This window comes from Silene latifolia, chromosome 1 (assembly GCF_048544455.1).
Source record: "Silene latifolia isolate original U9 population chromosome 1, ASM4854445v1, whole genome shotgun sequence".
In the NCBI taxonomy this organism is placed as follows: domain Eukaryota; kingdom Viridiplantae; phylum Streptophyta; class Magnoliopsida; order Caryophyllales; family Caryophyllaceae; genus Silene; species Silene latifolia.
The window spans coordinates 18,694,935-18,839,113 of record NC_133526.1 but is presented as its reverse complement, the minus strand read 5'-3'; the positions used below and the strand labels follow the sequence as shown (position 1 = coordinate 18,839,113).

General features: G+C 37.1%; 5 protein-coding genes and 2 non-coding genes across 7 annotated transcripts in view; 4 read left to right on the top strand and 3 right to left on the bottom strand.

The window, feature by feature from the left end:
• Nucleotides 1-15,074: 15,074 nt before the first annotated feature.
• Nucleotides 15,075-16,754, bottom strand: LOC141641370 (uncharacterized). The gene is made up of 2 exons (XM_074450037.1): nt 16,623-16,754; nt 15,075-16,238 (listed from the first exon to the last, which is right to left on the bottom strand). Exons 1-2 carry the CDS (start codon nt 16,752-16,754, stop codon nt 15,075-15,077), a joined length of 1,296 nt encoding a protein of 431 aa, XP_074306138.1.
• A 25,820-nt stretch (nt 16,755-42,574) lies between these two features.
• On the bottom strand, nt 42,575-42,681 carry LOC141621751 (small nucleolar RNA R71). The gene has a single exon (XR_012532645.1). It is a non-coding gene; the product is annotated as a small nucleolar RNA R71 (small nucleolar RNA).
• Nucleotides 42,682-59,902: 17,221 nt separating this feature from the next.
• On the top strand, nt 59,903-60,334 carry LOC141641360 (uncharacterized). Its single transcript, XM_074450029.1, has one exon. It carries the CDS (start codon nt 59,903-59,905, stop codon nt 60,332-60,334), a length of 432 nt encoding a protein of 143 aa, XP_074306130.1.
• A 6,837-nt stretch (nt 60,335-67,171) lies between these two features.
• LOC141641356 (uncharacterized) lies at nt 67,172-67,753 on the bottom strand. Its single transcript, XM_074450023.1, has one exon. It carries the CDS (start codon nt 67,751-67,753, stop codon nt 67,172-67,174), a length of 582 nt encoding a protein of 193 aa, XP_074306124.1.
• Nucleotides 67,754-91,138: 23,385 nt separating this feature from the next.
• LOC141600503 (trihelix transcription factor PTL-like) lies at nt 91,139-94,380 on the top strand. Its single transcript, XM_074420748.1, has 2 exons — nt 91,139-91,801; nt 92,871-94,380. The coding sequence occupies exons 1-2, from the start codon at nt 91,323-91,325 to the stop codon at nt 94,162-94,164; spliced, it is 1,773 nt and encodes a 590-aa protein (XP_074276849.1). The 5' UTR covers nt 91,139-91,322; the 3' UTR covers nt 94,165-94,380.
• Nucleotides 94,381-132,431: 38,051 nt separating this feature from the next.
• On the top strand, nt 132,432-132,538 carry LOC141619805 (small nucleolar RNA R71). Its single transcript, XR_012531810.1, has one exon. It is a non-coding gene; the product is annotated as a small nucleolar RNA R71 (small nucleolar RNA).
• Nucleotides 132,539-142,841: 10,303 nt separating this feature from the next.
• LOC141600493 (uncharacterized) overlaps nt 142,842-144,179 on the top strand; it is a 2,723-nt gene continuing 1,385 nt past the window's right edge. The window contains exon 1 of the mRNA XM_074420738.1: nt 142,842-143,097. The gene's annotated coding sequence lies outside the window, so the exon portion shown is untranslated. The remainder of the gene's footprint in view (nt 143,098-144,179) is intronic.

The following is a 144,179-nucleotide window of genomic DNA, read 5'->3' as shown; positions in this document are numbered from 1 at the left end:
GTAATGAACTAGAAATGCGTGGCCACGCTCGGAAGGTATCTATGGTAGATAATTCCTGTCAAATCAGTTATTATTCAGATCGAGGAAACCACTCTCGATATGATCACTTGCAAGTACGACCTGAAAGACACCTTACATTGAGTGGGAGGTAGTAATAGGACAAGACAATTGGTGACGCACACTTGTCGAGGACAAGTGGGAGATTGTTGGAGTGTCCCCGACAATAATGCGATCACAATTGTCGATCATGATGATCACATGTTTAAATCTCATTTTTAAGATGAATACGTAAGGGATGATTCATTTTATAGTCAACTGATCAACATTAATCGGTAACGATTGGCTTGTTAGAGTTTGACGTTACTGTCGTGGGACGGTGGTGGTCAGTTGATCCCTTAAGGTCACACCTAAAGAATGATGCCCTAATCTGTAAAGTTGATTAATTGTATGACGATACAAGTTAATCAATTCCTTAAAATTGAACAATTCAATTTGTGAGAGAGAATATTAATATCTTATTATAATGGGATTAAATAAGATTTATTTTAGTAATTGAAATATTTTATTACTAAAATTGTTTATTGGTTGTGAAACGATAGAGATGAGAATGAATGGTTAATTATAATTACAAGATGTTGTGAATTATAATTAAATGACCCATTTTATTTATGTGATCAAGTATTACTAGTCAATTTATTTTATGTAATTTAATTAATTCATAAAATGATATTTATGTGATAAATATGCATTAAATTAATTAATAACATGTATCATACTACATGTGACATATCGTGTGACAAGTGACAAATTGACAAAAATAAAATGGTAGTCCATTTTAAGTAAATGGACTGAAATAAAGAGGGTTAGTGGATGGTGGTGTTTTATTTTAATAAGCTAAAACAAACATCATCATAACACTACTTACCTAGCCTTACATGCCTAAGGTTTTGATAAGAACAAAAGGGAAAAGGAAAGGACCATATATTGGTCTCCCAACCTCCCAAAAACCGTGACCCCTTTAATATACTAGAGATTTTGTTCTCTACCTATTCAACTCATGCATGTTCATTCATACACATGCATAACTTTCCTCTCTCTCACATTATTGTTCATCTTTCTCTAAAAAAAAACTTGAGAAATGATGATCCAAATTGTTCAATCACATTACTAATATTATTAATGTAATATATGAGTATTAGTAATCAATTTTAAGGTAAACTACTAAACAGATATCTAGCACATATTATTTAGTAGAGATAAGGGATAATCTTGGGTGCAATCAAGAGGAGTGACTTCTATACTTGAAGTCTTTGGAGGATCATCCTATTACTCATCATAGCTCAAGAACAAGTGAAGGTAGGAAACCTTACTTGTGCCCATGAACCGAAATATTCAATGTAAGGAACCGATTTTCCTCTACACTTATTTATATGTTTTGCATGCATAAGATCCTTAAGTTTTTATGACTAAAACTTTAAACTAAAATATGTGATATTTAAAATATGATTTCTAACATGAGGCGGCGGGCATCGAGCCCCCAGAGTACCCCGAGACCCTTGAGTACACTGACGCGACGGGGATGACGACGATCTCCTAGCTGCGCGACTTCGATGCGGCGGTGAGAGATGCTAGCTTGGACGAGTGGCAGTATCTGATTCGGAGGGTGAGTCTCCTAACTTGTATAATTTTGTGTAAGAACACATTTTCTTGAGTTTGTCCAATCGTTAAGAATCTCTTCTTTTGAAATGTAGGTTGCGCCATCCCGGTTCGTGGCTTTGTGGAGGGTAGCCAACCGGCTGCGGGCTACTGCCGTCGAGGCACTTGCTGGCGGCCGAGGACGTCATATATGAACCTTCCGTTTACTTTATTTTCGAATTTTCTAATTTTCCTTATGTTTGAAATGATTGACATGAGCCAACTCTTGTTGTTTGTAGAGGGAGCGAGAGCTGGAGCGAGAGCTTGCCCAGTCCCGGGAGGAGACAACTCGCTTGCTGAGGGAGCTCGAGGTCCGCGACGCCGAGGTTGCTGCTCTCGAGGCGAGAGTTGCTGAGCTAGACGGCGACTAGCAGTAGCTTGTTTGTTGCTTTTTGTTTTTTTTGGCTGTATTTTGTACATTTTGTACTTTTTTAGGACCCACATTTTGGACATTAGGACTTTTTTTTGGGGCTCGAGCCCCCAGTTTGGTGTACATATCTTCTCTTGATTGTATATGTGATGGTCTGAGTGCCTTTGCTGTTGGGTTTCTTTGTTTGTACGTGCAGGTTAGCTTTGAACATGTTTGGTAGATGACGGTTTATGCCGTCATGCTGTCGAAATTTACACAGAAATCACATAGAACATACATTTGTACACATGGCCTAAATTAGTGCAAAACAATGACTCAGAAATGCAAAAAAATGCAAAAAATTTGCCGGAAATGACCGAACGGTAGGGAGGGTTACCCCCTAAAAAAAGAAAAAAAAACCTATAAGTTTGAAATGTAATGTGGAACGGGAGTGAAATGATTCCCCAAAAGAAAAATAAAAAAAGAAATTTATAAGTTTGAAAATGAATGAATTAAATTGGTGAAATGATTCCCCAAAAGAAAAATAAAAAAAGAATGTATAAGTGTGCTAAGATGACGAAAATGTCGATATCGCCTAGAAATGTGTGCCCGTGGAATTAGGAAACACGAAACATGGCAATTTGACGATTTTACCAAAATAATAACCCGTATGAATAGGAAATTATTATTTGAGGAATTAGTAAAGATCCAACGCGGAAAATCACAGAAACAAGGCTGAGGAAAAAGCCCAGCAAGAGCTGCATCCCTTTGAAGAGGCGCAGCAGGTGCTGCGCCTGTTCCCCAGTGTATCCGTCCTGACGGATTTTAGGAAACAACTTTTAGTGTAAATAGAAACGCCGAGAGAGGTTTTATTCACATAATTCTTCCGTCTTTCTTTCGTCTTATTACATAAAGGTCTCAAAGTAAGCATACATCATGACTACTCTCGAAATTAGTCTAAAAGAATGGACAAATGAGTTCTCTAATGTGGAGAAACACGACATGGGTGCCTATAACTTTGGATCACTTTTGAGTTTGATGTTGATCAAGTTGGTCAAACCGTTCCTAGATGCTTGTCTTGATTACTGGGACCCGAATTATCACGTATTTGCCTTCCCCGGAGGCGACATTTGCCCATTTCCCGAAGAAATTGCTGCGATTGGTGGTTAGGACCCGGAACATTTGTCGGATATTCCCTTCACTTCTCAAGGGTATAAGAACAAGTTTAGGGACTTGCTTGGGTTGGCAAGAGCTGATGTGGACCGTCTTGTGACTTGTAAAGGAGTGCGAATGTTGGATTTTATCGATCGATTCATCAATAGGGCATATCCTACTATCTCTTATGTTGCGAGGCGAAGAGCATTCGGGTTTTGCCTATTACATGTATATGTCCTTCAAGAGCATGTTGATGAGGATTTGAGAGGCGACCCTCGTTATTTGAGCTTGATTGAGCAAATGGAGCTGCGCGGAGCCCAGCTTGCCTATGTTTTAGAGAGATCCTGTTGGGGTTAGATAACAAGAAAGCCAATCGTGACCTTCCTTATCTGGGGAGTCCCATTATTTTGCAGGTAAAAGAATTTTTTCTTTTTCTTTTTTCTTTTTTTGTTTTTCGTTTGTTTTTCTTTTTTTTTTTACTGTCTAATTCCTGCTTTTGGTAGGTCTGGCTTATGGAGCGTCTTTGATTGATCGAGCCCCCAGTTAATGTTCCTGCTTATCATGCTCGCTCAATTGCAATGAGGACCAGGCTCTACATGGTGGACTTCACTCGAGTCTGCAACTACTGGGAAAACAAATTGAAGAGTGAAGGTGGCCCCTTGATTAGATGGATCGTACCATGGTGGCATCTCAAATCTGTCACTGGAGTATCTTCCTTGGATCCTACCCGATCTGTGCGCATCCCTGGCTTGGAGTTTATGATATGCATCTTCCCGGAGAGGTTGATGAGGCAGGTTGGGTTGAAGCAGATGATCCCGAAGCTTGACATTGTCCCGCAGACTGCCGTGGCGCTTACTACTGAGAGTCGAAGAGAATGAGTCATCAAATGGGCTCAAAGGAACATATGGTTCTTGAATTCTTCTGTTAGTGGTCTATGGGTGTCGGATTCCTATCTGCGGTGGAGGAAAGCTACTACTCCGGAGGAGCGCGAGAGACTGAGGAAATGTGAACCTGTTGACTACAAGGTTCGTGAGGTAGAAAAGGAGAAAGAGAAGCATCTGACCGAGGGAGAGGAAGAAGCCGGGTTTCGAGTTGTTCATCCTTCTAAGAAACCGAAGACGTCTCCTGCCGTAGAGATGGTGGTTGACAAGAATGACAAGGCTAGACCACGAGAGAGACCATTAGTGATTAGGTCGGAAGTGGCGCAAGAGCGTCCGACTCGAGGTCGGGACAAGAAATATGATAAAAATGACAAAGGCAAAGGGAAAATGGAAGAGTAGCTTAAGTCTTTATTATTATTTATTATTATTATTGTAATAAGAAGGTGGGGTTTTTAGTATCCTAGCCTATTTTTATTTTTAAATCCTTTATTATGTAACGTATTATTATTAAAAGAAATGAAAATAAAAGAGGTTGATTGGTTATGAAACCGTTATGATTTTCTATGATTATTCTTGTCGAATTCCAAATGCTTTCGCAAATGTCCTTCTATTTACATTTAAAATAATAATGGGTTGTATCTTGTGAAGGATTGCCTACGTATTCATTTTAAAAAAAATGAAATCAAACCCTTGCACGTAGTTCAAGTAAATGTAAAAGAATAATTGTTCTAAGCAGGAGCTTGTAATGAACTTAGAAAATAACCATGAGCTTTATTTACTCCTAAAATGCATTTCAGTTTATTTGATGATATGAGGATGACAAATTGTTAAAATGCAAGAGCAAGATGACATTAGCTTAATTCAGCTTGGCCAGGGGCCGTTTATTTCGTGCCACAAGAGCGACACGTGAGGTTACGCGAGGCGCGTTTTTTTTTTTTGCTCCTATTCTAGGCATAGTAACGTTTCAGTTGGTCGAGGTTTGTCGGGTTGGCAAATTCGTTCCCATCTAGGTATGTGATTCTAACCGCACCCCCTGGAAGTATGGACTTGACTAGAAATGGCCCGGCCCAATTGGGTTTGAATTTTCCTCGTGGATTGACAGGTAAAAGAGCTCTAATTGATTTGAGGACCAAGTCTCCTTCTTTTATATTCCTTGGCTTAACCCTTTTGTTGAAGGCTCGTTTGATACGTGTTTGGTATGTTTGCACATTATGTAATGCACGTAACCTTTGTTCATCCAGGAGGATGAGTTCTTCATATCTATCCCTCTTCCACTCGGCTTCTGGGATTTGACTTTCGAGTAAAATACGCAAGGATGGTACTTCTAGCTCGACTGGTTGTACAGCTTCCATGCCGTAGGTCAAATAGAAAGGGGTGGCCCCAGTGGGCGTCCTAACATATGTACGGTATCCCCATAAAGCAAAGGGTATCTTGCTTGGCCAATCTCTATAGTTGTCAATCATTTTCTTGAGAATCATGACAACGTTCTTGTTTGCCGCCTCTACCGCGCCATTGGTTTGTGGTCTATATGGCGAGGAGTGGTGATGCTTAATTTTGTACTTGGCTAGCAATTGTTCAGTCTCAGCTTGGAAATGTGATCCATTGTCACTGATGATCTCATGTGGGCAACCATATCGACAGATAATGTTGGTTTGTATGAACTTTGCCACGTTCTTGGCTGTAAGACTGGTGTAGGAAGCCGCTTCTACCCACTTGGTGAAGTAATCGATTGCTACTAGGATGAAACAGTGACCTCTTATTCCAGCTGGAGTGATATTGCCGATGATGTCAATTCCCCAAGCAGAAAACGGCCAGGGAGATGTCATGGTGTAAAGCAATGAAGGAGGGACATGTTGTACATTCCCGAAGATTTGGCAATTATGGCAATCTCTTACATATTTGATGCAATCGGATTCCATCGTGGTCCAATAATACCCCAAACGTGTGATTTTCTTTGCCATCTTGGGTCCACTCATGTGAGGGCCACATTCTCCATCATGGACTTCTTCCATCACGTTCCGTGCCTGTGAATGATCAAGACAGCGTAGGATTACACCAAGAGGTGTTCTTTTGTATAATTCTCGCTTGGAACCAAGGTTCCTCTGTGATTCCCTCTTCATCGGTGATTTGGTGCACATAAGCTGACTCTGACCGTTGTTCGATGCATAAAGACATTTCTACCATGTTATCCGGCATATTAATCAAAGATGAAAGTTTTGCAAGAGCATCTGTAAATTGATTCTCCTCTCGAGGTAGGTGTAGGTAGGTTACTTGATCGAAGAATTGAGCAACTTGGTCTATTCTGGCTTGATAAGGCGCTAAGCTTTCACTTCGGATTTTCCAAGATCCCGTAATTTGGTTGATGATCAAAGACGAATCACCATGCACTCGAAGATTCTTGATGCCTAAACCTACTGCTGCTTGCAATCCAATGAGACAAGCCTCGTATTCTGCAGCGTTATTTGTCACCTTGAAGTCGAGTTTGACAGAGATTGGTGTATGCTCGCCTCCAGGAGAAATGAGCAACACTCCTATTCCAAATCCTCTTAAGTTAGATGCTCCATCAAAATAAAGGTCCCAGGAGTCTACATCCGTTTGGAGTATATCCTCATCCGGAAATGACCAGGTGTCTATCGTTTGTGTATCATTAATGGGATTTTCTGCAAAGAATTCGGCAACGGCGCGCCCCTTTATAGCTATCAAAGGTACATACTTGAGATCGAACTCTGAGAGCATCAAAGTCCATCTTGCTAAACGTCCATTGAGAACGGGTTTCTCGAAGAGGTATTTGACAGGATCCATTTTGGAGTATATTTTGACGGAGTAGCTAAGCATGTAATGGCGTAGCTTCTTCGTTGCCCACACAAGAGCGAGGCATGTCTTCTCGAGTGGCGTGTATTTGCACTCGTACTCTAAGAAATTCTTACTAAGGTAGTAGATAGCTCTTTCTTCTTTTCCTACGGTTTGAGCTAGCATGGCGCCCATGGCCTTTTCAGTTACCATGAGATATAAACCAAGAGGTTGATCTCGTTGAGGTGGCATGAGCACTGGTGGTTTGGCTAGTATTTCCTTGATTCGGTCGAAAGCCTTCTGACAGTCATCATCCCACATGGTGTGATCTGTTTTCTTTAACTTCTTGAAGATAGGTTCACAGATCATGGTGAATTTCGATATGAATCGACTTATGTACTGCACCTTGCCTAGGAATCCTCTAGCTTATTTCTCCGTTTGAGATTGTGGCATTTCGATTAGAGTTTTGATCTTAGAAGGGTCTATTTCTATTCCTCGTTGGCTAACGACGTATCCCAGGAGTTTGCAGATGTTACTCCGAATGCGCATTTTTGAGGATTGAGTCTTATGTTGTACTTCCGTAGCCTTGAGAAGAACTTGCGAAGGTTCGCGATGTGCCCCTCTCTTTCTTTGGACTTGACAATCATGTCATCTACGTATACCTCAACTTCCTTATGCATCATGTCATGTAAGAGCGTAGTTGCGGTGCGTTGGTATGTAGCTCCGACGTTGATTAACCCAAACGGCATAACCGTGTAGTAATAGGTTCCCCATTGAGTGACGAAGGCGGTCTTATGCATATGTTCTATGGCCATCTTGATCTGGTTATATCCTGCGTATCCATCCATGAAGGATCGTAACGCGTGATCTGCTGTATTATCCACCAATATGTCGATATGTGGTAGAGGAAAGTCATCCTTAGGACTTGCTTTGTTTAAGTCTCTAAAGTCAACACAAACACGGATTCTCCCATCCTTTTTGGGTACAGGTACTTTGTTAGCTACCCAGTCTGAGTACTCGGAAACTTTGATGAACCCGGCTTTGAATTGTTTATCGACTTCTTCTTTGATCTTGAGAGCCCATTCTGTCCTCATTCGACGAAGCTTCTGTTTCACGGGTTTGAAACCTGGTTTGATTGGGATTCTATGCTCTGTGATGTCCCTGTCGATCCCTGGCATGTCTTTTTAGGACCAAGCAAAAACGTCTTTGAACTCGTGTAGGAAGTCTATGAAATTGGTCCTTTCGGTAGGGTTCAAGGTCGTCCCTATCCTAAGTTCTTGGGGTTCTAGTTCAGTTCCTACGTTGATGGGTTCAGTATTTTCTATCACTGGTCCCCCTCCCCCCTCTTGTAGTATTTCTTTGGCTATGTAGGGAGGTATTTCGATTGAGTCTGGGTCTGGGTCATCCTCATTATCATCGTAAACAGAATTGCATTCAAGATAACACGAAGAGTAAGCAGAACCTGATTTATTCATATTAAAATTTGAGAAAAGTTGAAACAAAGAAGCCATCTGATCTGTAGTCAGTGGCGGTAAAGGGACAGCCGTTGGGACATTTCCCGAACTACTGTTACTACTTAACACTAAGTTAGGAGAAACAAGGGGAGTGGGAATGACGACAGGAGGAGACTCTCTAGAAGCTTCTCTAGACTCCAACTCTGACTCCGACTCTGACTCCGACTCTGACTCCAACTCTGACTCTGACTCGAATTCATCGTCTTCTGGTTCTCTTTTGAACATCTTTCCTTCTCCAGTGGTGAGCTTGAAGAGTCTTCCTTGATTTTTTGTCCACTTGATCGATTTTCTCCATCCTTTCTGCTGATTGGTGTTAGTTTCTGTGATTAACGCGGTAGGGTTGAAGTGATCGTCTTGAAGTATCATGGTAATGATCTCATCCTGCGCGGCTCTAACAAATCGATCTTCTCCAAATAGTAGACTCACAGCTTGTTCGTCTAAGCAAGGTGCTTGACGAGTCTTGACGGTAAGAACCGTTTCTGGAGGAATGAAGTAGCAATCGTGAAAGATCTCGATTTCGGCTAGCTTCTTTTCGAGATAGTGCCAAGGCTCGGGAAATCCGTGAAAGATATCTTGACTTCCTTCCCTAACGAAGTATCCATTTAGGGTAGGGAGGTAGGGTCGCATTTGGATTCCCACGTTCTTACGGTTTTGAACTTGAGCGAGCATCTCGAGAACTTCCTCTTTAGTGGGTTTGTATCCTAGTCCAAGGGGTATTCTTTGTGAGTTACCCTCTTTGTAGGGTGCAAAGGTGTTTCTTTGGATAGTATTCAAAGGCATTCTCGGGAAGTATCCCTGAGATTTGAGTATGTGGTTGACCACTAAATTAGAGTAGGGATTGAAGTACAAAGGTGCCAACTTGCTTTCTATGACGCATATGCTATGGAAGCCCCCAAGTTCATGTACTGGATCCGCAAGGACTTGATTACTTGACGTATTTTCGATTATTTCCTTGATGGGTGACGAAGTGATCGTCACCACCTTACCATTTAGTGGGATTTTGATTTTCTGGTGGAGGGTGGATGCTACCGCTTTGAAAGCGTGAATTCAGGGTCTTCCCAGAAGTATGTTAAAGGATGCCTCAATGTCCACTATTTGGAAGTTAACTTTTCGCTCAATTGGCCCTGTGGCTATGGTTAGGTTAACATGTCCTACTACCTTTTGTCGTGTACCATCATATGCGCGAACACCTTGGTTGGTAAGGGTCCAGTCCGACTCTTTCATGCCCAATTTGTATTCCGTTTTCAAGGGTAAGACATTGATTGCGGAGCCATCATCTACCAAAGTCATTGACACATTCTTCTTTAGGCAAATGACGGTGATATAAAGAGCCAAGTTATGATTAGCACCAAAGGGTGGCAAATCTTCATCCGAGAAAGTAATAGGATTACTTAGCTTTGGTGATTCTTGGAAGACCAAGTTGACCACGTCGTCGGGTGTGGAGTTATGTGCCACATTTAGTTTGGCCAAGGCTTGCAGTAAAGCTTGGCGATGTGGGAACGAGCTTGCCACTAGTTGCCATACTGAAAGATCAGCCTTTGTCTTCTGTAGTTGCTTTACCAAATGGCCAGTAGAGCCATCTTCATTATCATTTGGTGTGACCACATTGGTTGGACCGTTTGCTATGGGGTCATTTTGAGAAGTGTTTTGGTATGGGCGTCCCGAACGAGTAAGGTGGTCTACATCTTGGTCTTCACAATTTTGGACTATTTGCTCACTGATTTTGACTAGGTAGTGTTCAGTGAGATACTCATCTTCATCATCATCAGCCCATATCCCATTGATGGTAGCAAGTTCCCTCATTCTCATGATTTCAGCCTCCAATTGGTTAAATTGGTCGACTAGTTCATCAACCATGGCTACTACCTCTTGCATTGTAGTGTTTTGAGAGAAGACTAGTGGTGCACGTTCTTTAGGTATGGCGTTGGGATCACGTAGGGTTTCCACTGCATTCTCTAGTTCCATGACTTGCCTATTCACACTTTTTGCCCATGCAATGAAATCGGTGATGGTTGGAGAAATGGTAGAGTAGTTCCCTTCATTCTCTACTGCATGAATTTCATCTTCAACTGGAGAAATGAGGTGTGAACAATCTATGGTAGATTCTTCACTTGTAATCACTAGAATTCCAAGAGGATTCTGAGTGTTGTTAGGCTTACCTCCAGGCGGTATTGGTAGGCGACCGTCTTCAATCATATCTTGAAGTACATTTTTCAGTATGTAGCATTTCTCTGTATCATGTCCCTTGCCTCTATGGTATTCACAGTACGAATTCTCATCCCAGAACTTGGATTTCTTTTCTGGTTCGGGTGTAGGGCCTATATGTTGAAGTTTACCCAGCTTCATCAACCTTTTTAGAGCGTTGGAATACATATCCCCTAGATTTGTGAATTTCCTTGGTGGGGTACTCTTCTTAGATGGCTCTAGAAGGTTAACTTCATCGGTTTTTCTAGTAGAGCCGTAAGAACGACTTGTTGAGCTTTGATATCCGCGACCTACTGTTTTGGACAAGAGCCCTTTACAGATGTCATCTTTGATCCTTGTCCCTAGTACGGTTAAGTCTTTGAAGGTCTTAATGTTTAGGTACCTCAAATGATTTGCATAAATGGGCTTTAGGTTGTCCACGAATTTCTCCACGAGGGTAGCTTCGTCTGGACGTTCAACAAGTTGAGTACTAGTCTTCCTCCACCTACTTAGGAAGTCGGTGAAACCTTCTTTGTCTTTTTGGGTAAGAACCTCTAAAGTGCGCATGTTTACTTGGATTTCAGCATTATCCACGTATTGTTTGGCAAACTCAATTGCGGCATCATCCCAGGTAGCGAACTTCTTATGTTGTAGAGAATAGAACCATTGTTTTGGGATGGTGTCAAGAGATGAAGGAAAGATCCTTAAGAACATCTCGGGTTTAATGTCTTTGATAGACATGTAATCCTTGAAAGCACGGATGTGGTTCAAAGGGTTTTCATGCCCCTTGAACTTAGGGATATCTGTCATGTTAAAGTTGGTTGGCAACTTGGAACTCACGGCTTCATATTTGCGATTATTTTCCCTATAAATGTCATCCCCTTTGAGATACATCAATTGTTCTTCCAAGTATTGAAGTCGTTTCTCAGCTGTAGTTATACCTATGGGAGGGTTTTCGTCCCCGAAGTTATTCACAAATTCATCAGACACTTCACTTTCTCGAGGAGGCATCCTTGTTTCCACGGCATATATTCGACCCTCGATTGTGTCAAGGCGATCGTATACTTGGTCTTGAGTGACTTGAAGACGAGCTAGCGCAGCTAGGATTTGATCATTACCATTCTGGAGTTGGTTGAAGTTCACGATCGTATACAATCTTTTACTTGCAATAGAAGAAGTTTTTATTTTGGGTTCTTAGTGATCACCCCAAGACTAAGAATCACTATTACTATTGCTCTCATCCTACTCTAATCTAACCTAGTGTGGACGCGGGCCCACGGGGGCGAAAAGCGAAGCAAGCTTTTCACTCTTTGGTTTATTTGTATTGGTGGAGTCGCCACCAATTTATTGTGGAGAATTGGAAACTGTTCGAATACCTCGTGTCATGTCAAGACACAAAGTAATGACATGAACACTAAGCACTCGTCACCCTTAGAATTCTATGTCTAGAATGACTCTCGTGGATGCCAATGAACACGGATGTTCACAGAGATCTAGAGTAAGGGGTGAGGGTATGTATTAGGAAGCTCTTTTGATCGAACACCTAATCCCGCCAGCCTCGATAGCGGCTTCTACTAATGATTAGGGAAAATCGTCTATACTCGATGTATTGTCAAATTATATGCATGCAATGCAATATCCAACGTTTTAATCCTAACATGTGAGAATTAGACTAAGTCGGTTAACACGTAATTTATCATACAAGTGGGTCGAAGTAGAGATTTAAATCGATTACATGTGAAAACATACAAGCAATAATAAAAGGAATACAATAATGAAAATACAATAAGAAAATTACAATAATTACATCGGATTAATGATTTATGTCGAAAATACTTTTAAAACGGATAATTTGAGAAAGAATAAATAAATAAATTAACGAAAAGGAATTAGAGTGATAATACGATTAATAGTTAATATGTAAGCTAATAATTAAGTGAAGGCAAAACGGGAGTTCAGAGACAGAAATCAACCGGGAACAGGCGCAGCAGAGCTGCGTCCCTTGGAAGAGGCGCAACAGTCGTTGCGTCTGTTCCTGGGTTGAGTTCTGGCTGTGAAGCCGGAATTGCAAATTATTAATATTCGTTGGTGATTTTAATGATCGATTATGAATAATTGACTCGAATGAAAGTGATTAACAGATTATTTACATGTGAATTGGGGTGACAAAGCATGAACATGGACGGAATTAAACAATACGAGTTAATTACAAGATTAAAAGGTTAATTAATGAATTAATTAGGTTAAACAAGTTGTTAATGATGAATTAATGATGGATATGATAAATAACAGATGGGAATATATGAAAGATCGAATTCCAGAGACTCAATATTAATGAATCGAATCTATAAATCCCGGATTGACTTTAATGACGAAAACCCGCAAATATTGGTTATAAGGGATTTAAGTCGAGATTTAATGACGAATTCAATACTAATGATGATGAATAATATGTTAAATTACTATGTTTAAATCGTTATATCAAAGAATCGAAGAACAAACGAAAGAAAATAAAAGAAACGAATTGACAAAAGACGAAGGAAGAAGAAAGGAAGCGAACTGCAGCAGCCTCACGAAGAAGCGCAGCAGGTGCTGCGTCCCTTCGAAGAGGCGCAACAGTTGCTGCGTCCTTTCTCGACGTCTGTCTTCTGATAATTCGTAAAAAATGTTTTAAAACATGGTTTTACAAATCGGTTTTAAGAATACTTTCGACATAAACCTTACATTATGATTACAATAAATAAAGAACAATAAATAAAATAGGATTTACACCCTCAGACTTACATGTTTGACGAAACGAGATGAACTAAGTTAACGTTTAGTGATGCTCGACTCGAATGTACGACGAAAGTGCCCTCTAAGAGGAAAACGAATAAGATTGATTACAGTTGATTAGTGTGGAGTTGGTCAAATTGGTCGGTCATGCAAAACGAGGCTGTTACTCAGAAGGATCGGAGCTTACGTGGTCGAATGTTCAAGCACGTAGACGCCAAAAAGTAAGAACGTGGTCTAGAATGCAAAGGGAGAAGAGAAGGGCAGACACTCACGTGAGAAATATGTGAGACCGAAGGTCTCTATTTATACTAATCACACGGAGGAAATAGGGTTTTCGGAGAAACTTTGGAAGTGAATCTCGAAAAGATACGAAAAATACGCAGAAAAGGACTGAGGAAGAGGCGCAGCAGGCACTGCGTCCCTTGAAAGAGGCGCAACACCTGATGCGTCCTTTCCTCGGTGGCTTCCTCCTGCGGAAGAAAGATTTCCGCGTTTTTATTATGGAATAACGGATTAATCTCGTTTCCTTAATATTTTGTGTGAATATTACGGGAGATATTTTACCAAAGATTAATAGATTGGAAAATATGGAATAGAAATATTCGGAACATTCCAGAACATTCTGACTCGGTTTTAGAAAATGAAGACGGTTTTTGACCCGGACTCCAAATGTACTCTAATTACTGCCAAAACGACCGTATCGGCACGTCGATGACAATTAAGAGGTAGACACAAGTGTTTGAGCGATCACTTGACGATAAACTTACGAACTGTCACAAATCGTTCTGCGTACCAAACATGCGGCCCAATCATCACCAGGTGGTTTGCGGAAGGTGCAGAAATGAGGTATCTACACCTAGGTAGTATCAAAGCAGATATGAGTAAAGCATAGACGCACGCGTATATGAATTGGAAATTGTGACAGTGTCCCACAAAATGTCGAACACAGGACATTGTTAAAATTTAATAAAATGTGTTTTTTTATATGGTTATAAAAGTACAACTACTTTTCCGTAAAAATATTTTGTATTAATGTTCAATTAAAAATTCAAATCATGTAATAAAACAAAAGTTGCTCAATTAGTAATAACTCATATTCCAACCTACACGGAAAATAATTAAGTAATGTACCGAAAACATAATCATGATTTTATCATGAAGTGTATTTAAATTACATCATGTACTTGTATTTATATTATGTTGAGTTGAAGTATTTTCGAGTGTCCAAACTTTAAAAATATTAATAAAAATTATACACGGTTTGTTAAGTGTCCGACACGTATTTTTGAGTGTTGTACAGGCGTCAGTGCTAGACACGGACACGCTAAATGGTAGAAGTGTTTGTGCTTCCTACCTAACCAACGAATTTTGAGCCAGTCTCAATACAATATTATAATTGTATATTTTTCTTATTCTATAAGTATATCTTTCAAAATATAATTCTATAAAGACCCGATGACCTATCTTGGCAATTTTGTAAATGGTAAAGGAGAGCTAGCTCTTTATTTTAAGTAGGGCTCTAGGCTCTTATAAGTGGAATATGTTTTTTTTTGGCAGCCAGAAATAAAGATCCTATATCAGAACCAGTTCCCGTCTTGCAAGACGGTGAGCGTCCTCATTTCGCCTCCTGCATACATAACGAAAGCTAAAGCAACGAAAATAAGTCGACATGCTAGTGATGTCCTCCAAAATCCCTTTTACTTGGTGATTCGTTCTCTCCGTACCCATCCATTATAATAGAAGCTGTAGACGGTCCGAAGCCAGGTCCAAGTGTAGGAGCTCATGTTCGCGAGCCCATTCTAAAGCCATTAGAACCCCTCTTGCCTCTGCCTGTATGAGTGATTCTTCCCAGCATTTTGCACTCCCTGCGAAACGGACTAGCCCCAGATCATCATAAACTACCCAACCAATAGCTGCCTTACACGTAGACTCCCAACTTGCATCAACATGGATAGTCGTCATCCTGCAGGAGCCAGCGGCTCCAATCCAGTAAAACGGTTTCCCGTCCCTTAGCCTACCAACATCATTTTCCCTTTCCTGGCAACCAGGCATAGAGCTAAGAGTATGATCCTGAGAGTCAGTCTTACCATCCTTACCATCTACATTACGAGAGGCCAGACTAACCAGCACATGACAATGGTCATAGAAAACCTTCGGTGTAGGATAATCCCCCCTAAAGAAACAGTTATTTCTCATGGTCCAAATTGAGAACAGAGTCGCCAAGAAAGAGAGGATTCTAGTCTTACCATCCTCGAGCTTGCCCAGGTAGAAGATACAGTCAATAATCCAGTCCCCAATGCTTAAACCATTCGCCATTTCCGTTTTAATACCTAAGAGGGAACTAGACCAGATCCTCGAGACAATCTCACAATCCCTAAAAAGATGTTCCAACGATTCCATCTCTTTTTCCCCCTTCAGACATAAGTGGCAGTTAGGCTCCCAATCCAGCTTACGTTTGATAAATTCAGCGCCCACAGGGAGGGAGTTAGAAATAATTTTCCACACCAAAATTTTCCACATTTGCGGTCCAGAGAGCCTCCATAATCTTGTTTTACAGAACACCTGTCGGTTTTGATCAATTCGTTTTTTATCCTTACTCGATGCCTTACTTAAAAAATAATTTTGGAAAATAATCTCATACCCACTTTTCACCGAGTACTCGCCACTCCTATTGGCCGGCCAGTAGATTTCATCCCGCCCCTGCTGACTACTTATAGGTATCGCTAATATCTTATTTGCACACTCTTCACTACATACCATCTTAACCATTTCCTCATTCCAACCCCCAGTATTATAGCACAAGTCCCTAATACAGAGGTCTTTTAGGAAATTAAAACTCGGGTCTAGCAAAGCTTCATTAGGGTCAGGTAATCCTCCATCAACCCACCGAGTGCTCTAGATATTCAAATTAGATTCACTCCCCGGCTTCCAAGCAATATAATCCAGTATAAATCTTAGGCCATGGGCGATACTTCTAGTGCCCCACGAGGCACCACCAGAAACCCTTTGAGCGAAACCATGTTAGAAGCGTGAACAGCCTAAAATTTTCTCCCGGAATATACGACAGAATAAAGAATCCTCATTCGAGGCTAACCTCCACGCGTGCTTGGCCAGCATTGCTTGGTCAGGCACTCAATGTTCCGAATGCCAAGACCTCCCTCCCTCTCTCTTAGGGAGGCTAGTAAACATCCTACTACACCAATGAAGCGATTTACCTAATCTGCAGCCCGCCCACCAAAAATGCGACAAGAGAGAGGTAATCTTCTTAGTCACACTTACCGGAATTTTGAAAACTGATAGGAAATAAGTTGACAGACTTGATAGAACGGAAGAGATTAGTGTCATTCGCCCAGCTGGTGACAGAAAGACACCATTCCAAGAAGAAATACGCTTTACAACACTTTCGGCCATGCCTTAAAAAATATCTTTCTTAGAGCCTTGAAAAACCGTTGGCATACCCAAGTACTTCCCTATACCGTTATTATTTCGGATCTTTAGAGTTTTCAAACAAACCCGAACATTCTTGAGCTTCATATTAGGGCTGAAAATAATTCCCGATTTCCCCTCATTAATCACCTGTCCCGAAGTTGCAGTAGCCATCAAGCGGTTTTTTGATGTGAACAACTGATCTACCAGTATCATGTAGAAAAAAGATCGAGTCATCAGCAAAGAAAAGGTGAGTCAAAGGTGGTACATTGCGACAATGATGAATCCCTCATAGACGACCCTCCAACTGTGCATTAACCACACTACTAGATAAAACCTCCATACATAGAATAAAGAGATAGGGAGACAAGGGGTCCCCTTGTCGTAGCCCACACTTTGGTTTAAACTGCTGAAAGGGAGATCCATTTAGAAGGACCTCATACGAGACAGTGGAAACATAATTCATAATAAGTTCGACAATCTTATCTGGGAAGCCAACATGATATAAAACGGCTTGAAGAAAATCCCATCGGACTCTATCATAGGCCTTGCTCATGTCAGCCTTAAAAGCATATAACCCACTCCTACCAGATTTATAAGAATTTATCTTATGGATGGCTTCATGGGCAAGAAGAACATTATCAGTAATATTTCGCCCCTGAATGAAAGCATTTTGAAAGTCACCAACCAAGTACCCAATTATTTTAGCCAGCCGATTAGTGATGCACTTAGTCACAATACGCATTAAAACATTGCATAAACTAATCGGTCGGTAATCCTGCACTTCCTCTAGGTTGTCTTTCTTCGGCACCAGGGCTATAAAAGTTCTATTAACTTCCCGCAAAACCCGTCCTGAATTAGGAGTAGAGAGGACGGCTTTTGTGAAATCTTTCTTAATCATATACCAACACTTCTGATAGAAAATGGTCGGAATGCCATCCGGACCCGGTGATTTCAGCGGCCCCATCTGGAAAACAGCCCGCCTTACCTCCTTGGCTGTAAAAGGTAAGCTCAACCCATCAGCATCATCATTGGAAACTCGGGTACTCAGGAATTTTAACACATCTTGAAACGAGCTAGATGCCAAAGTCGGCCTAACTGTAACAGAGTTAAAATCAGTCAGTTGACCAGGAGAGTCAGTAGATTTGAAGAGTTCTTTAAAATTGCGTTGAAACATATCCCCCACCTCATCCATATTATAAGTCCATTCGCCATCATCCCGTTTAATTCCCATAGTAAAATTCCGCCCAGCTCTCCCTTTTACCCAATTAAAGAAATACTTGGTACAAGTGTCCCCATCCACTATCCACTTAATCTTCGCCCTTTGTTTCCAGTAAATAGCGTTCGCATCAGCAAATTCCCGGACCTGTTCATTAATTCGAGAGTAATCATCATCATTCCCAGTAGCTATGGTATAAGTGGAATATGTGAGAGGACAAATGTGTGTGAAATTTATTTAATATAAATATAAAAATGTGGATCCATTAATTGAGGAAATAGAGGATTTTACTATTATAAATGTAATGTACTCATAGCATGCTCTCCAAGTAGAGAGAACGTAAATGGAGAGCAAAATAAATATTTTTTTTTTATTGTACATTCTCTATACTTTTTATCTCATTCATTTGTTTACTATGTATTTTAAGCAAAGATAAATGATTGGTGGAAGTGCAAGATAGAGAGGATAACAATAATGTAAAATGAATTATTCTTGTGATCGTTTTATTTTCTTTCTAATTTGGTGTTCCAATTAACTTATATGGTGGTGGACTAAGGCCCTGTTCTTTAGGCTTATTTTTTCACTCACTTGATTGCTTAGCTCTATTCGATTCGGATTCATTTCATTCATTCAAATTTCACTCTATTTAGTCGATTCGATTCGATTCATTCTATTGATTCGATTCAGTCACTCATTTCGGCTCCATTGATTCAGCTCAGCTCACCTCAGTTTAACTCCACTAAATTCAGCCAATTTCAATTTTGCGAATCTTAAACTTAATAGTTTTTATTAATATTAATGTTAATATTAATATTAATATTTTATTATTATTTATTATTTATTATTTATTATTTATTATTTATTTATTTATTTATTATTATTATTATTATTATTATTATTATTATTATTATTATTATTATTATTATTATTATTATTATTATTATTATTATTATTATCATCATTAATTTATTATTAATTAATCATCCTCATTATTGTTATTATTATGAATATTATGGTTATTAAAATCAATAATATTCATATTAATATAATTAATACTATTACTATTACTATTATTATTAATATGAATATGAATATTAATTAATAATAATATTATTAATAACATTGTTAATTTTAAATTAATACCTAATTATTTTTTCATATACGAACTTTACTCTTTCACACACACTTTTTCATAACGTTCTATTCTGTACCCTTTTCACCTCAAACTGAACCAAGTGAACTCTTAAATCAATATTTTTCCCTAAAACTTAATTTAATTGCTTAAATGACTTAAAACTTACAAGATGAATTCTAATTTTTTTAAAATAGTTAATTAATTTACTTGTTATCAATTATTAATTTTATTTGTTGAGTTTTAATTAATCAACCACACTTTATTTATTTGTTAAAGATGAAATTAAGGTCTGTCGATTTTTATTTATCTAATTAATTAAATTAGGATTGTTGGTGCTTTGTGGTGGTTACCTAATCTGTCAAATTAGGATGATAAACGGCTAGACTTTGAACATCAATCTAGCAAATTGGTGCTCCATTATTTCACCTAATTAGATTGATGGCGAACCGTGGTTCATGGTGGCTACCTAGTTAATCACTCAAATTATTATTATTATTATTATTATTATTATTACTACTAATCTTCTTCTTCTTCTTCTTCTTCTTCTTCTTCTTCTTCTTCTTCTAATAATAATAATAATAATAATGATAATTATAATAATAATAATAATAATAATTATTATTATTATAATATTATTATTATTATTAATAACTATAATAATAATAATAATAATTATTATTATTATTATTATTATTTATTATATTTAGTATTAATATTAATATTAAAATTAATATTATTTGATTCAATTCAAACTCTAATCACTTAGTTCGGTCAAATTTTAGCTCCATTCGATTGATTGATTCATTTCCATTCAATTGATTCAATTCAATTTCCATTCTGGGTTCAAATTTCAGTTCACTTCAAATTTCTAAAAATTTAGAAAGAATAGGGCCTAATTGTTTGATGACAATTAAATTCTGTCTCACACAATAGTGATATAAAACGATTTTATAAAAGGATTATGGGGTCAACGTTGGCTACTAAAGCTAATATTGAGTTAAAAATGTATAAAAGATGAAACTACAACGTCAACGACGCCTACACACAAATCAAACGTTTGAAATGTCTAATACAACAAAACAAAATCCCACTTCATATACAATTACAATAAACCTTAAAATGAAGCCCTACAATTAACAAATGGCAAAAGTGAAATTATATTAAGCAAAAAAGGAAAGATTAGGAAATAACAATTGGAGGCATCATTAAATGTGGGCGACATTATGGAGTGCGAAGAGACTGGATGGCAAAAGAAGAGATTGTTGTATTAGAGAGGGACCAATCAATCCTCATTTATTTTGTGCTACTCTATTAAGACAGCATCCTAAGCTTTTGTACACGCGTCATTCTTCCACTTTATTTTGTTTAATGCATTACATTTGTCGATCTCTTATTCGCTATCACTTTCATACTTTTTTATATTTAAAAACAGCTGGTAAACGAGGGTAAATTATACCATGTACCCAGGAGTATGGTGTATGGTACTCTCTTTTCTTAATTTTTTTCTTATAATAAATAAATTATAAATTTAATAAATTAAAAATAATAAAAAATATATTATTATTCTTAATTTTTATTCCTCTACAAATTCAGATCATATTTGATATATTTTGTTATTTATTTTATTTTTCCTCACATATTCACATAACGTAATTGACATATTCATATCATATCACATAATTTTTTTCCTTAAATTATTTTGTATTATGCGATTTTGGTATGAAATTAAACGTTAATGATTATTGTTCAATATATTTGAACAAATAAAGTCATATTCACTAAACTATAAATGTCATATTCACTAAAATGAAAGTGAATATAATAGAACCATCAGATGAATATCACACCCTATAATACATATTCATCAAACTACACTGTCATATTCACTAAACTGAAAGTGAATATGATAGTGTCCTATTGTGAATATCGCACTTTAAAGCACATATTCATTAAACAATATTGTCAATTTTGTCATATTCACTAAACTTAAAATGAATATAATAGTGTCATATCGTGAATGTAACACTACGTAACATTTAAACTGAATATGACCGTCGTAACTTTTCTTAAATATGGAAGTTAATTTTTGTTTTAAAATTTTAAAAGAAAAAAAAAAGTAAAAGAAGAAAAAAAAAAGGAGGAAGTTGAGGATGAGTGGGGAGTGGGGGGTTGGAGGGAGTATGTAGTATCCTACACATGGGTGTAGAATATAAGAATTGGTAAACGAGAGCCTTACATAAGTAAACTGTAAAACAGTCTCTTGATAATAACAATGTGCTTTTTAACAATATGGATCATGATAAGAATAAACAGTGCGTTTTTCTTTAGACGGCTGTTTCTCATCTGAAATAAGACGGATAATATGTCATCATTTTACAAAAAAATGTTTTATTTTCTGATAACATGTTACTGTTTGGGTCAAATTCTGCACATTGGGCCGAAAAGGAGATATGTCCATCAAGACCCACGAGGTGGACTGGACTGAGTAACCTAATAGCCTTAAGGAGCCCGTAAGCTGGAAGCAATCAGGCGGATTTCAGGGAGAATGAAGGGAGTCGGGTTCTCATTGGCAAGTCATGGGCTGTCAACAAGGAGAGGCCCAACAAAGGCGAGACCCGGCTAGACTTTTCGTGCAAACAACCTAAACACTACTAGGGTTAGGGTTCTATATATATGGCGAAGGAAGGAAGAAAGATCATTCATACACGCACATACACACCCTACATATCGTGCTAGCTAGAAAATTGTGCCGCCATATTTGTACTCGTCCTCTATATTAAAAGATAGTACAATCTTTGGAAGGGTACCGTCCCCTTCCCGCAGTCGTTTCCCACATTGGGTTTTCCGCGTCACCAAAACTCTCGTGTTAATCTTTATTTACGTCACAATTTACATACGTGTCAACTATACAATCATCATTAAATCCATATATAACACATAAGACCACTTTGACCTAGTTTAACCTAATTCGGTAGAAAAATACCAAAACAGTTCGGCGCCCACCGTGGGGCATAGTGGTCGTTATCGTTAATTACTCAGTACGAAATGGACGGAAGCAAAAACGCATTGTCAACATCATCAGCCAGGCCAGGAAGTAATCTGCCGTTGATACCACCAAACCCCATCCAGAATCCAGTTTCAACAGCTCAAACTCAGGCACCCGGACACACGTCAAGAGTCACACCCGTGGCTAAGGTTACCTTACCTCCCAAGACTCCTACTATAGGAGCACACTCCAAGTTGGATAAGGGACCGGGGAGCACGAGTCTCACCCCATCGCCAAGTACAACACAAACTCTGCTTAACGACATGGATTATTTGCAGAGAGTAATGGAAAGCATGCGGGAAGACCAAAGGAAGGCAGAAGCCCAAGCAATAAGGAGAAACAGGGAGCTCTGGGCACAGATAGACCTCCTAACGCAGCAAGCAAGCGCACCGGCAAGCACAGAGGGTGATGCGGTCGTTTTCACACCAAAAATAAATTCCTAAGAACTACTAGCAGAAGCTAGCGGCAAGTAGGGTCGATCTCCTCAGGGAAGCAGAATAGTGTATAGTCTAATCTAAGTCTGTTGGTTTAACGGGGGTTTTGGATGTTTTGTCACTAAAACTAATGAGTTAAGGGAAGAGAAATAACAATAAGAAATAATGGATGTAAACAATAAGGAGAGAGATATGCTAGGACAGTCGGTCCACCATGGTATTTCTGCAATCAACTAAAGGTAAAGGTCGGTCAAATTACTGTGAGAAGGGTAGCAATTATCTCCTTTCGGTCTCAAACTGCGAGTATCTCCTTTCGGTCTCAACTCACCCTAAATTACTTCTAGTTTGACTTTCGCCCTCACTAGGTTAATCTATTGATCATCACAAGTCCGCTCTTTCCAATCTTTCGATCCAGGTCAAAGCTTAACTAACCTAATTAAATCCTCGCATGCATTCAATTCATTAATTATCAATACAAAAAGTCTGGGGTCAATTCTCACATTAATCCTTCCTACCCTAATTTTCAATTAATTGCAATATACCATGGCTTCCCTATAATCCTAGCATAAAGGAGATTAGCTATTCATAATAACGATTGCGATAACAATAGGATACGAATAAACTAAATCAAGAGGCATAATAAGGGAATTAATAAGATCTACTAGCATAAGAGAAATAAATAACAGTAGAGAAATTAAGGGCAATAAGAAAGGAATTGAGAATAAAACTAAATAGAATTAAAGTCTAAGAGAAGAGAAGAAGTTACAAAGGGATCCGACGGAGAAGCGAAGGACGCCGCCCAAAACAATGTAACGTGATACTGAGTAACAGGAAATGTAATTGATGATCCCCCTTAGGTCTAGGTAGTCTCTTATTTATATATAAGAGAACTTATTATCTAAGATAAAATAAATATAACATAACATAAAGTCTCGACATAAGCCTTCTCGATCGAGTGACAATTGGCTCTCGATCGAGCATCCTTGCGTTAACTCTTCTCGATCGAACAGACACTGAGACTGTTCGATCGAGCATCTCCATTAGAAGCTCCTTCGATCGAACAGACACAGAGACTGTTCGATCGAGCATTCCAGTAGCAGCTTCATTTCGATCGACCTGTTTGAACACTCGATCGAACATACTCTTCAACGCAGCTACTAGATTGACTTTAACGCCTTAAGTACGACTTCACGCACTCCAATGCAGCGACATTTCCACTCCAAATCTACTCATCTCTTAAATGCAAGCTTGTGGGACGGTTTTAGGCTCAAATACCGCTCCTTTGGGTACATTCCTGCAAATGACACAAGAAACACCAAAGTACGCAATACGGGGCATATTCGTAGAAAATGACTATAAATAATGTACAGAAATGCGTGCTAAAAGGGTCCTAGAACACTGTGTAAATAGCACGCATCAAACTTCCCCAAACCGAACATTTGCTTGTCCTCAAGCAAACTCATGCAACTAACTAAGACTAAATAAAAAGGAGTAAACATGGACAAGCCGTAAACCGTCAACTCAAACCATTTTAATGCATACAAATCAACTACTCAAAGCTCACTGTCAAAGCAAACGAATTTATGCATATTTCAAAAAGATGCTGAACTTTCGACCTTGCAAGACTTTCAAAATCGGACTCTCACGGGTCGCTCAATCACACAATTAAGCACAAGGTGATATATAATGTAAGATAGAAGGAATAAAGAACACTCACCTAACTGCAACCTATAAGAACATGCATGCAATCTAACATGAATAAAGTCTCTACAACCGTACATATGCATTCCAACCAAACTGATGACCAAGACACATGCCGAGGACTTACATATGGGTAAGTGAGGTAATGGGTAAGAAGGGGCTAAAATGAATTTGGATATGTGGGGTTAATAGCCAGGCTAGCAACAACGAATCCAAATTATACAACTTCCCAACTTCGAACTCAACTAATCAAGACAAAACAGTGCAAATTGGATGCACACAACTCGCTAAACACCATAAAATTATCAACTCCCCATAAAGTATAGATAAAACATGGGAGTATAAATCATAACATAATTCTTTCATTTTCCGCATATGATTTTTCTTTCTTTCTCATATTTTTTTCCTTTTTCTTTTTTCATTTTCCAATTCTTTTTTTTTCATCTTTCTCCTTCATTCTTTCACCCATCCATCTTATAATAAGAAATAATAACTAAATGCAATCAACACATTCCCGGTATTGCTACCATTACTAGCTCGGCTAGGGTAGGAAAAATATGGATTGTAGCTAAATAGGGACAAAATAGGCAATTTGGCTATGTGGAGCTCATGGGTAAAACGAAATAAAGGGATTGCCTCTCCAAACATATGTCACCAACCACAGACCCGAATGCATACAGGTACTAAGTAGACAAAACTTATGCTTATACAATTTGATGTTACATGCCTTATAAGGAGTAACGACTCACATCTTACATGAACTGGTTTTGAATGACACCAGTTATAAAGTCTAAACCTCAGAAAATGGTGTAGTTTGCCAAAATTTCAAGTCAAGTCTACTAGTTCAACAAATTTTGAAACGAAATTCGAGAAATTGCACAAACTTTTGCTAAAAGAAGTGATAAAATGCAAGGCTTAAGCAAAAGACAATTTACAGCAATGAAAAACTCCAATCAGACTTAACCTTTCCTGCTAAATTAAACATGATTTTTTTCGATTTTTCGAAAATTTTAAGTTTTTATGGATTATAATTTTTTTTGAAATTAAAGACAATGCATGCAGAAATGCAAGAAATATGAATACAAAACAAATGAATGCAGACTCAAGGATGCATTACCCTCCCCAAACCAAATCGTACAATGTCCTCATTGTACACACATCTAGCGGCAGCATAAAAGGACGGTAAAGATGCAAACTCAAATGCAAACTAAATGAAACTAAACTAAAGGAGAGAAAAGGAAATGGAGTAGGAAACGCACAAGATATAACCTCCCCAAACCAGCTAGGAAGCCGAGGAGAGAGTAGCAATCGTGATATCAACAGGGATCACGAACAGACATCGTCGCGGCAACAGCAGGGGCCACAACAAAAGAGGAGTAACAGCAGTGAGTCGCGTCAATCAGATTCTGCAAACAACTTGAGTTCTTATTAGATATTAGTCCACGAAACAAACCTCCCCAAACCAATTCCCAACAAAAGGGAATTGCAATAAAACAGATAAAAATAGGGGAGAAAGAACTTAGTAAAATTACCCAACAGAAAATAATTAAACAATAAGGAGAGAGATATAGTCATATTCGTAGAAAATGACTATAAATAAAGTACAGAAATGCGTGCTAAAAGGGTCCTAAAACACTGTGTAAATAGCACGCATCAGAGGGTGAGAACCAGGCTTTGGCAGTGGAACCCATGCAGGGGGCATCAGGCAGCAGGAGTCAACCGCGGCAGATTCCAGCCGAGTTGGTGATCAGATTGGATCTGACAGCAGTATCGACAGGAGAAAGGATAGTTCCACAAGGGCTAGGATATCTCACACCAGATAGCTGGCAGCCTGTCAGTAACACAGAGATGGCACCAGGCAATATCCCGGCCAATAATTTTGTTATGATTAACCAGACACCTGGTGTAGGATTTATAGGCAGTCCGCAGGTAAGCTGGCACCAGGGGACACTTATGACATCAACCCCACTGGATAACGTGCACAACCAGAGTCCTGGGGAACTCTGGCCTGGAAGCAGTATCCGGAATCTAGGGCTGAGCAAAAAATCCGATTATCCAAACTGATCCAAATCCGATCCGAATTTTTGGATATCCGATCCGAAAGTTAAGTTTGGTTTGGATATCTGATCCGAAATCTTTGGTTTTGGTTTGGATATGGATATTAGAATTATAACATTTGGACATCCGATCTGATCCGAAACTATAGTTTCTAGTATAATTTCGAGAAAATAAAATTTTATTTGATACAACAACTTAATTAATGTTTAAAATATTAGAGAAATATCTAGGAAGTACTTCAATTTTATAGCGAGAACATTGGAATAAGAATACGAAAGAAAATCATCATGTAAAACTATGAATATAATCGTGTTTCAAATTTAATTTTAAAGTAAGTTCAAAAGTATGGATATCCGATGGATATCCGCATCCGATCCGATTATTTTGGATACCCGAACATTGAATATCCGAGACATTTGGTTTGGATATTGGATATCTAACTTCAGGATTTCTAATATGGAAATCCGATCCGAACTAGTACTTTGGATCAAATACCCGATCCGTACTCTGCCCTACCGGAATTAGCAGATAGGTGGCAGCCGCAACACAGACTCAGGCGGCCTGACGAACCAACAGTACCTATAGCTGAGAGAGATGCTGAGCAGAGTCCCAAGGATGCCACCTTCACTTGAGAAGGCAGGGCCTGACAACTACGCTGACTCGTCATTAGTGGATGCAATATCAATTGTCGCCATGTCAAGGAGATTCAACAACCCAAACATGACTCTCTTTGATGGCACGACGGACCCCTTTGATCACGTGAGCCAATACATACAGAAAATGATGACAGTAACGGCCATTGGGCATGTAAAGGAAGCTTGCATGTGTAAGGGGTTCGAATCCACATTGTCGGGGGCCGCACTCCGATGGCTCATAAGTCTACCTAACAGGTCGATATCCACATTTGCCGATTTGGTAAATGCATTCACTCAATAGTTTGCTAGCAGCAAGAAGCCACATAAGCACGCTGGCGACTTATACCGAATAGTCCAAGGCGCCAGCGAGACAATTGGAGAGTTCAACACCAGGTTCAATAACGAAAAAGTGGCAGTGCGGGAATGTGACGTGTCAACAGCGGTAGAAGCATTCAGGAGGAACCTACACCACGATTCAGACCTATATAAGCAACTGACTATGCATCCTTGCCATAGCTTTGAGGCAGTCCAAGAAAAAGCTGCAGCAGTAATCAGACTGAAAGAGTATATGTGTTTGGGCCAAATTCCGCGTATTAGGCCGGCAAAGAAGAATGTTCATCAAGACTAGCATACGAATTGGGCCAAGTAAACTAATGGCCTTGAGGGGACCGTAAGCTGAAAGCAATCAGGGAGATCTTAGGGAGAATAGGGAGAACCGGGCTCCGGACAGCGAAGCATGGGCTGTCAGCTAGAAAAAGCCCAACAAGACCGGGATACAACTTTACTTGCCGCGCAAGCAATCTAAACCCTATTAGGGAGGAGAAAGATTCATTCAGAGACCGATATACAAACATAGTGCATTGTGCTAGCTAGATTACCGTGCTACCTCTCTTGTATTCGTTCTTATATTAACAGCTAGTGCAATCATTGGAAGGGTACCGTCCCTTCCCGCGGTCGTTTCCCACATTGGGTTTTCCGCGTCACCAAATATCTCGTGTCAACAATTATTTACATCTTTATCTTTCGTACTCAGCATTCATACAAACAATAAAATCTACATATAATGCATAAGACCGCTTTGTCCCAATTTAACCTAATTCGGTAGAAAAATACCAAAAAAGTTTGGCGCCCACCGTGGGGCATAGTGGTCGTCATCGTTAATTACTCAATATAGAATGGACGGAAGCAAGCACGTATCATCAGCATCACCAGCCGGGTCAGGAGGTAATCTAACATTGATACCGCCAAACCCCATCCAAAATCCAGTCTCAGCGGCTCAAAATCAGGCACCCGGACACGTGTCAAGAGTAACGGCCGTGGCCAAAGTCACCTTACCTCCCAAGACTCCTACTTTGGGGGCACACTTAAAGACAAATTAAGGATCTGGAAGCGCGAGTCTCACCCCACTGCCAAGTCCAACACAAACTCTGCTTAATGGCATGGAAAATTTGCAGAAAGTGATGGAAAACATGCGGGAAGACCAAAAGAAGGCAGAGGCCCAAGCAACAAGGAGAAACATGGAGCTCTGGGCATAGATAGACATCCTAATATAGCAAGCAGCCGCACCAGCAAGCACAGAGGGCGAGAACCTAGCCTCGGCGGCGGAGCCCATGCAGGGGGCATCAGGCAGTAGGAGCCAACCACGGCAGATTCCAGGCGAGATGGTAACCAGGTTGGATCTGACAACAATATCAACAGGAGAAAGGTTAGTCCCACAGGGACTAGGATACCTCACACCGGATAGCTAGCAGCCTGCCAGCCATACAGAGATAGTACCAGGTAACATTCCAGCCAATAACTTTGTTACAACTAATCAGACACCTGGTGCAGGATCCATAGGGAGTCCACAAGTAAGCTGGAACCAAGGGACGCTTATGACATCAACCTCATTGGATAACACACTGCACCAGAATCCTAGGGAACCCTGGCCTGGAAACAACATCCAAAATCAGTAGGTGATAGGTGGCCGCAACGCAGACTCAGGTGGCCTGACGAACAAGCAGTATCTAGAGTTGAGGGAGATGTTGAGCAAGGTCCCGGGGTGCCGCCTCCACTTGAAAAGGCAGCGCCTGATAGCTATGCTGACTCACCATTCGTGGATGCAATATCAATTGTCGTCATGCCAAAGGGATTCAACAACCCAAACATGCTTCTCTTTGACGGCACAACAGACCCATTTGATCACATGAGCCAGTACAAACAGAAGATGATGACAATAACAGCCATTGGGCATGTAAAGAAAGCCTGCATGTGTAAGGGGTTCAGATCTACATTGTCAGGGCCAGCACTCCGATGGGTCGTAAGTCTACCTATCAGATCGATATCCATATTTACGGATCTAGTAAATGCGTTCACTCAGCTATTTGCTAGCAGCCGGAAGTCACAAAAGCACGATGGCGACTTATACTAGATCGTTCAAGGCACCAACGAGACCATTGGGGAATTTGACACCAGGTTCAATAACGAAAAGGTGGCAGTACGGGAGTGTGATATGTCAACAACGGTCAATCTAATCATGTTGAAAACCATAGAAAACATGGGGTTCAGCGAGAAGGACTTGTAGAAGAAGACCATCCCGCTAGTAGGATTCAGTGGAGAAACAGCTAACTCACTAGGGGAGATCGTGATCCCAACTTACGCAGGAGGAATCAATAAACAAGTAAGATACTTAGTCATAGATGGACCATCTACCTACAATGTTATCCGCGGAAGACCATGGCTGTATCTAATGAAGGTAGTCCCCTCAACATATCATCAATGTGTGAAGTTCCCCACACCCTGGGGAGTAGAAAAAATACGCGGAGATCAGGAGGAAGCCAGAGGTTGCTATAAGAAGGCACTAAAGTGCACAGCCAGTCCTCCAGCATAACAATCACATAAGCAGGACGTCCAGGACGAATACGTCGAGCCCCAAGTCGAGGAGTTGGACCAAATCAACCTGGACAGGCTGCACCTAGAGAGAACGGTGCTAATAGAGGCAAGGTGCACAGGTGACCTCAAGCAACACCTAATCAAGTTCCTGCAAGCCAACATGGATTGTTTCGGATGGTCTCATGACGACATCGTAGGAATAGACCCATCTATCATAACACATAAGCTCAGTGTAAATCCAGGATGCAAGCCTATCAAGCAGAGACGGAGAAAATTCGCAGCTGAAAGAAACAAGGTGATCAACCAGGAAGTGGATAGCCTGCTGGCAGCAAACAAAATAAGAGAGGTGAAGTATCGAGAATGGCTATCAAACGTGGTGGTAGTGCCAAAAAAGAATTGGAAGAGGAGAGTATGTGTGGACTTCACCGACCTCAACAAGGCATGCCCCAATGGATCCCCTCCCCGCTGCCACATATTGACGCAATAGTAGACACCACAGCTGGACACGAGATGCTAACATTCTTGGACGCCTGGACTCCACTCAGCCGAGGGTGCACCTCGCGAAACATAGACAAACAACAACAACTAACTACCACATCAACAATTACCAATTCAATACGATATAGATCAATGACATCAATCAACCATCAACAACCAACCAATTATCTAATATACATGTAAACTATAACTGAGTAGGGAACCCTACCTTGAAATACAATCACCAATATCGTCACAACAACGAATCAGAAACGTTCCTCTACGAAATCACCTCCTATCAATCACACAATCATACAATCATCATTTAAACCAACAATACACCCAACACCCTCAATCTACCCAATTAGGGCTTAAACCAAAATCAAAGAAACAATATAAAAACTATACTAGGATCTTACCCACAACGCGGTGGTATCAACGGCATAAAGAACTCTGGATTCCGACGACACAAGCATTGGGATTCGATAGTAGTGCAAAAGAAAAAAGCAACGTAACTTTGGTTTTATCTTTGTGAAGTTTAGAATAGGGTAAAAGTGAAAAGAAACTTGTAACACCCCCATACTCCAAGTGCCTTACCAGGACCACTCAGGTATAAGGATACTACCATCTCGGTTACCCGAGGCATGATAATCATAAGACAATAACGAAACAACATTTAATAGTATAACTTTAGTGAAAAGTACAAATCAAGCCAAATCCCAAAATACGGGTACAAGTTCTCAAAGCAACTGTCTAATCAACTGAATGCAAAGTTTATTAAACTACTAAGCTACAGCGGAAGACTTCTATCGTCAGACAGTGGCACATCCCAGCAATCCCATGTGACTCAACTCAAACTCGCTCAATTCTCGCTCACCATCCCGAATGGATCACCGCAGGTTTTACAAACAACAACACGGGTCAGTACTAATCACACAATCTATATATATCAACAATACGATAAACAGATATCTCACACCGTCACACACACAATCACATCAGTCCCACCAAACTCAATCACCGACTGTCCACTGGACCAGCCCTGCCAGTGGGGGACCGCAGCCGTACCCACCAAATCCCCGCTCATCCCCGCTCATCATATTGAGACGCCCTCGAATCAAACAAAACAAAGGTATGAATACCGTTAACAAGAAAAGTACCAGTGATAACGTGTGCATCATCTTCAGCTGCTTTCTTCTCCATCATGAACGACTTTCCCTTTGGTCTTGTCCACCTCCCTGGACGAGTCTTTGGCTGATGTGGTCGGCTTAGCACCCGACCCTTGATTGTTGTTGTTGTTCGTCGGTGGTTTCTGATAAGAATTACCGTCGTTGCGGTTACCTCCACTCTGATAGCTCTGACTTCCCCGGTTTGACCATGATCCAGTTGGTCTATTGCTCGTATAGCTCTGCGCAGGTCTCTGGAAAGTTCCAGGTGTACTTGTGCACTCATGTCTCTTGTGGCCTACGCCACCACAATTATAGCAGGTCATTCCCCAACTACCACTAACACTTCCACGGCCACGCCCAAAGGAAGCCCCAACACTGAACCCTGACCCAGAAGAAAACCCTCTAGTTTGATTGTGGTTGCCTTTCTTGTTACTAGATTGGCCACCACCCTCACTCTCAGACTTTATTTTCTCAACACCCACTCTCTCCTGAGCCATCTCTACTAACCTCTCAGCTCTTCCAGCTCTCTCATAAGCTTCCTTAACGTCAGTAAGGATTCCCACGGGTAACTTATCCATGAACTTAGGGGTCAAACCCCTCTCAAACCTCAGGGCCAGGTTCTCCTCACTCAAACCTATATCCTCAGCATACCTAGACTTCTCATTAAACTGCCTGTAATACTCGGCTACTGATATGTCAGATGTCATCTTAAACCCATCGAACTCCTCTCTCAACTTACTCCTCACATGCTCCGGTACAAACTCTTTTCTCATAGCCTTACGAAACTCTTCCCAAGGTATAGCAGGTAAACCTTGGTTCGCATACAACTCCTTAGCACTCACTTTCACCGTATCCCACCACTTGCCAGCTGCTTCCCTCAGGTAGAACGCAGCTTGTTCTACTCTCATCTCATCAGGATTGTGAACCAAATCTAGTATGTTCTCCATCTCTCTATGCCAGTTATCAAGAAGGTTAGGCTCCCCAACCCCCTTGTACTCTTTCGGGTTAAACCTCGCTATATAGAGGCTGATTTTAGAGTGATCAACCTCCTTCTCCTTATCCTTCTCCTTATCCTTTCCCACCGTCTTTAAAGCCTCCGTAAGAGCATCCTAATGCTCCAACATCTTAACGATATCATCTACGTTTATAAGCTCAGCTATCGCATACAAAGCATTCTTCTTGGGCGGCATCTTGAAACTATATCAGAAAAGGGGTGGATATAAACATACGTACCAAAACCTCAAAACACGAAAGAAAGCTGCCCAGGACATACTCGATCGAGTGCCCCGACTCCAGACCCAAAACAGACCTTCTGACCTCTAACATACTCGACCGAGTAGCCCGGCTACTCGATCGAGTGACCCCCTACTCGATCGAGTGCCCGAGGTACTCGATCGAGTGCCCAAAAACACGATTCTGAATTCAAAATCGTCAAATACCCACCCGATCAAGTCAGTCCCACTCGATCGAGTCATGCTAACTCAAAAACGCTACCCGCATGTTATATCATATCCCAACATTATAAACAACTTTATAAATCCCAACATTATATCAAAACTAAGCATATAATGCTACACAACTCTTATAAGATCAACGAAATAACTCTATCATGTTATTAAACGCCACATAGTAAACATCCATCATGCTTCTCATTCCAACAACAGTTCTATATATCTCATCAATATTTCTTTCACATTATCAACTTTCTACTCCAAACATCCAACAATTACACATACTTCATTACATCCACACACAAGCTAACAAACAACGCATACGACCTCGACATACACCCCCATGTGACCGGTTCAAAATTGTAGGGCAAGTTCGCGACTTCAGGACGTCTCCCAAGCCTTTGCATTAGCTCCAACAACCTTTACCCCGGGTTTATTTTAATTGACTCCCTATATTCATTAGATTTATTGGTTACAGGTTTCAGGATCGTCGCTCTGATACCATTTGTAACACCCCCATACTCCAAGTGCCTTACCAGGACTACTCAGGTATAAGGATACTACCATCTCGGTTACCCGAGGCATGATAATCATAAGACAATAATGAAACAACATTTAATAGTATAACTTTAGTGAAAAGTACAAATCAAGCCAAATCCCAAAATACGGGTACAAGTTCTCAAAGCAACTGTCTAATCAACTAAATGCAAAGTTTATTAAACTACTAAGCTACAACGGAAGACTTCTATCGTCAGACAGTGGCACATCCCAGCAATCCCATGTGACTCAACTCAAACCTGCTCAATTACTGCTCACCATCCCCGAATGGATCACCGCAGGTTTTACAAACAACAACACGGGGTCAGTACTAATCACACAATCTATATATATCAACAATACGATAAACAGATATCTCACACCGTCACACACACAATCACATCAGTCCCATCAATCTCAATCACCGATCGTCCACTGGACTAGCCCCGCCCGATGGGGACCGCAGCCGTACCCACCAAATCCCCGCTCATCATATTGAGCGATTTCCCTGTTCATTAATGTGCACATCCCCTTCCGTGGCGGGTTCCACGAAGGGTGAAACTAGGGCGTGAAGCCACTCCCGCAAGTGACTCCACTCAGCCGAGAACGCGTCTCGAGAACCAGAGACAAACAATCACAATCAACAACCGTCACAATACAATTACTATATTATTCAATCAACCACAACACATCAACATCACATTATGGGACTAATACTGAGTAGGAAATCCTACCTGGAAAACACAACTATCAGACGGTCTCAACAGCTGTATAAAAAAGCCCCTTCTACAAAACCTCCTCCTATCATACAAACACATAAACACTACCAAATCACAATCTACACAAAACCCCCAAATTCCCATATTAGGGTTCAAACAACTTAAAGGAAATACTATAAAAACGGTACATAGGTCTTACCCTCGACGCAAGGATCTCAACGGTATAACGAACGATGAAATCCGACCTTCCAAACTCCGGGATTTGCTAACAATGCGATTAAAGTGAAGAACGTACTTTGCTATCTCTCTTGACAGTAATTTAGGTTTTGAAAAGTGTTTAGAACAATGACGGAAAAGATTATATACCTTAATCGCATAATTAACAAAACCCGAGAAATAACTCCCCGTAAACAGGCTACTCGATCGAGTGCCCCCTTACTCGATCGAGTATCTTAGTTACTCGATCAAGTACCCAACAGGTCAGATACTATTTTAAAACGCAACTCACCCTTACTCGACAGAGTAAGGCATACTCGATAGAGTACCCAGAGACTCATAAATACGGAGTATTACAAAACTAACGAAATGTGTTTATTTATTTTTCTCGCGTTGCTATCAAAACCTGGAAAAATAACCCGTAAAACCAACTTACTCGATCGAATGGCCGCTACTCGATCGAGTACCCATCAGACAGAACACTGTTTCTTATGCAAAACTCACTTACTCAACAGAGTAAGCCTTACTCGATAGAGTACCCAACAGCTCATAAATCCGTAGTATTACAACAACAACAACAGCAACAACAACAACAACAACATCAACAACAACAACAACAACAACAACAACAACAACAACACCAACAACAACAACAACAACACCACCACCAACAACAACAAGGCTAGAACTGTTCTTCTATGAAATCGTCACCTACCAAGGATAATCAAACAATAATACATCACAATCTATCACTAAATAGTCCTTTTCCCTAAATCAACCCAAATTAGGGTTGCTTAACTTAGTACAACAATAATGAATCAATAATCAGATAAAAGACACTTACTATTATGATTACACGGAAAAAGAGATGCTAGAACTTACAACTGATCTACCCGAAGCTTGGAAATGGCAAGGATGATTAGGAAATAGTAACGTAGTTTAGGTTTTTGTAAAAATCCTTAGAAACTGATCAGGAGTCACTAAACCATGTTATTTATATTCTCTCGTTAAATTAATCAAAACCGCGGAAAAATAATCCGTCAGACCGAATAATCGGTCGAGTTCCTTATGTACTCGGCCGAGTACGCCCTACTCGACCGAGTTCCTCACATCTCGGCCGAGTGCCTGTGTAAAAGCACTCGACGACCCACTCAGTCGAGTACAGCCTACTCGACCGAGTTCACTGTGACTATAAAACCATGGTATTATAACCGATGATGGGGATATAAATGCTAATGACTTATTTGAGAAGTTGAGTCAATCTGAAATTACTTTATTTAATGGTTGTATGAAGTATAAAATATTGCCCGATGTGGTGAAGATATATAATTTTAAGAGGTCATATGGGTGGAGTGATAAGAGTTTACCGATCTTCTAACTTTGTTATGTGACATGCTTCTTGACGGTAACGTTCTTCCATGTCGGACATATGAGGCTAAAAAAATGATTAAAGAATTAGGCATGGAATATGAGAAAATACGTGCTTGTCCCAATGACTGCATATTGTACAGCAAAGATTATGAGAAATTATCAAATTGTTCGCGCTATTTTGTATGGTGTTATAAGACTAAGGAAGGGATCCCAGCTAAGGTGTTGTGGTATTTTCCAATAATAGTAAGAATCATAAGGATTTATTTGAATGTAGAAGATGCAATAATGATGAATGGCATAATAGTGGAAGAATTCAAGATGGAAAGTTAAGATACCCAGCAGATGGTCAACAATAGAGAGAGTTTGACGCTAAGTATCCTGATTTTGCCAACGAAGCTAGGAATTTGCGTCTAGCACTTTCCACGGATGAAATAAATCCTCATGGAAACATGAGTACTCAACAGAATACTTGGCTAGTAGTGTTGGTGATGCAACAAAAACGTGGATATGCAATAAACAAGAATGCTAAAGAAATTTATGAATATCCAGATTCGTCCTGCTATTTTCAAGGACAAATATCTCAAAATTTGTGACTCGTTTTGTGCTGAAATCAATTGGAAATGAAAGTTCATGATGTTAGCTTTCCAACAAGTAGTTTTATGCGTGATTCGGTTGAGTAACGAATGAGATATGCCTGTTTTAAGTTCAGCTGTCCAAATCCTACGGGATTGTTGCCAATGAATTCGGATATGCAAATCGATTCAGATATAGCTGGCCACGTTACAAGCTAAGGAAACAAGCATCGAGAATAAGAATCGATATCTTGAAGATTATTAATTAGCTATTATCTCCTAATCTTATTTTCTGTTATTAGAGTTTGTTATTTCCTTATTAAGCTAGTATCTTATTTAGCAAGAATAAGATCTTTTAGAAGATCATTTGTATAACCTAGAATATTCTAATCGATCCTATATAAGACGAGATGTGCTGCTGTATTTTTCAGATTACAGATTATGAATTAAAGTTTGAGATAAACAAAACTCGTTGCAAGCTTTTGATCATTTCGATTAGTTTGTATACAAAATTCGAGATTGTACTTCGAATTGGCGTTTGAGGATCGGGCTCCAATCTCAACGTTATTAGCACCGGGTTCGAGGTAGAACTACGGACTAAATATCCCCTTTATTTCATTGTTTCTTTCTTATTTTGCTGCTGTTTCATTTCAATCACAAAAATAAAAAAACAAGTTCCTTATTTCCGCTGCAAGTTTATTATGACGGACCTTATTTTACATCATATGGTATCAGAGTTTCGGCTCTTGATTTCCTCAAACCAAGACGATCCTATGGGGGGAAGTGAGTTGGAATGCTGCAACGATCAGATTATGCTCCGTGAAAGTCCGTTCTTTTCTGAAGAAACTCCAATGGAACGTAATTCCGAATTAAATCTCGATTTACCACCTATATTTGATGAATATGTCAATGAGAAGGTGTGGTACTCTATGGGGATTAAAGACCTGCTAAATTTTTATATGGTTGATTTTCACATAGAGAAGCGTGATACAATTGTTGAAGAGTCGTCTTTTCAAGTTAAATCTGCCATCAAAACGATTCATAACAATCAGAATTCTCATACGTCATTCTTATTTGAGGATTACCATAAATTACGAATCGAGTCATATACTGATGCATTCTTATACAACGATATGGATGTTAGTGCTAAATTATCTACATGGCTGTTCATAGGAATGTTTAAAGACTATAATGAAAATGACGAGTTAAAGGAGTACTCTGATGTCAACTCTAATTTAACAATGTTTTTGATTGCTACATCATTTGTATTTGATCCGGGAGGTCGTTGGTCCAAGAATCGAGTCGATTCTTTTTGAAGAAAGGGAGTATGATGCAAGAAAAACGTGGATATGCAATAAACAAGAATGCTTAAGAAATTTCTGAATATCCAGATTCGTCCAGCTATTTTCAAGGACAAATACCTCAAAATTTGTGACTCGTTTTGAGCTGAAATCAATTGGAAATGAAAGCTCATGATGTTAGCTTTCCAACAAGTAGTTTTATGCGTGATTCGGTTGAGTAACGAATGAGATATGCCTGTTTTAAGTTCAGCTGTCCAAATCCTACGGGATTGTTGCCAATGAATTCGGATATGCAAATCGATTCGGATATAACTGGCCACGTTACAAGCTAAGGAAACAAGCATCGAGAATAAGAATCGATATCTTGAAGATTATTAATTAGCTATTATCTCCTAATCTTATTTTCTGTTATTAGAGTTTGTTATTTTCTTGTTTAGCTAGTATCTTATTTAGCAAGAATAAGATCTTTTAGAAGATCATTTGTATAACCTAGAATATTCTAATCTATCCTATATAAGGCGAGATGTGCTGCTGTATTTTTCAGATTACAGATTATGAATTAAAGTTTGAGATAAACAAAACTCGTTGCAAGCTTTTGATCATTTCGATTAGTTTGTATACAAAATTCGAGATTGTTTTTCGAATTGGCGTTTGAGGATCGGGCTCCAAGGTTATTATGACGGACCTTATTTTACATCAGTTGGCCATTAATAATTTTCTCCCATGGGTTGTCATGAAACGGAAGTATATGATGTTATCCTTGTTGATTTCTGGCCCTCGACAATCTGGGAGTGACATAGATGTGTATTTGGAACCACTTTTAGATGATTTAAGAATTTTGTGGGATAGAGGGATACAAGTCTTTGATGGTTATAAAAAGGAAACTTTCAATCTAAGAGCAATGTTGTTGTGTATAATAACTGACTTTCCGGCATATGGCGATCTTTCTGAACATACTGTACATGGAAAAGAGGCTTGCCCATTGTGTTTAGAGGATATTGTATCAGAATACTTGAAGCATTCTCGCAAGCATGGGTACTTGGGAAATCATAGGGGGTTACGCCGTGATCACCCTTATCGTAAGCTTCACAAGGCGTTTAATGGGTGCACTGAGCATCGTTCGAGTCCTAAGATTTTGAATAGGCATGAAGTGTATGAGAAGGTAAAAAATATTGAGATAACTTATGGGAAGAAAGGCTCTAAGTTGTCTTCTCGGGGTTATAAGAAAAAAAATCCGCATTTTTTAACAAACTTTTTCAAGGAAGGAGAAAATAGGGATGATTTCGCAAAGATGGGTATTAGGCCCGAGCTGGCAGCTAAAAAAAAGGAAATCAGACTTTTTTGCCACCAGCTGCCCATACTCTTTCAAGGAAGGAGAAAATAGAGTTTTGTGAATGCTTGCATGGAATTAAAGTGCCAGAGGGCTATTCGTCTAATATTAGAAGCCTTATATCAATGCAGGGACTAAAACTTATTGGATTAAAGTCACATGACTGTCATACATTGATAATGAGAATGGTGGAAAAGGGGGAGTAGCCATCTGAAGAAGAGTTGGTTATGATTTGTTAAGTCATAAAGAAAGTAGAGGAGGGGGTAAACGAGGACATGAGAAGTGATGATGATGAGGTGTTCTATGTCGAGAAAGAAACCTAAAAGGACATGGCAAAGGATCAAGATCAGGTAGTTGACGAAAAAGTTCAGGTAGTTGTGGAGGAAGCCCTAGAGGTCACGCCAAAGGAGCTGATCTTGGAGGAGGAGGTCAGGACAAAGGAGACAGAGATAGTTGATGACAACACATTCTTTTCATCGCTCAAGGTAAGGTAGCTCCTAATTTATATTTATTCAAATTATACACTACCCGTTATACATTCTAAATCTAATAAATTAAAAATGTGGGAGAAGGGCGTTACTAGCCAGAAGCCTTGTCTACTTTCCCTCTATCTCAAAAAGGGGACGAAAGGTTTTAAAGTTAAAGTTGCCAGAGGATACGTGTTACATTACGACCAGTTTGAACAGGTTAAGGTTCATGGCATAGCCCTCCGTGACAAATCTAAAAAGTAGAAGTGCAAAACTTATACCACAACAATTTTGCTAAACTACCAGTTCTATTTCCTAATAACGAGGTCGCTACTGTGGGTCAAGTCGTACGCTCGCTTGTGCAATGGCCTAAAGAAAACATTCATGTTGTCGTTTATGAGGTAGATATCCTAAAGATGACAAATTTGTTATAATGAACGCCTTTAAATTTATTAGGGTACGAATATTAACTTATAAAAAGCGCTTTAATTTTTACATTTGCATGATTTACATAAAAGAATGAATACTACGACTTCTATGTCAACACACAAAGTCACTGTTACGACTGCGCCTTTACCCAAAATTCAAGAGGTAATAATAATTTGGAATAATCGATTTTTTTTTTTTCAATTATATATGATGTCTCGTGTAATTCTTTTTTTTCTCTACTTGTAGCCCGAGATAAAATCAACCAACTTCAATTATAAGCCAGATAATTTTTATGACCTGGCGGTAAGCAAAGCAGAAACCCCCGACATACTCGTGGTTCAATTAAAACAAGATATTTTGGGCAAACCTGCTGATATGACTATACTTGAGATGAAGGCTCTGTTTGAAATTATCGACCTTGACGAGTTAGATGCGACTCACTGATGCGTGTCCTAAATATGATTTTTTAAACCCTATTTTACACGCATTTCAGACCTCATTTGTGTAGTTTAAGCTACTATTTTCCCTATTTCCGTCTACTTTTGTGTTTTTATATAATATTGCAGAAATGTGAAGAATTCAGCGGAAATCAAGCCGAATCCGTCCCCGAGTACTTGGCATATTAGTTGACATGAAGTATTTACTTGGGAAGTGAACTTGGTGCGCGTATCGAGGCCCGAAAGACGAATTCACGAAGCTTTTGGAGCCAATTACCTGTTGAAGTGACCGATAGACTGGTGCTTTCAGTCGATCGACCAGAGCACGACTTACAGAAGCTACTGTTTATCGCAGTTCAGTCGATCGACCGGTCCTATTGGTCGATCGACCAAACCGTTAATCTGACGCAAGTTAAAAGGACGAGAATTAGAAAGCCCAATGTAATTAGGTTTTAGGAACTAAGAATCACGTTATATTCCTATATAACGTAACCCTATCATCAAGTCTTTATCATCAGTTTTTAGGGAAAGAATTAGGGTTCTTTATCAAGTTTAGCATTTATTTTCATTCAATACAAATTAGTTTTGCTCTTCTTTAATAAAAGTTCGTGCTTTGGGATTCTTCTTCCTGTTTTGATTCGGTAATTTACGCTCTCTAATTTCAGTTTAACTTTATTCGTTCATAGTTTAGAATTGCTAGTTAGATTTCCCATAGCCAAATTATCGTTTCATGTTAATTGTTTATTTAGTTAATTTAAGTATGAATTCGTTTGCTTTACTATTTAATTTTATTGTTGTTTTTATCGTAATCATGAGTAGCTAAACCCATCGTGCTAAGATGTAGGGGAACTGTAGTGTAGGCGGCGTAAATTGGTAGACCTGAGTCGCGCCATGGTCGATCGACTGGCCTACCTGGTCGATCGACCGGCTCCCGTGAGATTTACTTCGTTTTAATTAATTTAATTGCTATTTTTGACGAATCGAGTGCACGCGACTAGTTGAATGCTTAGGAATTGACCGACCCGGTAAGATCGAGAGATAGGGGAGGGAAATAGACTGCTTAATTAAGACGACTAAATTAATAAGATCGAGAGATAAATTAATTTAGACTTTTAAATCACTTTTCAGGACGAGAGTCATCATTAGTGATATTAGGGACCCGTGGCTAGATCGAAAGAGGCTACCTATTAAGAATGGACCGAGAGGACTTCTTATTTTCCCGTCTCACGTGGTTATCTCAGACTTATCTAGGATACAGCCGCCGAAATTACAGTGAACCGACCATCTTAGCATCCTTTTAAAATTTGATTTCATCCAGTTTCTTTAAATCACTCATTTATTTACTTTTGTTATAGAATAATTCAAAACAAAACCCCCATACATTTGTTACTTTAGACTAAAATCAGACAGCTATTAATTGCATCGCCTCTCTGTGGTTCGACCCTGACTGCCGCTATTTATAGTAGTAGTTTGGAAATTATAAATTTATCTTTGGTACTCTACGACGGTATCAAATTTTGGCGCCGTTGCCGGGGAGACAATTGTTTAATTTTTAGTTGTTTTTATTTTAGTCTCTATCTTAGTTTAAGGGACATCTGTTCCTTAAACTTTTCTCATATTCTACTTGTAGTTTCCTCTTATGCGCAGGTCATAGGCTGGTGAATTGAGACCATTAGATCCTGAGATCGAAAGGACTTTGCGCGAGTTGAGACGATCATCTAGAGTATTGCCGACAGAGGAAGAGCTGAGTACTCTATCCAGTTACTACGAGAACGAGCTATTTGAGGAGGATCCACCTTCATCTCCTGTTTCTACTTCCTCAGCTGAGACCGTTACATCTCCAGATATGGCTGAAGAAGCAAGTATAGCCAGTCACTCCGAGCCAAAAGCTGAGAATCTTTATAAGGGATTTGCGTTGCCAGCCGGGACAGAAAGGAAATTCGAGCCAAAACCGTCTTATATTAACTTGGTTGAGAGAAACCAATTTGGGGGAGCTGCAAATGAAGATGCAGCTAAACATATGGAGACATTCATTGACTAATTCTGTTCCATACCCCCGCCAACAGGTGTGACCCAGGACCAGGTGAAGGAGACGATGTTCATATTCTCGCTTCGTGATGCTGCAAGGGAATGGTACCGAGATTTGGATCGAGCTGCTAACGGGATTACTGATTGGAATTCGCTGGCCCTAGCATTTTACAAGAAATATTTCTCTGCCTCGAAGACCAATGCGGTTAGAGCTCAGATCACGAGTTTTAAACAGGGTCCTGATGAATATTTTCATGAGGCATGGGTCCGTTTCAAGAGACTAGTACGAACTATTCCACACCATGGGTTTTAGAAATGGTTTCTGTGCAACCAATTCTACAATGGTCTTTATGACGATCAAAGAGCTATCCTAAATGTTGCAGTTAATGGGAGATTTCAAGAAAATAGCGGTGAGACAAAGGGGTGGAAAATCATTGATGACATTGCCATCCATAAAGCTGAGCATGGAAATTCTAGAGGAGATCATAGAAGATCGGCCGAATCTCCTGCTGTAGCTGCAATAGAAGCCCTTACTGCAAGATTTGACAAGATAGATTTTGGGGGATCTCAAAAGGGAGGTATATATAAAGTTAATGTAGTTTCAGACGGTCCCTTTACATGCAAAAGATGCGGTGCAGAGGGACATGTTTCAGAATTTTGTACCAGTTCGAATGAAATATGTGCTGCCTTTCAACATTATAGGCAAACTGGCACTTATCCCGATCCCTCTAATGTCCACCCCAATTTGAGATGAACTAACCAGAATGTCCTTAATCCGGGTCCACCACCGCAGCAGCAGCATAGTTATGTGCCCCCTCATAAGCAACAGCAATTTCAAAAGCCTCCATATGTGCCTCAGCAGCAGCAATTTCAAAGTTCTGACATTTCTGAGTTGAAAAACATGGTTCAAAATCTGTCGGGTTTGCTGCAAAAGGAGTCTCAAGCTAGAGAGACTTCTACAAAAATGTTGGAGAGTCAAATGGCCCAACTGGCAAGCAAAAGTGCAACTCGAGCTCCGGGGCAATTACCGTCACAGCCGGATCAAAAAGAGACCCTAAATGCTATCACTTTGAGGAGTGGGTCTACCCTTGATGGCCCCGCTATGGTCGAAGATGTCACTGAAAAAGATGAGGCGGAACCGAGCAAGAAAAAGGCCGTAGTGAACAATAGCAAGAAAAAGACGATCAACAGGTATGTCAGTCGATCGACTGACATACCCGGTCGATCGACCAGTCCGCGAAATAATACAGCTTCTGTTTCTGAGGAGGTCAGTCGATCGACTGACCAACATGGTCGATCGACTGAGGATGCTGCTGATCGTGAACCTTTTCGTCCTCCAATGCCAGATAACTTGAGGGACCACTTGTTTCGGGGTACGATGACTCCGAAATTATTAAGGCAAGATCCAAATGTTGATGGGTCTATCCCGGTTCCAAAATACGACCCAATGACGATTAATGGTTCATTCTTGAGACGATTTGAAGAGGGTTCGAGCTACAACAAGGACAAGGTAGTGGATTTTCAGCCTAAGTCCACTGATGCCGGTATGAGAGATCTAGAGGAGAGGGCTAAGTTGCTTCTTACAGCCCCTTAGCCAGAGAGATTGGTGCTGACAAAGGAACAGGTATCGTTTAACAAGTTTGAGAATGTTATTCGTAGTTTAAATGTGCAAGTTCCTTTCTTAGAATTAGTTAATCAAGTGTCTGCTTACACGAAATTTATGAAGCAGCTTTTGTCTAAAAAGAAGTCACTTGACACTGTGCAATCTGTCGCACTAACTGAGGAGTCATGTTCTTATTAGACTCATACTGCACCTCATAAGCTAGCAGACCCAGGTAGTTTTTCAGTCCCATGTAATATTGGTACCTTTTCTATTGAGAAGGCATTATGTGATTTAGGAGCCAGTATTAGCGTTATGCCTTTGAGTCTTGCTAAGAAATTGAAATTGACTAGGTTTGCAGTTACTAACATGACGAGTACTGGATGGCGATCGTTGCGGTCCGCCTATAGGAGTCTTAGAGGATATTCCTGTGCAAATAGGAAAGTTCTTTTTCCCAGTTGACTTCGTTGTACTAGATATACCCGAGGATGCTCACATTCCTATCATTTTGGGTAGACCATTTCTGCACACTGCTGGTGCAGTTATAGATGTTGGCTCAGGGACATTGACCTTTAAATTAGGGAAACAGTCCATTGTTTTTGCCCAGACAGCTAAGAAGAAAGATCATATGTGGCCAGTCACTTGTAATACGATCTCTGAGAAGAAATCTTATTTTGTGCTTTCTGATATGCCTGCCCCCATGCCTACTCCTGTTGTGACACCTCCGCCCCAGATTGGGAGCAAATTGGAGGAAGATTTTTCTGTTTTAGATATTGCAGGAAATGGTTTGGGGAAGTTAGAGCCGTTCGTTGCTCCAGCTGTGAAGGAGCCAATCGTTCAAAGAGGCGGTCTAGGATGTCTTAGCTATGGCACTGATGAGGAGCCTGATGGGGAGCCAGTCAAGGTGACGGAGTCCGATTTGGATGTTGATGAGCCAGACGAGGTCATTGATTGGGAAGATGTTCGAGATGCTGATCCGTTGAGTTCTGCGGATATTGGAATTGATAGAAGTGCAGCTGAGAAGATGAGCATTGTAGAGGCTACTTCTTGTAGTCAGAAGCCGAGCAAGTGGGCCATCCCGTGGCCATTCTTGATCAACTATTAGTTGATTAAGACTTTTTAAAAAAAATTTATTGCTTTTGTTAGACCTTTTTATTGTTTTGGTTTGCGCGAGACTTCGCTTTAATAAGTTTGCTTAGGATTTTAAAGACTTTAGACTGTTACTTTGGGTTTTGCGCAATTTTGGGCGCGTTATTATGTGTATTTGCAGGTTTATAGTATTGGAAATCTATATCTCATTGCTTAAAATATTCATATATGTTCTAATTAATTTAGTCATAAAATTAATTACAAATCTTATGCATGCAAACTAAAAGGATAAGTGAAGAAATCGTTGTCCTTACTACATGATTTCGGTTTTATGGGCACCAACAAGATCTCCTTCTTGTTAGTTCTTGAGCTTTCCATATATAAGGATGATCCTCCAAAAATCCCAAAGTAGAGATTCTCCTCTTGATTGCACCCAAGACTATCCCTTATCCCCACTAAATAATATTAGCTAGATATTAGTTTAGTAGTTTATCTTAAAATTGATTACTAACACTCATATATTACATTAATAATTTAGTAATCTTTTAGAACAATTTGAAATCAAAAACTCATCTTTTTGATGAAGAAGAGGATGAATATATGAGATAGAGATAGCTTTGCATGTGAATGAATGATGATAAGAGGAAAAACTCTCAAAAATCATGATCGATAAGAGGGTGGACGGTTTGGGTTGTAGTATAGGGCATCTTACTTTTTCTTTTTGTCTTCACAAGAAAAATAGTTGTGTAAGATGTGTAAGACTAGTTGTAGGTAGGCATCATTATGTCATTTTATCAAATAAAATAAAACAACCATAACCCACTAACTCACCCTCCATTTTCGATCCATTTACATAAAATGGACTACCATTTTATTTTGTCAATTTGTCATTTGTCACACAATATGTCACATGTAGTATGATACATGTTATTAATTAATTTAATGCATATTTATCACATAAATATCATTTCATGAATTAATTAAAATTACATACAATAAATTGACTAGTGATACTTGATCACATAAATAAAATGGGTCATATAATTATAATTCACAACATCTTGTAATTATAATTAATCATTCATTCTTATCTCTATTGTTTCTCAAACAATAAATAATTTTAGTAACAATGCATTTTATTACTAAAATAAATCTTATTTAATCCCATTATAATAAGATAATATTATTCTCTCTCACAATTGAATTGTTCAATTTTAAGGAATTGATCAACTTGGATCGTCATACAATTAATCAACTTTATAGATAAGGGCATCATCCTTTAGGTGTGACCTTAAGGGATCAATCGACCACCTTTGTCCCCACGACGATAACGTCAAACTCTAGCAAGCCAATCGTTACCGATTAATGTTGATCAGTTGACTATATAATTGAATCATCCCTTACGTATTCTTTATATGAGATTTAATAATGATATTTAAATCATGTGATCTCACTATTGTTGAGGACACATTTCCCAACAATCTCCCACTTGTCCTCGACAAGTGTGCGTCACCAATTCTCTTGTCCTATTACTATCTCCCACTCAATGCAAGGTGTCTTTCGGGTCGTACTTGCAAGTGATCATATCGAGAGTGGTTTCCTCGATCTGGAGAATAACTGATTGACCGGAATTTATCTACCATAGATACCTTCCGAGCGTGGCCACGCATTTCCAGTTCATTGCTCCTCGAGTGGCCCTGAGATATTGTTTTAACCCTGACAAGGGGTGGACAATTCCTATTGCACTTATTCCTTTCGACTAGCCACAGCCATCATAACCCAAAATGTGCCCATTTGACCCCATTTACGAAGGTCGTAGTAACATAAATCAAAGCTAATCTGAAACTGTGCCATCTTAGGCGAACAGTGTTTAGTCAAAAGAATCGACTCATTAGAATACTATAGTAGCTCTCGCCACGACCAGGCTATATAAATTTGCCAGAACTCTATAAGCGGTCACTGCCCGACAACGTGTTCCTAACAGTCTGCTTATGTGATCGACTAGTCATCTCACATGACTCTATGGCACTTGAACTTGCCATCAATCGCATCACACTCTAGTCACTTCGAGAAGTCACCTCATATAAGTGATTATGGGCGAATACCATGTTAATCCGGGTTCACTTTAACGGGGTTCAATATTGTCTCTACAACCCGTTTGGATGTAACAAAGTATAAATGAGTTTTCAAAGTAAAAACTCGAACGACAAATGCGATTATCACATATGAATAGTCAATGCCTGATTACTATTTCATGTTCTATAATCTAATTTGATCTTGTATGTAGTTGTTCATTTCAATTCAATTGAAATGACATGACTCATCATGTTTAGCCTATGAAAAGGCTTTGGTTAGTAGGTTTTATCAACTTCTTGTACCTTACTCAACCTTACTACATACTCGTTTTCCTTTGTAATGTATGCATTTGCATCACTAAACTTTATGAGTACGTGTCGAGATCCAATCAAGACATAGGTCCTCTAGCCTAAGAATAGCTCCCACTGTTTTCACAGTGTGCGGGACTCATCCTCTTGCACATCTCATGATTGCAAGTGTACTCAATTTCCGTTATAAATATCTCTCATTGTTCTTTATTGCCTAGAACAATTCTAGAAAATCTATTTCTTAAACAACATAGCCACAATGGTTTCTAAACCATCCTTATGTGTTTTGATTATGGTTTTGTCGGAAACCATGCGCAATCTCAATTGTCAATTGTCACTTGTGTAACACCCTTACACAAAATTGCATCATAAACACTTTGCTTTACTTCCTTAATGCTTCTGCAAGCACTTAAGGGTAATCTTTATGGGTTACTTGGTAACTTATTACTTAAATTCGATTTTAAAACAATTCATCATACTCAAAGCATATGAAGTGTTATACATCATTACTTATTTAATTGATCCGGCAGCGGAAGCAAATGGAATCAACCAAATATGTTCAATTCGATTGAACTAATCATGAATCTTATCAACATAAGACTTCTTATTTGATGCTAATATCATGTAGATTTATCTTCATAAATCCGGATATTAAAGATGTATTATAATACTCCAAAAGTCTTAAATCATTCTCAATGATCAATATGTTATCCATATATAAGACTAATTAAAATTTCCGTAACTCCCACTAAACTCCATGTATAAACACAACTTCTCGACTTATCGAGAAAAGTTTTATAACATGATCAAAACATTGATTCCAACTCATTGATGTCCTACTTAAGATTTTCTCTTAAGTTTCACATTATCTTAGGATTGCAAGAATCTACAAAACTCATGACATGTATTGAATACATTCCTTCTTTTGAAGAAGTGGGTTTTAGATTTACTTGTTGTATGTATATCCTCATAATGAAACATAATCCCTAAGAAGATCTAAATAGACTTAAGCATTTCAACTAGTGCAAAACACTTTGCCACCAACCAAGCTTTGAAATCTCTCTTTATTGGTGCAAAACCCTTTGTCACTAATCAAGCCTTTTATTTCGGATTTTCATGGCTCTAAGCCTTGTAGTGAGTTGTGACTTAAACACTCTCATGTAAGTCATATGTTCATTACTTTCCAGAAGTAATCAACTTGAATCAAACAATTTCTTTGTAAGTTGTAAGCTCTTTACTTTCTTAAAAGTAGCATGAATTCATCATCTTCAACAAGTGACGAATTTAACCTCCTAGGTTTTAAAGAAACAACATCTTACACAAAACGTCTCATGTAGTCAAGAAAGACCAGTTTCTTGCGACATAACATTCTCAGTGGCATTCTTTGTGGCTCTTGAATAATTTCTCCCACTCTGTCTTCTAGAAATAAACTTGTATTTTAGAAAGACAGCTTCACGAGCCATAAACCCGTCGTACTCGTGATAATTGAAAGGGAAAAATGAGTATTTGTTTCTTGTGAAAACTTACAAATATGGTACTCTACCATTTCATATCTCATATGATTCGTTTTAGATTTAGTGGAAAAATAATCTAGACAAAATGATAAAATCCCCAAAAGGATCAAGTAACTCAAAGTAACTTGATTGAAGTTCAAACCATATCGAATAGCGTTTGATTTCTTATCCAACCACATATTATCTCATAATGTGTGTTAAGAGAGATTAACTTGTGATACTATATCACATTTCCTTTGGCTTATATCAAAGTTTTCACTTTGATAATCCCATCACGACTAAATCGTGATTCCTTGAACTCTTTGAACTTCTTCAAAGATTTCTCTATTTACCTTATTAAGTGAACACATTAGCATCAACTTAAATCGTTGGTAAAAGAAAATGATCAACCTATTTTGGATCAATGATTTATAACCTCGATCTCCTTTTCAACCAAAAGGCACGAGACATCTTGCTTTGAATACAAGATATGCATATACCATAAGATTAACAATCTATTGGTTTCAAGAGTACTTGATAACTCTTTGCGTTCATCATTCCAGAATTTAAGGTTTAATCTTGGGTCACCAATTTGAGTCTTGCATCATCTACATGATATGTCATCCTAGTTTGGATTAGAATATAATCACCTTGATAATGGGCTAGCCATACATCAAATCGTGGTGTATAGGGCCACAAAAGTGAAACCTCTTTTGTATCTTAACAAGTATATATTCTTATTTAGAGTTTATGTACTTAATAGTCATAATTAAGTACAACTATAAACCCAAAACTAGATTGATTACACAATGACTCTATCTCTCAATATTATTGTTGCTAGTCGTCATATTCTAATCATCCTTTGTATCAAGTACAATGATGAAAATCACCACTGGTTTCTAATATTGACGAAGTAGTACTAGCAAAATTTATGTCAATCAAATAAACATTTAAAGAAGAAGATCCCATTAGATGTCCCACAACTAACTTGTTGATTCTTCAATAATTTGGGGTAGTTTCCTTTCTAGTGTCCAACATTTAAGACAATGGAAACTTTATTGGTCGGGATTGATAGGTTTAGTATCGTCATTCTCAATAACTTTACTTTTACATTACCTTGTATCAATTCCATTTACTTCTTGAACCTCGTCCTTTTCTTAACGGTTTAAGAGAATGCTCCCACTCATTTCAAAGAGTCTTTACTTAGAGAAGCAAAGTTGAATCTTATGAAGATTACTCTTCAATTCAATCGTTTTAGTCTTAAAACTTTCATTGAAGTGGTTGCATTATTTTGGTCAATTACGAATTCTGACAAATCTAATTACCAAAACAATTTATCGCTTCAAGGTACTTAATTCAATTAAGTATATGAAAAACAATCCATTGTAAGTATATGTGTTAGTCAAGAATAAAAAACCTGTGTGATAATGAATAATATTAATCTACACTCTTTACAACAGATCCTTAGCAATAGTTCATTTGAGGTTTTAGAAGCAAATTCATATTTGTCTTTAGTTACGATGTTTTAATGGAGATTTGAATCAAAAATCGAAATGATATCGTATATAAATTGAGGTAAAGAAATAGAACAATATGATAACGGAATAGTGGAAAACTTAACATTTATCGTTTTATTAATACTTGTAAATAACAAGTAAAGCATTTACATAGTGACCTCTACCCAACTATGATAAATGATTCCAAGATCCAAATTCATATTAACTTGGGCACGGTAGGGCCGATTCATCCCTTATCAATATAACTCGGTGGATTAATGCTTTAATCGATTCCGGAACACATGCGACTACGGTCACGAATACTTCCGTTGAGCTCAATCCAAATTTCGAATAAATGTGTCCATGAATCCAAATCCACATCAACTTGGGCACGGTAGGGCCGATTCATTCCTTATCAACATGAATTCGGTGGATAGACTTTTATCACCCACTTCCCCTACGTAACAAGGTTTGTACCCCGGTAAGGCCGAGTGCACTCCCTCGCGAAATAGGTTTTCATGGTTTCTACTTTTTGGTAAGGCTAAGTCTCAATTGTTTATTTTAGCGAGAGGTCATGTCAATTTATTATCTATCACGTTTTAAGTGAACTAAAGCGGTGAACTACAATAATTGTAATTGACACGGTCGATAAACTCGATAAAAAGATGATAATGCATGTTTTAGTTATGGCGATTTAGCGATGCATGCGCCATATAAATAAAATGCAAAGCATAAAATAAATCCTAGTATGGCCTTCCTAAAATAGAAAATCTAATTAACTATTACATATTCGGAAACCAACTCCATTGGTCCCTTGAACTTTGGTTATGGCACGCATCTCGAGGTAACACCGTCTTTATGTATCGCCTTCTTGAGTGACACCGTCTTCATGGAACTCCGGAATAAATGAATTACATAACAAATTACATAATTTCCTATTATACATTTGTAATTTAAATAAAATAAATCTATTAAATTGCAAAACGGTGATACGAGATCACAATAAATTACAACCGAATCGATATTCCCATACATTTCGGGTAATACCAATTTAAAAACTAAGGCCATACTAAGTAAAAATTACATAATTCAAAATTACATAAAATAAAATTATGACAATCATAACTAAAATGCAGCATTATAATATGTATGAACATGCCCAATTTTATGCTAAATCGCCTTTAAGGAGCCAATATCGTATATTAAACGGTTTTTACGGATTTGCGTGATTCAACCTTTTAAAATCACAATAAAATACATAAATTCATATTTATGCACAAGTTAATTACCCTAACCAACTTAGGACTCAAACTTAGTCTCCACTAACCATTTGACTATAATTAACTTATATTTCTTAAAATTGTTCATTAATGGACTCAAAATAACAATAAAATGCCATAAACTTCAAATAAATCACAAAAATTTCAAATAAATTCAAAATTTGAAATTTAAAACTCATGAACATTCTGGAAAAATACCATGACACTCATAATGTTCAAAAACTTAGGTTAAAAAATTTTGAAATTTATCGGGCAAAACAATGTTGCGGTTTATCGGATTTATCAATAATAATCATAAAAACATGAGAGAAATATTCATCAACTTTTCAATTTTAGATCTGAAAAACATAATAAAATGCAATATGTGACGTTTTTCCTTAGTCATGGAGTATGTTTTAGCAATTACTCACTAATTAAGTCACTATTTATGCTATTTTTCATCAAAAATCCATAAATCATGCATGAAGACTTCATTATAGCCTATTATTTTTCAAACATCTTGTACAATTGCATGTGACAACATACTAAATTTCTATGACCAGATTCGAAATATTTCTCATATTAACCTATTTTTCATCTAAATCCGATTTTTATCATGAAAAATCCATATTTTGAGCATAAAAACTCTAAAAATTCTAAAAATTTCCGGTAATTTAAAAATAATATATGTGAAAACATATCCAAAAACCACTAGAAAATTCGAAGTTTAGCTAATTTTCGTCCAAAATTGACATTTTTATCATAAAAATCACATTTTAATGCCAATATTAAATAAAATGAACAATAAAAATCCATAAATTAACCAAAATATCCTAAATACATTTTAGGATCAGAAACTTTAACATGCATAAATTATTTTCGTGATATATCATAATAACACAAATTTATAAGTTTTATATGTTAATCGTATAACTCGGAAAAACAATAACCGATTTGCATGCAAACAACCAAGGCTCTTGATACCGCTTGTTGGAAATCTATATCTCATTGCTTAACATATTCATATATGTTCTAATTAATTTAGTCATAAAATTAATTACAAATCTTATGCATGCAAACTAAAAAGATAAGTGAAGAAATCGTTGTCCTTACTACATGATTTCGGTTTTATGGGCACCAACAATATCTCCTTCTTGTTAGTTCTTGAGCTTTCCATATATAAAGATGATCCTCCAAAAATCCCAAAGTAGAGATTCTCCTCTTGATTGCACCCAAGACTATCCCTTATCCCCACTAAATAATATTAGCTAGATATTAGTTTAGTAGTTTACCTTAAAATTGATTACTAACACTCATATATTATATTAATAATTTAGTAATCTTTTAGAACAATTTGAAATCAAAAACTCATCTTTTTGATGAAGAAGAGGATGAATATATGAGAGAGAGAGAGAGAGAGAGAGAGAGAGAGCTTTGCATGTGAATGAATGATGATAAGAGGAAAAACTCTCAAAAATCATGATCGATAAGAGGGTGGACGGTTTGGGTATAGTATAGGCCATCTTACTTTTTCTTTTTGTCTTCACAAGAAAAATAGATGTGTAAGACTAGTTGTAGGTAGGCATCATTATGTCATTTTATCAAATAAAATAAAACAACCATAACCCACTAACTCACCCTCCATTTTCGGTCCATTTACATAAAATGGACTACCATTTTATTTTGTCATTTTGTCATTTGTCACACAATATGTCACATGTAGTATGATACATGTTATCAATTAATTTAATGCATATTTATCACATAAATATCATTTCATGAATTAATTAAAATTACATACAATAAATTGACTAGTGATACTTGATCACATAAATAAAATGGGTCATATAATTATAATTCACAACATCTTGTAATTATAATTAATCATTCATTCTTATCTCTATTGTTTCTCAAACAATAAATAATTTTAGTAACAATGCATTTTATTACTAAAATAAATCTTATTTAATCCCATTATAATAAGATAATATTATTCTCTCTCACAATTGAATTGTTCAATTTTAAGGAATTGATCAACTTGGATCGTCATACAATTAATCAACTTTATAGATAAGGGCATCATCCTTTAGGTGTGACCTTAAGGGATCAACTGACCACCACCGTCCCACGACAGTAACGTCAAACTCTAGCAAGCCAATCGTTACCGATTAATGTTGATCAGTTGACTATATAATTGAATCATCCCTTACGTATTCTTTATATGAGACTTAATAATGATATTTAAATCATGTTATCGCACTATTGTTGAGGACACATTTCCCAACATATAGACCACATTAGCTCAATTTATTGAGCTAAATCGAAGAAATCAGAACTTACAGCAGGTTTCTCAGTCGATCGACTGGCCTGAGTGGTCGATCGACTGACTGCTACAGCTATAGGAGCTTCTGTTCATGTCATCCTGGTCGATCGACTGGATGCTATGGTCGATCGACCATGTTCGCTGTTATACCTGTTTTCGATCATTCCCCTGCTGTGTTTGGTCGATTTGCGGAGTTGAGGGAGTCTTTTCTCCACTTTATTCTCCGATTTATTTCTGTTTTCTTCCATTTTCTTATTTTGCACATAATTTGGCGTTTCGTAAATTGCTTTCTCGGAATTACGCGTGGTACTTTTGTTTCTTTTCAGGTACCTATGGTAGCACTGCTGGCTACTGAAACCTCCTAGCTCACGCTGGTTTGGGGAGGTTTCCTTTTGTTGCGCTTAAAGTCTTGTGAGCTCCCGAGTTCCTCTTCATGTCTTATTTAGTTAATTTATCGCAAATTCCCGTTTCCCTTTTATTTCATTACATGATTTTGCACAATGGGGACATTGTGTGATTTGGTTTGGGGAAGGGTTTTACGTTGCATTCACATGTTTTATTGCATTTCTGTTTCACGTTTATTGCATTTCAGTTTGCATTTGTTATTTCATTTCCAATACAATCCTATACAAAATTCAAAAAAAAAATAGAAAAATTTCAAAAAAAATTCAAAAAATTGCACGTTTACTTTAGCATATAGGTCGAGTCGGAACGGTAGTATTTCAATGATGACATTGCGTTTGCATCTGTTTATGCCTAAGCCGTGCTAAATTGACATGTTATTAGTAGAATCATATGTATAGTCTACGAGTTTTCGTTAATTTATTCGCTGAATCTTGAGACTTGACTTGGATTTATGGCAAACTACATCATTTTGTGAGGTTTAGAGCCGTATAACTGGTGTCATTCATGACCAGTTTATCTAGGAATGTGAGTAGTTACTCCTTGTGAGACATGTTACATCAATATGCATAAATATGAACTTAATCTACTTAATACCTGTATGCATTCGGGTTCGTGGTTAGTTGACACATGTGGAAGAGGTCGCCCCCTTATTCATTTTGCCCATAAGTTCCACACTGCCAAAAATAGCCTTTTTGTCCCGTTACTACATCCTACATTTAGCCTGCCCTTGTCAAGCTAGTAGTTTATGTTCTCGGGATTGTTATTTCGTTTTTGGTGGCTAATGCTCATTTTGAGATGATGTGGGAAGATGAAAAGGTCAAGAAAAGAAAAAAAAGGAAAAAGAGTTCGAAAAAAAAGAGGTCAGTCAATCGACCGAACCAAGTGGTCGATCGACTGAGTACTGCAGCAGGAAAAAAAAAAGAAAGAAAATTTGAAAAATCACATGTTTCAATTGTTATGAGTTAGTGATTTTGTACTCCCATGTATTAATTCTAATTGTTGAGGAGTTTACTTGTTGTTGGGTTGTGAGTTTAGTGCTTACTATTAGCACCGTTTTGATTGAAATCTTGAGCAAGAAGTTGGATGTTGTTATAATTTGGTTCCCTCAGTTACTAGCTTGGCTTTTAACTCTGTTTTTATCCAAATTTATTTTAGCCCCTTCGTGCCCATTGCCTCACATATCCATATTTACCTCGGCATGTGTCATGGTCATTTGTTTGGTTGGAATGCATATGTACGGTTGTAGAGATTATTTTCATATTAGATTGCAGGCATGTTCTTATAGGTCGTAGTTAGGTGAGTGTCACTACAAAATGAATTCTTTCTATCTTTTACATATATTCACTTGTGCTTATGTGTGATATGAGCGGCCCGTGAGAGTCCATGATGATAAGTCTCTATAGTTGACAGTTCAGCAGCTTTTAACGACTTCATAACTCGTTTGCATGATTCATATTGTTAATTGATTGTTGATTTCTAGCATTAAACTGGTTTAAGCTTTATAGTTGCATTTCGCTTTGAGATTGAAATCGTTCCATTAGGTTTTAGGATCGAGTCTAGTTCTTGTTTGGGGACAAGCAAGGGTTTGGTTTGGGGAAGTTTGATGCGTGTCCTAAATATGATGTTTTACACCCTATTTTACACGCATTTCAGAGCTCATTTGTGTAGTTTAAGCTACTATTTTCCCTATTTCCGTCTACTTTTGTGTTTTTGTATAATATTGCAGAAATGTGAAGAATTCAGCGGAAATCAAGCCGAATCCATCCCCGAGTACTTGGCATATTAGTTGACATGAAGTATTTACTTGGGAAGCGAACTTGGTGCGCGTATCGAGGCCCGAAAGATGAATTCACGAAGTTTTTGGAGCCAAGTACCTGTTGAAGTGGTCGATAGACTGGTGCTTTCAGTCGATCGACCAGAGCACGACTTACAGAAGCTACTGTTTATCGCAGTTCAGTCGATCGACTGGTCCTATTGGTCGATCGACCAAACCGTTAATCTGACGCAAGTTAAAAGGACGAGAATTAGAAAGCCCAATGTAATTAGGTTTTAGGAAATAAGAATCACGTTATATTCCTATATAACGTAACCCTATCATCAAGTCTTTATCATCAGTTTTTAGGGAAAGAATTAGGGTTCTTTATCAAGTTTAGCATTTATTTTAATTCAATACAAATTAGTTTTGCTCTTCTTTAATAAAAATTCGTGCTTTGGGATTCTTCTTCCTATTTTCATTCGGTAATTTACGCTCTCTAATTTCAGTTTAACTTTATTCGTTCATAGTTTAGAATTGCTAGTTAGATTTACCATAGCCAAATTATCGTTTTATGTCAATTGTTTATTTAGTTAATTTAAGTATGAATTCGTTTGCTTTACTAGTTAATTTTATTATTGTTTTTATCGTAATCATGAGTAGCTAAACCCATCATGCTAAGATGTAGGTGAACTGTAGTGTAGGCGGCGTAAATTGGTAAACCTGAGTCGCGCCATGGTCGATCGACTGGCCTACCTGGTCGATCGACCGGCTCCCGTGAGATTTACTTCGTTTTAATTAATTTAATTGCTATTTTTGACGAATCGAGTGCACGCGACTAGTTGAATGCTTAGGAATTGACCGACCCGGCAAGATCGAGAGATAGGGGAGGGAAATAGACTGCTTAATTAAGACGACTAAATTAATAAGATCGAGAGATAAATTAATTTAGACTTTTAAATCACTTTTCAGGACGAGAGTCAGCATTAGTAATATTAGGGACCCGTGGCTAGATCGAAAGAGGCTACCTGTTAAGAATGGACCGAGAGGACTTCTTATTTTCCTGTCTCACGTGGTTATCTCAGACTTACCTAGGATACAGCCGCCGAAATTACAGTGAACCGACCATCTTAGCATCCTTTTAAAATTTGATTTCATCCAGTTTCTTTAAATCACTCATTTATTTACTTTAGTTACAGAATAATTCAAAACAAAACCCCCATACATTTGTTGCTTTAGACTAAAATCAGACAGCTATTAATTGCATCGCCTCTCTGTGGTTCGACCCTGACTGCCGCTATCTATAGTAGTAGTTTGGAAATTATAAATTTATCTTGGGTACTCTACGACGGTATCACTCATATTTTAGTTTGGATGGAGTAAGTTTATTAATAAATCTAGTCATTTGGTTTTACGAATAACGAAGTTTATTTAAGCCATAAATGAAATTAACATTCGTTCCACGTGACGTAATGTAGGTACCTGTATAACCACATCACTAATGAAAACAACAGGTATAGACCTACCAGCTACGGATTCTTGTGTCCTTACATGTTCTCTTTGAAGGCGGCTCTTACTACATAGCAAGAGCAGATCCAGTATGTCGCTCGTCGGTTGTTAAAGACCAAAAAACTCTGGCTTCCCCCTTACAATGAGAATATGTATGTATAGTACGTTATTATTATGAGCCACGATTCCATTAATTTATTAACACGATTTCATGTATACGAACTAACAGCTCAATTTTCGAAACGCCATAGGAAGCATTGGGTGCTAGTGACAATCAACGTGACATCAAAAACAGTCTACTGGATTGACTCTTACGGTGGTGAACCGTCTGACAAGTTTGTATCGATGATAACCGCGTAAGTTTAATTACAACCTTTAATAATGTCATTTGTTATTGTATGACCTTTGAATTCTAATATCATTTAAATGTCACCTCAATATTATTGACCCATATACGGAGTATATGCTAATTATAATTTCGTATATGAATTAGTGTTTTTGATGAAAAAGAAGCATGTCTCCACTAGAGCAATTTGACAGCAACACCCCTCCAAACGTTGTCGTGGTAAAAGTACGTGTCTTCTTAATAATTACTCGTAACACTTAATAATTTTTGTATATGCGACAGGGTGATCTAATTTAGCTTATTTGTGGTGTGTTTATATAACAGTCTCCTTTACAGCCAGACAGTAAACAATGCGCATTTTTTGTTTGTCGGCCCGTGTTGGAGATTGTCCGCGGTAAATATTACACCATTATTTCTAAGGTTAGTGTGTTTTAATAAATATTACAGCATTACATAACTTGCTTGGGTTTAATTCTGTATATTTCCGTTTATTCTATATATCTTGATTTCTAGCAGTTTCCACTAAAAATCGGTAACGCAGTGTCGAACAACACGAGGAAAGACATCAATGATGTTAGAGATCGGTGGGCCAAATATTTTCTTTCACTTCAGCAGCCTGATCCTTAGTTCGCTTATTATGTATGTATGTATATATAAGAATCAAAGGTATTAAGTTTTGATCGCCCCCGTCGTATTATTTTGATGCTGGGTTGAATTGATCATTCCGTGTATTATTTTGATGCTGGATTGAATGTTTGCAGTGCAGTGCATAGCTGCTGAAATGCTACTGGAAAAATAGCATATTCAGCAGCTGTTGGCACTTGCTAAAATCAGATTTCTTTTTTTAAAAAATATACAACAAAACGATAACGGGTCAAATCAAACCGTTGTTAATGTACACTGACAACGGTTTTTTTAAATACCAAACCGTTGACAATATTTCCCTCCAATGCTAATTAAAATTTGCCGCCAAAAAAAAAAGAAAATGAAACAGAACCGTTGTCATATGTTCTGAATTTACGACGGTTTTGTAGTACAAAAACTGTTGTCAGTTTTTTCCCTTTATTCGAGTATGATAAGGAAAGTAAACCGTTGTCAAATGAATGATGTAACAACGGTTGTGATCCGTTGTCAAATTTCCTCTCATATGTAGGAAGATAACGGATAAAAACCGTTGTTAAGTTTGAAAATTAACGGTTTTGTTACACTAGAACCGTTCTTAAAGTTTAACAACGATTTTCTTACTGTAAAACCGTTGTCAGCATAATAATTGACAACGGATATCAACCGTTGTATTGCGTATTTACTAAGGTTTTTTTCGACCGTTGTCCAAATTTTACAACGGTAGCTGAGTGGTTGTTTGACTTGCCAGAGAGTCAAGGGGGAGCATCTGAGGCCGCAAGGTAAGATTCAGTCACTTGAAGTACCTGAGTGGAAGTGGGATTCGATATCTATGGACTTTATTGCGGGGCTACCGAGGACTCAACAAGGTAATAACATGATTTGGGTGATTGTCGACCGTCTGACGAAGTCAACTCATTTTATTCCGATGAAAGATACTTGGAGTAAGATTCTGCTAGCTAATGGATACAGGAATAATATGGTACGACTACATGGGGTACAAAAGGATATTATGCCATATAGGGATGCGAGGTTTATCTCGCGGTTTCGGCAAGAGTTGCAGGAACTGATGGGAAGTACTTTAAAGATGAGCACAACATTTTATCCTGCGATAGATGGTTAAACTAAGAGGACCATCAAGACCCTAGAGTATATGTTGCGAGCTTGTGTAATGGAGTTTGGTGGAAGTTGGGAAGATCGACTGGATTTGATCGAGTTTTCAAATAACAACAGTTATCACACGAGTATTGGGATGACACCTTTCAAGGCCTTGTATCGAAGGAAGTGTAGGAGCCCAGTGTGTTGGGATGATAGCTCGGAAGCTGTGGTTTTAGGACCACAAATGGTAAAAGACATGATTGAACAAGTTCACTTGATTCGACAAAAGATGAAAGCAGCGCAAAACCGACAAAAGAGCTATGCAGATATACATCATCGGGATATTGAGGTTCAGGTAGGTGACAAAGTTTTGTCAAAAGTGTCAGATATGCGTGGTGTAATGCGATTTGGCAAGCGAGGCAAGTTGATCCAAAAGTTTATATGCCCTTATGAAATTTTGGATAGAGTGGGTGAAGTAGCTTATAGGCTAACTTTGCCACCAGCTTTGGATCGTGTTCATAATGTATTTTATGTGTCACAACTCCGGAAGTATATGAGTGATCCATCTCATGTGCTAGAGGTTTAGAATATTGAGTTGGATGAAGCTCTTGCTTTTGTGAAATGCCAAAGGAGATATTGGATTGTAAGGTGCGAAAGACAAGGAATGGTGAAACTATATTACTCAAGGTGTTATGGTCTAACCATAATGTCGAAGAAGCTACATAGGAACCAGAAGAAGCAATGAGTGCCCGGTCTGATGTGAGTTAATCACGCGGTTTGATTAAGAAGGTTAGAGGAATATAAATTTCGTGTTAATCAGTTTCTAAATCATTTTTACAAAACCTAACGACGTTCTAAACTCCTCTAATCATCTTCATCATTTACCAAGCCAAGATCGATCTATTGTGAGCTTTTGGATCTCGTTTTTCTTGTCGATTATGTCAATAAGTCCCTAGTATTTCTTAATCAGTTATTATTGTTATTAGAAGTTTATGCAAACCCTAATTTGGGTTAGATTGGGGGTATAAATTGATTAGTGATGGATTGTGATTAGTATTGATTAATTATTATTGTTTAGGTGACGATTTCGTAAAGGAGCCTTACTAGAGCATTGCTTGTGATTCGGGGATTTTCTAGTCAGGTAGGGTTTCCCTACTCAGTTCTTCTATATGGTTAATTATGAGTTGGTGTGATGGTTTTGTGATTATCGTTGTCATAAGTAATATTGTGGTATTGTTGGTATTGCTATTATTGATTGTGAAACCATTGTCGGGAGATGGTCTTCACCCCCATATTCGCCCATTTGTGACTCCCGTGACAACGGGGATGTGTACATTAATGATCTGGGTTCACTCGTTGCGATGAGAAGGCTTTAGGTGGCATGGCTGCGGTCTACCACTGGCTGGGGTGTGTTACCTGTTGCGATGGGTAATCTGGTAGGACTACTCACTGCGGTGTGTAGTCATGTCCGGGCTGCGGTTCGGACGCTAGTTCTTGGAGTTGGAGATTGATGATTGTTACAGAATTGGATTTTTTTTTATTAGTTATTTATTATGGTCTTATAATTGATTGTATAGTTGACTGACCTTGTAATGTTTTTTCAAAATTGTGGTGAACCATTTTATATTTCCCGCAAATCGAGAGTAGTGGATTGAGCAAGTGTGATATGTTGAGTTTAGCCGCGGGCATGGATGGGACACCTGTAACACAACCCCATACACCAAGGTGCCTTGCCAAGGCTACCCTAGCATATCAAGGTGCTACCATCTATGAACATTTATTAAAAGATATCAAAACCGTTTAATCAAAGTACTACTCAAAGTTAAACAAAAATTGTTTACAACCAAAAAGAAACTAATGTTAAACGTCAGCAGAAGCTAGCTAAGCGATCGGTGATGACGCGACCCCATCCAAGACCCGTGAGCTACATCCACAGCATTACCTGCTAAATCAACTTCTCACCATCCCCGAATGGATCACCACAGTTTTGAAAACAATAACGGGGTTAGTCAACTGCATAACCAAGATAATAAATCACAACCACAAACCAATATACAATCCAATCCAGTTGTAGTAACCATCTTCCAAACTTCATTAGTAACTTGTAACCGACTACACATCAAAGTGTGTAACCCTGCCAGGTTACCCATCGCAACAGATAACCCTCGCCGCCAGCAGGGACCGCATCCGTACCACCTAAGCCCCGCTCATCGTAGCGAGCGTACGCAGATCATTAATGTGCACATCCCCCTTGTGATGGGAGCCACAAGAGGCGAACATGGGGTTGAAACCATCTCCCGAAAATGGTCCCAAAACAACAGTACCAATCAACAATATAATCTCAACCAATCTCAATCCAATGAAACATGTTATACAATCAATCACAATCAATCTCAAATCAATTACAAAATCAACTGAGTAGGGAAACCCTACCTTATTCGCAAATTTCGTAAATCAACAACAACGAGGCTATAATTTCTCTTCTAAGAACTCATCACCTAGCAAAGAATATTCAAAAAATACTATATCATAAACCATTTCTAATCAACCTTTACTCCCATCCTAACCCAAATTAGGGCAAACTCCAAAAGACAACTACAAACTGATTAAAAAAGCACTAGAGACTTACCAACTAAACCGGTACGGAAAAAAAGATATAGACTCACGATCGATCAAACTAGACTTGAGAGTGATTAAGATGATTATAGAAGTGCTAAACGTAGTTTAGGTTTTTGTAAAAATGATTTAGTAACTAGTAACACGTAATTTATAACCTCTAATCACCTTAATCAAAACCGCGGAAATTAATCCCGTGAGACTGGGTTGAGTACTTGGGGTACTCGGTCGAGTACGACCTTTCTCGGCCGTGTATCTCACAACTCGGCCGAGTGCATCCAAAACAGTAGCCTCATTAAAAGCACTAGACAACTTACTCAACCGAGTATGGACTACTCAACCGAGTAAGCTAAGACCAGAAAACTATAGTATTACAACACCGACGATTCATTTAGCTAGCTTCCGCTATCATTTTTAGACTTTAGCTAATCACTTTATTTCGGAGATGTTTTTCAGCTTTGGATTTTGAGTTTTGGCTTTGTATTGATTAAACTTTATTTCTTTTCAATAAACGTTCGTTTATGGTCTATTTGATATATATACTATTCCTCGGGCAACCGAGATGGTAACACTCCTATGTGCTAAAGTAGACCTTAGTAAGGCACGTTGGTAGATGAGGGTGTTACACCTCCCCCTTATTGAAGCCCTCCACTAAGTCAACACCAAAGCTCATTATCGGACACGTCAGGGTAGATGGTCCATGGAATTAAAAATGAAGGACCGGTAGATGCTCCATGAAATTAAAAAATAAAGGAGGAAAAATCATTTCAAGTTTATATAGTACTTCTGGAATTTGGTCTTCAAGACGAATCATGTCATCAACCGATATTGTGGACGAACATAAATCTCGAAAAAATTGACTAATCTCTGTTACTCAATCCACACGGTAGTTGGGAGTAGATGTTTCAATGTGTCGGCTCATAAGCGCTCCATGAAAACATGGCAATCGTGGCTTTTCAACCCTTGCAACTTCAGTTTCTTAAGATCAACACAACGTTTGAAATCGGATGCATATCTGTAATATCCTGAAAAAAAATCATTTAATTTACTTGTCTTGTTATTACTCTTAAATATGTCATTGTTATTAGATGCAATATGAATAATAATCAGTTGTATATATTGTAACTCATTATGTATTATTAAAATTATTTAATTAGTATAATATTATAATTATATTATGATTTAGATACTTTGAATAATTAGATAAGTATGCTTGTTGTTATCCATGCATGTAAATTGTTAAGTTTACATTTCTTAGTTATTAAGAAAGAGGTGGGAAAATACAATTTGAACACTAACATATTTTAGCCGCCCTGTTTTGGCTATAAAAAGCCATCCCTCATTCAAATATCAAACATTCTCATATCTCACGCAAGTAAGCAAGTATACATACACCTAGAACAATACTTTGTAACATGACGTATGTTAATTAATCCGTTCATTCGACATTTATTTGGTAAAAGGTATGATTTCGGGACCCTTCATCGTAGAAATAAGTAATAATATAATGATTATTCTATACTATTATAAACCGTATCATGTTATATTATCATTATAGTACTCACATGATATATTAACTGTCTTTATCTGAACATATGATTGTCATATTAATACTTCTGTTATAATGTACTATTGGCCAATTGTAGCATTCGGGATACGATTACGGGAGAGAGATGACATTACAAATTTATCCTGTGTACATGGAAAGGGGCACGTCCTCATGTGAACTAAGGTTCTGATTATTACTGGTAAAAGTGCTAGGGGGTTTACACGGGTCTAAGACCCGGGATCCTGTGTACATGGAGGAGGGCTTAGCCTAGGGGAGTTTCTACTCCGTAATGTCTCTCTATTCAGTAATGGTAGACCGGTATAATTGTGAAGTAAGTTATTGCATGCTGAAGTGGCAGGTTGTGCTTGCCTATTTAATAATTATTTGACTGTATTCATGTGACCTATTTTATACTTGTGAGACCTGAAAGAACTGAAATACTAAATGAGGTAAGTAGGGCCGGTGGAGGTGATCGAAGTCATACTCAGCCTGTGGTTGGCTGATTCCGTTACTTTCATTCTTTTTCAGGTACAAGTATCGGGGAAAGTCAAGTGTGAGGAATTTCAGATGACCTAATAGGATGAATATGTAATAGAGTTATTATTTTTTTAACTTTAACAAGTGTATTTATCTTTATTTTTGTAATAGCCTTGTATTCTCCGAAGGGGGAATACGGCGGTGACGCACTTGTAATTCCGCCGTTGTTTATTATTAATAAAAAGAGCTGTTTTGAGCTGCCTGTCTGCTTATCCAGGGCGTTACAATATCGATCAGGAAACTTCAACTTTCCTAACCACTGACATAATGCCTTCCTTTGAGTATTGTCAAGAGCAAAAATAGCTTTTGGCTTAGACCCGTCCTTATGAATGTGAAGTTTGCGACGATCACAAAAGTTCTTTAACTCTTTTCTTGAAGCAATAATATCACATGACTTTCCTTCTACATCCATAATCGTATGAATGAGTTTCTCAAAGAAGTTCTTCTCTATGTTCATTACATCCAAATTGTGCCTGATTAACAATGTATTCCAATACGGAAGGTAAAAAAAAATGCTACTTTTAAACCAACCGCTCCTCTTCTTTTTCAACTCTCTAAACTCTTCTTCAATACCATCAATAGTAGATGGCAAATCACGTATCAACTCCCATAACTCGTCTCCTGGAAGCCGATCCGGAGCATCATCAAGCTTTCTTGTTCCTTCTCTGTACATGTCTATTCGATAAGAAGGTTATATGACAATCAAATCAACTTATTTTTTTGGAATTAGGAAGCCAAAATGCTTTGCTCTTAGTACATGTTTATTCTTATTCCCTCTTATTATCCTTCTTGCCTTTTTTTCCCTTCAAAACAATATCTCCTTCACTTGTCTCATATCTACCCCTTTGACATTTCTTGCACTTGTCAAGCAAAGCATCATCTTTCCAAAAGAACATACATCCTTCAGGACATGCATCAATCTTTTGATGCGGAAGCTGGAGACCTTTAACTACTTTTCCGATATTGTAGAAACTTTGGGTCATGACGTTATTATCGGGGATAATGTCCTCAAGCAAAGAGTCAATACCATAAACAACATTAATCGGCATATTAAAATCACATTTCAAGGTTACTATCTTACATGCGGCTTGTAACAGTGACATTCTACTCCCTTCGTATAAGGGTTTTTCTTAAACTTTTAACATTTCAAAAAAAAAAAAAGATTTTGCTTGTAGGTGTGGTTCTTGTTCAATCATAGGTTCGTGGTTGTCATTATTAAAAGTAGTAAACTTTAAAGCATGAAATACCATATCTCTATATGGATTCTCATTAAGTTTGATTTAAGGTTGTTCGGTAATTGGAGAATATGGTTCTCCATGACAAATCCAATTATAAAAATTGGACAAAATCCATTTGTATAAAGATGTTCTTCTACCTCAATGTTATGTAAATATTTCAAGTTTTTGCATTTAGTACAAAGATATCTAAGTTTATTTTCTACCAAATCATATTCATCTTGTTGTTTAGCAAACTCAATAAATTCAAGAACCTCCTTTACAAATCTACCGGTAGGACGTTTCTTCTTATCTACTCTATCTTCGTACATTCATTTGCGTTCCGATCTCTTCATTTTAATCTAAAAAATATTCCAAACAACAATTTGTATCAATAACTCATATAACATTATACTACTTGTTTTTAACAAGACTAACAATTTACTAATCTAATATCGTAATACCATTATACTGATTTACCACCTACAACAATATTATCATTACAAACTTTAATTATACTATACTAAAACTATACTAATTTTTTCCGATTAAGTATACTAACATCATCAAAACCACCAATACATTGTCAATTACAACCCTAATTCAAATAATATTAATAATTTCATAAAAACCCCAATTCATATTCACCCTAATTATCAATTTACACAAACCCTAATTATTTAACAATTAAAAACAAGGTAAGAATCAAATAAGTAGACATAAACATCATAATAACATAAAAAAAAAACTAATTACAAACACAAATTAAACAAACAATGCACAAATTAAACAAAATAAATTGAAATCGAAAACAAAAAAACACACCTTCAAAAAAAAAGGAAATGAAAAGAAAGGTGAGGAGCAAGTAGGACGGCGGTGGTGGTAAGAGCCGGTGGTTGCGGTGGCGTTGTCGGTGGCGGTGGCGGTGGTGTGCTATTCCTTTTTTTTTGTGTTTTGGTAAAGTAAGAAAGAGGGAAGGGGGAGCTCGTAGTGTAAGTCAGTATAATGTCGGGCGACCGCTTTTGGCGACAGAAGGAGATCAGTCGCTACTTTAGCGACACAAGTCAATCGCCATTTACACAAATTCCGTCGCCAACTTCAGAAACTCAGTAGTCGCTATTTTGGCGACTATAATCCGTCGCCCGATTTTTTTGTTGGTCACCAACTTGGCGGCTATGCATGGTAGTCGCTTAAAATAGTCGCATGTGCACGAAATTCTTATAGTGATCATCATTTCATATCATAATCATTTAGTCTTTCACATTCTTTTTTTTTATGAAATGTAAGAATAAGATTAAATAAAAAAAATCGTCCCATATACACAGAATGGCATAACCCGCGGATCAAGCCACTTCTACACTAAACTTTGGCCACGTCCTATTTTCTGCTAACAAAACGAAACTAAACGACAACAAAAAGAGATGAACCCTAAAACAAATTCCAACAAATCCAGGGACTCGATCATCCCTTCCTCTTCCATTGCTGTCTGCTTCCATGTCCAAATCTGTTATTCGTTCCTCTCCAGAGCTCGCTCAATCCATTTCCTATCACCTTCCCTCAACTTATCATTCAAAAGACCCATGATTTTACCTCTAATCTCTGCAATAATAAGCCGCACATATTTCTCTGGCCTCACAATTTTCTGTTCGAATTTGCAGGTATTGTGTTTGTGCCAGATCTGATAAACACAAGCATTAATTACCGCATTGATGATGTTCCGTCTGGTTTTAGAGGATCCCCTACTGAGTCTCCATGGCAAGACATCAGACATGGGTAAATCAACACGAAGCCAACTCCCCATCAACGTGATGACGCGAGAACTGTACTCGCATGCAAAGTAGAGGTGCTCTTCAGTTTTAATTGCAGCTTCACAAATGTAACAGGTATTTGAGATTCTTATTCCTAATTTGTGTAGTTTCCCATTAGTATTGAGACTTTTGTGATGGTATATCCAAGCAAGCATGCTATGTATAGGAATAGACCAGTTGTTCCATACCAGATTCGTCCAGTTGACCTCATCCTCATTTTTGATGATGAGGGGGTTGAATCCCCCCGAGCCCATGCATTCCCACACCACCACATGGACCATGTAAGCCACCCTCTTTGGGGGCTGCAGTGGCCAAGTGATCATCGCTCCAGCTGGTAGTCGAACCTGGGGCCTCTCAACTCCTGCATTTCTGCAAGCTTCAAGGTTTAACCTAGTGTAACACTCCACGGTAATTGAAGAGGTCAATTGATAAGCTTAAATAACTAGTGCTTAAAGGAATTGAAAGTACTATTCATATCAACAAAGTGCACTTTCTTTTATAGTCATCCATGCAAAAGAACTCCACAGTTAAGCGTCCTTGGCTGGGTGTAATCTTAGGATGGGTGACCTCCTGGGAAGGTTCCCAGGATGCGCATGAGTGAGGACAAAATGTACTATAAAGGACTCATGTTGATCTGTGGGTCATGTACATAGCCTGGTGAGCTATCATAAGTAACCGCTCCCGACCCGGTTTGGGCCGGGGTGTTACACCCAGCTACCACTGGACAAACACCACTTGGTTGGTATTTCACATTCACATGTTAATAATGAGCTTTATATTATTAGAGCTAACCAAAGCGTTTTCAAATTTCAATGGTGAACCATATGATGATTTCCGCTCATATGGGGAGCAGTGGCTTGACAGGTTGCATGTGCATATATCTCTTGGAGTCTTGGGAGCGGTCTTCACCTTAGTTATCGCCATTTCTTGTTGTCTAGCTTTTTGGCATTATTAAACCCACTTTTATTTCCATTGGGTTTTATAAATTTGGGATTGCTATTTGAATCCTTTATTATCTTGTAACTTCATTATCTTTAACATTAAACTTATCCATATTAAATTGCTTATTATCGTCTGTTCGCACTACAAACTTGGGAAACCAAGTCATGTGACATCTTCATCGGTTGAAGATAGCCTTGAGGAAGGCCTCCCGACTTATGACTATGTTAATTACCATTACTTATATTGGTATAACGCGTACATATGATTTAATTTATATGTTAGTTAGTTTGTTCAATTCTCTTGCTACTTTATTGTTGAAGTTTGATGTAATATGATTGAGAGAAGCTTGAGTTACTTCTCACTTACTGTGACATTTATGTTTAATGAATGAACAGGTTGCGGATTAGTGTTATATGTTGTATGAGATGAGTGAGATAGCGAGCGTTGATTAGTCAACGATTTACCATTATCGTTTAACTTAAACTCACTTATTTTGGTTTTCTGTGTTTTCAAGGGTTTAAGATCCATACTTAATTACATTCGTGTTTCATTTTAGATAATATAACTGTTTATAGATATTTCAATATGATTTTCATCTTAGTGACTCTACGCGCGGCTTAATTACATTGAAAAAGTTTTAAGAAATTCCACATTCTCCGCTACAATTGCTTAATTTACTTTGTGTATAATAGCGGGGTTCACAAACTTAGGGTGTGTTTGGATAATAAAAATGGAGAAAAAGGGAGGGGAGGGGGAATGAGGGAAGAGAAATGGAGGGAAGGGAAGGGGAGGAGAAATGTGAAGTGGGTGTTTGGATACAATTTCCCTCCAAATCTTACCTATTGTGGAGAGATTTTCATTTACCTTCGAAAAGGGAAAATAAATCTTTCCAAATCCCTTCCCCTCTTATTTGTTATTCAAACAAGGGATTTTGAATCCCCTATTCTACCTCCCTTTTTTTCCCTCCAAAACCCTCAATCCAAACACACCCTTAGTGTCTAGCTTGTGAGACGAGATTAAAGAGGGACGAGAAGGAGAAATAGGGCGATGACCACATCGATCGGCCGGTCTGAAAGGGGCGACTGAGGTATTTAGGTGGTGGTAAAAGCGGGTGTAAGAGAGAAATATTGGGAAAGGAAAAAATTGTCTCGGAGCCTACGAAGACTTGGTGATCGGATCACCAGTCGGTGCAACATGACCGGTGGCCGAGCGTGTTATTTTTCTTGTAGTTGGTTATCGTCTGTAGCAAGTGGTTATTAATTAATATGTCATTTAAACCTAAATCGTGTATTACTTCATAATTCTTCAAAGTTCAAACCTTCTTCTTATTCGTTCTTTCTCTCTAAAAGTATTAGTGTTGGACTTCTAAATTACAAACACGATAAAAATCTAATTTATTTAAATTTATAACCTTTAATAATAATAATAATAATAATAATTAAAGTAACTTAATTTCTATAATTGTTTCAATATAATAAATGTAAGCATTTAATCAAATAAATATTAGTATTAAATGCGTTATAAACTTGAAATAAATATTTTTTCAATTTTTAAAAAATGGTAAAAAAAAAGGCGTTAAAAAATATTTTTTGACATGTATTTCGACCCTAACCCGACCCGTGGCCCATATTGTCGCGGTCGGTATGCGTCAACCCGTATTCTGACCCGACGCGCTCGACCCATTTAAAAAGTCTAAATGTAACTTAACCATCGAACCGGTCTAATCACGGACTCGGCTTTCTCACCTTGAGTCCGACACATGTGAAAGGACGGGTTAGGCTTGGCCGGGCTCTGCGATGTTCGATCCACAATACAAGAAACATGACATTTAACGAACGGAAACATCTGACCGCGGATAAGCTCGGTTGGTAAAATCACTTAACGACCGAAAACGGTTGGTAATTAACATACGGTCGGTAATTTTACCAACCGACACAAAATCGGTCGTAAATTCCCACAAAGCGGTCGGTATGATAAAATTTTACCAACTGAATGATAAACTCGGTCGCAAAATGCAAGAGATCGGTCGGTAATGGTCATATTATTAAAATTAAATCCGAGCATTTAACCTTCCTCATTCACATAGAAAAATAAAAACACAACATATACCCTCCCTCACCACACTCATCTCTCGTCGTCGACTACGCTGCCACGCCGCCGACACGCTGACGAGCCACCCATCACGCTGCACGCGCCGTTGCACATTCTCTTTCTCTCTAGTACTTTTTATTTCCTAGTTTGATTTAGGTTAGTTTTTTCCCTAATCTTTTTTTGTTTTAAGTTTAATTATTGTTGTTTACATCTAATGTTGTGTAGTATTTGATTAGTTATTATCATTTGAATGTAATTTCAGAATTGATTAAGTTTGGGTTTGGGTTAGGAGAAATTGGGGTTTTTTTAATTTGATTACTTGGTAGTGGTGGAAATTTGATGTTGTTAGTATATTTGGATTTGTAGTTGTTGTTGTCTTACCCAATTTTTCGTTCAGTTTTTTAGTTGATTCAATTGTGCTACGATAGATTATAATTGTTGTTGTGAATTGTAGGACATATTTTTATTATTAATTCTTAGTATTTATCAATGATTATTTGTTTTGTTTTTTCAAAAGGCGAAGAAGGATAAGAAGGGCAAGATCCCTAATGTAGTCGAGCTCTTTGTTGATACTCATAAGAAAGTGATTGATTGCAAAGATGTATGGAGTCATCCGAAAGCCAAAAAAAATATGTAAGTATCACTATTATAAGATACTTGAATTTTATTCAACTATTAGCTATATATGTTATTGTTATCATTAATGACTTGTTCTTTTTTAAATAATGTAAGAAGATTATGAAATAGGGGTACATGACCTTGAAGAAAAGGTCTTACCGTTAGATCTTAATAAAATTTGGTTCGAATTGAATAAGGAATTCTGAAAGGGTGAAGTTTTTGGTTTGGGAATCGCTGCACCAATGTATTACACTAAACCCCGATTATCAACTAGAGGTAAGTCTTCCGCTTCCCAAGCCTATATTCCCGGTGTTCTAACTCAAACAATGGAGGCACGTGAAAGAGAAGCCGAGGAATTTAGGAAGTTTCAGGAGCAAATGCATCAAAGAGAAGAAGAAGCTCGAACAAGGGAAGAAAAGATAATGAAAACTAAGAAGATATGAGTCACCAAATTGAAGCCTTGTCTCAAATGTTTTAATCTCAAACCCAATACCAATGCAAAAATAACGTTTTCAACACTCCACGTAACCCTAACGATGATAATTCCGACGGAGTTGGGACTGGGGGGTCGGTGTAGGTTTTCAAGTCAATTAACTTTAGTCTTTGTTTAATTTAAGGTTGGTATGAACTTGAGACATAATATTGTTGTTTAGACTTGGTGTTAGTTGTTGTGCAGAAGACTTAGCTTGGTTTTTAATGTGATGTATTTGAGACAATGTAATTTGGTCTTTGTTAAATGGCAAGACGTTTGTTTGTTGGACCAACAATGTGTGTATTTGAAGTTGCAGAAATGTGTATTTGTGTGAAGTAAACTTTGCAGGAAACAATTATAGGAAAAGAAGATGAGAAAACGTTCTGTTGGGTTCTCTTAATTGATGATGACATACCCATTTTAACTTGTGTTTTCTTAGTTTATTATTTCAGGCTTAATCGATCAATTTGCTTATTCTAATCATTCAAGGATCGTCAAGTAATTGCTACCCATGACATAGAGTCATTTGGTCTTGTACCGGTCATATTATGTACAAGTTGGAAGAGTAGAATACTTATAACAAAGTGATGATCGACATCTTTGTTGTTATGTAACGGGTAATGGTGTTCTTGACTATCTAGTTTGACCCGTCACACTTGAAGCAAACTTTTTATTTCAAATATTTTACGAATAGGCTCTCTCAAATCAGTTTTGGCATTCTAAAATATTTGAAAAGGTGGTATGTTAAAAAGAGTTTGTAAAGACTAGTTCAAAATATTTCCCTTTTCATGAAACAACTTTTTCTTAACTTTCCATGAACCTTGTTTGGCTCTTTCCTTATTTATCAATGAATTGTCTTCTTGTTAATGGCATCTCCTCTTTGTTTCTGAAAAGCCACGGATATTTTGAGGCTAAATACAAACTCTCTTTTCTCTCTTTTGCTCCTTAGAAGTAAGCCCTTTTGGTGCTAGTTTGGGAAGGTCAACTTCTCTTGTCTTGTGACCAAAGAACTTGACCACAAACCCTAGCTTACATCCTCTCGTCCCTTCTCTATAAAAGGAGCACCACTCCTCACTTTGAAAGCAAGACTTTCCTGAGAATTTTCTTGAGTTTGCAAAATTGGTTTCAAGTTTAAAATCATTTTTAACATTTTGCAAAAGCTTTCAAAGTCTTCAAGTGTTACAGTCACAACAACTGTTATTTTAAGTATTGAACTCTTTCACTTATGAACCGTTTGATCTTGTAAGTTGTCCATATCAATTCTTGTTAAAAATCAGTCAGTGGAAACTTGATCCTTATAAAACGTTCTAAGTAAGAGTGTATAGTTCTAGGACGGAGTAGTCCTTGAACTTATGTCGCAACCGGAGTAGGTTGTTGGTGTCGCAACTGGAGTAGATTGTTGGTCTTTTTATTGTACGGGTTTTTAGTAGCCGGAGTAGATCACTAAAATATTCAATAAAAAGTAGATTGGACGTAGGCTTTTGAGTATTAGCCGAACCAATTCAAAAATCTTGCGTTCTATCTTTGCTTACTTTTATTCCGCTGCATTTATTCTTATCAAGCTTCTTTGTTTGCTTTACTTTGAAGTAACAGTTATACATACTGTCACATTCGTTTTGTAGCTTGTACTTCATATGCTAAGAGACGAATAGCAACAGTCAGAACCATTGTTACCCTCACAGTTCAGCCACTACTACAGATACAAGCTATAATAACGGTTAAAAACCGTTGTTATATAAAAAAAGTGGACGTTGTTAAAGCGTCCGTTGTAAACGGTTTTAACAACAATTGGTTTTCTTAATGAACCCGTTAAAACTATTAACAACGGTTTTAAGTATAAAAACCCGTTGTGGAAAGTGTGACTCAGTTTTGGTGGGAAAGTTATAACAACGGTTGTAATATACAAAACCGTTGTTATAACTAAAGACAACGGGTTGTTTCTCAATAACTGTTGTTGTTTGTTTTAAAAAAATAAAAATAAAAAATTAAATTAAATATTACTAGATGCATGCATAATTACGGCCCGTTATAATTCAGATGCATGCATTATTACTGCCATCCCTGTGCATAGGAATGGACAATATGGAATGAGAAGGGTTATAATAAGATTTGAAGCAGCAGAGAGAGATATGATGATGATTATGGCACAACTTCCTAACATATATTAATTAAAAAACAACTCAAACCACACATTACTTAGTATAAATACATGCATTATCTCAACTACCATTCCATTATCTCACTATCTCCAAACCCTAACTGCTAAAACAAACTTCAAACCCTAATTAATCTTTCAAAAAACTTCAAACTTCATCAACAAAATGAATGATATCATCCTTAAGACTCTTACTATGATTGAGAACAACAACAGTTTCATCCGCCGGTTGCTCCACATTGAGGAGAGTTTCAGGAGCTACCTTGTGGATGCTCGATCCGTACTCAAGGACGCCAAAAAAGATGGCTTGACAGCAAAAGAAATGTGCATTGCGGCTATATGACGATATAGCAAGCTGAACGGAACCTCCAAATAGCTAAGTAGGAGAGGATGAGATATCATAGAAGAGAATAAGACTCTCTATGAAAATATAAGAATTGCATTTTTATTAATGTAATTTTTTTTAATTTATGTATTTATATATATATATATATATATATATATATATATATATATATATATATATATATATATATATATATATATATATATATATATATATTAATTAAGTTTATCATGCATTCCTCTCTATCATCTTGCTTCTTCTTTGTTTTATTTTATTTAATTGTTTTACTAGCTAATTAAGCGAATAATACTTAGAGAAATAACATAATGATCGATAAAAACACATACATGCAAATGAAATAATTAGAAAAAGAAAATAATGACGATGAAAGACGATGAAACCAACAGTGACGGCGAGATTGACCTGATAATTAGAGAAAGTAAGAGACGATGAAATCAACAGTGACGGCGAGATGATAAAGAGACGATGAGAAAGAGAGAAAGAGACGATGAGAAAGTGTGTGTTTTGTGTTTGTGTTTGTGTTTGTGTTTGTCTGTGTTTGTGATTGTGTTTGTGTTTGTGTTAAGGTTTGTGTTTTGTGGCTGTAGCTGATCTGTGTTTGTGTGGTTTATAGATGGAAAGTATTGACAACGGTTGTTAAACAAAAACCGTTGTTAAAACGTTTTAACAACAGTTGTAAAACAAAAACCGTTGTTAAATAAGTTTTAACAACGGGTTTCAAAAATAACCGTTGTGATTACTTTTCACTAACTTTGCGCCAATTTTGCGCCAAATTATTAACAACGGTTGTGCATGTTTGACCCGTTGTTAAAACTTATAACAACGGTTATATAACCATACCCGTTGTAATTAATTTTAGTAAAATTCGCGCCATACATTCTACAACGTCTATTGTAATTTTCGTGAATAAGCGTTGTTAAAGGGGCGTTGTAGTTGCCTGGATTTGTAGTAGTGAGCAAGTAGTTACTTTTCAATACTCGTTTAATTCGTCAATATTAATCGATGTATTCACAACTTCTCCACATTATCAAACAACTTACTTTAATCCAATAAAGTTTAAGTTGAAAATTTAAAATAGTACCTAATTCACCCCCCTCCCCCTCTTAGGTACTTGAATCCATAAACTCTTTAATTGGTATCAGAGTCTCGTGCTCTTGATCGAGGCTAATCGCCTTAGAGTTTGATTCGTGGGTAATGGATTCCGAGAAACACTTCCAGATCCCGGTCTTTACCGGTGCGAATTTTGGATGGTGGAAACTCAAAATGGAACATTACATCAAAAGTATCGATTATCAATGTTGGAACATCATCCAAAATGACCTCTCGTTATTGAGGAAACCGACATACTAAACGGTTTCACCAAAACCAAAGAGGAAAAAGATTACAATGAAAATGACTTCAAACTTGCCGAACAGAACTCCAAAGCAATGTCGATTCTTCAACGTTGTGTTGGTGAGGGGGAAGTTAGTCGAATCTCTGGATGTCCTACGGCAAAATCTATTTGGGATTCTCTCGTACTTGCTTATGAGGGGACCTCCCAAGTTAGAAAACACCGTATTGACCTTCTCATGCAATAATATGAGATGTTTAGAATGTCAAAGGACGAGTCCATAAATAGATTTTCTTCTCGCTTTTCTTGTGTTATTAATGAGCTAAAGATTCTAGGAAGGGAGTTCGAGTCCGAGGACATCATTCGAATAATCCTTCGTAGTCTAACCTCTAAATGGCAACCCAAAGTTACCGCCATAGAGGAAGCAAAAGATTTGTCAACCCTATCTCTTCATGAACTAATGGGATCACTAATGGCTCACGAGTTCAATCTCGACAAGCATTCTAGTGAGTGTTCAAAGGGAAAGAGTCTCGCCCTCACGTCCTCTCCAAGTGATGGAGAAGACGAGGAGGAAGACGAGTTTGCTATGTTCTCAAGGAATTTAGCCGGGTTAGTCAATGGTCAAGGTAGTAAAAAGTTCAATAATAATCAATCGAAAAAACACTTTCCTAAGAAACGACCTATTTCCATCGTGGGATGCTTTAAGTGTGGTGATAAAACTCACCAAATTAAAGAATGTCCCAAGTGGGATGAAATCAAATCTAAGGAAAAACGAGACAAAGTTAAAAAGGACTACAAACATAGAGTCATGAGTGCTATTTGAGGAATGTCCGACTCCCAGGAAGATGAGGAACTCATCGAGGAGGAACTAGAGTCTAAAATGTGTCTTACAAGTCATCTTAAGGACAAAGTCTCAAAAACTTCAAAAATCGAATACCTTAGATGCCTCATGGCTAATCCCGATGACTCCGAATCCGATTCCGATAATGAGGTAAATCATCTAAAGGCCAAGGCTAGAACTTACTCCAAAGAGAAAGTATGTAAGCTTCTTGACCAACTTTTTGATAAGTGTCGGTTTCAAAATGATAAACTTGATGACATGCAAAGTGAGATTGAGGAAATTGCTCAAGAGAACTTTAACCTTAAAAACAAACTAAAAGCAACAGACAGTGTCACTGTCCCCTCAGAGGCTTACGAGGAAGTAAAAAGAGTCAACAAACTAAACAAACAATTGACTAAGGAGCTAGATAGAGCGTCTTAAGATGACCCCCACGGACGTCTCTGACCTTGAAAATGTCAACACCACCTTGGTGATGCAACTCTCCTCGCTAACCAAGGAACGTGATGATCTTTTAAAGGATAAAGATGCTCTCGAAAATGAAGTATATGACCTTGTGGTTGAAATAGTAGACTTGAGAGAAACAGTGTCTGAAACTGTTGCATCCAACAAAGACCTAGACAAGTCAAATGAAAACGTCAAATGTTTGGTCAGTGAAAACGAACGTCTAAAGGGTGAAGTAGCTAATCTCAAGAAAGAAATAGGAGTCCTTCACAAAAGGCTTACCTTCCTTCAAAAGGGTATTCCCGAATGTAGTACTTCTAGATCCATACTTCACCAAAGATCCGAAGAATTCGTTGATCTAAACAAACGTCTTGATGAAATGACATCTATGTATGAGAAGTCTAAGGAAAGAATTCGATATCTTGTGTCTAAACTCAATGCTCACACTCATGACTTCATAGTTGAAAAAAGGTCATCAATAGAAGTTGAGAAGAATGATGAACTTAAAAGATAAAAGGAAAAGAACATGCATCTTCTCACCAAAGTCAATGAATTGACTAAAGAACTTGTGAATGCCAAAAATGCACTGAAAAATGGGAAGGAAGTCAAACCATGTTAAACTTCCTCACTAGTCAATCCAAGAGATGTGACAAGGTTGCCGGTTTGGGCTTTAAATGGAACAGTCAGACAGACTGTCACATCCAGAAGCCTAAGACCGACTTTAGGAGAAGAAAATACATTGGTCTTCCCGAATATATTATTTGCAACTATTGTGGTAAGAATGGCCATGTCCTTAATGCTTGCAAGAAAAGATTCAATGACATTAACAAGAACATTAAACTTGTAAAACAAATGTGGATTAGGAAGGACACCGTAAGATATGTTGATCACAAAAGGGGACCCAAGTTTGTTTGGGTTCCTAAACTCAAAGTCTAATCTTGTGTAGGGCTTGGTGAGAGGCGGCCGTAATTGGTACTTGGATAGTGGATGCTCTCGTCACATGACGGGTGATAGAAGCCAATTCCTCTCACTAAAGGCGTATAATGGTGGCACGGTAAGGTTTGGTGACAACAAAAAGGGTGAAGTATTTGGCATTGGAAAGGTCGGTAAGTCACCATCTCTTTGTGTCGACGACGTGCGGCTTATCAAAGGTTTGAAGCATAAACTCCTTAGCATTTCTCAACTATGTGATAAGGGTAATATTGTCGAATTTAGTGCTAACTTGTGTCGAATATTTGATGCCACTACTCATGAATTAATTCTCGAAGGTAGACGTGTCAAAGATGTGTACTTAACCAACTTGAACACTTTATCCGGTCATGCCATGTCTTGCATGAGTGTAATGAATAGTGATCCTTGGTTGTGGCATAAAAGGTTTGGACATGTTAGTGCTAAAACTCTTAACACCCTTAGAAAACTTGACTTGGTTGAAGGTTTTCCTAACATAAAATTTGACTTTGACAAAGTATGTGATGAATGTGCTAGAGGTAAACATGTTAGAAGTTCCTTTAAACCTAAAATAATTGTGAGCACACTTCGAACATTGCAACTTTTACATATCGACTTATGTGGACCAATGAGGACTAGGAGTAGAGGTGGTAGTCGTTATGTGTGTGTCATTGTTGATAATTATTCTAGGTTCGTTTGGACACTCTTATTAAGCTCTAAGAATGAGGCATTTGACGAGTTTCTAATTTGGTTAAGAAAGATTCAAAACAAACTCAATTTAAAACTTGTTTCCATAAGAACCGATCATGGAACCGAATTTGAAAACTCATCATTTGGTGCTTATTGTGATGACAATGGTGTAGACCATGTTACTGTGTGGTTGAAAGGATGAATAGGACCCTTGAAAGTATGGCTAGAACCATGTTACTGTGTAATAAGTTGCCTAAGAACTTTTGGGCCGAATCGGTAAACACCGCTTGCTATATTCACAATCGTGTCATGATAAGGAGTATAATCAATAAAACTCCCTACGAATTACAACGTGGAAGAAAGCCCAACATTTCATATTTTAGATGCTTTGGGAGCAAATGCTTTGTTCACAACAATGGTAAAAACAAATTGGGTAAGTTTGATCCACGTAGTGATGAAGGGGTGTTTATTGGCTACTCCGACCATAGCAAGGCTTATAAAGTCTACAATAAATGAACCATGTTAATTGCAGAAAGTGTCCATGTCATTGTTGATGAATCTAGTATGCTTGGACAAGTACAAAATATGGAAGAAGACGATGATGATGATGAGCTCGAAATAGGTCTTGTTCGAAAGGACTTTGTGTTTGAGGAGGATGAAGCAATGAACAATGACGTTGATCAACAACAGTCTCAGGCACTATCACCTCCAAAGGAAAGCAACATTTCAGAGGGAACACATGGTATCTCTGCCACTGCTTTCTCTCAGAACGCAATAGACCCAACGACTGTTGCCTCCACTTCCAGAAATGAAGCAACTCATCGCAGTGTTGATGATGACTATTCCACACAGAAGGAATCAGTCACTGAGACTGACACTGCTGAGGGGGAACAAGAAACCATCATTCCAAAGAAGTGGAAATATCAAAGCTCTCATCCTCTCTCAAACCTCACAAGTGATGTTAATTCTGGAATTCGAACAAGATCATCTCTCAACAATCTTGCTCATCTTGATGAGTATTGTGCCCACAATGCCTTTCTTTCTCAAATTGAACCTGCCAATGTGACAGTCGCTCTGACTGATGCAGACTGGTTAATTGTCTAGCAAGAACTCAATCAATTCAAAAGGAACAAGATATGGCACTTAGTCCCTAGACCGCCTAACCGTACCATCATTGGTACTAGGTGGGTCTTTCGCAATAAGCTTGATGATTTCGGAGAAATCATGAGGAACAAGGCTAGACTAGTGGTGCAGGGTTATAACCAACAAGAGGGTATTGATTATGACGAAACCTATGCACCGGTAGCTAGACGTGAGGCCATACTATTACTTATTGCTTTTGCGGCTCACAAGGGCATCAAGCTCTTCCAAATGGATGTCAAAACCACTTTTCTAAATGGATATTTGGAAGAAGATGTCTTTGTAGAGAAACCTCCGGGCTTCCTAAACAATGATTTTCCAAAACATGTTTTCAAATTAGACAAAGCTCTTTATGGTTTAAAACAAGCACCTAGGTGTTGGTATGACAGATTGTCTAAATTTCTAATTGAAAATGGTTTTAGAAGAGGTTCAATTGACAAAACATTGTTTTTGAAGCAACAGTCAGATGAACTGTTGGTTGTCCAAGTTTATGTGGACGATATTATTTTTGGTGCAACAAATGATGTACTCTATGCTTATTTTTCGGAACTAATGAAATCGGAATTTGAAATGAGCATGATGGGTGAGCTAGGATTTTTCCTTGAACTCCAAATTAAACAATCCAAAGAAGGAATTATGATCCATCAACAAAAGTATATTTAAGGAAATGCTTAAGAAATTTGGGATGATTAATGGGAGCTCACTTCCTACACCTATGATATCTAAGTCCAAATTGGACAAAGATGAGAATGGTAAGAGTATTAGTGATAAGGTGTATAGAGGTATGATTGGATCACTTCTCTATTTGACCGCAAGTTGTCCCGACATTCTTTTTAGTGTTTGTTTATGTGCTAGATTCCAATCAAATCCGAAAAAATCCCATTTCAAAACGGTTAAACGTATTCTTCGATATTTGATTGGAACATAAGAACTTTATTTATGGTACCCCTTACATTGTCCTTTTGATCTTATAGGATATTCCGATGCGAACTATGCGGGGTGTAGTGTTGATAGAAAGAGCACTTCCGGAATTTCAACGTTCTTGGGTTCTTGCTTGATCTTGTGGGGCTCAAAGAAACAAAACACGGTTGCTCTTTCAACGGCCGAAAGTGAGTACGTTAGCGCCGCTCATTGTTGCTCTCAACTTCTTTGGGTAAAACAACAACTTCTTGACTTTGGAATTATTTATGACTCCGTTCCCATAATGTGTGATAATACGAGTACAATAAATATTTCTAAAAATCCTATTCAACATTCTAAGACTAAGCATATTGAGATTCGTCATCATTTCATTCGAGACCATGTAGAAAAAGGGAACGTTAAACTTATCTTTTGCAAAAACGAAGACCAAATAGCCGATATATTTACCAAGCCACTTGAACGGAAACAATTTGAGAAACTTAGACTTGACATAGGCTTAATTAATTGTTACTAAATTCATGACTATGACTATATTTTTCTCCTAAATGATTGACTAATTAGGGACATGTTAGTATGTTATTGTTCTTTCTCGTGTTTTGCATATTGTTCGTTAATCATAAATTGATATCGTCTTTGTGAATTGGTAATCACTCAACCTCATATCAAGGTCCATGTTTACATATACACCACTTTGAAATCTTAATATGAATTGTTTACATTTCATTAAATTGGCCCAACCTACCCTCACTATCCAACATTTATTTGGCCATTTCACCTCGTCATTTTCGTCCACCTTCAATGACTCAAACCCATATCCTCAAAACATCCGTCCATCTCCTTCCAACTTCCCAAAATCCACCCAATATCACCTACCAACTATCCATATCCCTATTTACCCTTACCATTTTACTATGGTAAAAACCTCATTCAACACTAAACTAAAGCCTACCCATATGTCAAATCAAACATCCAACCATACCAACCCAACAACTACAAACGACCCTTCACTCTCTCAGTCTGACATGGCTAAACGAAAGGGATCACATGCATTCCCAATCAATCCTAATCCCACTAACACCACTGAACCCGAAACTCCCCTTGAACCACCACCTATTGCCACCCTCCCTCCTGACCAGCCTTTACCACCTGAACCGCCGATCTCCTCTATGATTGGCATAAGAACCCGAGGCTCACAACGCAAAAACTCTACCTCAGTGGGATCTTCATCTACTACTGTCACTATTTTGGATGAGGAAAATGATGAACAGTCCGAGGAGGAAGTGGATCAAAGGGAAAAAGAAGATGTTCCGGCTAAGTCTCAACGAGGGGGTAAAAGAAAGAGACAACTTGATCTCCCCGACATTAATGAAGAAGCCGAGGGTGATGATGTGAATGTTGAAAAGGAGGATACTGTTTTGGATAAAGAAAATCCGGATAAAACCGGGTCACCAACAAAATCTGATAAGGGGAAAGGTAAGGAGCCTGGTCTTGATGAGGGAGACAATGGTGTGGAGCCTAAGAAAAAGAGAGGAAGACTTCAAAAAGGGGTTCCAAAGAAACGAGGGAAACCCATGACAGTGGAAGAACCGAGGAAACCTTTCTTCATTGATCCAAATGATTTCGTCCCCTTGACTTCAAAATGGGACGAGGACACTTTATGGGCTTAAATCGAAGCTTTGGATCTTCCTCCCTCAATCTATCGTCATTGCAAGAGATTAATTTCTAAGGATGTTATCCACTCAACCCGTGTCTATGAGAAAACTTGGCTTGACCGACCCGCTTTCACCAAGGTCCGAGAAATGATAGCTGATCAACAGTGGGAAAGCTTAATCGAGCTTAGGAAACCAGTGTATGCTTGTGAGGTTGCTCAATTCTATGCTTCCTTATGAGTTGATGAAACCGGAAAAACCCTCACTGCCAAAGTTATTGGTAAGCCCATAGAACTTTCTCAATCTGATTTTTCTGAAATCCTTAACATACCCAACGAAGGCTATGACAACCTACCCTCTAAAACTTGGCCTGCCCTTGATTATGCCTCACCCATGACCATTACTAAAACTGTTTTTCCTAAGGCCACTACTTGTGGTGGCGTCGGGAACACTCAAATCCCTCCCCCTCTCCGCTTAATTTTCAATATGCTTTGCCGTACCCTTTACCCTTCAGGAGACCGCACCAAACTTTCAATTGCCCAACAATACCTCATTTACCACATTGCCACTCACCGCAAAATAAACCTCCCTGGTCTGATGTTTTGCCATTTCTCGGCCATGACCACAAAACTTTACGACCCCAAAGATTCTAGTGTTATCTGTCTACCTTATTGTATGTGGGTTTCCAAAGTTTTGAAAGCTAAAGGTGTGCTACTCTCCACAAGTGTGGGTTGTGTAAAGTGTTATGATGTGATGAGTGATGGGCAGTTTGGCAAGATGTTGATTCGAATTGGTGATGATGGGTTGCACCCAATTAAGTCTCGGGGCAAGGGTCTTGAATCTGCTTCATCTAGCAAAGGTTCGGGTCCATCTTTGGGAACGGTTCTCAAAGCAGTCCAAGAACTTGGTGCATGGGTTAAGGCGGATTCAGAAAAGAAGGATGTTATTATGGCTCGTGTGGAGGATGCCTTGGCTGGGATTGATCGTCTTGAGAAGATTGTAGATGGGTTGAAAGGTGAAGTTGATATTGTCTCTACTCTCCTCCAAGCAAAGGAAGATGGTCCCTCCGAGGGAAATTCTGATGATGAGTCCTCATCTTAGAGCTAACCCTTATCCTCTCAACCTATTTTGCTTCTTTTGTTACACCCCTTCCCTTCTTCGTATTATTGGTTTTGGTGGTGTACCCTTTAAACTTGATCTTGCCATGGTGAACAACGTTTGAACTATGTTTAAACTTTTCTTTGTGTTGTTTTTGTTATCCTTTCACGATTGCGTTTATCTTTATGTGTTTTCTAACATGTGTTTTCCCATGATTGAACGGTAGCATCATTGCCCTTTTGATGATGTCAAGAGGGGAAAAAGGTAAAACTCATGCCATGTCTTTTAGAACTAATTGATTAACCCGTGCCTTGCTCGAAATTTCTCGATTAATCCTTGATATATGGTTTGTGTTCTTATATCTAGTCTATCTTGCTTTAGGTGTTTGCTTTCATATGGTTAACTCTCTCTAATCTACATGCTCTTAGTGATACTTGACTATACATGAAAGGGGGAAATTTTAAACTTTTGATTTGCATTCATTTTGTTTGGGCTTGTCATCATCAAAGGGGGAATTCGTTGGGTTCTCTTAATTGATGATGACATACCCATTTTAACTTGTGTTTTCTTAGTTTATTATTTCAGGCTTAATCGATCAATTTGCTTATTCTAATCATTCAAGGATCGTCAAGTAATTGCTACCCAAGACATAGAGTCATTTGGTCTTGTACCGGTCATATTATTTACAAGTTGGAAGAGTAGAATACTTATAACAGTGACAGTCTGATATACCGTTACGTGTAACGGGTAATGGTGTTCTTGACTATCTAGTTTGACCCGTCACACTTGAAGCAAACTTTTTATTTCAAATATTTTACGAATAGGCTCTCTAAAATCAGTTTTGGCATTCTAAAATATTTGAAAAGGTGGTATGTTAAAAAGACTTTGTAAAGACTAGTTCTAAAGATTTCCCTTTTCATGAAACAACTTTTTCTTAACTTTCCATGAACCTTGTTTGGCTCTTTCCTTGTTTATCAATGAACTGTCTTCTTGTTAATGGCATCTCCTCTTTGTTTCTGAAAAGCCACGGATATTTTGAGGCTAAATACAAACTCTCTTTTCTCTCTTTTACTCCTTAGAAGTAAGCCCTTTTGGTGCTAGTTTGGGAAAGTCAACTTCTCTTGTCTCGTGACCAAAGAACTTGACCACAAACCCTAGCTTACATCCTCTCATCCCTTCTCTATAAAAGGAGCACCACTCCTCACTTTGAAAGCAAGACTTTCCTGAGAATTTTCTTGAGTTTGCAAAATTGGTTTCAAGTTTAAAATCATTTTTAACATTTTGCAAAAGCTTTCAAAGTCTTCAAGTGTTACAGTCACAACAACTGTTACTTTAAGTATTGAACTCTTTCACTTATGAACCGTTTTATCTTGTAAGTTGTCCATATCAATTCTTGTTAAGAATCAGTCCGTGGAAACTTGATCCTTGTAAAACGTTCTAAGTAAGAGTGTATAGTTCTAGGACGGAGTAGTCCTTGAACTTGTGTCGCAACCGGAGCAGGTTGTTGGTGTCGCAACCGGAGTAGGTTGTTGGTCTTTTTATTGTACGAGTTTTTAGTAGTCGGAGTAGATCACTAAAATATTCAATAAAAAGTAGATTGGACGTAGGCTTTTGAGTATTAGCCGAACCAATTCAAAAATCTTGTGTTCTATCTTTGCTTACATTTATTCCGCTGCATTTATTCTTATCAAGCTTCTTTGTTTGCTTTACTTTGAAGTAACAGTTATACATACTGTCACATTCGTTCTGTAGCTTGTACTTCATATGCTAAAAGACGAATAGCAACAGTCAGAACCATTGTTACCCTCACAGTTCAGCAAGTAGTTACTTTTCAATACTCGTTTAATTCGTCAATATTAATCGATGTATTCACAACTTCTCCACATTATCAAACAACTTACTTTAATCCAATAAAGTTTAAGTTGAAATTTTAAAATAGTACCTAATTCACCCCCTCCCCCTCTTAGGTACTTGAATCCATAAACTCTTCACGTTCCCATTTATTGCAAATACAAAGCCGTTATTTTATGGATCATCAGTGATTTTCCAGCTTACTATGGCATGCTTTCCGATTGTACGACCGCCAGTAAACTTGCTTATCCATATTATATGGAAGAATCAAAGGCTTTTTTGCTTCCTCGCGGAGGTAAGACGTGTTGGTTTGATTGTCAAAGATAATTCTTATCGACTAACGACGTATTCCGTTATAATAAAACCTCCTTTCTCAAGAATAAGTTCCAAAAAAATGATGAACCTCATCCAATAGTCTCCGGATTTGGAATTTGAAGAAGATTTGTGATAACCCAACTATCGTTGACGGTACAGATTATGAATTTAAGGAGTTGAAAAAGTTGAAAACTGGATGGTTTAAGAGAAGTATATTCTAGGAATTACCATATTGGAAGCACTTGTTGATATGAAACAGTTTCGATATCATGCATATTGAAAAGAACTTATTTGAGCAGTTGATTCACACGGTGATGGATAATAAAAACAAAACAGCTGATACTCACAACTCAAGGAAAGACTTGGCCAAATTATGCAAAAGATCACATTTACACATTAAAGAGAATGGTCAAAAGTCAAAAGATCCATTTACTCTTGATAAGGCTAAAAAGAAGTGTTGTGCGAGTGGGTTTCTAACTTGAGGTTTTCAGATGGATATGTATTGTACTTGAGTCGGTGTGTTGATCAAAACGATCTCACCCTTCATGGGATGAAGAGTCACGATTGTCACGTATTCATGGAAAGATTATTACCAGTTTCCTTGAAACACTTATTGTCGAAAGATGTGTGGAATGCAATAACTGAAATAAGTCTATTCTTCTGTGATTTGTGTGCCCCGACTCTCAACTCGAAAACAAAGAAAATATAGAGAACAAAATTGTCGAGATCATTTGCAAGCTTGAAAGAGTGTTTCCGCCATCATTCTTTTAACTCTATGGAACACTTACTTATACACTTGCCTTATGAAGCAAGAATTGAAGGTCCAGTTTAATATAGGTGGATGTACCCTTTTGAGAGGTAAATCAAATAATCTCTTCGATACATTACTTTTTTTTTTTTTTTTTTTGAAAAGTGGATACATTACTTATTCAAATTAATCTATATATCTTGTATATTCTACTTAACACTAAAAGTATTTGTAGGTTTCTAAATCACCTCAAACAAAAAGTTGGTAATAAAGTAAGAGTAAAAGGGTCTATTTGAAATGCTTTCTTAGTGGAAGAAATATCAAATTTTTGCTCCCTATATTTTGAAGAGCATATAGACACAAAGGCTAAAGATTTGGATTTTGGGACCAAAGAGCAAACAAATTCTACTTTACCCAAGCTTTTCCAAAAACATGGAGGTAAATCCTTTACAAAAGGAAATACTTGGATGGAGAAGAATATGAGCGTGCCCATCTTTACGCCTTATCAAACTGCGAACGATTAGATAAATATGACAAGTTCGTAAGTATATTAACTTAGTTAATTTTACGGAATTATCTAACTTTAATAATATTTATAGTAGTAAAAGCTTTGAAATTTTAGGTTATTCGAAGCTTTCATCCATGAGCAACATCCACAAGTTAATAATGACGGTGAGGTTTGGAGTTTATATGAGAAGCTCTATCCAATGTGGTTTAAAGAACATATAAGTTTCATTTGTAAACATTAGACAAATATATACAAAACTTAAGTACAAAATATATTTACTTATCTAACTTTGAAATTAGGTATTTCAAGAGAATATCAAAGATGATTTGTTGGTAGCCTTAGCAAACAGTCCTTCTAAAGAAATACAAACTTGGCAGAAATATTCTATCAATGGCTTTAATTTTCACACATTGAAGTATGGAAAAATAAAGCTAGTATGAATTATGGTATTTGCGTAAACGGTGTTACCATAGAGGAGATCATTGACTTGAGGTATTGTGGCGAACAAATGGTTTATAACGCAATCTTGTTCAAATGGTTGTTGGATGGATAATTCCTCAAACGTTAGAATTGTTCTTGACACTTATAAACTTGTAGAAGTAAATCATAAGTGGAAGTATGGAAAATACGATCCTTTTTTACACGCACATCATGTTAATCAATTTTATTATGCTCCTTATCCAAACACAAAGAAATATAGAGATCAATGGTGGGCGGTGTTCAAAAGTAAGGCAAGATCAAAAATTGATGCACCGGTTGACACAACGGTATTTCAAGAAAAAGTGACGACACTTCTAAATTTGTCTTTGATTGTCAAAAATGATCCCTTACAAGGTTTGAATGTAGGTGGTGATGAGGATAAAGAGGAAGAGGAGGTGGATGTGCATAGATTACAAAGAAGAAAGAATAACATGTATGAGGAAGATGAAAATGAAGATGATTTTATAGATGATGATGATGATGAAATAAAAGCCGCTCTTTTATGGACAATCAGTGATTTAGACATAGAATGACATAAATATTTTAATCATATGTAAACAAATAATTAGACATAGGATGAAAATGAAGATGATTTATTGCAAATACAAAGCCGCTCTTTTATAGACCATCAGTGATTTTCCAGCTTACTACGGCATGCTTTCCGGTTGGACGACCGCCGGTAAACTTGCTTGTCCATATTGTATGGAAGAATCAAAGGTTTTTTGGCTTCATCAAGGAGGTAAGACGTGTTGGTTTGATTGTCACAGATAATTCTTATCGACTAAGAACGTATTCCGTTATAATAAAACCTTCTTTCTCAAGAATAAGTTCCAAAAAAAATGATGAACCTCCTCCAATTGTCTCCGAATTTGGAAATTGGAAGAAGATTCGTGATTACCCAACTATCGTTGATGGTACAGATTATGAATTTAAGGAGTTGAAAAAGTTGAAAACTGGATGGTTTAAGAAAAGTATATTCTGGAAATTACCGTATTGGAAGCACTTGTTTATATGAAACAATTTCGATATCATGCATATTGAAAAGAACTTATTTGAGCAGTTGATTCACACGATGATGGATAATAAAAAGAAAGCGGTTGATACTCACAACTCAAGGAAAGACTTCGCCAAATTATGCAAAAGATCACATTTACACATTAAGGAGAATGGTCAAAAGTCAAAAGCTCCATTTACTCTTGCTAAGGCTAAAAAAAAAGTGTTGTGCGAGTGGGTTTCTAACTTGAGGTTTTCATGTGGATATGCATCGGACTTGATTCAGTGTGTTGATAAAAACGATCTCACCCTTCATGGGATGAAGAGTCACGATTGTCCCTTCATAGGAGCGAGTTCAACGAGACGTGTAGGAAGCGTCTCAAAGGTGCGATGAATGAAGCCGCGAAAAATGTAAAATGTAAGTATAAAACTGATCCGGGTTGGATGCTCCCCGATGTTTACAAAAAGTTCTTTGAGAAGCGGAAGAATCCCAAATTTGTGAAGAGATCAAAGTAAGCATTGATTAACAAGAAAGGCGGGGAAGATGGCCCTACTACACATCATTATGGGTCAATTAAAGCGGTGAACCATGCGGTAAAGATGGTAAATAAGTTAAAACATTTCACTTGCTTTTTTTTTCATATTTTTATTATTGATTCTTAGTATTTATCCATGATTATTTGTTTTTTCAAAAGGCGAAGAAGGATAAGGAGGGCAAGATCCTTAATGTAGTCGAGCTCTTTGTTGATACTCATAAGAAAGTGATTGATGGCAAAGATGTATGGAGTCATCCGCAAGCCAAATTTTTTTTGTAAGTATCACTATTATAAGATACTTGAATTTTATTCAATTATTAGCTATATATGTTATTGTTATTATTAATAACTTGTTCTTTTTTGGATAATGTAAGAAGATTATGAAATAGGGGTACGTGACCTAGAAGAAAAAGGACTACCGTTAGATCTTAATAAAATTGGGTTCGAATTGAATGAGGGATTCCAAAAGGGTGAAGTTTTTGGTTTAAGAATCGCTGCACCAATGTATTACACTAAAACCCGATCATCAACTAGAGGTAAGTCTTCCACTTCCCAAACCTATATTCCCGGTGTTCTAACTCAAACAATGGAGGCATGTGAAAGAGAGACCGAGGAATTTAGAAAGTTTGGGAGGAAACACATCAAAGAGAAGAAGAAGCTCGCACAAGGGAAGAAAAGATCGTGAATAACCAAGAAGATATGAGTCGTCAAATTGAAGCCTTGACTCAAATGTTTTAATCTCAAACCCAATACCAATGCAAAAATAACGTTTTCAGCACTCCACGTAACCCTAACGATGATAATTCCTGCAGAGGTGAGATTGGAGGAGTCGGTGTAGGTTTTCAAGTCAATTAACTTTAGTCTTTGTTTATACGACAATATCGTTAACATGTCCATTATTCTCGGCGAATCTTTATACGACAGGTGTATATATCGACAATCTCCCACTTAAGACATTTGTATTCATTTGCGCTAGCTAATTGGTTTAGAGTGTACAAATTATTAATGAAATGAGCAGAGAACGGCGGAGGGCGGAGGGCGGAGAGTTTGAGGACTTTTGTGAGATACTTTTAATAGCGGGCCTAGCGGGCTGTCCATGGGCAATTTTTTTTAGTCCAAGCCCGTCCATTTATTCTAGCGGGCCTAGTTTTCTTGTCCGTTACCCGTTTATTTTTTTATTTTTCTTGTCCAAGCTTGCTATTTTAGCGGGCCAAACGGGCCGGCCCGCACTTGATCAGCTCTACTTTTTATTCATTTTCTTAAGAAAATCCGATGCATATTATGCCACTTGGGCCCTGTTGTTTTAGATTTAGTTTCAATTCTTATAAGTTCAGTTCAGTTCAGATCGACTTAGTTTAGTTAGTTTAATTCAGTTCAGATCGGTCCAGTTGTGTGTTTCTTATAAGTTTAGATCAGTTTGGTTCAAACCAATTCAATCAGTTTCAGTCTAGAAAAATAAGGTCTTACTTTTATACTCTCTGTTATTTTCTAAGATCTTCCACAATTCCTAAAACGGCAAATTCACAAAGATTTTCCACTTTCCTTATTAGTCTATTATTTGTGGTTATTATAACTTATGACCCCATATTATCTCTCTTACCTTTATTTATATCCATATATATCACCGTACCACTAAATTCTACCTAAAAAACAATGTGAAAGAACTTAGTGAATAAGAGGGTGTATCATTTTCATTCAACTTTACATGTATTATATGTTTGAAAATGTTAATACCAACTCTCTTATTTTTCACTTACAATTCACTAAAACATACTATGACTCGTCTACTCTTATGAAAACATTATCCATTACAAATGCTAATGATTTTATAATATGTTTCAAGATCTTAAAGTTTTTATGTAAAATCAAAACTTTTTCTTTTTGGGCGCGCAGCTAAATCAAAACTTAAAACCTTACTTAAATAGGTATTAATTGCATACTGTATATTCATACTGTCATACACCCCCACACACTTGATATTTACTCTTAACATCCCAAGTCCTAACAATACTTATATCACATCTCCTATCTCCTATCTACTAAGAAAATAAGGATCCTCAAAAATTTTCCCTTCAAATGCTCTAACTTAAATATGAAAACAAGGTTAGATTTTCTTTAATAAACCTAATCTTTCATGTTAAAAAAAATCTTTCATCATTAAACTTTAAAATAAAATCTTTTAACTAAAATAAATTAAAATTAGTATAAAACTATAAATTATACATAACCATAAATGTTATTATTAATTTTGTGACAAAAAAAATTTATTACAAGAATATGAGAAAATTTATAAAATAAAATCATTATATTAAAATACCATTAGTTTAACTGTTAGATTTTATAACATATTTATCTAAAAAACCGATTCACACTAGTTATTAACATTAAAACAGAAAAAATGGTGCAAATTAAGGTCCACTAAAATATCAAATTAATTTAGAAAATAAATGAAATAAAATGATAAGGAAAAAGAGATGAGAATGAAAATAAGGGCAAAGGTCCTACAAAGGTCCTCTGGAAAATCCACACTGCATAAGAAGAGACCCACCACCATATCCCACCCTTTCCTTCTCGTGAAGGACATGATCCGCCACTCTCGCTCTCTCTCTATCATCCCTCTCACTCTCTCACTTCATCCATCACTTCCTCCTCTTTACTCCATTTCTCTACTCTTTTCTCTTTTAATTTAATTTAATTTAACATCCCTTTGATCTATATGGAAATGGAGAATCATCATCAGTACGGCGGCGGCATCTCGGATCTCCGTCAGTTCATAAGCATAGCAGCCGCGAGTGGAGGAGCACCTCACTTTCCTACTTACGGACAACAACCACAGCCGCAACAACAGCCGTCGTTGTTGTCCGACTTTATGACGGCCCATAACCACCATCCGTATAATAATAATAATAGTAATAGTAATACTAATGGAGGGATGGTGGTGATGGGCCGTCATATGGGGACCAGTAGTACCGGTCCCCATCCACAAAATCACTACCAAGATCATTTTAACTGTGACTCCGCCACCACCACCACGACAGCCACCACTGTTCAAGGAAACCCTTTCGACTGTGGCGATGGCGGGACAGCGAGGTGGCCGAGGCAAGAAACACTTACTCTCTTGGAAATCAGATCTAGACTTGATCATAAGTTTAAGGAAGCTAATCAAAAAGGCCCTCTTTGGGATGAAGTTGCTAGGTATAGTCTCCTCACTATTACACTACCACTTTTTCTCACTTTTTGGAAAAAAAATAAAATAATAATCACATAAGTAGGTGGTCCGTACAAATGATGAATCATAATTCCTTTAATTTCCGACTCTATTTTAATTGAGCGTGAGACCCGTCTGAAGTTAAGACGGTTTTAAACCAGAAATTGTGCTATGAAAATATTGAGCCTAAATGCTAATATTATTAAAAATTTGCCAAATTTTAATATTTCATAGCCAAAAAAGGGTTTTAAATTCTTCACAAAAGTGGGATTTCTTTTAAGAGTAGAATTGAATTTAAGTACTCTCTTTAAGAAATACTATACTATGAAGGGAATTCTGAAATGTGGTCCTTAAAGTTGATGAACTCATTTTCATACCTTTTCCTCTACTATCAGTTTCACTTAATAACTTATGCTAGGGTTTCCTAAATCTTTCACTTATTTATTATTTCTATGTTTGTTTCACCAACAACAATATTTTTTTTTTATTTTTTTTTTTTTGGGTTTTAGTTCTTGGAAATAGTGAAATTAATCAGATTATCTAATTAATTACACAACTAGATTTGTTAATTAATACCAAAGTTATTTTCATGCATTATTGTATGTACTTTAGTGAAGAAGAAAGTTGTATATATGGGTAGACAATTAAAATCATGTCGGTATTTTAATTCATGTTTAATTTGAATGCAATGTATGTTGTTGAAATTAAATGTTGGAATTTCATGACGGGTTTATGAGATCGTTTTATTTAAGGGTAATGATAAATACAACCCACTGGGTTGTATTTAAGAAACCAAAAGAGGAAACAAATACTTGATATATGCATTAAATGTATTGGTTAATGTGTAATTTAGTTCTTAATTCATAAGTTAATACCCAAATTAGAAGGTATTTAATGCTTAAATACAACCCAGTGGGTTGTATTTAGCATTACCCTTTATTTAAACACTAATTAACGGACCGTTTATACATGGAATTTAATTTAATTCATATTAATTGTATTAATTATACGTCTCACAATTTCTATGACGAATTTCAATGACAATGATAATTGTAGGATAATGTGTGAGGAACATGGTTATCAAAGGAGTGGAAAGAAGTGTAGGGAGAAATTTGAGAATTTGTACAAGTACTACAAGAAGACTAAGGAAGGGAAAGCAGGAAGACAAGATGGGAAACATTATAGATTTTTCAGACAACTTGAGGCACTCTATGGTGAGCATAATCATCCTATTTCGACATCCGAAGCTCAAAATCCCGAAAATGCCCCTCAATTCCATAATACTCATCCATTAATCCCTCCTCAACCAACCTCTTTGGTTCCACCTCCTAGTAGGGGGTGTGACACTAGTGTAAGCCTCTCAAATTCCTCTAATTTTGAAACTTCTTCATCGGACGACGAGGATGGGTCAATGGAGAGCAATGGGTCAATGGAGACACAAAAGAAGAAGAAGAAAAAGAGGAGAGGGCATAGTAGTAATTGGAAAGCGAAAATTAAGGAGTTTATAGACTTGCAAATGATGAAAATTATGGAGAAACAAGAGTCTTGGCTTGAGAAAATGATGAACACACTCGAGAATCGAGAGAGTGAGAGAATGATTAGGGAAGAAGAATGGAGGAAACAAGAAGTTGAAAGGGTTGAAAGGGAGCATAAGTTTTGGGCTAGCGAACGAGCTTGGATTGAAGCTCGTGACTCGGCCCTTATGGCCGCGTTAGAGAAGCTTACCAATAACAACAACGACAATAACAACAACCATAATAACAACAATGACGGAGTTGTTCACCATCAATGGCCGGAACATGAGGTTACGAGGCTCATACAAGTAAGGACTAGTATGGAGTCAAGGTTCCAACAATGTGGCTTTTCTGAAGAAGTCTTATGGGAAGATATTGCAACAAAAATGGCTTATTTGGGTTATGATAGAAGTGCAATTGTTTGCAAAGAAAAATGGGACAACATTAACAACTATTTTCGCGGTAAGAGCATGCTCAAAGATGAAGGTAAGAAGAAGAGGAAGGAGAATTATGGAGGAATAATTCAACACCATCATCATAATCTTAATACTCAAAGTCATAATCATAGTAATAATGAAGGTGGGATTTATATGAATCAATTAAGTGGGTTTAATAATTGTGAGATTAATGAGCCGATTCGACTTCGATTGAATGAAGGATCATCATCACCTTCTTCACATAATTCCAATGTTAATGCTAATACTGTTAATGCAGCTGGAAATGTTATGAATGATAGTTGCTTAAGGTTCTTCCTTGGTGATCATGGAGAAAGCAACCTTGGATGGGAGAGTAATTATGGTCTTAAACTCAACAATGGTGATAATCATTGTTCTTAATTATTAGTTTAATTAGTGTTTATGTTGTTAGTCTAATTAGTTTTATTATGAATTTTTTTTTAAGTGTTTCTTATTGAAATGTAATTTGTAGCTTGGGAAAAATCTTGTGTTGGAAGCACATGAACATGTTGGTATGCAAGAAACTATTCTGACCTTGTAGCTTAATTATTAGTAGAATATTAGCAAATATATATGATTTGGAATGGATTTCTTTTATGATATGTTTAATGATTATAAAGGGGATGTGATCATTGAGTCTATGATGTAGTTTGATTGTAGACCTATTACTCTACCTTGTGCATATGATCTTCATGATCATACTAGAAATATGGCTATCATTAGGGAAGGATTGTGGATCATTACAAATATGTGTGTGTATATTTCAAGACATCATTGTAAATATTTCATGATATTTTCATTATTTGAAAATAAGTTTTCGGGTTTGAAAATAAAGTCAGGACACAAGTCCGGTACTATAGGCTGATTATGACTTTGCTTATCATAGGAAATATAGTACTCCCTCCAAACACCTATGTTGCCAACATCTATGTTTGCCCCATTTCAATAAAATATTTGTTAAATCATGCAACGGGCCTGGGCCGCACCCAAATGGAGGAGAGAGTTCGCTTCATAAGGTCAAAGAGGTTCCATTCTAAAACCAATTGACAATAGAAGGAGTAGCCCATTGCATTATAAAGTGGTAACTTCTCTCTTCTTCTATCAATGTGGGACACTCACATGTGAGAATATATTGGTAGTTTTCTTCACACTCCCTCCTCACATGTGAGGCCCATTTAAATCGGTCCGGGGGCAATTAGGCCTCTCTTCTAGCCGTCAAAGCAAACCGTGTTATTTCCAACTGTTGCGAATAATAAGCTCAGTTAATTCATCATACCCAGGATAATAACCGTGGGCTCAATACCATGTTAAATCATGCAAATGGGCATGGGCCTTACCCGAATGGAAGAGAGACGGACCACTTAACAACACAAGGGAGGTTCCATCCTCACATATATTGGAGAAATAGGGCAAACACTTATATGCGGAGGGAGTATGTCTAATATACCATATACGATTAAGTAATATATCAGGAATTTTAGACATATCGTTTTTTTTATCAGCTTGCATCATATAGTACGTAAACATTCTCGTTCTATTGTATGTTACACTTCTTGTGACAGGTGGTTACCTTATTTCCATTATAAATGATTACCGTCTAACTACAATTTCACAAATAATACTATTGTATGTTTTATTTCTAATAACAACGATTTAAATTAGTACGAATAGTACTTAGTTATTGTAGATGGGTATAATGAGAAAATGAGTTTTAAAAGTGTATAGAGTTGATTATGATTACTAGGTAATTTAAGGAAAGAAAAATGAGTAAAGAGGGGGGGCAAAAAATTAAAGGAGTGGTTTCTCCAACACATGATGTTGACCAGAGATAAGCTCCAAAATGTAGAAACATTTGTAGTCTTGACTGAGCAACAGTAGTAATCTACTTGCCAAATTTTTGATATAAATTGGTACTTACAATAGTGAGCAGTACATGACTTGAAATGCCAAATGCCCATGTCTTCTTGTCTTTTACAAAGTCTTATTCTCTAGCTACTTCTTTTTTTCCCAACTATTTTGTTTTCTAAGGACCAATTTTAGTTTAATTAAATCAGTGTATGCCCACAAGAGTGGAGTTTAACGGTAAAAACATGGGTAAGAATCCCATGGATCTCAGGTTCGATTCCCTGTAGGAGCAATTCTGTGGGAGTAATACGGCCTGAGGCTTTGCCTTCCAGATTTCGAGCATGTCATCCTGGTAAAAAGGGTCTCTTACCTAGTGGTTGCAGGTTATTGCGTACATTTGATGGGTTCACCCAGTGCGTACCTAAGGTAGCGGCTGCGACCTGCGGGTTCCCTTTGTTAAAAAAAAATGTACTGTACGTTTATTGCTATCACTAACATTTACATAAACCATCAACTGCAAATTTGAACCTATTATTGTACTTGTTCGCTCATCGGTTCATAATAAATCTATGGTCGTCTTACTCGGGCCGGCTTAGAGAGTGTTCAACCCGTTCAACGGAACAGGGGCCCCCGATTTTGAGGGGCCCCATAATTTGAAATTCAGTCTGTTGCATATATATAGTATATATATACGGAGTAGTATATAGCGCGAGATAACATCAGAGAACATAGCTTGTCGCAGTGGTGGCAGTGCATGATTCTTACCTGGACATCCCCGGTTCGACCCCCAGTAGTTGTTTTAAGGTTTTTATTTTCTTATTCCAAAATGAATTCTTGAAATTAAATTATGTTGTCAGTTGGATTCGAACCCCCAATTAAATACCATAAGTGTGAAGGTAGAACCATCTTATCAACATTATTTCTTGTTATATAGAGGAGTACGCGTAGTGTTTTTATATATAAGAAAATGAAGAGTTTCTTGTTTCGTCAAAAAAACTTGTGTTTATTATGAGTTTTTTTTGGTAACTTTTTACACATTTATATCATATTTGAGGTAATATAAATATTTTGGGGCCTATTTTAGAAATTATGCGCAGGGCCCCGAAAACGTCGGAGACGGCCCTGGACTCTTACTCGTCTATTGTTTAACTAAAATATTCAATTTAGTAATCGTTTCTTGTGAGATAATTTTAACCTACATCCTCATCATGTATACTAATGAATACTCTGTAGATTGGAAGGGTTTATGCATTGGAAAAACTGTGAATATTCAATTTAGTACTTAAAGTATATGTCTAATAACTTTCTCAAAACAAGCATTATAATATGAATGTTTTCTAGTAAAAGAGAGTAAAAATGACTCAATATCATCACTAGGTTTACTCACTGACTGATTCATGGCGATATTGAATCCTCGAACCACGAAAAGAGTTATGTTTGTGTATTTGCCTATCTTTTATGCTAAATTTTTTGAACAGTTTTTTTCTTACAACAAAAAAACATTGTTTAATACGAGTATTTATTAATTTTTTCGAAAAGTAGTATTACATTAATTAAATATACGGAGTATTTTGTTTTGATTTGCTATTGTATGGACTGACTTGGAGTTTATTACCTCAAACAATTTTTAGTGGCGTTAATTAGACTAACCAATACGTATAATTCAAGAATTTTACGGAGTAACTAATTATTCTATAGACAATAAGTAATTTAATGTAGGTGTGACTTGTGAGTCTATATGATATGTTAAGAAAAGGCTATAACGTAGCACTACACTACACATACGTGCAACAAGTTACTCAAAAGGTGCAAAGACCAATAGCTCAATTATAAAACACAAGGACGCAAATAAAACAAACCAAACTCAACAATGTGATATGGTCGGTCATATTGGTCACAACGATCCTATATACGGAGTACTCCATATAACACCAACTCCTTTATATTACGTGATAACATCAACTATAACTCCTCTATAATATGCATCCGTCAGTTTATACAAATTAAGAACTCTTTAACGATTTTCTTACTCGAATTATTCCTCAGAGAAAGGATTTGATGTTTAGGAGCGAGACATTTTAGCGGAGGCAAGCTACATACTAATGTACTCCGTAATAGAGTAAACTTGGAAAAAAAAAACTTAACTAAAAACTTCAATTTTTTTACTTTTTAGTGGAGGCAAGTAGACAAATTGCTCCTATTAACGCATGTCTGGCTTCGTCACTGCTCATATTTTTCATCTACACTTCTAAAATTCATAACGTTCTTGTAGAAATATCACCTTAACTTCTTAGCATCTTTATTTAATCCTTGAATTTAGTTAGGTTGTTATTTTAGTCTATTACAATGTTTTGATCGACCTAGACATAAACTATTCAATATAGTTCTAGATTCTATGGATTTAATGTAAAAGTGTAAATAGGTGGAGTGCAAATTGTAAAAGTGAAAAAACTGTTAGTTTATTTAATGTTACCTGTACTCTTTGTGCTCTTAGTACTACAGCTGATTTTCGTAAATTTTCTCATTGTCATCAACGATAAAGCTCTTTTGAACTCTGAGTTATTGAGGAGAGTTTGTCGTCCCGGCGAGCTCTAGCCTCGTCCACCTTGCTTTAGGTGGTGAATATTAAAGTTAAATAAATACTTTTTCCGTCTCAATTATTTATTTAAGGTTTTATATTTTATGTGAGAGATATTTTGGTTAAAGGTGAACAAATAATTGAAAAGAAAGGAACAAATAATTTCCGAGTGGGGAAGGACTACTAAAGATGAAAGGCTTTTTAACCTCATTAAGCTAATAGTTACTCCAACGTAAAAGCCACCTTTCCAACATTCTATAAACACAAATTTGTACTTCATATTCCGTATTTGTTTATTAATTGTTTATTTTGTTTATATTAAACACGTTCTAAAACACACATGTGTGTTTACTTTAATCAATACATTAATTAATTTTATTATCTAGAAAATAAACAGGTAAAAAGCATTGCATATGTAAGTATGTAACCGACGTCACATAGTACTAAGCTTTATAAAATAACTTAAAAAATATAGTTGTTTAATAGGGGAAATTGTTTAATAACTGTTGATTTTATGCAACACAAATTTCTACTCATGAGTACTACCGTCTCGCTAACTACTCCCTCTGTCCCGGTCATTTGTTGTCTTTTTCCATTTTTGGGTGTCTCAGTCATTTGTTGTCCTTTCTATTTTAAGAATGAATTTGATGAGTAATTTGATCATTCTTATTCAATTTGTTCCACTTGTCATTTAGTTATTGGTCCTCTACTTTTTCCTTGGTCTTTGTGCCAAAATCAAAGGACAACAATTGACCGGGACGGAGAGAGTAATACTCTGGTGAACTTATGCCTTGAATCATTTTAGGGTTTTCCTAATTTCTGTCCGAGTTAGGGTTTCTGTTTGGGCTTTTCTAGCTAGATTTTTTGTATCGCTCTTACTATCTTAAATAGTATTCCATAAAGCCTCTAAGCCATAGCTTAGCAGTTTTGCATATCATAATTATTCTGTATTTGAATTCAAATCTGCAATCTCTTCGATCAATAAAATTGTCCTCTATTTTGCACTATAGACGTAACTAACAAAGCACCGTGTACATCTGTGTATTGTTTTCTTGACGTTTTCTTTCATCTTTTCTCGCTTTTGTTATACTCCTCCGCCTCGGTCAATAATATACACTTTCCTATTTAAGGTGTATCGGTTAATAACTTACACTTTCCTTTACTCATAAATAATAACAAACTCATGTTGATGGGGATTATTACATTTCTTCTTCATTCGACTTTTGATTTTTTTTTAATAATTATAAACTCATTGCTCTCTCCTTACCTTAATAATCGTGTATAAAACAATTGTAAATTATTGCTCGGGACGAAAGGGGAAACAATTACACTTAATAATTTGTAGAGATTGTATGAATTATCAATGAAACAAGGTAGCATTAAGGCTCCGTTTGGCACAACACTTCAGGTAGCTTATTTGACCAAAATTTCAGCTACCTGATTTTTTTGCAAGTGTTTGGCAAGTAGCTTATTTGGTCAAATAAGGTACCTGAAATGAAATGCTACCTCATATAGCATTTGAGAAATCAGGTACCTGAAATGACTTATTTTCCATTTTGTACCCCTTTATTCTATAATATTAAATCATTTTCATATCCTTTTACGTCATTTTACCAAAATCAACTACCTTTTCAGCTAGTTTGTCAAACACAGTTTTATATAATCAGTTATCTTATCAGCTTCTAATTTCCAACTACCTTATCAGTTACATAACTTTTCAGTTTTCAGCTATCTTTTTAGGTTTCAGCTACCTTTTCAGGTAATTTTGCCAAACAGAGCCTAACTCCATGACTTGACCAATCAACCAGTAATCCCCAAACCCCTACGAAGCCTCCAATTTTTCAACCCAATAGATTCATTCAACCAATCTGATAGTCGATTACCGAATTGTTGTGAATATATTAATTAATGAAAAACTCCAATACAAAAAGGATAAAAAAGATTCTGTACTGAATCCAAACCAAGTGTGTAATGTCATGTTAAGTTATTCAAACAAAGCATTTAATTAAGCTCTTTGTTTCTTGTACTTCTCTGCTCTGCATGGCAGTAGTAACATAAATAAACATAATGTATGGATGACATTCATCAACAATTTAAAGTATATGTGCAAAAGTAAAAATAAAATAAAATAATCTATATTACTCCGATACCTCATTTTGGCGTCCTGTTGCATGTCCGGCACTTAGAAGTGTCTGTTCACAACACGACACTTTAACACTTCATTTTAGACCCAAAAAAGTACACGCTTCACTGATGTTGGTTATGTGCCTTGAATCTGTTAGTCACCGCTTCAAACGGTATCTGTTATCTAATTGGGCTAGCTAGGGTTTCTCTATGGGGACTTTCTAGGTCATTTGTATTGGTCTTAGAGAGTAATATATAAACTCTCTAAATCAACTCCTAACAGTTATGCATATCATAACTTTCTAAATCCGAATCTGAAACTCTATAAACTCTTCAATATCATAAAACTCTCATCCTTTATTACCTGTGAAAGTAACTTACACACCGTTAGTGAACCACGTAAATCTGTATACATATATTTCCTATATTATCCTTTCTTTACGGTTCTTTATTTATCTTTTTTCGCGTCTGTTATAACAACAGAAAATAAACGTATCTGACACTCAGACACCGTGTGTTGTCCGACACTTGATGTCGAGTTAGAGTAACATAGAATAACACTAATATTAATAAAAAAAAAAGTAGTTTTAACTTTAAAAGTTGGAGTTTGATCTGAAGCAATTCTTACACATTAATGGTAAATGAATGCTAATATAGGAAATATATGTATTTATTTAAAATTGGACTGCATCGATCTCTAATTTGTTTACTGACATGATGCAAATATCTCAGTTCAGTATCAGTGTTGTACACCTTGGGAAGGAAGTCATATAGAAGTAAATAAATGAATGAATTGTATAACTTGAGTTTTCTTCTTAACTTTGCAGTGTTAAAGTGAGGGGACATGGATCTATATGCACCATTTTCAAGTACACACAGATCCCCTTGTAATTCATCTTAATTTTATGCACTTTTTCACATTTGTATGCTGCATGATGTTTTAGTTTTTTTTATTGGAAATCTTATGAGAATTTTGTGTTATGGAGTTTATTATTAAGTTGGGATTCTGCAGGAACTCGAGGCAAGGTGGTGATATGATATATTGTTATTATAATTGGCTGAGTAATTATGGATTGCACTCGGTTGACGAAAATTTTCAGCGGGAGTAAACGAGAGATGGTATAATGAAAATTAAGAAATAGATGAAAAAAAATTACTAAAACTTCAAAGTTTTTATTTTAGTTGAGGCGAGCGTCACTACTAGCTCACTAACTCAATTGTGGGTTATTATGTTGTAAATATGAAATAATGCGAGTTGGTTGATGTAATTCTTGATACAATTATTGTGGATTTTTCAAAAATAATCTCTCAATATTTAAAATAAAGCTAAGAGCATATACATTCGTGATTTTTTTTTTTTTTTTTTATGACGAGGGGGTTGAGTTCCCCCGATCCATGCATTCCCGTACCACCACATGGACCATGTAAGCCACCCCCTTCGGAGGCTGCAGTGGCCAAGTGATCATCGTCCCATCTGATAGTCGAACCCGGAACTTCTCAACTCTTGCATTTCTGCAAGTTTCAAAGTTTAACCCGGCTACCACTAGACTAACACCACTTGATTTACATTTGTGATTTGTTTAATTTACACTATTGTTCACTTTTATTTTAAAGCTTATCTTATAAAAGAAATGGCTATGGTCAAAAGTTAGCGGCTCAATCTTTCAAAGATGACTACAACAAATTTACATTATTCATTTTTAGAGCATGTTTAATCTAATTTATTTAAACTAGTATAGAACCCATGCTACAGCACGACATTTTTAAGATAGAAATTATAAAGAGAAGGATTCAATAAAATTATTTGCATAAAATATATGTACTTTTAAGTTAATGTTATAATATAGTAAATATAATATTAGTAAGGAGGAAAAAAAAAGTTTATTACTGTGAAAGTACAGTTGAAACTAAGTTAATCTTGTCTCAAACTATTAATAATAATACTATAATGTTAACTCAATAAGGGGAACTAATTTATGAAATTAAATTAGACGTAATTATAACTAAAAACTTATTAGCCTTAACAAAAAAGCGGTAGAAATAATATACTACGCGTTTAAAGAGACGATTTAAAAATTATTAAACTAAAATTTCACTTTCTATTTCCTATAACAAAATACATCAAATTTGATACATTAATTAAAAATTTACAAATTATTAAACTAAAATTAGTACTCATGATCATACAAAAAAAAAAGTAAAATCTTATCCTAACGCAATCACTAACCAAACCCATCCATTACCCCTTTGTGTTTCCTCAAAATGTCGGTAAAAAATCAATACAACTCATCCCTCACCTAAGCCATCACCTTCCTCACAACCAAACTTCATATAGTCTAGCTATTCTGACTCTGATTCTTCACGTTTCCTTGCTATTGTCAATATGACTTATGAGATTGAGAAGTTGGGCTTGAGATGCCATTGGTAGAAGTTAAAAATATTGAAAAAGTATTGAGATGTCGATGGAGTTTGTGGTGGTATTGTTATAGGATTGTGATCGTTACATAGTTATATTAACATATAATAATGTGAATGAAAGACAATTGAATATATAAAACTTGCCTCAAATATAATATAATGATGATATTTTTCCTATATTTGATAAAATGAATTGAGATTTTTTAACTGCAGATTTTCTGGATTGAGAGTTCAAGAATAGCATACAATTGATCTACAATATTATTGTAAAGTTTTCATAATTAATAGTGTAATTGATATGTTGTAAGGATTGCATAATATATTATGGGTAAATGATATGATATTATTTTTTCAGATCTCTGATAAATTGATATGAGATATTGTATATTGGGGATAATTTATTGTGATTTGAGATTTTTGAAATAATATTGTTAGCATTGCATAATTTGTGGAGCAAATTATATGCTTGTTTCCATATAGGAATGAGTAATTAGAAAAGTCAAAGATTTTTTTTTTTTGGTTCTAACGTTAGAATGTTAGTAATGAGATCACCAAATCAATGCGAAATCAATTTGTTTTCAGTCCAAAGGCAGGTCCATCAAAGTAGGGAGCACTTGGGCGGGAAAATACTAAGAGAATTTTATTCTCTTAGTAGTAGGGGGGATTGAGTTTGTTCTTTTCAAGTTTAACTAGTTTTAAACCCGTGCAAAATTGCACGGGTTTGTATTTAGGACGGTATGAATGTTTTTTGATAAATATTTTATTTTTACATTTCTATTGTAATTATCTAATTGTTTTATATCAGTGATTAGTGATCTAACTGGATATGAACATTCTCCACGTAAATAGGATGCGTTAAAACCACAACTACCGGGTGAATGTTCATTTCCAGTTACAGACGGATTAACATCAGTAAGAGTTTCACCATATTCGGCATATAGATCTCTCACTAAGCGCTCAACAACATCGTACTATCTAGTTTTAAAAAAATATTTAAGTTATTTAATTTATTCGACTTACCTTATCATGTTTTTATTATTTAAACAATATTTGTTATAACAATTGTGAATTATTTATTAAAAAATTTATTAAAAAAAATTTACTAAAAAATTTTTAATCACTTGTAAATTAAAATAAAATTTATTTATTTGTTTTTTTAGAGTAAAAAAAAATTAAAAATAGCTTTAAATGCTTGTTGAAGACTATATTAACTCGGTTTCCTATCATTGTCACCTACCAATTTCGGTGTGCGCGACTGATAATTAAGATGCCGAGTTTTATATTCCAAGTACATATGTCGTCATTATTGTTTTTTGAAAAAAAAAAATTGTACCCTGTAGTTTTAAAAAATTATGTTGTGAATTTGTGGTACAATAATATTAACAAAAATACATGTAATTCATTTTTGTAATTCATTTCCGTTGTAGGTTCGATCCCGTATATAACTGTAATTCCTTCCTGAAATTATGTAATTTTATTGTGTAATTTTGTTTTAAAAATTATGTAATTTAATCACATTTACTCACATTTGTAATTAATTCTACGTAAATGTTATGCATTTTCTTTACACGGAATGTATAAAATTTTATCATAATATTAATTCGAAGAAGTATTCCATAAGATTATTTTATATAATCTGTTGCGACACGGAATTTAGCGCATGTTCGAAAAGACGGATATCTGAATAATTAAATACGTTGCACACTCATGGGTCCCACCATAACCTGGATTTTCCAAAAAAAAAAATGCATTTATGACGTGGCGCGCTGTACAATGAATATGTCTTCTGAATTTATATAGATAAGATTAGGGTTTTTTAAAAGTTAGAAATGCCAAATTGAAACTTCTATTTTTTTTGGGGCAAAATTTTGGTTGTTGAGCTTTTAAATAATTGTGGGTTAGGCCAATTTGTGGTTGTTAAAAAAAATGAAAATTTAGGTCAAATATACTCTTAGTTTGAACTCACTTATTTTTTAATTATACTTGGCGTTTTTTATTTTATTTTTTTCGCTTCTCATGAGGGAAAATTGAAAAATGGAAACAAAAGAACACAAAAAAGAAGGATATATATTGTATGAATAATATTTGAATACACTAAATTTTTGGTTAAGCCACGGTAACGTTTTGAAAAAGGTTAATCCGTACATTGATATGGAGAGGGGATCCTCTCCATTTCCTATTCTCTCCATTTACTTCCATTTCCTCTAATAGAACAATATTTAATCATTATCCACTCTCAACCTTTTCATTTAACTGACCCTTAAATCGTTTTGAGACGGAATCTAGATCATTAATAGGAAAAGGAAGGAAATGGAGAGAGGAATAAATGGAGAGAAACTCAATTGATTGATATGATGATATCGTGAAGGAAAACAAGAGCTAGCCTTCACTCTCATATGTTGCTTAGAGAACTGACACAATACATTGCATTGGTTTCATTTCTTTGTACAAATTGGTCAAATCTAACTTCTATTGTCTAATTTCTAGAACCCAACAACTTGAAAACCAATTTGGCAATATACGTCGACTATGAAAATTCACTATTCACTCAGGATGATACTTTATTACAAAATCTATCACTTTTGAAACCCAATCACTACCTAATTTTAAATGCTTTACGAAAGGCAAAAACTTTGAAGTCTAGTTTATCTTAATTATTGCACATTTTATGCATGTGTTATGCTATTGTTACAACTATTTTACGTTAAAAAAAAAAAAAAAAAAAACTATTTTACGTAGGTAATGTTGGTAATTTAAGTGAATCTATGGTTGTTTGAGCGTATTTGTGATTCATTTAAATAAAATCCGAGTAAACTATCTAAATCATTACTCCGATAATAATACAGGGAGGTGTAGGATCGATCTCTAGCACATATACGGAGTACATATATTACGAGGTTATATGTGTGATGGATAGTAGAAACTTTCAATTTATTTTGTCTCGAGCCATGTCCCTACTCTCGACTTGTGAACAAAATATGAGACGCGTTTTTGTTCAGATTCAACTCGAGAAAAAATTTTCAAATCAAGAATTTGCCTCATTTCTTAGCTTTCTGCAGTTTTTTTGCACATTTTATTATTCATTTAAACGACTAAATATTCTTGTCAAATTTGAAAAACAAACTCGGTTGGAAGGGCCTTTCTATTGAATAGAGGGTTTAGTTATGCATTCATGAAACATAAAAAGACGGTAAAAGAAAAAAAGAAACAAAAGAGAAAATATCTATTAATATTCTTTTAAATTTTTCTACCTAGAAAATTAATAGTCGTATTCTGCGAAAGATTTCCTAAAGCTAACACTAAATATAAAATATACTCTTAAGAAAAAGCACATTGTCGCGTAATTTTACCATTACATAAGTTGATCGCATGTCTCCAAAACTTGTAGCACGTAGATGGGTTATATTATGCTTTCGGTTCTAATATGCATTTCTATTTTACAAAACCATACAACTCGATGTTTTCTGTGGGCAAAAGAAAGATAAGACACTTTCTAACAATGAACAAAAGGGACAAATTTATAGGAAAGGCATTGGCATAGGACACTTTTTAAATATTGATGAGTAGAGAGATCGACAAAGAATATCCAATATGTAGATCATGGCCCCTTTAGAATCAATTCAACAATTGTTGGAACTTTTATTGAAAATCTTTAAAAATTTGGTATAGGGCCTTGCTTATATCCCATCTTTTCTCTCTATTCTTTTGATGGGCTTGCTATGATCATTATAGTTCTTGTTCGTATATGTGAGCAGAGGCTGCGGAGTTGGTAGCCGGTGGCTATTTCATTGATCACAAAATCTCATTGAAGATGGACACTATCCATCACAAGATAAAGATGGATAGTGTTTCTCCCACCAAATGCAAATGAATAGTGCAAGTGGGGGTAATTCATTGATTGCATTGGCTTGTTAGATGCTTGTACCGGTTGGGTGAGGGCAAGATTGGTCATTAGAGTTAGGCTCAGTTTAGTAAAACTAGCTGAAAATGTAACTAAATGTTGTAAAGGTAACTGAAAACTGAAAAGGTAAATGATAAGATAGCTGAAATAAGAGCTGATAAAGTAATTGTTTATATAAAAACTGTTTGGTAAATTAACTAAAAAGATAGCTGATTTTGGTGAAATGACGTAAAATAATATGATAACTTTGGTCAAATAAGCTACCTGAAATGTCTTGCTAAACAAAGTCTTATTATCATTTTGTTGGATTTAATAAAGAGATAAACTCATCTAGTTTGAGAAACAGTTATTCAGTTTTATTAATTTAAGACTTTCGTTGTTGGTTAACATTTGGTTTAGTTCGGGGATTGTTTATTTTGATTTCACTGTCATGATTATTCTGTGATGGTAACACGTTTATTTATTTCAAATTGAGGGTATTTATGCACTTGGATAATCAAGGGTGTTACATTATACATGTAATTTTGTATGTTTTGAGACATTTTTTGAGTAAAAGTTGAGAGATATGCTTAACCAATCAAAGCCAAATAGAATATAGGACAAATGAAGTTATTGGGGTAATAACTAGATATGGACAAAAATGCGGGCCAAGGTTAGCCCGATATGAACCGCCCCACCAAGTATGTCGGAAGTGGTTGCCTATTAGCCTCCATGTCTAGCCCAGCTTAGCTTACGCGTAGACCTGGGTCGGGTCTGAGCCTGACTCCTCCAGTTTAGCCCGGGGCCTATAAAACAAAATAAAAAATATAATCAATATTTGTAGTTATGAGCAGGGCTCGGCCCACATTTGAGTGAGTCTGGCCTAGCATGCTTGCTCCCTAGTGTCGATCTAGGGCCAGAATAACTCGGCCCAACCCACCCCTTGGCATGGCACGATCTCAATTAGCCTGACTCGACGGCTACTTCTAAATTAATCATATGAAGTCGTATATATATTCAACCATCAACAATTGAGCGAGGAGAAGACATAAAGGCGAAAATGGGGTATTGTCATGAAAATGTCTACATTATTACCCTGACCAAACTACATGTTTGATGGGTGACACGGTATTCAATGTTATGAAAATGTCTACAGTCTACACTGTTACTTGCCTAAATAAACTGTCGAAATGTCATTCTGTATTATTATTATTATTAAACTCGCATACACGCGACATACAATCAACGTAAAACTATGAAGTAGATAAGTTCTAAATATCACTAAGAAATGAACCCGGCAAGTGATTCAACGCTATGGGTCAGGTCAATTTAGGCCATGTCATTTCGGGATATTAAGAATTGGTGTTAGATCAGATCGTTTTCAGTTACAAGTTAAATTCAAATCCTTTATTCGAACACAAGACCGAATACAACTATATCAGGTCGGGTTAGTTTTACCGAGTGTAGTTGAATAAATAACATTCCAAGAACATAATGTGAAAATAAAAAGGGAATTGGATGACGCAAAAAATGTGTGTGAAATGACAAGTAACTGAGACATATAAAAAAGGAATCCAAGCATGACAGGGAGATAACCCATAAGATGGAGATGAGACAGTGGCCTTATTTGGTAAGCTCTGTAAATTGTCTCACTGTCTTTTATATTAAAGCCTTTTAAACTGCACCAAATAAACTGGCTACCTTTCAGTTTTCTTCATCTCATCAGTCTCTATTCATGTCATGTCTCCATGGTTATGACAAAGAGAGATAGAGATAGATCAGTCTGATTTTGCTTACCTGCGAACTCTTTTCTTTTTCCTTCTTAATTAATACTCTTAGTTCATTAATTTTTAAGTTGTTTTTGTTGCCTTTTTTGTTTACCATTTTCTGCAACCTTATTTGTTGCGCCCTAATTTGTTGTGACCTTTTCTATCTTTGTAATGTGCATTTTGGTTTGTGTTGACTGGATTGGAGTACTAAGGAATTAAAGATAAAGAGTATAAGACTTGTAGGCTTGTAGTATATCAGTATATGTATGAGTGAGAAGGTATATAGGACAAGATTAAGAAAATAAAGAAGATTGAAATACACAAATATGTTTGGGTAAAGTAATGCAAAATAATTATAAACTAGTTTTTAACCCGTGTAATTTTGCACGGGTATATAATTCAATTTTGTTAATTAGCAAGATTTAAAAAAAAAAAACATAATTACATTTTCTATGTATTTGAATTATAAATTACATTTGTAATTATCAAACGGGACGTAAAATACATGATGTCTTAGGTTTATTGTCCGAGGACTGGTTAAATTATGCTTTGTTCTCTTGATAGTTAACGTATGAATACCTACTTAACATAGTAATCGAGAGACTGAGTAAAAGCCGAGAAAAAATGAAAGGAGATTTTTTTATGAAGATTAACATCTTTTAATGAATTCATGTGAATATGCGTGAAAATTAATTAGTTTTTGTTTATTAAAGATTTATAATTGACAAAGTTAAACAACAAAGCATGTACTTGTTAATATTTAACCCAACTGAATCTATTTTTTCCTTGGTCTTGACTCGTGAAGGTTGAATGCTTTGATATGTCAATTAACTCGAAGTAACTCATTAACTTAGGTCGAAATCTGATCCACTATATGACTATAACTGCCGGATTAAATATAAGTTTATCTTAATATAAAATATAGTATAAGTCACAACTATTATTAAAGTATTAATAGGAAATTGTTTTTTTTTTCCGTAAAAATAGCTTCTCTATTTAAAAATGGGATTTTTTTTACCGTAAAAATAAAATGGCAAACTAAAAGCGCCATAAACTTAATTAACTTATTTACTGACTGTAACCCGTTCCGTCATGTAACTCATGTTACAAATTTGCCTCATGTTATAGAGTTCCCAAATTTTGAGTTTTCACTCACCCGAACTGTTTATATTTGAGTCTAAATAAACTAATTAATTATTTATATTTGTGTTTATTCATTATGTAGACTTATAAAAATTTGATTGACCCGAATTAACCTAACCTGTTATTTCCAAGGTCAAAACCCGTAAACCTTAACTCACAACTCGACACGAACGTAAAATGATTCGTTATTTTAGGGTCGAAACTCTATCCAACCCGTCCTACTCGACCCGATACATCATTAATAAGTTGATTGATGGTTCAAATTTATACCCCGCAAGTGCACGGTTGTCGTTGTACACTATTGAGGGTCGATCCCACAAGGAGTTGGTAGACTACTAATCGTTCTAATCCTTGAGCTTAGCTAAGTCGACAATATAAAGGTGAGGGTATTATTCTAACAACTAAGTTAAACAAAATAAAAGGCAATTTAACAAGAGAAGGAAAGATAAGCAAGAAAAGATTAAGGTGTAATTCAAATGATTAAAAAGCCTAGAATTCGGTTTTCCCACAACAATTCGTAATTCCACCTCGCGATTCCCTAGGCTAACTATAAGGGTAGACGAGTAAGGGGGAGATGGCTCAAATTCGCCTACTAACTCCCTCTCGGGCTCATAATAGGACACTACCTCTACCCACCAACCCCCCTCTCGGGTTCGAAGGTCGGAATCCCTAACTCAACACCCAACTACCCTCAAAAACATGCATTTTTCCAAGGTAGTCAGGTATTTGGTCAAGGTCACTAAGCACTCATCGTATTCCCGGTTATCCCACTCTTCCTCTCCTAGGTCGATTTCAAACACTAGCCTAGAGGTACCCTCCTTTGGTTCTCCCTTTCGGTCTCAACCTAGGTTAGTGATAAGACCAATTTCCGGGTATCCAATTCACAAACTAACCAACTCTCGTTGGTGGACAAGGGTTATAAATCGACACTACCCAAAATTAATCCATAAACCAAATCAATCCTTTAGACTACCGTTATCAATCTCCCCCAATAATTAGCCTTTATGTGAATCAATTGGTGAAATTACTCATGTTGGGTCAAACCGGGTGCTAGTAAAAGACTACTCACTAATCATGGTGCTAAAGGCAAAAGAAACAATAAAGATGGATTCTTTAAGCATAAACATGGTGGAAGAATAAACTATACTACTAATCATGCAATTAATCAACAAAATTATGAGGAAAGACAAATTAATCTAAGATGGAAAGGAATTGAACCAAAAGACACAAACTTTAACACAACGAACTCAAAGATTCAATCTTTAACACATGAAAATCAAAGACTCAATCTTTAACACAAGAAAATCAAAGACTCAATCTTTGGGTGTAAACAACAATGGTAAACAAAGAAAGGATGAACAAGAGAGAGAAAAACAACAAACAAACAACAAAGAGTGGAATTCTAACATAAACAACTAAACAAAACTTAAGAGGAAAGCAAAATGTAAACAAATGAAATTAAGAAGAGAAATTATACCAACTCAATAGCAAAGAAAGGAACTTGGATTGAAAATAAGAAAGGAGATGCCTTCAATCTTCTTACAACCCAATTTCTAACACTAATAATGGTATAATTATTGAAGAACTTGTTCTAATAAGGGAAAGATTAACAAAGTAAGTAGCAAAGTTTGAAACTTGGAAAAGGGAAATAAATTAGATCTAGGGTTGTGTGTACAAATGGTTAAGGGAGGGGGTATTTATAGTCTTTCATTAGATTTAGAAAAGAAGAGAAAATGAAGCCCAAATCCACAGCAGCTGCGTTCTACTGGTGGACCGGCTACCGGTCAGCCTACCGGTAGCGAGGGCATTGCAATTTGAAGTTGTAATTTTGGGAAAATAGCTGGCATGTGTGTTCTGCCAGTGGACCGGCTGCCGGCATGCCGACAGAACACAGTCTCCAGTACTTCCAAGTCTTCGTGATTGTGTCTTCTACCGGTTGGCCGGCTACCGGCTCGTCTGCTGGTAGCGAGACCAATTAATTAATTCTTCTTCAATTTCAATTCAGTGTGTGCTGCTGTGCTTTGCCGGTGGACCGGTTGCCGGCCTACCGGTAGAACACACTCTTCAACTTCTTTTCTTTTCTCTTGGTGATGTCAGTGGTGGTGTTCTGCCGGTAGCAGGATAGGCTGCCGGTGTGCCGGTAGAACACACTTCTCAGCCTTTTTCAACTCCTTTTCTTCTCAAGCTAACACGAGTTAGCTTCTTCACTCGGTCTTCATTCCACCTTGCCTTTTCCAAGGTCAATTCCCTACAAAAGAGTACGGGGAGTCATAATATCGAGGTACATGGAATAATGGGCAAAACACGAGCGAGACTGAGCTAAAACACGCTAAAGAAGGCAAAATGCATGAGAAACGGGAAGTGAAATGGCGTAAACTAACCACATATCAAATCTCCCCACACTAAAGCCTTACTCGTCCTCGAGTAAGTCCAAAACCAATGCACAAGAGACTAGTATAATAACCATTAAGAGTGTATGCACAATATAAGCATCACTCAATTATTCTAAATTAATAGCCGATCGAGTATTAGCGCACTCAACGCCCCTTCAACTCACAATTTGACACTCACGAGGGAAAAGTGCCCTATTGCAAGGCAAGTTGGGTCTTGCTACAAAATTGCGATGCATCCATCAAGAAAGCACATAATCAAGCTATAGAATGCATATAACAAAAATGGTCCACTTTTCTCATCTAAGTGGCCGGATTTTCAAGCAACAAGACATGGCCTTGGTCGGGAATACCGTCTCAGAAGTTCCAACGGAGGTGCCTACCCCCTAAGCATGGCTCAAGCAAATCTAGCGTGACCAATACTCAAGAAATACATTCAAGAGCGGGGTAAGGGAAAATAGACGAGTCTACCGAGAATTACAAAACCGACACGAGATTCAACCAAAAGACCCATGACTAAGGGGGCCTAGGCAACGACATCCTCACGATTTTCACTCGTCACTCAATGAAAGAACAAGGTAATTTTTGTGACAAATAATAACCAAAGTCACTCTCCTAACTCGACTAGCGAAAACGTGCCCGCAATCTAATGTGTAAGACCGTCCTTTGTCCAATGAAATGAAAACAATGGTACAATGCACACAATATGAAACAAGGGTTGTAACGGGGCTAGGGAGTAGGACAAAACGGGATTGGTGCAAGCACCGTTTGGATATGTGGAGTTCAAATCAAGAATTGCCGACACATCGTAACCCATTTCTTATTGCAACACATGAGACACGTCTATGCCCTAACATAGCATGGATCACCAAAACTATGCAAAAATTGCATAAACCCAACTCAAATTGGAAAAATTTGAAAATACTCCTCTTATTTCAACAAATGAGCAACGTTTACACCCTAACAAAAACTCTGTTTCCCAAATTATGCAAAAATTGTGTAAACCCGACTCACTTTGGAAAAACATCAAATTGCCCTTTTATTTAGCAACAGCTTTTTCTACCCCTTTAAATGATGAGGAGGGGTGTTGCTTGCCTTTTTCTTTTCTTGACAATATATATGCACAACTCAAGTAACTCATTTTTTGGATTTTTCAGAACCTTTTCACTTTTCTCTTTCGTTTTTCATTACAATTTTTCAACCTCTTATTTATTTACAACACCAAATGTAGACTAAATTTGACCCAATGGACTTGTACTTCGTCCATCACCTAATTCCGACTTCACCACCTAGACACTTCTACAAACCATGACCCATTCTTGATCAAGGAGGGGTGTTTTTGGGATGTAGCTCTTTTAGTGTGTATGCCAAAAGGAATAGGCTAAGGCTCAAAGGGGTGAATCAAAAGAGGAAATCAATGCAAGGGACGAAACTAAGCTAATTTGGCTATGTGAGGTTCATATAAACGGATTTTGTTTCGTAACATGTTCACAAAAATAAAATGCAATTCACGGTCTAAGGACGAAATGACACACTTATGCGTCTTGATGTGACACGCCTCACGAGGAGGCCTACTCTCAAACCTAGATGAGGGTGGGGTATGAATGTACCCACCCTAGGAGGCTCTACCTTTCCCTTTGAGTGGCTAAGTCGAGCCCTAGGTCTAGTCTATGGTCCTAGGTCTCACAAGATCGGTCTAAACTCATTGGCCAAGCCCACCTCCCTCGGCTAACTAAGAGGCTAGGTAGCACGGACACTCCTTCTAAGTAGTCGTCCCGTGTCCGACACACGGACACCTGACACTCGTTGGACACCTGCCTAAACATGTTAGAGTTTAGACGAGGAATAAAATGTCAAAAGAGATTGATTAGAAGATGGGTTTGGGTGAAAAATGAAAATTAGTTATAATCAAGGTCAAAATTTACCTTCACTTATTTAAATTTAATATCAAATACATTAAAAAAATAAAATCATTTGTTATTTATAACCATAAAATATATATTTTGTTAAATTTAAATAACGTGTCCCGTGTCCTAAATTTCATGGGATGACGTATCACGTGTCCGTGTCGTGTCCGTATCCGTGTCCGTGTCCGTTTTGGTGCTACCTAGCTAAGAGGTCATGGGTGCAAGTCACGGGGAGGAGAAAGGCACAATTGGAGATATAGCTCATCATGGGGGTACTTGGTTCCCTTCCTCGACCATGCTTATGCTAAACATTTACAAACTAAGTGCAACTAAGTTCAACAACAACACATATGCACATGTGACAAAATGAATGCAGAAATCGAAAGAACATGAGAATAAACGTGCAACCAATGTGTAATCCTAGCAGCACACATCAACACCAAACAATCCACAGGTCTCCCAAGGAGACACCCAAGGCAACAAAATTCTCATTCTCCTTCAAAATATCCAAGATACCAAAAAGAAAGAATAGTGAAAGGAGTAAGAGATAGGAAGGATTATACCAAGCGGTCTTCTAGCTCCTTTTTGCCTCAAATGGTCAATGCGCTATGCCAAAAGTTAGACGAAACATATATATACAATGCAAATATTTTTGTAATTTTTCTGAAATTTTTCAATTTTTAGGCATTTTCTTGAAATTTTATCAAATTTACAAGTATTTACAAATATAAACAAATATTCACAAGAGTGGATATTTCCCTCCCCACACTTGAAATGTACATTGTCCTCAATGGACAAAAGCATAGGGAGTGAATTAGTGAAAAGAAATGAACATATTTTTGTATTTTTAATTTTTGAAAAGAAAAAAACATATTTTTGGTATTTTTGTTTTTAAAAATGAAAAGGACATGTTTTTGGTGTTTTTAAATATATGAATTTCCTCCCCACACTTATTTATTTACATTACTTCTAAATGAAAATAAATGTGTGGAGGAAAATAAAAATAAAAATGCATGTTTTTGGAATTTTTGAAAGTTTATTTTTTTTAGGCCCTCCCCACACTTATTTATAAACATGGGAGGGCAAGTAGAGAAATAAAAGAACATATTTTTTTTAAAAGATTTTTCTTTTATATGGAATCTCCTCCCCACACTTATCTATGTACATAATGTGTGGAGGAGATTCGAAAATTAAAGTGCGTGTTTTTGTGAATTTTCCAATTTTTCGTTTTTTTTTTTAAAATGGGGATGCAATGCATGAGCTAATCTAAATGCAAGAAATGAATAACAATGTAACTAAATTATATGAATGCAAGCTACATGTGATGATTTATACAAGAAATAAAATCTAATGTAAAGTATATGAATGCATCTAATATGACTAATCTACATATGATACAAGCACACAAAATGCATGCGGAATTGAAATATGAATGAGAGTTTGGATATGAGGGAGACATACTTGTCCTTTGGATTGAATCGGGAGTAAGGTGGGCCACCAACTCGGCCCTTAAGACTCGGAGTCCATATCATCATCATCATCATCATTCTCTCTGGTTCCATACTCGGAGCCTTGAATCAAGTCATAGGGGTTGAAGGTGTGGTCACCTCCACTTTCGCCGGTACCCATGAGACCTCCCCTGAACTCTCCACTCATCATCATCACTCCTCCTTCCCCACCCGTAGGAGGATCCCCCATGTAAGCACCACCGAACCCCAAAGAACCTACGTCACTAGCAAAGTAAGGGTGGATGCCCCCCACCCAATGGGCGTCATGCCCCTCTGTCGATACTCGGGCCTAGGAGGGAAGATGGGAGCGGAGAAGTAGTCCGATTGGAGGTTAAGACTAGGGATGGCAATGGGTAGGGTCTGGGTAGGGTCCGCCTAGATCCGGACCCGACCCGAGATTTTCCCTTTGGACCCCTACCCGACCCAGACCCGTAAGGGTCTAAAATTTGAGGACCCATACCCGGACCCTATGGGTAAGGGTAGGGTCTGGGTCTAACCGCGGGGTCCGCGTTTCAGCCACTTTAGTAACAAGATTAACAGCTATAGGGTCTATAATATTTTTAAAAAAAAAAATCATACTACTTTAACATTATAAGTTTATTAATCTGCCGTTAATTGTGGTTGTCGTTCGCCGGCTATTAGAGAGGTGGTTGTCAGTCGCGTATCAGTGCTGTTTTGGTGGTTTTCTTGTGTCAGTGATGGTGTGGTGGTATTGTCAGAAGAGTTTGGTTGAGGTTTATCATTTTATGGGATGAAGGAAGAGAAAGAGACTTTAGTTTTGTTTCTACAGTCTGCCAGTATGAATTCAGAAAAGTTGTAATTTTGATTTTTTTTTCTTTAATAAAGGGTCTAAGGGTCGGGTATGGGTCTCATAATTTAGACCCGGACCCGGACCCGAAATATTTTCTTGAGACCCATACCCGACCCATACCCATTGGGTCTGAAAAAATGAGACCCATACCCGACCCATTAGGGTCCGACCCTCAGGGTCTGGGTCGGGTCCCCGACCCACTGCCATCCCTAGTTAAGACCCCCGTGAATGATCTTCCCGTCCGCACTCTGGTAGTTCTCGTCAGGCCATGAAAAGTAGGAAGGGTGCGGGGCATCAAAGGGGACGTACTCCCGCCTACAAAAATCATCGTAGATCGGGTAGGAGCCGATGGACTGGTCGTAGTAGATGCGGTCCAACTTCCGCCCCAACACATCTCTCTCACTCGCGGCCTTAGCCGTCGCAATATCCATCCTCTCCATCCACTCGGTAAGGGTAGGTGGTAAGGGAGGGTAGGAAGGTTGACCCGAGGAAGACCCCTCACCGGGTTGAAATTGCCATGGTGGGGGTTGGTGGGTCTGCGGCATAGTGTATTGGAGTGAGGAAGCAGTGGCCGCTCGGTTATCTCTCGTATACACTGTTGGAATATGTGTCCTCCGACAATAATGCGATCACGACTGTTGATCATGATGATCACATGTTTAAGTCTCATTAAAATGAATACAATTGGGAAGTAATTATGTTACTGTCAACTGGTCAACATATATCGGTAATGATTGGCTGACTAGAGTTTGACATTACGTCGTGTGTGACGGTGATCGATTGACCCCTAGGTCATACCTAAAGGGCAATACTCTTAATTGATTATTTAATTAATCGTATAATGTTACGAGTTAATTAAATTACTTGAAAATTGACGGACGATTTTGGAAGTAAAATTTACGTATCATATTGAAATGTGATTAAATAAGATACGGTCTGAGTAATTGAATTGTATCATTACTCGGATGAAATAAATTGTTTAATGTAACAATTAAATTGAATGAATTGATATAAATACAATATGTTGTGATTTATAAATTGGTAAAATTTTTGGCACAAGTAATTATGAAATTACTAAGTCAATTTTTGTATGTGACGTATTTTTATTAATACGTTGATTTTTAATATGATAAAAATACATAAACAAATATATGTGACATGTGACATGTAACATATAGACAATTGACAAAAATAATATGGACACCATATTATGCAAAGGGGCCGAAAATTAGAAGGTGCTTAGCTAATTATATGTTGTTTATAATTAGTGGAAAACACAATGATTAAAGGTATCCCTAGCCATGCAAACCTATTGTTCCTTGTGAAGAACAATTTCTCCATGCATTGGCTTCCTTTTCCTTCTCCTCTTACACGGTTTTGGGAAGACTAATGCCATCATTGTTTTTCCTATTTTTCCACCTAATAACACTAAAAATGTTTAGTAGTGTATTCATTCTATTTTCCATCATCAAATATAGAGATTTTCTAGAGAAATAAAATCCTCTCTTCTTCTCTCTAAAACCGAAAACACATAAGGGTTTTTATAAAGTTTTTGGTTCAATTTTCTTCTAAATTTAATATTATAACTAGTACTTGTAATATTAATTTTAATTAAGAGGAGCCTTGGGTATAAAGCATAGGGAGAGATCTTACACTTAGATCTTCATTCTTCCATTGGAATAAGCTCAAGAACGAAAGAGAAAGGTGATCTCTTTTGTGCCCAAATAACCGAAATTCAATATGTAAGGACATGATTTCTCCTCTATTTATATTATTGTTTGCATGCATAAGATCCGTTTTAATTTATGACAAATTATTAGACATATATGAGTATGTTAAATATGTATATGAATCTACATTTCCTTCAATCGGTATCAAGAGCCACGGTTGTTTGCATGCAAATTGGTTAAAAGTTTTTCCGAGTTATATGAATAACAAAATAAAACTTGTAAAATTGTGTTATTATGATATATCACGAAATAATTACATGCATGTTAATATTTCTGGTCCTAAAGTGTTTTAGGATATTTTGGTTAATTTTTCGGATTTTTATTGTTCATAATTTACAATAATGGCATTTAAATGTGATTTTATGAGTAAAAATGTCTTTTTTGGTCTAAAAATAGCTATACTTCGAATTTTCACTTGGTTTTTGGATATGTTGTTACATATTTTATTTTGAGATAACCTGTAAATTTTCATAATTTTTGCACTTGTTATGCTCGAAAAATGATTTTTTCATTATTAAATTCGGATTTAAGAGAAAAATAGGTTAATATGAGTTAAATTTCGAATCTGGTCATATAAAATTTATATGTTGTCACATGCAATTTTACAAGATGTGTGTAAAATAATTGGCTATAAAGAAGTCATTTAGCATGATTTATGAATTTTTGAAGAAAAATAAGCATAAATAGTGACATTATTAGTGTAAAATTAATAAAACATAATCTATGACTTAGGAAAAACGTCTAATGTTGCATTTTATTATATTTTTCAGATCTAAAATGAAAAGTTAATGAAAATAATTTTTCCATGTTTTTATGATTATTTTATTAAATATCGATAAACCGCAACATTGTTTTTCCGGAAATAAAATTTCGAAATTTTTAACCTAAGATTTTGAACATTATGAGTGTCATGGAATTTTTCCAGAATGTTCATGAATTTAAATTTCAAATTTTGAATTTATTTGAAATTTTTGGATTTATTTGAAGTTTAATAGCTTAATTTTGTATTTTTTGACCCATTTATGAACAATTTTGTAAATAAAAGTTAATTATGGTCAAATTATTAGTGAAGACTATATTTTGAGTCCTAAGAGGTTAGGGTAATTAACTTATGCATAAATATGAGTTTATGTATTTTTGTGATTATAAAATGTTGAAATCACGCAAATCCGTAAAAACCGAGTAATATATGATATTGGCTAATTAAAGGCGATTTAGCATAAAAAATTGAGCATGTTCATACATATTATAATGCTGCATTTTTCTTTATGATTGTCATAATTTTAATTTATGTAATTTTGAATTATGTAATTTTACTTAGTATGGCCTTAGGTTTTAATTGGTATTTCCCGAAATGTATGGGAATATCGATTCGGTTGTAATTTTTATTGTGATCTCGTATCACCGTTTTGTAATTTAATAGATTTATTTTATTTTAGTTACAAATGTATAATAGGAAATTATGTAATTTATTATGTAATTTTATTCCTTCCGGAGTTCCAAAAGACGGATTACTTCAAGAATGGCGTTACATAAAGACGGTGTTACCTCGAGATGCGTGCCACAACCGAAGTTCAAGGGACCAATGGAGTTGGTTTCCGAATATGTAATAGATTAATAGTTTTTCTATTTTAGGAAAGGCCATACTAGGATTTATTTATCTTATGCTTGCATTTTATTTTATGTCACATGCATCGCTAAATCGCCATAACTAAACATGCATTGTCTTGTCTTATCGAGTTCATCGACCGTGTCAATTAGAATTATCGTAGTTCACCGCTTTAGTTCACTTAAAACGTGATAGATAATAAATTGACATGACCTCTCGCTAAAACAATCAATTGAGACATAGCCTTACCAAATAGTAGAAACCATGAAAACCTATTTCGCGAGGGAGTGCACTCGGCCACACCGGGGTACAAACCTTGTTACGTAGGGGAAGTGGGTGATGAATGTTTATCCACCGAGTTCATGTTAATGAGGGGTATTTCGGCACACCGTGCCCTAAATTGATATGGGTTTGGATTATGGACACATTTATTCGAAATTTGGGTTGTACTCAACGAAAGTATTCACGACGATTTCCGGATGTGTTTCGGGCTAGAGATGAATATTAATGTAAACATCATCGACCAAGAGTTCTAAAAGTAGAATCGATTAAAAGGTTAATCCACCGAGTTGTGTTAATAAAGGGTAATTCGGCACACCGTGCCCTAAGTTAATATGAATTTGGATCTTGGAATCATTTATCTAGTTGGGTAGAGGTCACTAGAAAAATGCATAAAACTTGTTTAAATCATTCATTTTTACGAGTATTATTATTAAAACGACAATTGTTTTACTCCTTATTTTTGTTTTGTAGACCACTTCTTTTTCATAACAAATGGCAACACCAACTCCTAATGCTACACCACTCGCTACTTCATCTTGGCTCCGATCCTTTATGGATCGATGTAAACTTGAAAAGAATGGGTCAAATTTCTCCGAGTGGGATGCCCAACTCAAATTAGCCGCCGAGGGTGACGACAAGCTTCGTTACCTTACCGAGGCCTCTCCACCCGAGCCCTCCACTAGGTCCACCGCGGCCACTAGGGAAGCCTATGAGGCTTACCAAAAGGAGTCCGCCGCAATGAAAAATGTCTTAATATTTGCGATGGAGGCGGAACTCCAAAGGAGAGCCTTCAAAATGGGCAATGCTAATGAGATTTACTCCAAACTTGTGACCATGTTTTCACAAACTCCGCGGATCGTCCAATATGAGGCGGCCGCGGCATTCTTTGATCTCGACTTCAAAGAGGGCCAAAAGGTTAGCCCTCATGTGCTCAAACTCATGGAGCTTGTCGAGACCTTGAAGATTCAAAAGGTTGAAATCCCCAAAGAACTCATCGTAGATAGGATTCTACACTCCTTGTCTAAGGTTAAGGCATATGTGCAATTCCGGGTGAATTTCAATATGCAAGACAAGGATGTGTCTCTTGAGGAGTTGCACAAGTTACTTGTGCAAGCCGAGAGGGACATGGGGTTAAATGTGAACCCTCCCAAGGATGTGCTTAACATAAGCACAAAGAGTAAGGGGAAGTTCAAGAAGAATGGGAGAAAGGGTAAAAAGCAAGCTCCCACATTCACCAAAGCTAAGTCTTGTGAAGCTAGCACATCCAAAGTCAAGAAGGGTCCTCTTGACAAATGCCATTATTGTAATGGCATGGGACATTGGAAGAGGAATTGTTCCAAATATCTTGGTGATATCAAAGCTGGAAAGATCACTCCAGTAGGTAAATGACTAACCTTCTTTTATGTTTCTAAATTCAACTATGGTATTATGATGCAAAGTTGTGATAATGTATCTCCCTTTTTATTGTAAATAGGGCCTCCACCAAGCAAAGACAAAGGAAAAGAAAAGCAAGCATAAGAAACCATGAAGAAGCTAAGGATAGCTTTTATGGAGCTTTGTTTTTCATTGTCTTATTTTAAGTTATGTTTTGAATTTTTAGAACTTTAAGTTTCCGTGTTCGACATGGAAAGGTATTTTGGATAATGGTTTGTATTTGGATGATAGTGACTTGGTTTTGCAACCCAAGTCACCCGTTTTATCATTTATCCTTTATGTTCTAAAATTTCATCTTTAAATGCTTGCGTTTTGAAACATAAGATTATTCACTAAAAGTGATCTAATAGACAATTATAATGACGGGTTTCATTATATGTCCACATGCTTAAGGCTTGTGTATGATCATTTATAAAGTGACCTTGAGTCTATGAACTCTCTTAAAGGTATGTCAACCACCAAGTACACATATCAAATCAATAACAATTAGTCAACCTATGAGGTAGTCCTCCTTATACTTCAACATCATTAATTTGTGTCTCATATGCTATCTTTGAATGCTTAGTGTATTCATTCTAAAGATAGAGTGGGAGAAAAATGAGGACACAACACACAAGACAAGATATAATTGTGTACTTGTGTAAATGAAGATCTATGCAAGAGAGAATGATTTGAATGAAGGTATATCTATTTACATAGTATACCAAATAGATAAGATCTATAGTCTCAAGTTAGTTCTAAATGACTTAAGAGACCAAGTGAAGTAATCATAAAAGTTTATTCTCAAGATTACTACACGAGGAGACCAAAAGAAGTTTTGGAAGAAAAATGACTAATGTAAAGTCTTAACAAGCTTTTGACTAAGGTTATGAATCAATTGACCAATAGTTTCAATCATGAGTTTTACTTAAGAGCCTAAATGAATCATAGTAACATACTAGTTATGATCAAGTTGCAAAGATTGATATTCCGATATCTTCAATAGCCAACGTTTTAACCACGCAAATGTCATTGTTTAACCTCGCTATGAAATGGTTAAACCTCCTTCCGAAAGGGTATTCCAAAGGACCTATTCTAAATATTATTTGTATTTGAATAATGACATTGCTACACATCATTATGACATGAGTGTGTTAGAGATTTAAAATCTCTTTCCGTAAGGATGAGATGAGACCACTTCAAAATAGGCATTTTGAAAGGATATGATGGGAACATATATGGTTTTATCCTAGTAACTTGGCAAAGCGATTTATATTTATATTCTTGACAAATTTCGATTGAGAAGTCAATTTTGAAATATGTAGAATTGAGTGGGAGTCAGGAAATTCTCATGTGAAGACATGGGATTTAGTGGGAGCTATCATCCTTGAATGTATAAAACTCATTACTCATTAAAGAATGACGAGCTAATACCTTCTTTCATAAAGAAGCCTTTTGATTTTTCAATTCTGGATGAAAATGGACAATGATGAATTCAATTACATCATGAGATGTTGGATTAGTATTAAAGAGATACACATCGTATCAACATATACATAGGTTATTCATATGAATGAAAATGGGATTACCATTAGCAGTCATGGTAGTTCATTGAACCTAAGAACGGTTGATCTCATGATTATTAGTAACTAATGTTTCCGCCATTAGAATAATCATGTACATGTCCAATTATGAATCATATGCATAAGAGCATGATGATTGACTTGGTGAGCCATAATAAAAACGTCATGAATTCTCGAGTAGAATCCGATGAGCGATTTCAGTGTTTGACGGAATGTTCTATTATGTTTCAAGAAGTTGCACATATTATAGAAAATCCGAGAACAATATGAGGATTTATGAGAATCCCAATTCTTTCAAGCCTAAGAAAGAGAAATGAGAAGTTTTTGGAAAGATGCTTGGTTGAATAAGAGGTTATTCAATAACAATCTTTCCTAGTAAAAGCTAGGACTTATGAGAAGTGCTATGCTAAATAATCTTGTCAATTGTTACAAGATTCTACAAAACATATACCTAGTGCATTGTGTGTGGATGAAATACTTGATCGGTGCAAGTTGTATTATTCATCGCAAATTCGTTCGTTATGAGATGATCGATAAGAAAGTTCTTTCAAGTTAAAGAACCGAAACCAAGGTTGGGAACCTTGATGTGTGCTTGGTAAGATTCATGTTATGAGAGAGAACATGAATGTAAAGGAAGAAGCAAGTGTAAGAAGTTTGAACACATGGACACATGGGATGTTAAACTTCTATTGCAATCAATGAGTGTTTACACTTATGATAAACATCACAAGGTTGTAATATGATATTGACTACCCGAGTGTGATGTCGACATTTGTCGTTTGAGTTATTATTAACTCACCTTGTACATTGTTACATCCAAACGGGTTGTGGAGACAATTGAACCCCGTTAAAGTGAACATGGATTAACATTGTTTTGCCCATAGTTACTTATATGAGGTGACGTCTCGAAGTGACTAGAGTGTGAGGCGATTGATGGCAAGTTCAAGTGCCATACAGTCATGTGAGATGACTAGTCGATCACATAGGCAGATTGTTAGGAACATTTTGTCGGGCCAAATGACCGCTTATAGAGTTCTGGCAAATTTATATAGCCTGGTCGTGGCGAGAGCTACTATAGTATTCAAAATGAGTCGATTCTTTTGACTAAAGACTATTCACCTAAGATGGCACAGTTTCAGATTAACTTTGATTTGTGTTACTACGACCTTCGTAAATGGGGTCAAATGGGCATATTTTGGGTTATGATGGCTGTGGCTAGTCGAAGGAAATGAGTGCGATAGGAATTGTCCACCCCTAGTCAGGGTCATAACAATATCTCAGGGCCACTCGAGGAGTAATGAACTGGAAATGCGTGGCCACGCTCGGATGACATCCAGAGTGGATAAATCCGGTCAATCAGTTATTCTCCAGATCGAGGAAACCACTCTCGATATGATCACTTGCAAGTACGACCTGAAAGACACCTTGCATTGAGTGGGAGATAGTAATAGGACAAGAGAATTGGTGACGCACACTTGTCGAGGACAAGTGGGAGATTGTTGGAATATGTGTCCTCCGACAATAATGCGATCACGACTGTTGATCATGATGATCACATGTTTAAGTCTCATTAAAATGAATACAATTGGGAAGTAATTATGTTATCGTCAATGGTCAACATATATCGGTAATGATTGGTCGACTAGAGTTTGACATTCTTGTCGTGTGACGGTGGTGATCAGTTGACCCCTAGGTCATACCTAAAGGGCAATACTCTTAATTGATTATTTAATTAATCGTATAATGTTACGAGTTAATTAAATTACTTGAAAATTGACGGACGATTTTGGAAGTAAAATTTACGTATCATATTGAAATGTGATTAAATAAGATACGGTCTGAGTAATTGAATTGTATCATTACTCGGATGAAATAAATTGTTTAATGTAACAATTAAATTGAATGAATTGATATAAATACAATATGTTGTGATTTATAAATTGGTAAAATTTTTGGCACAAGTAATTATGAAATTACTAAGTCAATTTTTGTATGTGACGTATTTTTATTAATACGTTGATTTTTAATATGATAAAAATACATAAACAAATATATGTGACATGTGACATGTAACATATAGACAATTGACAAAAATAATATGGACACCATATTATGCAAAGGGGCCGAAAATTAGAAGGTGCTTAGCTAATTATATGTTGTTTATAATTAGTGGAAAACACAATGATTAAAGGTATCCCTAGCCATGCAAACCTATTGTTCCTTGTGAAGAACAATTTCTCCATGCATTGGCTTCCTTTTCCTTCTCCTCTTACACGGTTTTGGGAAGACTAATGCCATCATTGTTTTTCCTATTTTTCCACCTAATAACACTAAAAATGTTTAGTAGTGTATTCATTCTATTTTCCATCATCAAATATAGAGATTTTCTAGAGAAATAAAATCCTCTCTTCTTCTCTCTAAAACCGAAAACACATAAGGGTTTTTATAAAGTTTTTGGTTCAATTTTCTTCTAAATTTAATATTATAACTAGTACTTGTAATATTAATTTTAATTAAGAGGAGCCTTGGGTATAAAGCATAGGGAGAGATCTTACACTTAGATCTTCATTCTTCCATTGGAATAAGCTCAAGAACGAAAGAGAAAGGTGATCTCTTTTGTGCCCAAATAACCGAAATTCAATATGTAAGGACATGATTTCTCCTCTATTTATATTATTGTTTGCATGCATAAGATCCGTTTTAATTTATGACAAATTATTAGACATATATGAGTATGTTAAATATGTATATGAATCTACATTTCCTTCATACACACGATGAGGGTTAGGGGAGGTTAGTCGGGGGCTACCTCCACTTAAAGCGGGAGGAGGTAGTCATCCTTTTTTGCTCAATTTTAATTGTGGTGACATTGGGGAGCGGGATTGAATTGCGGTGATTGATTTGCCAATAATCCCGTCCGTCAAGAGGATTGACCTTAAGCCACTCAAGCTTGGTATACATGTAATGTTTCGTCAAAAAGGTCTCCCCGGGCACCCAATTCATGGTGGAAAGGTCCACCGGACGGTCCAACGATCGAGCAATGCGGGTGATGATGCCACCCACATGAATTGGGACCTTTTGTCCCGGAGAATTAGCAATTTTGGACAAGTGAATTGCGAGATGATGAGCCACATTTATCTTGAAAGCCGTGGGTTTGGTAAACAAATAAGACCCCAAAATTTCAAGTTAATTAGTCCTAAAAACCCATGGCTCATCCACCGCGAGGAGAGTGCGCCCCATAAACCTGTGCCAAACCCGAATGACAGGGTTGTGGCAAGAAATTGCGGCCCTTTTGACCCCAACGACATTCTCAAGACCGAATATGGCCTTCCAAACTTGGGAGTAGTGAAATGTAGCAGGAGGGTTATGGGAAGGGGCATTTTCTAACCCAAACATATTAGCTAACCGGCTCAAAGAAATCGTGTGGTCCCGGTTCATAAGACGAAAACTGAGGGTAGCCACCAAATTCGTCTGACGGTGTTTGCTAATTCTCAAGCTACTCATAAATTCCCATGTAAGCCTAGGGTAGGTATACTCATGCATATGGTACATCCTCCTCATCCCGACTCCGGTGAAAAGAGCTTCTGTCTCCCTAGCTAACCCGAGGGCCGATAAAGACGGATGATGTAAAAACTTGGTAGGGGTAAGGGGACGATTCTTGAAAAGGATAAACTTACCTTTCTGAGTTTGGGTGGCAAATTACACCAATGGGAAATCCGGATCCGGGTTGGTATCGTTGGCGGGATGTGCAATGAGCTCCGCTTGTGCCCGTGCAACATCAGCTCGTGTTCTCCTCCCCGCCATATTGAAGATTAAAGGGGATTTGGTGAAGTTTGATTGAATATTGGTTGAGATTTGAGGGAGTTATGGGGAGTTTTGAGGGGAAATGATGGAAGAATGAAGAAGAAAGAAGAATAAAAGAGTCGAAATGAGGAGGAAAGGGGGAATTGCGTGTTTTAATTTGGGTTCTGGTGATGCGTTGTGAGCACTCCCCCCTTTTTCAATTTTTTCGAAATTCGTCTCAAATCCAATTGTCCTCGCTACCGGTGGACGAACCGGCTGCCGGTCCACCGATAGAACACTCCCCCAATTCAATTTTAAACAATTTGACCCCTTGACCAGTGTGTCCTGCCGGTGAGCCGGCTGCCGGCCTACCGGCAGAACACTCCTCTTACTCAATTACTCAACTCTTTAAGTGTGTTCAGCCGGTGGGCCGGCTGCCGGCAGAACACACTCTTGATCTGCATTCTTCAAATTTTCCAAGTGTAATGTTGTCCCTGCCGGCTGCCGGCCTACCGACAGGGAACACTCCCAATTAAATTTCTTCACAAATAATTTATGCGCGCTATCGGTGGACGAACCGGCTGCCGGTCCACCGACAGAGCACAACATTCAGCTCAATTTCATCAATTCTTCTTCAACTTGTTCAATTTTTTCACAAACTTGAAAATCAAAACTTTTCGTTTGACCTCGGGACTCGTGTTTTCCACTATTAAGCCGACGCATCATGTCGGGATTTCGGGCCAAACGAAATTAAGACTTGTTTTCCTCAAAGGGACCTCCGTCACCAATCCAAAGTTGACAAAATGCACTTCCCAAATCTCTCATTATCTACCTAATAATGCATGTTATTTACAAATTGCATGGGTTGCCTCTCATGTAGCACCCTTGTTTTACGTCGTAGGCTTGACCAAGTCATGAAGTACAATCAAGGATGGAGAAGATAAGTATCGATGGATCTTATATTCTTCAATATGGGTGTTCCGGCAATGTAGTGCTTTAGCCGTTGTCCATTTACCTTGAAAGCTTGGTCTCCATCGGATACTTCGACCGACCCATAGGGAAAAACTCGGACCACGGTGAAAGGCCCCGACCACTTTGACTTTAATTTCCCCGAAAATAGCTTGAACCTTGAGTTAAAGAGGAGAACCAAATCTCCCACCTTGAATTCCCTCCTCATAATAGCCTTGTCGTGGAATCGCTTGGTCTTTTCCTTATACAACCTAGAGCTCTCATAAGCCTCTAGCCTAAACTCCTCTAATTCATTGAGGTCAAGTAGTCTCCTTTCCCCCGCACTATTCAAGTCAAAGTTGAGAAATCGGATTGCCCAATGAGCTTTGTGCTCCAATTCTACCGGTAAGTGGCAAGGCTTTCCATACACTAACCGGAATGGTGAAGTTCATATCGGTGTTTTGAAAGCGGCCCGGTAAGCCCATAATGCATCGTTGAGCTTAATTGACCAATCCTTCCTTGACCGGCTCACGGTCTTCTCAAGAATCATCTTAATCTCTCGATTTGAGATCTCGGCTTATCCGTTAGCTTGTGGGTGGTAGGCAAGACTACACCTATGTTGCACCCCATGTTTCCTTAGAAGAGCATCTAGAGTCCTTTCCCGAAAATGCGTTCCATGATCACTAATCACAATTCTTGGAACTCCAAATCTTGGAAATATGATTGTTTCCATGAGTTTTGTCACCGATTTTGCATCACAAGTTTTTATTGGAATAGCTTCAATCAATTTGCTCACATAATCTACCGCAACAAGGATGTACTCATTCCCATGGGATGAGGGAAAAGGACCTTGATAGTCAATCCCCCATACATCAAATAGCTCTACTTCAAGAATGTAGTTTACGGGCATCTCGTGCCTCCTTGAAATGTTTCCACTTCGTTGGCATTTGTCACATCCCTTGACATAGCTTGCCACATCATGAAATAGGGTAGGCCAATAGAAACCGCATTGGAGCACCCTTGCGGCGGTTTTTCTTGAACTTCCATGCCCTCCACTTGGCATGTCATGGCAATGAGAGATTATCGGCTTTACCTCTTCACTTGGAATGCACCTTCTAATTATCCCATCCGCACAAGATTTGTAAAGGCATGGTTCCTCCAAAAAATATTGCTTAAGATCATGAAAGAATGTCTTCCTCTTATGGGAGTCATAGTCATGTGGGATGACCTCGGATACCAAGTAGTTGACATAATCCACGTACCAAGGGACATCCATTAGAGCAAGCGCGAACAATTGATCATCCGGCAAGGAGTCATCAATCGGTAGCCCATCCTTCACATTCTCATGGAATAGCCGAGAGAGATGGTCGGCTACTACATTCTCCACACTCTTTTTGTCTCTTATTTCAATATCAAACTCTTGAACCAAAAGTATCCACCGGATCAAGCGGGGTTTTGATTCCTTCTTGATTAGCAAATGCCTCAACGCCGTATGATCGGTATGTACTATTACTTTAGAGCCTACCAAGTAAGAACGGAACTTGTTCATAGCATATATGACCGCCAAAAGCTCCTTTTCGGTGGTGTAGTTTGCTTGAGCTTCATCCAAGGTTTTGCTTGCATAATATATGGCATGAAGTTTGCCATTCTTTCTTTGTCCAAGCACCGCTCCTACCGCTACATCACTAGCATCTTACATCAACTCAAAAGGTTCTCCCCAAGTGGGAGGTTGCATAATTAGAGCGGTGATGAGAGCTTCTTTCAACCTATTAAAAGCATCCAAACATTCATTAGTAAACTCAAAGGGTACATCTTTCCCAAGCAACAATGTTAAGGGTCGGGCAATCAAAGAAAAATCCTGGATAAATCTCCGGTGAAACCGGCATGCCCAAGAAAACTTCTAACTCCGATCCCTTGATATTCGTGGGAGGGGGTAGGGTTTTAATCACTTCAATCTTGGCTTGATCCACTTCTAAGCCTTTACTTGACACAACATGACCCAAAACAACCCCGGATGTCACCATAAAGTGACATTTCTCCCAATTCAAGACTAGACCAGTTTCTTGACACCTTTTCAAGACCTTACTCAAATTAGCTAAACATCCATCAAATGAGGTGCCTACGACGGAGAAATCGTCCATAAACACCTCCATTATATCTTCAACATATTCGGAAAATATAGCTAGCATACATCTTTGAAATGTGGCTGGCGCATTGCAAAGCCCAAAGGGCATGCGCCTATAAGCAAAGGTGCCAAACGGGCAAGTGAAAGTGGTCTTTTCTTGATCATTAGGGTGAATCGGGATTTGGAAAAACCCCGAAAACCCATCTAGGTAGGAAAAATGAGAGTGTTGGGCAAGTCTTTCCAACATTTGGTCAAGGAAAGGAAGGGGGAAATGGTCATTCCTAGTCGCCTTGTTGAGGCATCTATAATCTATGCACATTCTCCACCCCGTGGTGATTCTTGTTGGGATTAGCTCATTCTTGTCATTGGTTACTACCGTGACCCCGCCCTTCTTTGGCACAACATGCACCGGACTCACCCATGCACTATCGGAGATAGGGTAAATAATACTTGCATCATAGAGCTTCAACACCTCCTTCCTTACCATTTCTTTCATTGCGGGGTTAAGGCGGCGTTGAGGCTCAATAGAGGATGCACCCTCATCCTCCAAGTGAATGCGGTGAGTGCAAAAGGAAGGGCTAATTCCCTTGATATCATCAATTGAGTACCCAATGACATCCTTATATTTTCACACAACATCAAGTAAATTTTAAAGTTCGGTGTCATTGAGTGCACTATTGACAATAATAGGGTAAGTGTCATTAGGGCCAAGGAAAGCATGTTTAAGAGTAGAGGGAAGAGATTTCAACTGCACTTGAGGAGGCGTGGATCTCTCCTCTTTTTTACCATCCCTCCTCATGCTCTCAAATTCCTTATCCGGGTCTTCTTCAATTGTTGTTTCCATGGCCAAAGCATACTCCCGAAATTCCTTGCAATCCTTTACCTTGCCCTCAAGGAATCCTTGCAAACCCTTGTCTTCATCAAATTTCTTCATGTCAACCCATTCCTCTACCATGTCAATCATATAACAAGACTTTTCTTCGGAAGGCTCCTTCATAGCCTTGTTCAAGGAGAACTCCACCTTTTCTTCACCAACTTGAAGAGAAAGCTTCCCATTTTTCACATCAATCATGGCACCCCCCGTGGCAAGGCAAGGGCGCCCTAATATGATGGGAATATTTGACTCTTCGGGAATATCCATCACATAGAAGTCACAAGGGAATTCAAGTTTACCCACCTTGAGTGGGATATCCTCCACAAGACCAATTGGGTATCGTATTGACCTATCCGCAAGTTGGAGAAAAACCCTTATTGGTGAAAGCTCATAATTCTTCAATTTCTTAAAGATCTTGAGAGGCATAAGACTAATGCTTTCCCCCAAATCACACAAGGCTCTCTCAATATACACGGTCCCAATTTTGCAAGGTATGGAAAAACTCCCCGGATCTTCAAGCTTTTGAGGTACCTCATTCATTAGAATGGCACTACACTCCTTGGATAAATTCACCGTTGTTGTTGGACTCAAGGAATTTTATTGGAAATTAACTCCTTCAAGAATTTTCCATAGCTTGGTATCTCCTTGATGGCATCGATGAAGGGCATGGTAATGTTGATTCCCTTCATCATGTCCATGAACTTTCCATATTTTTGCTCGAGCTTTGCCCTTGCCAACCTTTGTGGAAATGGAATAGGTGGCACATAAGTTCTCACAACTTGTTGTTTGGGCTCTTCAACAATTTTTGTGGGTTCATCAACTACCTTTGGAGTCTCCACGACAATTTCTACAAGATCATCTTCAACCTCTTTTTCTTCAATCACCTTGGGAGGTTCAACCACATCATCCGGTTTACTACTCTTTCTCTTCTTGATGAATACCCGGTCCTCCAATTCTCTACCACTCCTCAAATGAATAGCATTTATGGTTTTTGGATTCTCCTCGGTTTTACCCGGAAATTTTCCATTTGAGGCTTGAAATTGACTCACTTGCGAAGCCAATTGGGAGATTTGATTGTCGGTCATCCTTTGGGAGGCTTGCATTTGAGTTCTCAATTGATTAATGGAAGATGTTGTCTCTTCTTGTTTTTGGTTGGAATGAGTGATGAATTGGGTTTGGGAATTCATCAATTGCTCTATCATGAGCTCCATGTTTGATTTAGGTTGGGTGGATTGCTGAAAGGGTTGAGAATTTTGTTGAAATGGTTGGGAATTTTGTTGAAATGGTGGGTTGTTTGGTTGATTGAGTGGTTGGAATTGTTGTCTTGGTTGGAAGGATCTTCCTTGGAAACCCGGTGGTCCTTGGTTGAATGTTGTATTTGGCTTTTGAGCTTGGAAGTTTTGTGTAAATTGTGATTTTTGTTGGAAAGTGGGGTTTTGGACATTTTGTAAGCCATAGAAAAAATTTGGGTAGACTCTCATTTCGGGGTGGTATTGGTTATTGTTGAATGCTTGCTTTGTCGGGCTTGATTCCCACACTCCATTCACTTGCTCCATACAACTCCCCTCTCCAACCATAAAAGGACACTCATTTGGTGGATGTCCTTGATCTCCACAAATTTCACAAGAATACACTTGGTTCCTAATAGAAGAAGTGTTTCTTGAACTCATCAAGGCAACTTGTTGCTTAAGCTCTTTTATTAACCCCTTGACCTCAACATTGTTGGCCGACTCAACGGTTGACTTTCCCTTCCTCTTGTGCCTATCATTATTCCAATGAAAGTTCGGGAAGCCATTTCCTCAATAAGTTCCTTGGCCGTCTTGTGATCAATTTTGTCTAATGCCCCTTTTCCCGAGCCGGAATCTAGGTTCATTTTCATTTCATTGCTCAACCCCTCATAAAAGTTGTTGATCAACTCATCATCTCCAATCCCGTGATGAGGACACAACCTTTGGAGTCCCTTATACCTCTCCCATGCCTCGTAAAGGGTCTCATCATCTTGTTGGGTGAAGCCTTGAAGCTCACTCTTGATTCTAGCGATCCTTTTGAGGCGGGAAATACTTGTTTAAGAAGGCCTTGGAGACATCATCCCAATTCCTAAGAGAATTGGGCTCACAACTCTTCAACCACTCCTTAGCACTCCCCCTCAAGGAATAAGGAAAGAGCCTAAGGCGGATGGCATCCTCCGACACTCCATTTGCCTTAAACATGTCACAACTATCCAAGAATTCATTAAGATGTTCGTTGGGGTTTTCGGTAGCTCCCCCTCCGAATTGGTTTCCTTGGACTAGTTGTAACAAAGCAGCCTTCACATCAAAGTTGTTGGCTTGAATAGGTGGCTTGACAATAGTTGGGTTCACCACCTTCTTCGGAGCCAAATTATCCCGCATAGGAACCGCGACCATTGTTGCTTCTTCGGGAATTCCAAAAGGATTCTCAAAAGACTCAAAAGTACCCGGTTCTTCTAGAATATCTTCCACTACTAAATTTTCCTCGGAAGTTGGAGTTTCTATCAATCCCCTTCTTCGGAGTGAATTGAATCTTCTTGCGGTAGCTTCGATCTCGTGGTCAATCGGATGAATAGGTTGACCTCTACGATTTCTCCTACTCATGCAAAAAGTCCTACACACTCAAGATAAGGATTAGTAACACAAAATACTTAGTCTAAACTAGAACAAAAACAATTAATATCTAGCCGAACTCCCCGGCAACGGCGCCAAAAACTTGATGGTTCACATTTATACCCCGCAAGTGCACGGTTGTCGTTGTACACTATTGAGGGTCGATCCCACAAGGAGTTGGTAGACTACTAATAGTTCTAATCCTTGAGCTTAGCTAAGTCGACAATATAAAGGTGAGGGTATTATTCTAACAACTAAGCTAAACAAAATAAAAGGCAATTTAACAAGAGAAGGAAAGATAAGCAAGAAAAGATTAAGGTGTAATTCAAATGATTAAAAAGCCTAGAACTCGGTTCTCCCACAACAATTCGTAATTCCACCACGCGATTCCCTAGGCTAACTATAAGGGTAGATGAGTAAGGGGGAGATGGCTCTAATTCGCCTACTAACTCCCTCTTGGGCTCATAATAAGACACTAACTCAACACCCAACTACCCCAAAAACATGCATTTTTCTAAGGCAGTCAAGTATTTGGTCAAGGTCACTAAGAACTCATCGTATTCCGAGTCATCCCACTCCTCCTCTCGGAGGTCGATTTCAAACACTAGCCTAGAGGTACCCTCCTTTGGTTCTCCCTTTCGGTCTCAACCTAGGTTAGTCATAAGACCAATTTCCGGGTATCCAATTCACAAACTAACCAACTCTCGTTGGGGGACAAGGGTTACAAATCGACACTATCCAAAATTAATCCATAAACCAAATCAATCCTCTAGACTACCGTTACCAATCTCCCCCAACAATTAGCCTTTATGTGAATCAATTGGTGAAATTACTCATGTTGGGTCAAACCGAGTGCTAGTAAAAGACTACTCACTAATCATGGTGCTAAAGGCAAAAGAAACAATAAAGATGGATTCTTTAAGCATAAACATGTTGGAAGAATAAATTATACTACTAATCATGAAATTAATCAACAAAATTATGAGGAAAGACAAATTAATCTAAGATGGAAAGGAATTGAACCAAAAGACACAAACTTTAACACAAGGAACTCAAAGATTCAATCTTTAACACAAGAAAATCAAAGACTCGATCTTTAACACAAGAAAATCAAAGACTCAATCTTTGGGTGTAAACAACAATGGTGAACAAAGAAAGGATGAACAAGAGAGGGAAAAACAACAAACAAACAACAAAGAGTGGAATTCTAACATAAACAACTAAACAAAACTTAAGAGAAAAGAAAAATGTAAACAAATGAAATTAAGAAGAGAAATTATACCAACTCAATAGCAAAGAAAGGAACTTGGATTGAAAATAAGAAAGGAGATGCCTTCAATCTTCTTACAACCCAATTTCTAACACTAATAATGGTACAATTATTGAAGAACTTGTTCTAATTAGGGAAAGATTAACAAAATAATTAGCAAAGTTTGAAACTTGGAAAAGGGAAATAAATTAGACCTAGGGTTGTGTGTACAAATGGTTAAGGGAGGGGGTATTTATAGTCTTTCATTGGATTTAGAAAAGAAGAGAAAATGAAGCCCAAATCCGCAGCAGCTGCGTACCGGTGGACCGGCTACCGGTCAGTCTACCGGTAGCGAGGCCATTGCAATTTGAAGTTGGAATTTTGGGAAAATAGCTGGCATGTGTGTTCTGCCAGTGGACCGGTTGCCGGCCTGCCGGAAGAACACAGTCTTGAGTACTTCCAAGTCTTCGTGATTGTGTCTTCTACCGGTTGGCCGGCTACCGGATCGTCTGCCGGTAGCGAGACCAATTAATTAATTCTTCTTCAATTCCAATTCAGTGTGTGCTGTTGTGCTCTGCCGGTGGACCGGCTGCCGGCCTACCGGCAGAACACACTCTTCAGCTTCCTTTCTTTTCTCCTTGTGATGTCAGTGGGGGTGTTCTGCCGGTGGCAGGACCGGCTACCGGTGTGCCGGCAGAACACACTTCTCAGCCTTTTTCAACTCCTTTTCTTCTCAAGCTAACACGAGTTAGCTTCTTCACTCGGTCTTCATTCCACTTTGCCTTTTCCAAGGCCAATTCCCTACAAAAGAGTACGGGGAGTCATAATATTGAGGTACATGGGATAAAGGGCAAAACACGAGCGAGAGTGAGCTAAAACGCGCTAAAGAAGGCAAAATGCATGAGAAACGGGAAGTGAAATGGCGTAAACTAACCACATATCATTGATGTTAAATATGAATACAAAAAAAATATTAATTTTAGTACTGTAAATTTAACAATAATGTATATCTTTAATATTATTTGATGATAAAATAGCTATTTTTTAGAAAAAAAAAAAGATAATTCACTTGCAAAACGAACCGTTCCCATTTTAACTCAAACTATTATGTAACTATGTTTTTTTTTTTTACTTTTTTTTTATTCTTTTCAAGAATTGGTGAAAAAAGCTTTGTATCTGATTTAATGTAATTCAAATATTTAATAAATATAATAAAATATTTTAGTAGGTAATTTACTATCAAGTTTAATGTACTTTAGATGTATAATGGCAATAAGTAATGACTTTATTAATTAAAGGCCATAAGTTCAATCACATTTCAATGTCAATTTTCTTCATTTTTGATACGTATTTTTATGATCTTTAGTGTCTTTATTTGCTAGTTGCTACATGCATTATATAAAAGTTAATGAATTATTTTTTATTTAATTATTCATTATTCATTATTTATTAATATTTATATATGTATAAAACATAAATGTAAACATTTACGTACAAAACATAAACATGGTGGTTTTTCAGAAATAAAATCCAAATTCTTTGTTGCGGGTCCCACATTTATTGTTTTTTTTTTAAAAAAAAGATGTATGTGATGATGTGGCAGTAAGTGGATTATACATCTGATGTAGTACATCAGATGGTATAGTTTTTGAGCATTAAGATAAAGTTTTTGAGTTTTAATCTAAAAATTTTGAGTTTTATTATAAAGTTTTTGAGTTTATTTACTTAAACTTTAATCTCAAAAAGTTACATTATAACTTAAAAAAATTATATATAAACTCAAAAGAATTTGATTTTTGACATCATAAAAGTAAAATGTAATTTATAAACTCTAGTACTCGAAAAAAATACACAAAAACTCAAAAAGTCATTAATTATGATGAAGTACATCTGATGTACAATCCTTTTTCTCGATGATGTGGCTTCATGAGGATGGATTAAATGTTCTTATTTTTATAAAGATAGGATTAGTTTCTCTTAAAACGGATTTATCCCTTTTACCATTAAAATAAATTCAAGCATTGGTCGTAAATGGTAGTTTTGCAACCGTTCAAGGTCATTCATAATCATTTTCTATCATAAATGGACGTCTTTAGCTAACTTCAATCCAATTTAGTTCACCTCACTTGAATTCAGTTTAGAAGCTCCATTCAATTTACTTTAGTTTTTTTTCAGTTAAGTGTCATTCAGCCCAAAATAAGTAGGCTTCTGTACCAAAATGGATACAAACTTAACTTGTGTCCGGACCCGCAGATACATCGAATTGGATAGAAGAGAGTATTAGGTACTCATTTGGAAAAATATGACTATAATAGACATTTATTTTTAACTTTTCTTGTGTTTTTATCGTGTTTACTAAAGTATTTCTCATTTGTTAGGTACATTTATGATTAAAAATAGAGTTGATAAAAACAAACATGCCTTAGGAATCCACCAAGAACCGCCAGAAACCCGACCTGATAGAACTCCAATAATGGGTGAATCGAAATCGAGTCCATCCGATCCTCCTCGAGGTTAATTCGATAACTGATAAGAAGCATATTTCATTATTTGTCCTAACCTGAAACCGCCTAACCCGATATTGACTCAACCTAATGGATAACCTGATAACGAATTAGCTTAATAATAGTCCACGCAAAATAACGTTCATCTTAATCTATAAATATTATTAAAAGGGTAAACCTTAAAAGTCACGTAGACAATGCCACCTAGCATTACTAAATGTCACCTTGCATAACCAAAATTCCACGTTACCAATTATAGAAAGCCATGTCATTATTTCTTATTTAAAAAGAAAAAAAATTGAACCATTAAATGTAAATAGCATAACAAACATTAACTTTGACTTTTTAAATTTTTAGATAAATTAAACAACCATTAAAAATAAATTCATACTAAATTTAAATTTTTTTATGTTTATTGTTAGAATATTTTAAGCAACAAATAAATATCACACAATTATACACCATTTATAAAATAATAAATAATTTGTAAATATTAAGAGCAAATAATAACATACTTAACATCAAACATTAGTTTCGTAAGATAACTCCCTAAACAATTCTCATGTAATGTGAATTTTGTAAAAAAAAAAAAAAAACAAAAAAAAAACTTTCACAATTCTTTCTATTTACTCTATATTTATGTCTATAAAAAATATGTTAATAATGAAAACGAATTCTCAAAAGTCATGAAACCTTTATACATATTTATGTATAATAATAATAATAATAATAATAATAGTAATAATAGTAGTAATAATAATAATAATAATAATAATAATAATAATAATAATAATAATAATAATAATAATAATAATAATCCTCTGGTTGCCTCTTCGACGGTGGTTTTGGATATGATTCGTAGCTTCCCACGCGGTACTTCTTGTGGGCGGGATGGTTTTCGTGCCCAGCACCTTATGGACTGTTTGAGTGGCGCTGCTGTGGCTATCTCTGATGATTTGATCATTTCTCTTACTAGGGTGGTTAATCTTTTTCTTGAGGGCCGGTGTCCTCTTCCTCTGGGTGAGTACATTGCCAGCGCCCCTCTTACGCCACTCGTTAAACCGGGTGGTGGGGTTCGTCCTATTGCTGTTGGCACGGTTTGGAGACGGCTTGTCTCTAAGGTTGGTGCTTTTATGGTTGGTCCTTCTTTATCTTCATACTTTGATAGGCTTCAGTTTGGGGTGGGTGTGTCCGGTGGAGGAGAGGCTATCTTGCATGCCTTGAACCGGCTCATTGAGGCTCGGGGTGCTGAGGTGGGGCTTTCTATGTTGCTGGTTGATTTCCAGAATGCGTTCAACCTTATTGATCGTGTGACCATGCTTCAGGAGGTCCGCCGTCGTTGCCCGGTTCTTTCCCGTTGGGTGGAGTTTTGTTATTCCAGCCCGGCCCGTCTTTTTTATGGGGAGCACTGCTTGTGATCTTGTCAGGGTGTTCAGCAGGGTGACCCGTTAGGCCCTTTGCTTTTCGCTTTGGTTTTGCATCCCTTAGTATGCAAAATCCGGGACACTTTTGACCTCACTATGCAGGCATGCTACTTAGATGATGGCACCATTGTGGGTGATACTTTGGAGGTGGGGAAGGTCTTGGATTTGATTATGGTGGATGGCCCTCGTTTTGGACTGCATCTTAATGTCTCCAAGACGAAGGTCTTTTGGCCTGTTGAGGATCCTCAGAGTCGGCTCCCTGGGGTTTTCCCCCCTTCTATTTCTCGACCATTGCGTGGTGTTACAGTTTTGGGTGGACCTGTCAGTACTTGTCCTGGTTTTGGCAGTGAGATTGTGGCGAAGAGAGTAACTAAGACCATTGAGCTAATGGACTTGGTTGCGAGGATTGAGGACCCGTAATGTGAGTTGCTTCTACTTCGAGCACATCTTGGTATTTCTAAGCTCTATTTCTCACTTCGTACTTGCTCCCCTAGTGTTTTTGGGTCTGTCCATCTTCCTTTTGATGCCGCTCTTCGTTCCAGCTTGGAACGTATTGTCACCGCGTCTGGCCCGGGTTTTGGGGATTGGCAGTGGCGCCTTGCTACATTCCCTTTTCATCTTGGTGGTCTTGGTGTCTATGCGGCGGGAGATGTTTTATTTTATGCTTTTATTGTGTCCCGTTTGCGTCTGTTTGGTTTGCGAGGCTAAGCTCCTCGGCCCTTCCGGTATTGTAGCTGGCCCCGCTTTTGATGATGCCGCACAGGTTTTTACTGCGACTACAGGCTCTGGTATTTTAGGTAACCCTAGTGAAATTGCTGCCCCCAAACTTATGAAGAAATTGGCAGACATTTATTTCGCGACGGTTGTTGCTGCCTCAGAGTCTGTTTTCACCTTGACACCACGACAGCTTGCTTTGTGGCAGTCTCAGCAGGGTTCTCACTCCTCGGATTGGTTACGTGCGGTTCCTATCTCGGGGTTGGGTCAGACTATGAATGGGAGGACTTATCGTAGTGTGCTTGGGTATCGTCTGGGTGTTCCGTTATTCACGGTATCTAGGTCCTGTCCTGCTTGCTCTCGGGTTTTTGTTGAGGATGTTTTTGGGGACCACGTTGTTTCTTGTACTGGTACTGTGGGCGTTAAATATCGGCATAACCTTGTTCGGGACACTCTTTTCGACATCTGCTATAGATCTGGTGTTACTGCGGGAAAGGAGGTTGATATCGGTTTGGTTGATGGGCATGGTGGCTCTTTTCGTCCTGCAGATTTATTGCTTTATTCTTGGGACAAGGGGCGTGATGTGTGCGTCGACTTGACAAGTTCTTCTCCTTTGACTCGGACTGGGATGACGGATTTTGTGTCTGACCGGGTTGTCGTTGATGCTGCTCAGCGAAAGTGTGCTAAGTATGGGGATTTGTGCGCGGTAGCGGGTTAGGGTTTCCTTCCTTTCTCTTTCTCTTCAATTGGGGAGCTGGGTTCGGATGCTGTTACCTTGCTCAAGCGGATCCAGAAATTCTCGGTATCTCAGGATACGGGGGCTCGGGTGGCCGCTTACATTTTTACTAGACTTAGCTTTGCTGTTGCTAAGGGTGTGGGAGCCCAGATTGTCTCTCGGCTCCCCACCAATTTCATGTAAACTTTTATTTTTTCTTTTAATGAAAGCTGTGCGCATCCTTCTATAATAATAATAATAATAATAATGATGATGATGATGATGATGTTTTATGGAAGGCAACATTTGTGAGCCAAAATCCAAGCCAGAGTTATTTTTACCCCTATTGCCAAAAGAATTGTATGTATGTGTCAATAATCTTTCTTATCATTGTATCAACATCAAGGTAAGTGTAATAAGGTTTTTAAATTAATAATTTATTTATTTATTTTTAAGTTCGATTGGTTTGAAGTAATCTTGACATTTTTAACCTTAATATATGTGTAATTTTTTTTCATTTAGAGACTATCAAGATTTGTGGAGTTGAACTATTCAAAGGTAAATATACTTATATCTTTATAATTCCATGCCTATTTCTTACCTTATTTAAGAGAAAACTTAAATTAATAATGATAAGGTTAATATTACATAAATTAAATTCCACCATTTTATTTGTTATTAATCACTCAATGGATTTTTTTTTTGTATGGATAGTTAATTGGAGAAAGAAGACTATATGAAGAAGAGAAATACTATAATTGCTTAAACAAATACTCCTCCCATTACAGTCAATACTATGTTATAAACTAACTACAAGATTGGCAACATGAATGTGAATGAGTAATTGTTTTTAGGTTCATAATTTTTTTTTTTCAACTATATGTTTTATTTGGGTATGTGTTATTTTTTTATTCATCATTTTTTCTTTGAAAATAGCTCTCATAGAATGAAATTGGAGTTGCGAGGATCTCAATCTTATTAACAAGTTGGACAAAAAAATCTCTTTTGGTATTGATAATAGCTCAATGTAAATTATTGTCTAATACTTATGTGTACATGTTATATTATCTTGTGTGTATGTCTTAGGGCATTAGCAATAGACAAACCCCAAATGAGTATGTCTAATTTCACATCACTCAACACACAAACCTCTCTAACAACAAACCTCAATACAACAATAGACAAACCTCTTAAATATAGACAAACCTCATAAAAGTATATTACATGGGGTCCACTATCACTCACAACCAAAAACACAAACATGTATACAAAATTGTAACCATTTTCATTTATGAACCTCAACCCTCATTCCCAACAATAGAGAGGTTTGTCAACAAACCTCTAAAAAGTACACAAACTTTTGTTGACAAACCTCTATTATTGATGCCCTTATAACACAGATGAGATTGCAATGAGATTTGTAGTAGGCTACCATTTAACTCATTTTATCTTTTATGCAAAATTTTAAAATTTAGGGTTTTTGACAAATTGATATAAACGATATATTAAGATTATCATTATTAAACTTCATAATTATATATTATACTATTAGAAAATATGATTTATGAGAACTAAAAGATTGAGAAGATAAAAAGTCCTATAATTCTATATCTTCTTAACTCCTTACATTTCGAGATTTATTATTCTCAAAAAAAAAGGATCAATAATTTAATATTATGGATTAATTTACTCTTTCGTCTTCACGTACTAACTTTATTGGCCTAAATGACAAAGGGACATTCAAGCTTTCACTTAGAAAATTTAGTACATAATCTTATACAATCTAATTAAAAAGTACTCTTAAGCATTTATCATGAATTACTGGACTTATTAAAGGTAATTTTTTTTAAAAAAAATCACATGTTATTAGTATATTAATCAAAATAAACAACTAAAGTATAATATATAGTTTTGAAAATAAATCAAAGTTGTCAAAGAAATAAGACACTAACCGACTAACTTTTATGTATTCCAAGACTATATTTTTTAAATAGATCAACTAATTGCTCAGACAAGTATAAATAAAAAGATAAAAATAACAAAATTAAAACAGATAAACCCGTGAATTTCACGGGTCACAAACCTAGTTGTTCACTTAAAATTAATAGTATAAATACACTACTATTAACACAAAATTATCAATTCAAATTTACATATAAGAGATAAAATTTATGTTGATAACCTGACTCGATATTGATCGAACCCAACCTCAACCCAACTTATCACTCGACGAGGACATGACCTACCCGATGACTCAGGCATGAACGTTAATTGACTTGACCCATTATTATCCCGAGATAAGCCGAATTTGATATAACCCAAGCTTCTTAGATTGAAATAAATATTCTAAAAAACTGTCTAACACTTTGTTAATGTGAGACATAGCAAAATCTACTCATGAAAGTAACCAAAAAAAATTAATCATATCCCTATTTTTTGAGAGACCATCTCTTAAAAAAAAATTATCCTTAGACTAAACCTATAAACTACCCAAAAGATGCGATTGTCATCTCTAAATCTCTAGTTATACGTTCCATGTCTAAATTTCTTTTGCAATTAGACCAGTTAAATGGGTCATTTGGATCAGGTTTGGTTCAGCTTACTTTGGATTAGGTCATTTGGGTCAACAATTTATGAGTAATTTCAAGTCGCATCATTCTGCGTCACTTTGGCTTATTTCATGTCAGGATTTTTGTCTTAATTAAGTCGTATTGGATAATCATGGCTCTATCGCGTAAATTCGGGTCAATTCAAGCTGGGTCACTTTGGATCGAATCTATCAGTCAACATCGGTCACCCTTTTTGGGTCTTAATCAGCTGATCGGGTCATTCAAGTCTGGTCAATTTTATCAGGTCTGTCTGCAACCCACCATACGTTTACCTTTCTATAGGGCAAATCTCATGTTACACAAGAGAGTTGGCCCAAATACCGGATTCAGCCCATTACGCACTAACAAAGACCACTAACAATTATGTAAATGCAAGAGATCCTACATACTCACAGGTAACTCTTCTATTACAGGGGCGGATTTGGGTGGGTGGGTGGGTGGGTGGGTGGGGGGGGGGGGAGTGAGGGCACGTGCCCTCACGTGCGAAAAAAAAAAAAAAATTGGAAAAAACGATAAACACAAACCAGTGAACCACACAAACAGAAACAGGCAAAACAACAATAAACATAAACTCATAAAGAACACAAACACAATAGAACGATAAAGACAACCACCACCTGCCGCAGTGCCGCAGTGCCGCCGTGCCGCAGTACCGCAGTGCCGCCGTGCCGCAGTACCGCAGTGCCGCCGGCCGTCTGCCTGGCGTCTGAGTGTCTGACACTCCACCACTCGCGGTACTACTACTCGCCTGCTACTCGGTATGTGTTCTCAGAATCTCAGTTCTTACTTCTCTTAATTTCTTATAATCTTATTAATTCGATTATTTGTTGTTGATTGTTGATTAATTCAATTAATTTGTTCTTATTAGTTATTAGTTTTGATTAATTCGTTTAATTTGTTCCCCAAATTTATGAATTTGTTCTTACCAGTTTGATTAATTTGTTCCCCAAACCCTAAATCCCAAAGTTGTTCTTATTAGTTATTAGTTTTGATTAATTTGTTCCCCAAACCCTAAATCCCAAATTTATTCTTATTAGTTACGAAGTATTAGTTTTGATTAATTCGATTAATTTGTTCCCCAAATTCAATTAATTTGTTCTTATTAGTTTTGATTAATTTGTTCCCCAAAACCTAAATCCCAAATTTGTTCTTATTAGTTATTAGTTTTGATTAATTCGATTAATTTGTTCCCCAAATTCAACTAAATATAGGGAAACCATGGCTTCTTATTAGTGCACATAGTCTGGTTTATGGGGCAATACTGGTGGATGAGTTGAGCTACATGACTACATCCTCCTAAGAAAGGCCAAACACTGAGACTGTTACTCAATACGGGTGGTTGAATATATTCATTGAATGATATAATGAACTGATATTTCAACTCGCACAAGTGAGGTAAAAGTGCGCTGGAATGATTAATGATTTGTGTTACTTGGTGAGTAGTCCTAATGCCTATATATCAGTATCTGAACGCCAGAGTACACATCACTAAATATAGGGAAACCATGGCTTCTTAATAACTTACAATACTTGTGGAGTCGGAAGTCACAAAAAACCACATCGACCTCTTCTCCATTGTTATTAGAACCTCAAAATTTTTTTGAATTTAATGTATAAATGTTGTCCGCAATTTAATGTATAAGTGTTAGTGTAGCTTAGAATTTACTATGTATTGACGATATTTGAATTTAATGTATAAATGTTGCCGCAAATTTTTTTTTTCTTATTGTGACCCCCCCCCCCCCCCCCCTTTCACTCAAATCCTGGATCCGCTACTGCTATTACTCCCACTGTTTTTTCAATTACTCCGTATTACTTTGTTTTCTTTTAATTATGAAAT

Bases quoted from the DNA above. Each gene is read 5' to 3' on its own strand.
- LOC141641370 (XM_074450037.1), bottom strand. From the start codon at position 16,754: ATGGCCGAAAGTGTTGTAAAGCGTATTTCTTCTTGGAATGGTGTCTTT. The intron at 16,239-16,622 runs GTAAGTGTGACT...TTGAATATCTAG, and splicing joins TATCAGTTTTCAAAATTCCG to AGCACTCGGTGGGTTGATGG.
- LOC141641360 (XM_074450029.1), top strand. From the start codon at position 59,903: ATGACACCTTTCAAGGCCTTGTATCGAAGGAAGTGTAGGAGCCCAGTG.
- LOC141641356 (XM_074450023.1), bottom strand. From the start codon at position 67,753: ATGGTCCATGTGGTGGTGTGGGAATGCATGGGCTCGGGGGGATTCAAC.
- LOC141600503 (XM_074420748.1), top strand. From the start codon at position 91,323: ATGGAAATGGAGAATCATCATCAGTACGGCGGCGGCATCTCGGATCTC. The intron at 91,802-92,870 runs GTATAGTCTCCT...TGATAATTGTAG, and splicing joins CTTTGGGATGAAGTTGCTAG to GATAATGTGTGAGGAACATG.